This window comes from Arvicola amphibius, chromosome 4 (assembly GCF_903992535.2).
Source record: "Arvicola amphibius chromosome 4, mArvAmp1.2, whole genome shotgun sequence".
Taxonomy (NCBI): Eukaryota; Metazoa; Chordata; class Mammalia; order Rodentia; family Cricetidae; genus Arvicola; species Arvicola amphibius.
Window position 1 is genome coordinate 127,164,633 of NC_052050.1, and position 144,179 is coordinate 127,308,811.

The 144,179-nt window shown below is 43.8% G+C and overlaps 2 protein-coding genes across 4 annotated transcripts; one reads left to right on the forward strand and one right to left on the reverse strand.

The window, feature by feature from the left end:
* Nucleotides 1-55,392: 55,392 nt before the first annotated feature.
* On the reverse strand, nucleotides 55,393-67,603 carry Rwdd4 (RWD domain containing 4). 2 transcript variants are annotated; one of them, XM_038326324.1, is made up of 8 exons: nucleotides 67,302-67,603; nucleotides 65,080-65,160; nucleotides 61,098-61,203; nucleotides 60,867-61,017; nucleotides 59,581-59,698; nucleotides 57,241-57,290; nucleotides 57,104-57,106; nucleotides 55,393-56,500 (listed from the first exon to the last, which is right to left on the reverse strand). In XM_038326324.1, the coding sequence occupies exons 3-8, from the start codon at nucleotides 61,121-61,123 to the stop codon at nucleotides 56,468-56,470; spliced, it is 381 nt and encodes a 126-aa protein (XP_038182252.1). In that variant the 5' UTR covers nucleotides 61,124-61,203; nucleotides 65,080-65,160; nucleotides 67,302-67,603; the 3' UTR covers nucleotides 55,393-56,467. The 2 variants fall into 2 exon arrangements, with proteins under 2 accessions (XP_038182252.1, XP_038182251.1); XM_038326323.1 differs by having other exon boundaries at nucleotides 61,098-61,207.
* Nucleotides 67,604-67,792: 189 nt separating this feature from the next.
* On the forward strand, nucleotides 67,793-111,001 carry Trappc11 (trafficking protein particle complex subunit 11). 2 transcript variants are annotated; one of them, XM_038326242.2, is made up of 30 exons: nucleotides 67,793-67,936; nucleotides 70,541-70,766; nucleotides 71,792-71,961; nucleotides 73,412-73,482; nucleotides 74,590-74,704; nucleotides 76,813-76,912; nucleotides 77,256-77,329; nucleotides 78,940-79,036; nucleotides 81,462-81,595; nucleotides 82,792-82,939; nucleotides 84,400-84,493; nucleotides 85,167-85,246; nucleotides 85,349-85,427; nucleotides 85,532-85,586; nucleotides 85,896-86,041; nucleotides 86,636-86,697; nucleotides 86,818-86,950; nucleotides 88,403-88,533; nucleotides 92,300-92,455; nucleotides 93,981-94,168; nucleotides 94,275-94,423; nucleotides 96,331-96,452; nucleotides 97,085-97,204; nucleotides 98,936-99,001; nucleotides 99,108-99,264; nucleotides 102,580-102,691; nucleotides 105,042-105,133; nucleotides 106,703-106,836; nucleotides 108,818-108,985; nucleotides 110,079-111,001. In XM_038326242.2, exons 2-30 carry the CDS (start codon nucleotides 70,563-70,565, stop codon nucleotides 110,121-110,123), a joined length of 3,402 nt encoding a protein of 1,133 aa, XP_038182170.1. In that variant the 5' UTR covers nucleotides 67,793-67,936; nucleotides 70,541-70,562; the 3' UTR covers nucleotides 110,124-111,001. The 2 variants fall into 2 exon arrangements, with proteins under 2 accessions (XP_038182170.1, XP_038182171.1); XM_038326243.2 differs by having other exon boundaries at nucleotides 110,085-111,001.
* The last annotated feature ends 33,178 nt before the right edge of the window (nucleotides 111,002-144,179 follow it).

The window sequence follows — 144,179 nt, forward strand, 5'->3', positions numbered from 1 at the left end:
CCCCTGAAGTGAAGACGTCTGGAATACAGTTGGACTCATAGTTATCTTGAAAACCATGGCAGGGGCTGGAGAGATGGCCCAGAGGTTAAGAGCATTGCCTGCTCTTCCAAAGGTCCTGAGTTCAATTCCCAGCAACCACATAGTGGCTCACAACCATCTGTAGTGGGGTCTGGTGCCCTCTTCTGGCCTGCAGGCATACACACAGACAGAATATCGTATACATAATAAACAAACAAACAAATAAATAAATAAAATTAAAAAAAAGAAAACCATGGCAGCTACTGCAATTTTCCAGAAGAGGTTTGTAAGAAAAAAACAACACAAAGAGTCATGCGGACATTCGTGCAGAGCTGGGGCTCAGGATCAGTGCAGAGCACTTAGCTAAGCATGAATAAGGTCCCCGGTTCAGCTCCCAGCTTTGCCAGGAAGACAAAAGAGGAAACGGCTGTCTTCAGCTTGATTTGACACTGTGCTGGTCCTGGGACCATGGCTCAGTCAGCAAAGTGCTCGCAGCTGCGCAAGCATGAGAGTCTAAGCCTGTATCCCTAGAATCGTGTAAAAAAGTGAGGTATAGTAGCGCCAGCCTGTAACCCCAGAGCTAGGTAAGAGGGGCTGGGACAGGGGACCCCTGAAACTCTTGGGCCAGCTAGCCTTTTAGGTGCAGTGGGAGATCCTGTCTCAAAAAATGAGGAGAGATCCATAGAGATAAACCATGCCAACTTCTGGTCTATCCACCTACATGATCACATACACCCCATGGAATAATGGTCTCAGTTTGCTGTCCTCTAAGGCTCCTCTCAAAAGATTTGGATGCCAGGTTGCATGTTCACAAGCCAAGCCATGTAGTTTCATGTACTTGCTTTAAATGGTTAGGCAAAGTTAAGTTGAAGTAAAAAGTTGCACAGATTTATTATGGATTCAATAATAATGTTTTAAGAATTTTTAAAAAACTAATTTATTTAACTTTATTTCATGTACGTTGGTGTGAAGGTGTCAGATCCCCTGGGACTGGAGTTACAGACAGTTGTGAGCTGCAATGTGGGTGCTGGAATCGAACCCTGATTCTCTGAAAGAGGAGCCAGTGCTCTTAACATCTGAGCCATTTCTCCAGCCCGTTTTAAAAATTTAACAAATTATCCTTCAAATCTCTCCCACTGTTCTGACTAAATGTGCCCTGGAGAACCTTTTCCCACACACGGGCAAACTGGTTCTAGACCACATTGAACTGCTTGCGAAAGGGCTCTGTGTCCTCACAGAAGGGCTCACAGAAGGGCTCTGTGTCGTCACAGAAGGACTCTGTGTCATCACAGAAGGGCTCTGTGTCGTCACAGAAGGGCTCTGTGTCGTCACAGAAGGGCGTTGTATCGTCACAGAAGGACTCTGTGTCATCACAGAAGGGCTCACAGAAGGGCTCTGTGTCGTCACAGAAGGGCTCTGTGTCGTCACAGAAGGGCTCTGTGTCATCACAGAAGGACTCTATGTCGTCACAGAAGGGCTCTGTGTCGTCACAGAAGGGCTCTGTGTCGTCACAGAAGGGCTCTGTGTCGTCACAGAAGGGTGTTGTGTCGTCACAGAAGGGCTCTGTGTCGTCACAGAAGGGCTCTGTGTCGTCACAGAAGGGCTCTGTGTCGTCACAGAAGGGCTCTGCGTCGTCACAGAAGGGCGTTGTGTCGTCACAGAAGGGCTCTGTGTCGTCACAGGAGGACTCTGTGTCGTCACAGAACGACTCTGTGTCGTCACAGAATGTCTCTATGTCGTCACAGAAGGACTCTATGCCTTCACCGAAGGGCTCTATGACTTCACCGAAGGGCTCTATGACGTCACAGACGATGCCACTGACATTTAACACACTTCAGTTAATTTTCCCCAAAGACTGCGCCTGACACTGCTCACGGTGTTGAGTGAGAGCACAGGGCTCAGTTTGGTGGGTTTTTCAGTTTACAGACAGGTTAACCTTTGCTCCTGAGTCTCAGCTCTCCATCAATCAGCCTTTAACTCAGCGGTTCTCAGCCTTCCTAAGGCTGGGAACCTTTAATACAGTTAGTTCCTCATGCTGTGGTGCCCACAACATTATGTCGTTGCTACTTCGTAACTGTAAGTTTGCTAATAGGAATGATCGCAATGTAAACATCTGATATGCCACCCCTGTAAAGGGTCGGCGGGCCCGCGAAGGGGTCGCAACCCGCTGGTTGAAAAGCGCTGCTTTCACTGGGTTTGTGAGCTTGGACGTCCGGGAGCACACCGCGATGGTGGGGCTCACTTTCTCCACGTCGTACCAGCTTTAGATTCTCACTGCAGATTTGACGCGATGTCAAAGAAGCAGAGCTCTCATGTTACACAGCCGGAGGGGCGCGACAGCCAGGCTATTTATAACACTGCCCTTTTAAAACTGTAGCGTTCGGTGCCTACCACAAGGCTTTAACCTGGACTTAATGACCCAAGTGACCCAGTTGCTCAACCATGATTCTAATTGTTAGCGTTACGTTCTAATTAGGAATGAGCCATTAACACATTGAAATCTCAGAGCGAAAGCGTGGAGCTTTCTGGAGATATGAGGTGCATATCACACCGTCCACCCTTTCAAAGTGCACAATTCTAGTTTCTCTCACACATTTGCTGGATGGTGCAACAGGCCTCCCGTCTTCAGGATGTCTTGTGGAAAGCCACCGTGGTCTGCTCTGACTTCACGCTGCAAGATTTTAAGACCCATTCATGGTACACCACATGTCAAAAATTTCATTTCTTTTTATTGACAGATAACATTCCAATGTTTGAATCTGCTACTACAAATTATCTATTTATCAGGTGGCAGATGCCCTGTATATAAATTTTCTTTTTGTTCTTCTTCTTTTGGTTTTTCGAGACAGGGTTTCTCTGTGGAACGGCCCCAGCTGTTCTAGAACTCACTCTGTAGATCAGGCTGGCCTCAAACTCATACAGATCCGTCTGCCTTTGCCTCCATAGTGCTGGGGTTAAAGGTGTGGGCCACCACCGCCCGGCCAGTATAAAAATTTTCTCTAAAAAATGAAAAGCCAGATGTGGTGGCCCATGCCAGAACACCCAGTACTTGGGAAGCTCAGGTATCCTGAGTTTGAAAACAGCTTAGACTGTGACAAAGACCCTGATGTAAACAAAAATAAACACACAAAGCCATTTATAATCCCAGAATTTACACGGGCTTTTGTTTCTTATGTTATTCAATTGTTTTTCATTTTTACTTCACTTGTATTTTTACGTGTGTGCGACTGCAGTGCTCATGGGTGCCAGCAGAGGGAGTCAGATCCCCTGGAGCCAGAGTTAGAGGCTGCTGGGAGCAGAACCTGGGTCTTAACGGAGGAGCAGTTAAGTGTTCCCAGCCACTGAGCCGTCATCTCTCCAGCTCCTCTTCAGTAATCTAAGAAGTATAATTTCTCAGAAGTCTGGATGTGACCTATGTATGACACAGAACATGGATTATAGAGCATGTAGTATTTGATTCTAGCATCTCTGGATTAGTGGAGACTTTCCTCCGACATCGGTACATGTCACACCCAACAATCTCTTGGTGCTGCCTCTGCATTTGGATAGACGTGCTTAAAGAGCCCATGCACGAGGCACCAGCTAAGTCAACACAATGTTTACCTGGTGGCGTTTCCGTGGTAGACAAGGACCTAGATAGCTAGAAACTTCCAGACTACCCCAAACTGCGTCCACTCTTTATATCCATAGCTTCTTCTATAGTGAGGACATATCTGCATGGATTCTCAGAATGCAGAGGGATGGAGGCCTAAATGGGACCCTCTAAAAAGGGATGGCTCAATCTGTATAAAGGACAAGCTGGGCCTCACTTTGAAAACATAACAGAACCAGTTTTTGCAGAGCTGTGTAGTTTACCTGTCAATAATCATTTCCACTAATGATGGTTTGTTGTTGCTTGAAGATTAGGACCTCAACACGTTCTGAAGCGGCTAAATAGCCACGGCCGTACAGCAGCATCGGTTGCTGTATGAAAGAAACGGCACCTTCAAAAGCAGTTCCAGGCAGGTTGGAGCGATTTGAAAGAGTTCAGAATAAAGCGTTGCAGAGCAGGGTGGAGGGGCAAACACGGGTGGAGACGGAAGCAAGGCAGGCGCACTTAAACTCAGGCAGGCAACAAATGTCCTGGAAACACAAGTGCTTTGTTCCGGTGCCGGCTCAGCTAATGGACACCGAGCTGTGACATATGTTTGCTGAACCGTAAATGCAGATGGTGTAGCAACTGTTAGAGCAGCGAGTTAAAACAGTGTCTACACAGAGCCTAGAGCGTATCAGGCTTGCTGTAACGATAAGCCAACTCTGGAAGGATTCCAGTTTGGCCTATGTCAAGCGCCAGTGTAGAAATCTTTGTTTTATGAAACAATTCCTGGGGCTGAGGAGACGACGGTGAGTTCAGTGCTTGCCACACAAACGTGAAGACCTGGTTTTGGATGCCCGGGAGCCATGCAAAAAGCCAGACTTGGTGCACATCTAGAAACTCAGCACTGCAGGGTCCCAGGGGCTTGCAGGCCACACGGCCCTGCCAATCACTGAGTCCCCGTTCAGACAGAGACTTTCTCTCAGAGAGTAATCCAAAGAGTGATAGAGGAATATAGCCAGTGTCCCACTCTCCGACATCTTCATGCGCATGAGCAGGTGAGTGCGCACACACACACAGGCACAAACACACATACGTGCACACACACACACACACACACACACATACACCATTTCTGAGTCAACCACTGCAGCAGTTTTGAAAGTTTTTGCACTATGCAATCAGTGGCGAGATTCTTGGGTCTTGCTAGGTCACTTCCACATGACATCATTGGGCAGGAACAATATAGGTCAAACCCAGTAAGCAGTAGGAGGTCAGAGGTAACCCTACTATGTTCTAGATGTAACTTCTGAGGAAAATGTTTTTTGCAAGTCTCTCGTCCTCAAAATTCGATATTTTAAAAGGTGAAAGATTTATACCATCTGAAGAGAAACCAGAGAATAAAACTCAGCATTTTAAACGTATCAAGAAATTGATGGACTTCTAGGACACACGGTGGTTTATTGATGGAGATGTAGAATAGTGGCTGGAAAAGAGAGCTTAAGGCATCTTCCCACTGACCAACCAGCAAATATAAAAGTCTTGTGTGCCCGAGTGCCTTCTGTTTCCATTCAGGTCCAGGAATCACCTCTGTCTGTTCTCCTACCTACTCCTCGCTGCATGAAGAAGAGATAGGCCAAAGCTCTCAAGAACCCTGACGTGTGGGGGAACTGGTAGACCTTCTTATACCTCTGCAGTTCTCAGGTTCTGTCCTAATTAGCTCCAGCTGTCAACTGAGACAAGTCACCTGGGAAGACAGAGGCTTGGCAAAAGGAGCGTCTTGCTCAGATGGGCCTGTGGACATGTTGCTTTCGGGCAGTGTTTTGGTTTTGTTGTTATTTTGGTTTGGTTTTTCAAGACAGGGTTTCTCTCTGTAGACCTGGCTGTCTTGGAACTTACTCTGTAGATCACACTGGTCTCAAACACACAGAAACCCACCTGCCTCTGCCTCCCGAGTGCTCGGATTAAAGAGGTGCGCCACCACCTCTAGCTTCAGTCAGTGTTCTTAATCACAGCAACAAGAATGCAAACTAGGCCAAATGACATCTATTTATTGCCGATTCCATCATTACCCACGGTGCTGTTTCAGCCTTGGCTGCCCGTGAAGGCCAGGGCTAGTCACCGAGGTCACTAACCTCTGGGTTACTGTCTCATTAATGATGACTATCTCAGACTATTTTCTGTTATACAATGTCTGAGTATAATGTAAAAAGAAAAGGTTATTTACCCACAGTTATGGTGGTCCAAAGCACAGTGCTGCTAGGCTCTGGGGAGGTCCTCATAGCGAGTGACATCACAATGGCAGGAGTGTATATGGAAGACTTTTAAAATTCAAAGGTTGAGCCCCACCCCCACCATTTTTAATAACATCCCATTCCCATAGAAACTCATTTACTACACAAGACCAGTATTAATCTGTCAGGATGATAGATGTTTCCAGTGGCCTAATTATCTTGCACTAAGCCCACCTCCTAAGCCAGTGGTTTAAGGGACCTTCCTAATGCTGCAACCCTTTAATACAGTTCCTTATCTTACAGCGACTCCCAAGCACAAAATTATTTCCATTGCTACTTCATAACTGTAGTGTGCTATTGTTATGAACCGTAATGTGAATATCTGATATGCAGGATATCTGATTGCTACCCGTGTTGGTTCGTGGCCCACAGGGTGAGAACCACTGCCTTAAAGAGTTCCACCACCTCCCATAGTGCCTTCCAGCACATCAACCTTCAGGAGACAAAGCACAAGGAAGCCATATCCCAGGTTCAAGTTGTATGGTAAAATTAAAATGCTCCAGGTCCCCAAGGGGGTCACAAGAGGGAGCAGGTCCCAGGCAGGGAGCCGTGTAGCTGGGTGAGAGACTTCAGCGGGTCAGCCAGTCCCATGAGGAGCTGTGGAGGATGGATGGATAGGCACACCATGCAGAGTGAAGTTGGATATTTATTTAGTGGGTTAAGGAAGGGAAGGGGAAAGGGGAGAGGGAGGGACAAGGGGGCTGAAGAAAGAGAGCGAGAGAGCGAGAGAGAGAGAGAGAGAGAGAGAGAGAGAGAGAGAGAAACAGAGATGGGGGAGGGGAAGAGGAGAGAAGTGGAGAAGCTACCTCTTCAGAAGAGAGATGGAAAAGGAAGAAGCTCAAGCTGGAAGCAGAAGGAAGATCTGCTTGTTCTGGTGGAAGGGGGAAGCAGATGGGGCTTGTCTGTTAAAGGGACAGGACAGACCATTACACAAGTCCCTCCCAGACTCTTCAGGAAAGCATGGACGGTGACTTCTCTTGTCAGCTTGACTTTGCTTTGAAACGTTACAGCTTAAATATATACAAACAGATCAGTAGAGCAGGTCTTCTCTGGTTCCCTGTAGCTGATCCCTGCATCACAGGAGGGATCACAGTCTCTTAAGGTTGCCCCAAGTCCCAATCTTCCGAACACCACTACCAGCAGAAAGGATGGATGTGGACTCACGAGTGGACAGAGGGCCAAGATAAAGGCAGGAAGGGTAGCATGTTTAAGGAAAGAGGAGAACATACTAATCAGAGGGGTCTGCTGAGTGAGAAGACCATTAGAATCGTGAAGCAATAGTCTCAGAAATTTATAGTTAAGATAGTTGTGGCTACCACTGGGGGGACGTCATGGAGACAACCCTGGGTGACAGGGTGTGGGGGTAACAGTGTAAACAGTGTGGGGTACCTGCTTCAATGGCCCTGAGGGTTATTGACAGGAGGAAGCAGTCAACTGAGAAATGACCTGATTTCATAAGTATGTAACTGCCTTTTAAAAATGGGATAAGTGGCTGGAGAGATGGCTCAGTGGTTAAGAGTTCTGGCTGCTCTTCCAGAGGTCCTGAGTTCAATTCCCAGCAACCACATGGTGGCTCACAATCGTCTTTAATGAGATCTGGTGCCCCTTTCTGGCATGTAGGCAGAACACTGTATACATAATAAAATCATTTTTAAAAATAAAAAATAAAAAATAAAAATGGAATCATATTGAGTAGGAGGTATTTTATGTCTGGATTCCTTCATGTAGTATAATGCCTGGTTTAATTCTGTTCTCATAATCTGGAAATTCTTAAGAATTTTGCATTTGAACTTACGTTTAGCGAATGGAGCTTGATGGAACAATAGGCATGCATGTGGACAGTGGAGATGCTGGAGTTGAGGTTCCGAGGGACAGTCAGGCAGCCAAGTGCTCTGTGGAGTTGGTAGGTGGCCAGTGCAGAAACTGGGACCCAAGCTGAAGTGACCGCAGTGGCAGTTGCCACAATTGCAGCCATGATAAAAAGGGAGGCTCCGTATGGGTCAGCCTGGACCAGAGATGGGATGCTGTTTGCTATACCATCTCCCTGCAGTCTGAGCAAGCATTAGCTCTCCAGTTAAGAGAAACAGGATCTGTGGTTGACTAGGCAGCAACCTGGCAGTCAATTATTGAAGATGAAACTCATACACATGGGCCCTGCCGTGAAGCATGTTGGGAAGTGATTAGAATCTGCAGAGTACGGAATCTCTATTTTATCACAGAGCAAATCCCCAGAGGCTTACAAACAAAACTGAAAGTCATTACATTCAGCAGAAAAGAACATTATTGCCATGAGAAGTGTCTAAGAAGTTATTATCAAGAAAGAAAACTTTAAGATTAAATTTTCTTTGTAACCAAAACACAGTGATCAAATTCCTAAATAACTATGTTATATTGTGTAAAAATTATGAAGCCAACTGCAAATGATCCATACTGTAGTAGTAGTTTCTCTTCAGCCGCTGTCCCAAAAATAATGAGACAGAGATATAACTAATTATGAAAGCTCAGTCTTGGGCTTGGTCCTCTAGCTGTTATGTCTTAAATTAACCTGCTTTCATTTATCTATGTTTTACCGTGTGGCTTTTTACCTATTACGGAGTATGTCCAACCCCCTACATATCTTGTTGGCTTCTCCTCTATGCCTTCATTATCTCCTCCTACTTCCTCTCTCTGCCTGGAAGTCCTGCCTCTATCTCCTGACTAGCTATTGGCCATTCAGTTCTTTATTAAACAAATCACAGTGATATCTTTACACAGTGTACAAATACCCCACAACAGCCTACAAACGAGAGGAAATGCCACAGAAAACCTTGAAAGGCCAACGCAGAAATTTACACTTAAGATTAAATTCAGTGTAGAACAAAATTTTTTTTGAAATTTTTTTTGTCTGTTTGTGAAATCTTTTAAAAGGAAACTTTTCTATGACAACTATCCTAATGTGCTAAACAGTGTACTTCAAAAGAGTTAGTTGGAAATGTATCTCAATGTTGTCACAGCCCATTAAACAATAGTCTCACATGTGATGTGGGATTTCCCTCTGTGTGCTGTGATTACCATTAATGAATAAAGAAACCGCCTTGGCCTGTTGATAGGGCAGAACTTAGGCAGATGGGGGGGGTACTAAATGGCATGCTGGGAGAAAGGAGGCAGAGTCAGGGAGAAGCCATGGAGCCATGGGAGACAGATGTGCTGAAACTTTGCTGGTAGGCCACGACCTCGTGGTGATACGCAGATTAATGGAGATGGGTTAAATTAAGATATAAATTAGGCTCTTCTCACTGTCCCCTTTTGCGTGTGCACACGCGCTTTTGTCTCTCCCCTTCTCTGTTTCTCTCTCTCTCTCCCTCTCTCCTTTAATAACTTTTGGTCCCCGCCCCTTTCCACGCCCACTCCCAGTGACCTCTGGTCTCTCGGAGTATCCTGAATCTTTTCTCTTCCCTCTCCCTCTTCTCACTGCCCCCTTTTGCGTGTGCACACGCGCCTCTGTCTCTCCCCCTTCTCTGTTTCTCTCTCTCTCTCTCTCTCTCTCTCTCTCTCTCTCTCTCTCTCTCTCTCTCCTTTAATAAAGCTTTATACCTAAAAAAAAGATGTAAGTTAGCCAATAAGCTAGAGCTAATGGGCCAAGCAGTGATTTAAATAATACAGTTTCTGTGTGATTATTTCTGTTCTGGGCAGCCGGGACGAACAAGTAGCTCCTTCTTACACACATAGGCCATGATACTTGTTCACATTGCTTTTTCTTGACAAGTTTAGAGATCTTGGCTAGTACAAGAAGACAAGAGAAAAAAATAAAATCTATATGGAATGAATGAAAAAAAAGAAGTGTTAATCATTTCATAGAACTATTAATTATTTATATACAAAATCCTTTCAAACCTTCATAAGGGGCTGAGAAGACAGCTTAGTAGAGTGCATTGCTGTGTTGAGTTCAGAGCCCCAACTTGCACAAAAACAAGCAAAGCATGGCTGTACATATCTGTAACCCCAGCTCTGGCAAAGGGGTGAAGACAGGATTCCTGGGGCTTGATAGCCACCAGCCTGTCCCAAACAACAACAACAGCAACAATAACAACAACAATAAACCCAGCAACAACAGAAAACCCAGCAAGCTCCAGGTTCAGAGAGAAACCCTGCCTCAAAGGACTTAAAATAGAGATCCATAGAGGACACCAGAGTCCTGGCTAGACTTTCTTTCTTTCTTTAACTTGGCACAAGCCAGAGTCATCTGGGAAGAGAATCCTCAACTCAGAAAATGCCTCCATCAGATTGGCTCTGTTCAAGTCTGTGGGGCCATTTTTTGATTAGTGATTGATGTGGGAGGCCCGGCTCACTGTGGACAGTGCATCCCTGGGCTAGGGGTCCTGGACTCTGTAAGGAAGAAAGCAGGCTGAGCAAGCCAGTAAGTAGCATTCCCTATTGTCTTTGCTTCTATTTGGGCCTCCAGGTTTCTACCCTGCTTGAGTTACAGCTCCGACTCTTCCTCAGATGTTGTCTGTAAGCCATAAGATGAAACAAGTCTGTTCCTCCCCAAACTTTTGGTCATGATCTTTCTTACTGCAGTAGAAGTCTAACCTTTGCACACATGTGTACATGTGCACGCACTTGTGTAACATAAAACCTGCATATACATTAAACACACTTAAAAAAATTGTTGGGCCAGTGTAACATGCGGGCCTGCTTGTTAGGGGTTTCTGTCCTCCCGCCAGGTCCCACAGCCATTTGGCCCCCTCCCAAAAAATCACACAGAGAGTCTATATTAATGATAAGCTGATTGGCCCATTAGCTCAGGCTTCTCACTAACTCTTGTAACTCATATTAACCCATTATTCTTATCTATGTCAGCCACATGGCTCGGTACCTTTTTTGGTGGGGCAGGTCATATCTTCCTTCTTCAGTGTGTGGACAGGACCGGGGAGGAATGGGCTTCCTCCTTCCCAGAATTCTCCTGTTCTGCTTGACCCACCTCTACTTCCTTTCTGGTTGTCCTGCTTATACTTCCTGTCTGGCTACTGGCCAATCAGCATTTATTTAAAATATAATTGACAGAATACAGAATTGTCCTGCACCAGGCCAGTGAGATGGCTCAGCAGGTAAAGCCACTTGCCACCAACCCTGCCAACCTTAGCTGATCCCCAGGATCCATGTGGTAGGGAGGAAGAACCAATGCCTCTTTGTTACATGCACACTGTGATGGAAGAGTATACATGCAAACACACACACACACACACACACACACACACACACAAGATAATATGGCAGCTATATTCTCTGTACTCCCTGGAGTTATAATGATATTGTTGTTACTGTGTTAGTGTTGGTCAGTGTCTTTCCCAAGTTAATTCTGTAATCTGTATCTTTTCTCACACGTAGCCACTGGAACTCTTACTCAATCAGTTGAACACTAGCTGTTAATTAGAGATTCCCTTAATAGCCCTCCAAGTCACCGCAGGTAGGCCACCTCTGTGTGTTGGCACCCCTTCAACACTCAGTCAGGCAGCTGAAAATTCTGACTTAGCTTACACACTCTTCTTGCCTAAAGTCACAAGATCAACCAGAAGCCAGAATTTAGAGCCTTCTTTAGTTATTCTGGGATCTATCTATCTATCTATCTATCTATCTATCTATCTATCTATCTATCTCTATCTATTTATCCTATCTATTTATATCTGTGTATAGATATAGATATAGATGATATAGATATGGATAGAGATAGAGATAGAGATAGAAATATAGTGTGTGTGTGTGTGTAGTTGGTTCTCTCCATAGATCAAACTCAGGTCACTGGGCTTGCATGGGAAGGACATCTATCCGCTGAGCCCTCCCAGTGGCCCAGCAATTGCTTTTAAATGTTCTCAGCAAACATCTCCAAGAAAAGGCTTTAGTACTGGGCATGCTCAGAATCAGAATAAAGATAGTCTTTGAGTACAGTCCCCAGGGACCAACCAAACAGGTGAAATAATGCCAGCTCTCCAGGACTGAGCTCTGAAGAACTCTGACTCAGGTGACTCCTTCCATTGCCTCCCAGCTGCTGGCTTTCTTCCTGATCAGAAAGCTGTGCAGGTTCCAAAGCTAACACAGCTGAGGGTAGTTGCTTTCTTTTCAGGCTTCAATCTTTTTTTCTTGCATAAATACTCCTTGGTTTGTTGTAAACCTTTAGCTAATTTTCAGAATTCTGGAGAGAGAAAAAAATTGGTTCTGACCTTTTTTGCCCTTTTTCTCATTGATTTTACTGAAGAATATTCAAGGATTTTTGCTGTTTTCCTTCCTGTCATTTCCTTTTTATTACAAACTCGACACTCTTTTTGTTTTGTCAGAGATACAGAATTTTGAAAATAAAAGATTATTGATAGAAGTTTTTAAAGATTCTGTCAAGTAGTCAAGAGAGATGAAAGAAAATGTATATCCAGCAATATCCAGGATATTTGCCATCTCCCTCCCTCCCTGCTACTTTTTTAAGTATTAAAATATAGGGCTGGAGAGTTGGCTCAGTAGTTAGGAGCACTCACAAAGGACCCTAATACCCACATGGTGGCTCACAACCATCGCTAACTCCAGTTCCATGGGATTTGAAGGCCTCTTCTTTCCTCTGTGGGCACCAGGCATGGATGTGGTACACATCATACTTACAGGCAAAAAATTCATACACATAAAATAATGATATATATATATACATATATATATATAAATATATAATTACATCATTTCCCTCCATTCTGTTTCTTTCTTTCAACCAGTTTCTCTCAAATTCCTGATCTCCTTGTCTTTAATTGTTACTGTTTTAAACACCACACACACACATTCACACACACACACACACACACATTCACACACACACTACAAATACAACCTTCTGAGTCTTTCAATGCTGTTTGCATGCACACGATTTCAAGGCTGACCACTTGGTACTGGATGACCAATTAGGGGGCTATCACCCTGAGGGAGACTATTTCTCCACTCTGGTCTGCGAGACATGCCCACTACACATTATCATGTCTGTTGATGTGACGCTTGTTCATGTCTGGTGTTCATTTCTCTTGACATCACCACACAGTAAGAAAACTCTGCCTACAACAGGAGACAAAAAAACAACAAGAAGCAAGAGAGGGAGAGAGAGACTGGCCAACCCACATCATCAACCCATGTGTTTACTTCATGTCAATATTTTTACCATTTTGTAGTAGGATGTCACTGTTCTTTTGAGTGTTCCCCAAAGACCTACAGACACGCATCATTGGCAATGTGTGTCTGTGAGCAGATTTTCAGTTATCCTTCTGAATTATAATTCCAGGTATTGCGAAGCATCTTGAGATAGCCTGTCCTTAGGGGCCGTACAAATAAATATGAAACCAAATGACATCTCAGTGGCTCCAATTAATTTTGTTTTATTAGTTCTGCATTTCCCGTGTCCCTGTTACATAATTATTTATAATTTATATTCATAACTGCTTCTTAATTTGTAGTAATTTTATCACTCGGAGGATAATTGTTAATTATTTTTCCCTGTGATTATCATGGAAGAGAAACAAGGCTTTTGAAAAGTGCAAAATTAAATCAGAAGGGAATTTCAAACAGTCACGATCCCCTCGGCCCTGGCATCCCAGATGGTGCCGACGGTTTGTGTTCGGAGTTATGCGCAATGACAGATGTCGGGGAGCAAATATTTTCCGCATATTAATGAGAGCAGATGCACTCTGCCCCTTCCGTATCAGCAGCTCTCGTGCTGGCGAGGAATGCTGATGAGAACTTTCTCCACTGGCAGCAGGAGAACGGTTCGCACGCACACGCGTGTTCTTCTGTTGCTTGAGTGTCTCAAGCAACAGTTCAGTACCCGGAAAATGAAACATCTTAGGCTCTGTTGTCCATTTCTGGAGAAAGTCATCGAGTGACTTCAGCGGTTCTCCCTTCGAAATAAGCTACTGGACTGAACTAACGACGCACGAGCTGTTGAGATGGCTCAGTGGTTGAGAGCATTCATCGTACTGGCGGAGGACCCCGGTTCAGGTCCCGGCACCCCTGTAGTGGCTCACAACCATCTATAAGTCCACTTCCAGGAAATTCAGTGCCTCTTCTGACCTCCTTAGGTTCCTGCATGTATACCATGCTCATATGTATGTATATATATATATATATATGTGTGTGTGTGTGTGTCATATATATGTATATACACACACAATTAAACAAATTAATATGTTTTAAGGCTAATAAGCATATAGTAACAGCACATGCACTCAGCATCATAATTAAGAATAAGGCAATAAACAATTTTTTCCAAATATTTGAAACTTATTTTGAGGTCTGAAATATATATATATATATATATATATATATATATATATATATATATATATATATATTTGAAATACACACCACACACACACACACATATATTTTTTTTTGAATCAAGGCTGGAGAGAAGGCTCAGCCATTAAAGACTCGGCTCATAACCAAAAATATGTATTTGAGGTCTCATAAAACACAGGATGATCTTTAACTCATTGTGCAGCTGAAGGTAACTTCAACTAACAATCCCATGCTTCCAACTCCTGAGTGTCGGGACTATGGGCATGCGCCCAATACCCAGTTTATGACTGATGTCATATTGGCAATTATACTCTTGGAAATCTCTCTAAAACTTATCCCATAGTTAACTTGTTGATAACAGAGAGAGTAATTTCAACTTTAGCTTCACACTTTAGGTCACTAGTGGGAAGGCTGAGTAGGCAACTGAGTGACGTGTGTCATATAGCACAGGGGCTAAAGAGCAAAGGCCCTGGAGGAAGTCCCTCAAGTCTGATTGATGATCCGTCCTGGGAATCCTGAGAACTGATTAAGCCTTAGCCCAGGTTTTTAACGAAGCCTAATGTATGTTTGGTATAATAGCAAAAAAGATATCTACCCTAGACACATCATAATGAGAAAAAGAAAGCCAGAGATACAAGGGAAGAAGTTATGGAGAGAAAAAAAAAACCTTGTTCCTTAAAAAGAAGTTTAATCCCTCTTAACTTCTCATCGGTGACAGCAGCAGACATGGTGCAATGACATCTTTTTGAGCTGAGAGGAAGTACCAGCCAGCCTAGAATTCTATATCTGGTGAGGGTATCTTTAAATAACGAGACTAATATAATAAGCTTCGAGCAACAAAAAAGTTTGTTGGGAGTTTGTTATGAGCGTATGTACCCTTGAAGATATCTGAAAAGATGTATTTTCTTTTTTAAAGGATTTATTTTTATTGTATGTACCTGACTGGCTGCCTGTGTGTACATGTGTGCAGCCCAAGAGTGCAGGACACACGGTGGCAAGGGGAGGGCGTCAGATGCCCTGGGAGCAGAGTTACAGGCAATTGTGACAGTTCTCCTGGGTGCGGGAACCGAATCCAGATCCTCGGAGCAGCAAGTGTTCGTAACTGCTGAGCCATCTCTGGAGCCCTGAAATGACGCCATTTGAAATAGGAAGAAGGTTAAGGCTGAACCTTCTGGGGAGACACTTTATGACATAATGTATAGCACCAATTCTGTGCTCTTTAGCCTCACCCTGTTGCCTCTGGAGCAGCGGTTCTCAACCTTCCTGATGCTGCAGCCCTTGAATACAGTTCCTCAGGCTGTGGTGACCCCCAACCATAAAACTATTTTCTCACTACTGCATAACTAATTTCTCTACTGTTATGAATGGTAATGTAAACATCTGCTAAGCAGAACATCTGATATGTGACCCCCCCATACACAAGGGGTTGAGACCCAAAAGTTGAGACCCAAAAGTTGAGAACCACTGCTCTAAATGATAGATAAATGACAGGTTTAGAGATCGGAGACAAGACATAGACAGGGTCTTCGTTTTAGATTAAATGCATAGGAAATTGGCTTAATCTTTCATTAGTACCTTCATCTATAATCCAAGGGCTGGGACGTCTCTGGTAGGAGCTGTATAGAAAGCCATGTAGACAGAGAAGATAGGATTGCCGAAGCAGCTCTGTGTGCCTGGGAGCCAGCAGCAGGCACCCGTGTGTAATGGACATCACACACGTATTTGTTGAAGAGTAAATGAGTAACACTGAGCTGCAAATAATATGATCAAATTGATATAATAACAAAATTAATAGCAAATAAGGAAGTACAGTGAATGATTTCATTTTCCATGTGAAGGTGGTTTCTTCCCAACTAAAGTGATAGTACCTACAAGCACAAATCAAAGCCTGTCCTCCAGTGTCCTTCCCTTCCTTCCTTTCCTCCTTTCTCCCTCCTCCCTTCCTACGCTGCTGAAAAGATGAAGCAGGGAAGCTGCCCCAGCATCCTTACCTTCTCACTGCTGATTCTCCCTCAAATCTGCGATGTAGGTGCTGATTCTGGTCCCCTACAGGACCTGAAAGTCATTAACTATCCCAAAGACCAGTCAGTCCTTCCTGTTGGCTTGCTCCCTTCTTGAAGGTGTGAAGGTATTTGACATCTGGAAGATGTTACTCCTGGAATTTTTCCAAGATGGAGAGATGGTGAGGAAAATATGTCTCTTCGACTGCCCTTTGTTTGTTTTGCCGTTTACTCTTCCCCCAAGAACAGCAGTTTCTTAAAATTCTGTGTTTTGTGCGCTGTGTCCAAACACTTCTCTTTGTATTTCTCTCTCCATCTCTTTGAAGCGTACCGCCCACTTTTAGAAGGTCAACCATTGTCACCGGAAGAAAAGCCGTGCTAGAGAAGCCAAGAGTAGGATTTTCTGAGGCATTTTACAGTGCTAACCACTGACCCCCCAACCCCCATTCTCTGGACACTGTGTACCCTACAGAACAATTCAGCCCTTTGGAGGGCTTTCTCAGGGGTGGAGTCTGGACTGAGGCAGCTCCCAGGGGAGGGGTTTGGGGTGGAGCTTCCACCTGAACATTCCAGACTCTGGATGTAAGGATGCCAGGGGCTGGGGTGATGCTCCACTCAGTGGTGTGTACAGAGTTCCTCAGCACGCCTCACATGTTAGTTTTCTTCTCTCATCGTTGAGACAGAATATCTGACAGGAGCAAAAATAGATTTTTTTTTTGGCTCACAGTTTAGAGGTACATTGTGGTAGAGAAGTCATGAGGACTCATTCTGTGGCCGCCGACACTTACAGTATGGCTTCTTCTGCCCAACTGCTCAGGAAACAGAGAGCTCAGACCAGAGTCAGAAGAGATGAACTATCATTTTCTGGTCATTTGGCTAAGCTCACTTGCAGAGGTGGACAACTTCTAGGCCAGGCCTATCAAATCACTTCTGCTGGCGCAAGGCCACCATCTCAGAAGTGACAGGACTTTCCTAAACAGTGCCCCAAACCGGAAAAGAAAAGTTCAAGCATACAAACCTGTGGGGGACATTTCACATTCAAACTACATCTTTCTGGAACATTTACTGAAATTACCTGGCGCAAGTGTGAAGGAAATATGGAACACGCAACAAACCTGCTTAGGAGTTTATTAGAGGGGGTGTGGAGAGACCTGGAGAAGTCAGTGTACAGAGAGAGAGAGAGAGAGAAAGAGAGAGAGCTGAAGTGGCACCTCCATCTATCTAGCGCATGCGTAGGGGGAGGGGGATGGCGTGGTTACATCATATGCAGATGAGCGCTCAAGGGCTCACTCAGCTGCGTCATATGTAGATAACGCAACCATGCTGCACGTGGGGGTCACGTGGGGGGTCCTTTAAGATTCCCGGGGGCCATTAGGCACTTCTGCCTAAGGGCTTGTCCTCACTTGTGTGGCCCTGGAATCCGGAAGTGTCAGCCTTATTGTGGCTGAAATCATAAACACATCCGTGAGTCCACACACCACTGAGGCGCTCTTCAGCTCCTGTTGAGTTTTTGTAGAGTTCATCCTCAGCCTTCTGCTCCTCATACCAGGAGGGCCTCTGGGTTACACTGCTCATCTCTTTCTCATTACTCAGGATTTCTGGTGCTAGGGTGTCCTGAAGCGATCGAAGGGCCACAATTTCTCACTCACATAAACTTAGGTGTGGTTTCACTAACAGAAAAGTAGGTCTTTGAAAGCGTTATCTTCATCCTGGTTTTTGTTCATTTTGAAGTCTTTCTCTTCAAAGGGTGGTGTCATTTAGGGAGCCTAATTGACATCACAGGCTGGTTCTTGAGAGGAACCTGGCCAAACTAATGAGAAGGGAGAAAGAACCTGGACAAGCACTTAAGAGAAGCATCCGTTTCCCACACGTCCTTGGTTCTTCCTTCACAATCCTCAGAAAGGAGCCCTGGCTTCTAACCTTGGAGTGCTTATTCTTACCTTTAGTGAGCACCCTTGCCTGAGGCAGTGTGTGAGGGTGGATCAGAAACCACAGCGTGGAGCTGGATCTCTGGATTTCCACTGTAGAAATGGTTCTCTCTACTCCTCAATTTCAGACCATCGCTGATGTTAGGGTTACCTCCTCCAAGGGGGCAATGGTATGGTCACCTCGATCAAGGCTCTTTGGAGGCACATGAAGAGAAAACTATTTCTTCCTGATCTGAAGATGGCATGTGCCGGAGGTGGTGGCGCACGTCTTTAATCCCAGCACTTGGGAGGCAGAGGCAGGTGGATCTCTGTCAGTTTGAGGCCAGCCTGGTCTACAGAGTGAGGGCAGGACAGCCAGGGATAGGCAGAGAAACCCCCATCTCAGAAAGGAAAAAAAAAGTGGAGGAATAATTGGTCCTTTAATGAGATAGTGTATGGTTTGTTCTGATGGAAGTTCCTCCTCAATTTCCCACTTTCTTGTCTCTGCCCAAACCCTGTCTATCTCTGGAAGCCCACTAAACACAGCTCCTCCTCCTGAGATGTTCAAGACCACTCCCACAGGGTCTTTAAACTGTTCCCCATCCCACAAAAAAATCAGACCTGCGCTTTTTTTTTTTTTTTTTCTTTTCGGTTTCTCTTCCTCATCTCTGTTAGGAATAATTTTAAGAAGAGCCTCTCTGCCGAGGCAAATAATTCCAATCAGACCAAATTAGACCGAATCAATGCCCATGTTTACTGCAGCGCTCCTGGGTGGCGGGAAAGGATCATGGTGGGGAAAGGGGGGGGCACGCAAAACCCCCAAACCACGTGTCCTTTTTTTCTCAGCAGCAACCTAAATAGCCTGTGACCTTGGGGAGGGGTCAGCACTTGGGGGGCGTTTTCTGGAGGACTCTCTGTAGCAAGGCAACTCCCAGGGGGAGGGGTCTTGAGATGGAGCTTTCTGCTCCATTGGTGCTCTGAGGATGAATGCGGGGGGCTGGGGCGACCCTTTCAATCAATCACCCCAGACTCTTTGGAGATAAGGCTGTTAGAGGGCTGGGGTCTCATTTTTAATCAAACAGTCTCCTTTCTGGGGAGCTGGAAAATTATCCAAGAGTATTTTCTCCACTAAACCTGGGTTTTTTTCTAATTCGGCTTGATTTGGTCTGATTTGGAGGGCTGTGTTGGCGGAGAGGCTTATTAGGGTACAGAAACTTTTCCCTTTTCCCTCCCAGAAAGCCCGTTTGGGTGCAGTCGCTCTCAAAGCTGTGGCCATGCAGCATTGCTGAGGTGCCCTTGCATTTGTGAATCCCCCTCCCCGCCCTTTTCTATCTCTTTTGAATACAGGGCCAAGCCTGGGCACTGCATCTCCGTGTTCTCACTGCAGCTCCCACACACCCTTCGCCAAGTGGCTGCTTTCCTGCTCTGTGGCTACTTACAAACTGAACGACTTGCAGTCTCCATCTTCCTCCTCTGAGACAGCTGCCTAGACTTCCAGCTTACCTGCCCTGTGGTTTCTCTAATAGCACTGTATGCGAGCTTCCATCTGAGTCCGTCTTAAAATTCTTCTGTTAATGAAACTGAGAGTCTCGAGAAAGGACCTCAATTTCCTCAGTAACATGTGACAGACACCCCAAGATGAGACTTCCCTATAGTTCCAAGATTGCACTTGATAAGGTCCAAGGCTGGGACACAGGGAAGTAGAAAATTAGGCAAAGGTAATGTCTTGTTTATGAGAGCCCCAGAAAATGGGAAGGAACGAGGCCAAATTATATATATTTGGGCCGTAAGCCTTTTTTATCCTTGCTTTCCCATAAAATATCCATATTTGAAAGGAACAGTCTGTATGTCAGGAACCTTCACAGTAAATGATGTTTCTTGTACTGGAATTTTTTGCTTTTCATCTTGTGAGAGGCTTCAACTCCAGGGGGTGAGGGTAGGGGCTTCCTTCTCCGACAAGTGTCCCCACAGTCTTTCCCTTTTGTCTTTCTGTTCAGCCTCAAAATAGAACAGCAGCATTTGTGGGGTGAGCCATGTGAGCCATCGCTAACTATTCACAGGCTCGTTCACAGGACTGTAAAATTCCGACTCCACTTGTCCAGGCAGTGTGGCAGGAATCACAGCCCAGAGCGGCCTCCAAGCAACGCAAGGACTTCTTTTATCTTTAGCAAGCCTGCTCAGGTAAAGCGGGATCTTTGAGCACACTACAGAGAGGAATTCCAGGACCAGGCACAGTGAAGCCAGGTTGGAGTTTATTAAGTAGAATTTTTAACGTGCCTGGGAGGAGGGTTAATAGAAAGAAATATCTCAGGGAAGGAAGAAGGCACACGCAAGAGCATAGGTCTGGCTTCTCAAGTCTCTCACGTGTCCTAGGGGTGGGTGAATGTAGGATTTAGGAAACCTGAAAAGTGGTTGCTCATGGCGTATCCAAGGAACTCCACGTCAGTCTCTTTCCCTTTTTTGGTAAGGGAGGTTATAGGGTCAGGTCCTCTGGATGGCACAGTAGTCAGATAAGATAATATCATGGATGTTAATAGCTGCACAAGGAGGTTAAAGCATGCCTTTTAGTGGGGTTTTATATGAGATCCCTAGAAAATTTCAGGTTTACTTCTGGGGAAGGAGGAACATTCAGGCCTTTCAAGCATGGTTCATTGCTATTTTAATCTTCATATTTCAACGTATCTCCTTATAAAATTGAATGAAAAAACGAAATGAAGAGAACATGACTACTAAAATATGAAGATTTTTATTGTAGATATAAAGGAGAAAGCAGGCAGAGGGGAATGTCCAGGCAGAACACGGAGGACAGACTAAACCAGACCATGAGAGGAGAGAGGAGGAGGGAGAGAAAAAGAGGGGCCTCTGACCAAAAGATGCCAAGAGACCAAGGGACTGGAGTAACCAAATGGGCTGACTTAGAAAAAGGGATCAGGCTAAAGGAAAGGAAGTGAAAGCTCAGCCCCTAGGAGGGAGGGGTTTAGGTCAGGGGGCAGGGCAAGGAATGCTGGGAGGAGCCATAGGTACTGAGTGTTTCTTTGAGATCTAACAACAATAAATATTGCCTCTATGTTGGCAATTTCACAGCAAATGTGTTGGAATTCTTGATTCTCTGCGGGTGAGTAGCCTCATCCAGATTCTGGAGTAAAGGTCTCCTTTTCCTTGTCAACTCCCCCAAATTTTCTGTGTCCGTCTATTCTGCCTCATCCTATTGTCTACTGGCTGAATTTCAGAGGGCTCTCCCTGTTAAAAAAATCCTTCAATTCTATATAAAGCCATTAAGTAAAAAGTAAACGGAGATTGGTCATACATGACTTATCCTGGGGAAGGGGAGACTTGGTGGGTGTTGGGAGAGAGAGGAGTGTGTGTGTGTGTGTGTGTGTGTGTGTGTGTGTGTGTGTGTTTCATAAAACTTCACCTCCTGGTAAACAAATATCAGGACTCCCTCTGTTTTCAGCATAGCTAGCAGCACAGGGCACTGGAGTGGTTCTTAGTTCTGTCTTGGCCTATTTATGCTACTATAACTGCATACTACAGGCTGAGCAGCTTTTTTTTTGTTTTGTTTTGGTGTTTGAGACAGGGTCTCACTCTGCAGCCATCATCTGGAACTCTCTTATGTAAACCAGGTTGGCTTTGAATTTGTAGGTATCAGGATGCCTCTGCCTGCTGAGTGCTGAGATAATAAGGCGTGTACATACCACCATTACCCGGCTCAGACTGGGTCGCTCTTAGTGATCAGAAATGTGTTTAGCTTATGGTTCTGGAGGCCGGAAAGTCCAAGTGGACAAGAGAGGGCAAGAGGGCATAAACCTAGACTTTTTAACAAACCCACTCTAAGGCGCCTGCTCCAGTAGCGATCAATCTGATGCTGCTCTGTCTTCACTACCCAAACATCTCCCACTAGATTCTACTTCCCCATATTGTGGCTTCAAGGACCAAGTTTTCAACACATGTCCTTTGTAGTACACATTCAAAGCACTGTTTTCAGCAAGAATGAAGAAAATACATTTCTACGAGTCAGAAATTAATGAGTTACCTCTGGCTAATATACTGAAATAGGTTTTGTTCCTGGTTGCCCACAGATGCTCAATGATCTCATTATTCAATGCTGATTTAAACTGAGACGCAGCAAGGCAGAGTTCGTGGTGTTTCGTTAAAATCTGTGAATTCGAGAGTGATGTGCCCTGACTTCCGCCTCCCCCACACCCACCCCCAGTTTATTATATGCTTCTCTTTGGAACAGGGATTAAGATTAGCTGATTCATTAATGTGGCAGTGATACAAAGGTAAGAAATAAATGCAAAGCCCAGCCGATACAGGAAAATCAGGTTGCGCAAGTGAATCATCCCACACACCCACTTGCATTTCTTTTGCATCTATTTTTGGGCGCATAGTAGACTGGAGTTATGAGGACTCATAGAATCTTTCTAAGGATATGCTTGGATTTGTCCCAGCAGGATCTGCCGCTTCCTTTATGGCCCAGTTCTAGTCATACCTTGAGGTCTTTGAGGAGAAAAGAGAAAGAATTAGTGACTCATAGATTGGTGACTCGAAAGGACTTGTGGAGGGGCCCACAGTCCCCTTATAAGCTGGGGCAGCTATAGAGTGCAAAGGGGGAAGGAACAGGGGGCTGAAATCTTCCCATTTTGGGCTTATGGCCGGCAGTTATGGGGTAGCTGGGAAGGAAGTGGTGAGTGAAAGAAGGTGGGGTGACCAATAAGCATCTCATAAATAAATAAATGTCATCAGTCGTTAGAGGGGTCAACAAGAGGGGCACCTGGGTAGCTAGAAAAATAAGCTGGAACCAAGTTACTTTAGTTTTGGGAATTACATTACTTAATTAAAACGGAAGAGCTTTACAGAATGTTGTGGTCATTCCTACCTTTTGGTTTTATTAGATAGATGGAAAATGAGAATAGTTTCCAGTCTAACTACTTTTTGCTGAACAAGCATAGCACCTATGGTGACCTGGATGAGAATGTCCCCCCCTCCCCCATAGGCTGGCATATTTGGATACTTGAACAGGTCCACCAATTCGTGGAACTGTTTGGGAAGGATTAGGAGGTGTGGCCTTGTTGGAGAACGTGTGTCACTAGGAGCTGGCTTTGAGATTTCAAAAGCCAGTGTCAGGCCCAGCATCTTGCCCTCTGACTGCTGCCTACAGATTAGCGTGTGAAACCTTTAGCTAAGGCCCTAGAGCCGTGCCATCTGCTTCTCACCACAATGATCACGGAGTAACTCTCTAAAACTGTAAGCAAGTCCCTAATTAAACGCCTTATTTATAAAAGTTGCCATGGTCATGGTGTCTCTTCACAACAATTGAACATGAACTAAAACAGCATCCTCATTAGAGGAGTTTTGGGGGCAGTCTTTGGTAACAGAAATTTTGGAGTAGGAGGTTACTGTTGACATGTCTTTTGGTGGTATCCTAAGTAAAGGACTTCAGCCTCTGGAAGACAAATTAGGCTAGGTATTTAGAATGACAAGATAGAAAGCCATGCCTTTTGAGTTAGGGTCTAATAAAGTGGTCAGGTTCAAGAATGGAGGTCAATAAACAGCCACAGGGTGGATGAGCAGCTATCATGGCAAGAGGTGCAGAGGGGATGGGAAAGGACTTCAGAGAAAGTGTGACAAAGCCTAAAGTGTCAGGGAAAACATGTGTAGGATTTGGTCAGTGTTCCAAAGAAAAAGAGATAGAAGAAAAGGAAAAGGAATGCTTTCTGTGTAACTCAAAAAATGTGTGCAGGGTAGCAGAGCTACATAGTGACTCTGAGTCTCTGAGGTGATGTAGGAGGGTCTTCTATCTATCTGTTGCTTTCATTGGTTAAAATTAATAAAGAAAACTGCTTGGCCTGATAGGTCAGAACATAGGTAGGCGGGAAAGACAGAACAGAATTGTGGGAGGAAGAAAGCAGAGACAGGAAGACGCCATGAAGCTCCGGCCCGAGAAGGATGTAGGTTAGAATCTTCCTGGTAAGCCACGACCCTGTGGTGATACACAGATTACTAGATATGGGTTAAAGCAAGATGTGAGAGTGAGCCAATAAGAGGCTAGAACTAATGGTCCAGGCAGTGTTTAAATGAATAAAGGTTCCGTGTTATTATTTCCGGGGCTAAGCTAGCTGTGCGAGAGCCGGGCAGGATGAAAAGCAGGCCTGCTCGCCTCATCACTACACTGAGGGACTACAGGGAGTGAAGACTTCTGAAAAGGATGAATACATTATCTCATTAAAGGGATAATTATTCCTCCCATCTCCTTAGTATGTCTTCTGGTGAATTAGCTTTACTGAAACATGGTCTCTCGGCCAGGCGATTAAGAGGCTCGGTTAGATTAGCTCTTAAAAGAGAAGACAACAGTTGTGATGTTCTGATCTCTGGAGCAGAGCAGAATGTTGAGCTTCTACTCAGGGCCCGAGGTAGTACTCAAATTCCTTTCTTTTAACCAGAAGAAAGTAGTTTTTCCTTTATAGACCTCAGTAAAACCTTGAAATCTCTATTTTTTTCCCCATGGAGTTGCAAATCTTAAGGGAGAAATTATGATGCTTCCCCTTTTAGGGTTACCAGGGAATCAGGAGGTGCGGGGGCATAGCTGATTGTGAGGGAGGAATCCCTTCTCAATGACTTCTAAGCATGTGAATCCCTGTCTAGCTACCTCACAGACTCATATGTTGAATTACTAATCATGATTGTGATGGCATGGAAGCTGGGGACATAAGGAAAGAAATGAACTCATGAGGGCACATGAAGTGATTTGGTGGGTCCTGCCAGGATATGGCGCTAAGTGAATATGCCTCGCAACGGAGTTAGTGCAAGAAGTTTATTAAGAAAGAGGAACAGTGGAAGAATGAAAGGCCCTGCGAGGGTGGGGACAGGAGAGTGACAGGCAGGCAGGCAGACAGACAGACAGACAGACATTCAGACAGACAGGAGGGAAGAGGAGTAAGAGATGCAAGAAAGGCAAGAGAGGAACAAGAGAGCGAGTTGTGCCTGGTGGACACTTTTAAGGAGTGCACACACTGAAGAGCTGAGGGTGGAGAGACAGCTGGGCACAGGCGATGACGTAATGGCCTCGGGCAGCAGAGGGAGGTGGGAACTAACAGCAAAAGTCTCACGAATGGCACAAATGCCATTATAAAAACAGGCCCCTGAGAGCACTGTCACCCTTCTTCCTGCTACGTAAATATACACAGAATCAACGGTTTTCTGTTGGGTAGGGGGCCTGTGATGGTTCGTCTAGATTTTAGACTTAGTGGGCTTTATTTATTTATTTATTTATTTATTTATGTATTTATTATTTATACAATATTCTGTCTGTGTGTAAACCTGCTGGCCAGAAGAGGGCACCAGACCCCATTACAGATGGTTGTGAGCCACCATGTGGTTGCTGGGAACTGAACTCAGGACCTTTGGAAGAGCAGGCAATGCTCTTAACCTCTGAGCCATCTCTCCAGCCCCTTAGTAGGGTTTAGAATCATATGGCAGGCATGCTTCGATGCACGGCCGAGGGGGTATTTTGATTAGATTGATGTGGTACCCTTCCTTGGCCCTGGAGTAAATGAGTGGAGGCCAGCGGTCACTGTTCCCCGCTGACGGAGTATAGCTGCATTGTGGCCAGCTCCCTCAAGTTCCTGTTTCCAGGCCTTCCACACTTGTTGGGACTCTCCAGCTAGGACCCCATCCCAAGCCCCGCCCAGACTCTCCAAGTTTCGGCTCCTCCCTCCGGAACTACCCAAGAGCGCACCTACAGGGTGTTTTAAGACCAGACCGCTAGACCCATGTCGTGAATTCTCTCCTGCTTCCTTTTCCTGAGAATCACCGGAGAGTTGCTTTGCTCATTAAACCTGTACTTTTAATTTGGCCGGATCTGACTTACTGCATTCAGTGGAGAAACCCACTACCGGGGATTTCAAAATACTCGTCAATACTATGGTAGGCTATACAGGCTATACCCCGAATGAATGAGCCAGAATGAGCCCTTTCTCCCTTTGGTTGCTGCTGTCAAGCTCTTTCGTTACAGGAACAGGAACATAACTAAGACAGAGCCCTTACCCCAATCCAGACGTGACACCCCCTTGACACAGAGATGTTCAGGGACAACCAAGGCCACACTTCTCCAGCTTCTGGTCATCCCCACCTTACAGCCCCTGCTTTTCTGTGTCTTCTGTTCTCATCTCTTATTAGGACACTGGTCACGGGATTTAGGGCCCTCCTTAGATCAAAGGAAATTTCATGTCACAATCCTTAACAAATTTTATTTTCCAAGATTCTGTTTCTAAGTGAGGTCACACTCTGAGGTTCTGCGTAGAAATGGTCAGGGGAGCCCTCCTGAATATTTGTTTAAGAAAGAAAATGAAGATGACATTTCCAAATACTACAGGAGGGAGACTTTTCTTCCTCCATACTTACATGGATTCTATAAACAGCTCAGGCATAAGCCTAGGTCACATGATCAACTCCACACCAATCACAGTTTCAATGGAAGAGAGCATTCAGATTGGCTGGCCTGAGTCACATATTCACCTGCAGTGGGGCAAGAGAGCTCACATGATTGACAGCCTTCTTGGAGTTACCAAGAACAGAAGTCTCCCAAAGGCAAGAAGGCTGAGTTGTGTGTGTGTGTGTGTGATATAAGCCCAGTCCCTCGACACCACTTCAGTTCCTTCTGGAATCAGATCTAAAGGAAAAGTAAAAATTGTAGTCAACAGTTCCATAGACTGTTATGGTTTAAATTAAATGCTGCAGATTCCCTGAGGGGTGCAGTGGCAGGAACGCTGCAGGTCCCTGCAGTGGCAGGCAGTGGGCAGTGGGTCCCGAGACCATGGGTGGGCCACAAAGGCAGCTGTGTCCCAGGCAGGGAGACCCCGAGTGGCCCCATGCGCCATGAGGGCCAGTGGGTCCTAGGCATGGAGCTGCATGGTGGGTGAGAGACTGGACAAGTATGCAGAGATGGATATGCATGCATGTATGCATGCATGCAGAGGAAGTGGGTATTTATTTAGTGGGTTATGGAGGGGGTAAGGAAAAAGTGGAGAAGGGGAGATGGGGAAGTTGGGGGGGGGAGAAGAGCCATGGCAGCAGCTACCTCTTTGGAAGAGACACAGAAAGGAAAAAGCTCAGGCTACAAGCAGGAAGGAAGATCTGCCTGCCTCAATGGTAGATGGGGGAGGGAGTGGGCGGGGCTTGTCTCTTAAAGGGACAGGAAAGACCATTACATAGACCATAAATTGTATTGAAAGCAGGTTGTCCTTCAAACATGCTCTATAGGAAGTGGAACAAGGCTATAAAACCTTAAAGCCTGCTGGGTGGTTGGTGTACACCTGTAAACCCAGCACTCAGAAGGCAGAGACAGAGGATCCCTGAGTTCACGGCCAGCCTGGTCCACAGAGCAAGTTCCAGGACAGCCAGAGATACACAGAGAAACTCTGTCTTGAAACATCACACCCCCCAAATGATGGAGGAGAATTATCTGTCTATGTTACTTTCATTGGTTAATTAATAAAGAAAACTGCCTTGGCCCTTTAAGAGACAGAAAATTAGGTAGGCGGAATAGACAGAACAGAATTGTGGGAAAAAGGAAGCAGAATTGGGGAGATGCTTCAGACAGTTGCCATAGTGAGTCTCCATGCTTCTCCTCTCTGAGATGGACGCAGGTTAAGATCTCTCCTGGTAAGCCACACCTCGTGGTGCTACACAGATTACTAAATATGGGTTAAAGGAAGATGTGAGAATTAGCCAATAAGAGGCTGAAACTATGGGCCAGGCAGTGTTTTAAAAGAATACAGTTTCCGTATAATTATTTTGTGTAAAGCTAGCCGGGTGGCGGGACACAGCCCTGCCGCTCCATTCTACACCCAAAAAAACTCCAAAACCAAACACAATAACAACAACAACAACAACAACAACAAACCCTTAAAGCTCATGTCCAGTGTTGCACTTCCTTCATCAAGGCTCCACACCCTAAAGATTCCATAACAGTGTGATTATTATCTGGGGAGCAAGTGTTCAAATACATGAGCCTACGGTGTGTGTGGGGGGGGGGAACATTGCGTGTTTGAACCACCATGGGTTACAGGATCCCAGGTCTAAAAACCAAGCCTGCTGATGCTCGAGTTCTTTCTTCTCCAAATGGCCTGGAACATGAACAGGATCTTTTCCATATCCTCCTATGCACATCTTTAGATTATGCATAATATTGACTACAATGCAAATGCTACTTAAGCCATTGCTAACATGGAGATCTCAGGGAATAGAAAGAAGGAAAAGAAGTGCGTACATGTGCAGCACAGAGCAGCCATTGGAGGCCACACCACACTTTTGACCCGCAGTTGAATTCACAGACACAAAGCCCTCATATATACAGGGTCCACTCCCCTCTGGCCAAACTTTCTCTCAGCCGAATTCTTTATAACAGGAAATTACTTTGCTGCCGGTGCTTCAATGTCACCTTTTGATATCAGAAACATTTCTTTTTCTTCCCAGAAGTATTTGCTTCAGAAGAAACGTGAAGCTCAGAGAGTTCAGAATAAGTTTTAAAAGGAAGAATGGGAGCCTTGGTAGTTTCTCCTTCTGCAATAAAAACAAACCAACCCTAGAGCATGGCTTCTTTGGTTTAAGGGATTGGCTTTGGCAGCAGGAGTCGTATCTGTTTTCAGTCAACTTGCTGGGCCTGTTCCTGTTGTGGCCCGAGTTCGCAGTGCTGACTTTTATAACACAGCACAGTTACTTTCCATGCACTAATGGCAGAAAACAAGTAGCCTTTTGTAGATGTAATTAACGAGATCCATAATAGTCCGGAGTAAAGGATAATAAGTATTTACTTGGGGGGGGGGAAAGTCACAATAAGGGTAGAGAGCTGCGGTCCTCTGTGGGCGCTGGAAGCTGTGAACAGAACTCCGACTGCCACCCAAGAGAGCGCGAGCTTGCTTTTTGTTTGTGCTAGTAAGTCCACATCAGACCACGCCTTAATGGGCCGGTACCCGAAAGGCTATTGGCTGAATGAATTCCCACAATATAATTTCATAATTTCAGGTGACACAGGCCTCCAAGTCTCAGATGTCCTCAGTGACAGAAGAAGAGCCCGGGAGGGAGGTAATCACATCTGTTTTATGTCCAACACCATTCTAGATGTTTCTGTAAACGTGGTGTTTGTTGTTGTGTGTACATGTGTGACGTTGTATGCATATTCCAGGGGTGTTTTCTGCCTTATCTTTTGACACAGGTTTTTCACTAAACCCTGAACTCACCGATTTGACTAAACAGGTCCACCAGCAAACTCCAGGGATCCTCCTGTCTGTCTTCACAGTGCTGGTATTCCCGGCATATGCCATTGTACCTGGCTTTTGAGGTGGGTTCTGGAGGTTGAGTTCAGGTTCTCACGCTTACTCTCTTATTCAGATTGAGCGATCTCCTCAGCTCTGCTGAAGGTGTTTTAAACAACAGGAACATTTAAACAGATTAGATTTTGAATGAGGTTGATTAGCCTCCACAATCTGTGTGGACCTCCTCCAGTCAGTTTGAAGGCTTTGTGAGAGGTGAGACCAAGGTCTAGGGAAGCAGGAATTCAGGCATCAGATGCCTTTGGATTTGAATGACAGCTTCAGCCCTTCTCTGGGGCTCCAGCCTGCCAGTCCTCACTGTAGAGGTTTTACCTCCCAGATCTATAAGCATATGAGCTGTGATATAAGTTCTTTCTTAAATATTGATCTATTTCGGGCAGTGGTGGCGCATGCCTTTCATCCCAGCACTTGGGAGGCAGAGGCAAGTAGATCTCTGTGAGTTTGAGGCCAGTCTGGGCTACAAGAGCTAGTTCCAAGATAGAGAAACCCTGTCTCAAAAAACATATATATATATATATATATATATGTATGTATGTATCAGATTAGTTCTGATTTCTGTTGGCCCCCAAGTGGTATGTTGAGGGTTGGTGGCCCCTGTGTTCTGTAGCATGTGCCTATACTCTCTTCTGGCTTTTTTTTTTTTTTTTTTTGAGACAGGGTTTCTCTGTAGCTTTGGAGCCTGTCCTGGAACTAGCTCTTGTAGACCAGGCTGGTCTCGAACTCACAAAGATCCACCTGCCTCTCTTCTGGCTTTGAGATGACACTTATGTTCATTCCTATCCTGCTCACATGGCTACATCATATGTTACTGCCTCCCATGCTAGATACACGACATGGGTCCTGTTGAGACTTCTCCATTCCAGGGAAGGTAGCCCTACTGGACACACAGGTCATGCTCGTTAATACTCTCCTCTCTCTCTCTCTCTCTCTCTCTCTCTCTCTCTCTCTCTCTCTCTCTCTCTCTTTTCCTTGCTCTAATAGACTCTGCCTCTCAGCCAGCATCCTCATGAGGAAGCATCAAGCATGGCTCACTCACACGCAGCCTCTTAAGGAGCTAAGTATCAGTTCCTTCGGGCTTACCATCTCAAGAGCTTTTGAAGCGTGTTTCCAGGAAAGACTATCTTCAGCAGCATCAAGTGCTTATTTCTGAAAAAGAAAAAAAAAAGATATATATGCAAACGTGTTGCCTTCCTGAGACAGACAGACAACTGTGAATCCTCTCAGTCATCAAACGATTTCCTGTGCGCTCCTGCAAATTTCCAGTTCCACGCTTCATTTTAATATTTGATGTTCTAGTCCTGAGGTTAAATTCAGCATCATTTGGAAAAATTGAGCTTTGGTCTCTCTATTTGTGCCCCAGGGATGCTCACATTTAATTAAAAACTAATGGAGAAGGTGTTTCTTTAATAATTGATTAGTCTTACCACTTAAGCATGTCGTGACTGTTGCCTTGGGGAATGAGTGACTTTTACCTTTGCTCTTCCGTGTAAAATCCACACATGCCTGTTAGCAACCCTTGGTATTTGTGCTGCCTCTCCTTTTGAGAGAGATAATCCATTCTTCTATATTATTTGAAAGCTTGCTTTTGAACATGACCCTAGAAATCAGTAGAAAAAAGGGTAGGTCTCTTGTTTGAGGACACGCTAGTTGGTGTTTGTCTTGAAAATCTTTATGTAGTTGTTTATGTGAGTATTTTAAATTGTGGATATGTGGGGCTGTTGTGGGTTCTACACAGGAGGCCCTAGGAGGACAATGGATAACCTGGCTGGAATTACTGTGTATTGAGCTGCCCTCTGTGATGCTGGGAATTGAACTTGTGCCCTCTGCAAGAGCAGCATGTACCCTCAATTCCTGAGCCATCTCTCCAACTCTCAGTGTTTGTGTTTATCGTCCTTCCTGTATTCTCTAAATCTGGTGACAATGACACAGAATATAGGCTTTAATAATCCATACCAGCTTGGAAGAAAACACAACAAAGCATGGTACAGCTAGTGAATGAGAAGTTTATGGAGCAGGTTCTGGAATCCTGGAAGCCTCCAAATTTGTTTGAAAATGAAGGCAAAAGTTATAGAACTCAACACGGGATGGAGAGAAGTTTGTTCATGGAGTCAAGTCATCTCCCCCAAACATTTCCAGAGAAACCCCAAACTCAGCAAGAACAGCAAAAATACCACCTTTACCTGGAGATGGAGAGACAGGAAAGCTGATGCAGTTTGCCCGGCCTCACCAGCAGATTGGGTGTCAAAGTCTACTCCTCAATAGCAGAAGGGCAGTCAAGGGGAGAAATGTATGAAGGCCACTGACAGGCAAAAGAAATGCAGACGAATGTGTGCTCAAAGTTTCCAGTAAGGAAGTGCAACTGACTAACTATATACCATCGTTTACTCTTGAAAAGCTTGTCTGTCTGTCGAGGTAATGGTGTGGGTGAACTCTCTCTATTGGTAGGAAATTGAAGGAACAATCTTTGGGAACCACAGTGCCAACATGAAACAAAGTATCAGGTGCATAGCCTGATTCAGCAGTTCCCGGAATGTTCTATAGAAATACTGACACAAAGAGGGGACCGCAACAAAGTTTCCAACGGCTAACAAGTAGAGCCGCCATGTCTGCGTTCCATGAACGTGTCCACAGAGGCCAGAAGAGGGCACTGTTTCTTCCTGGAACTGGAGTTACAGACCATCGTAAACCTCCACATGGGTGCTGGGAATCGAGCCTGGATTCTCTGGCGACTAACCGGAGTTTGTAACCATTGCGTCATTTTCACAGGCCCTGTTGTTGATTTTCAAATATTTATACACATGAATAAGTTGTAAATATAGTAGAAAAAAATCTTCTTTTCCTCTTAAGAAAGTTTGTGTATGTGCATGCATGTGGAGTAGGTGTGTTTGTCTATATGCGTGTGTAAGTACGGGTCCATGTGAACGTGTGTGTGTGTGTGTAGGATGTATTCCTCAGTAGGTTTGTGTGTATTCCTCAGTACACGTGTGTGTGTAGGACATATTCCTCAATATTTGTGTTTGTGTGAGTGTGTGTGTGTATGTAGGATGTATTCCTCAGTACACGTGTGTATAGTATGTATTCTTCAGTACGTGTATATGTGTATATGTAAGGTATATTCCTCAGTACATGTATGTGTGTGTATGTAGGATGTAATCCTCAGTACATGTGTGTGTATGTGTATGTATAGGATGTATTCCTCAGTACATGTGTGTGTTTGTATGTAGAATGTATTCCTCAGTGCATGTGTGTGCTTGTATGTAGGATGTATTCCTCAGTACATGTGTGTACTTGTATGTAGGGTATATTCCTCAGTGTGTGTGTGTGTGTGTGTGTTTGTGTGTGTCAGTGTGTAGGATGTATTCCTTAGTTCCTCCCACCCTATATTTTGAGACCCGGCCTCTTACTGAACCAAGAGTCTATCGATTTGACTAGATTGGCTGCCAGTAAGCTCCAGAGATCCACCTGTCCCTGACGGTGCCGGTTCTGGGGTTAAACTATCCAGTCTGGTTTTTATGTGGATGCTGAGCTTCAGAACACAGGACCTGGACCTTAGTAACAGGTACCACACCATCACTTCTTTATAAAAAGCTTTTTAAATTAGTACATACTAATTATAAATAATGAGTTTCGGGTGGGTGGCCCTGGAACTCACTTTGTAGACCATGCTGGCCTTAAACTCAAAGATCCTCCTGCCTCTGCCTCCTGAGTGCTCGGATTAAAGGCCACCCACCGGAAACCCTGTCTCAAAACAAAAACGAAACAAAAACAAAAACAACACCAAGAAACCAAAACCAAAAATAAAAACAAAGGAAAAAAGAGTTTCACTGTTGCAGTATACATCCATGTCTCATGTTTTGACCATATCGCCCCACACCCTCTCTTGACCCTCCTGCTTCTGCTAATGCCCTCCTCTTTCTAGACAGTTGTCGCTTCACGTCCCTTTGTATGTGTGAACCAGTGAGTTTGGTTAGGGTTACTTACAGGAGCATGGGCGACTGACCAGTGGCTACAGCACTGAAGGAAATGTCTCTCCCTTCCCCAATATCCATTTACTACCAATGGCTCCCCAGAAAATGTTGTGGCCTCATGATCCCCTCCCCACAGCAAGAAATGCTCTTTTCCCACTTAAGAGTACACTTCTGACCGAATACCTTATCACCGCCCAGTTCTTGACCAATAATTTCTGTAAACAAGAACGTTCTCATGCACGAGCAGAGCTCACTGTCATCGGAATCAGAAGGTGCAGGGTTCCCTAACCACCACCACCACCTAGTCCTTGGTCCTCATTCAGGCCTCTCCACTGCTCTAACGTCCCTTTTAGTAACCAAAGGGCCAGGGCAGGCTCTCTGCTGCCTCCCTGCTCAGCTGTCTCAGCTCTCCTTCATTAAAGTCTGTGCAGCAGCACACGCTTTGATGTGTCCATCCCCCGAGGAGATGAACTACAATTACTCAATAAGGTGGCACTTGTCGAGCCTTTCCACTTCCAGGGATTCCTTTGAAATCAGAAATGAAACATGAAATGATTAAAATATGACTTTTTTATTGTTTTGAGACAGGCTATCACTACGTAGCTCGGGCTGGCCTGAAACTTGTCACATAGACCAGGCTGGCCTCTAACTCACAGAGATCCATCTGCCTCTGTTTCCTGAGTCTTAGTACCAAAGGAGTGCACGTGGCACAAATAATCCATTTTTTCAAATCAAACTTTGACCCACTGATCTTATAACAGAGCTGTCTTCTCTAGCCTTCATTTCTTTTTTCTGTCTCTCTCTTACTGTCTCTCTCCTCTCTCTCTCTCTCCTCTCTCTCTCTCTCTCTCTCTCTCTCTCTCTCTCTCTCTCTCTCTGTGGCAGAGCCTTACTACAGAGCCTCTAGCCTCCAATTTTTATCTCGCTCCAAGCTTTCAAGGGCTTGGTGGCAGCCATGCACCACCACACCCAGCTGGCAGACACTTCCTGAAGTAATTATCATTACATTCATTACCCAAGATGATCTCGTAGTAACTTCCTAGTTTCCGCATTTCCACATTGCCATTTGTGTTTGTGTCCTGTTTTGTATCAGGATTTCATTATGGTTGCAGCAAACTTTCGTAAACGTACTTCTTGGAAATAATATACAGTTACTATTTTATACCTCTGTAGGGTCAAATTCAATCTGTTTCACTAGGCTAGCAGCAGGCATTGTAGGCTATGCTCCTATGAAGGCTCAGAAGGAGCCATTCTCTGGCCTTCCCAGCATCCAGAAGGCCATCTACATCCCACCTCCACCTCTGAGTGAGCAGCATAGTGTCTTCGCTCCTCTCTACTCTCTGCTTCCGTCTTTCCGTCTTCCGATCTCTAATTCTCATGCTTGCTTTTTGAAGGACTCAATGACGACACTGGGCCCACATGAATAACCTAGAATAAATCCCCCCAAGCCCTTTAACCTAATTACCTAAGCCAAGTCCCTTTTACAATGCAAAGTAATGTATTCTTAGGTCATGGGAATTAGCACACCTACATCTGTGGTGCCGCTATTCTGCTTATATAGCCCATTGAAGAAAACCTCTATGCTCTGTCTGTCTGTCTGTCTATCTGTCTGTGTATTTGTGAATTTAATCTATATCTCCTCTATCTATGTGTTTACCTGTCATCTTTCTATCTGCCTTCATCATCATCTTTGTCATCTCCTCTCTGATTGATACAGATACTGATTTCCATTTGGTCCCATGGACTGTGACTGACTGCTGGCCTTAAGGAGGCTCTTGAGGCAGGTTAAGTTCTTTAATCACATTTCCATCATTTTTGGAGACCATCCTTAGTTTTTGGCACACCAACATTTTGCACACTCATCCTGCACCTTCTGAACCCCTGTCTTAGTGTCAGACATTTCCCCCCAGAAACCTAGACTTCTTTCAATGGAGACCGGTAAAGCAATAATCATCATTAGACCTAGGTGATACAACCCATTCATCTCAGTGACTTGAAAGGCTGAAAGTTCAAGGCTACCTTCAGCTTCAGGAGTTCAAGGACAGCCTCAGGAATTTAGCAAGGCGCTGTCTCAAAATAAAAGATTTTAAAGAGACATCTAAAGATACAAATCAGTGGTAGAGTGCTTGCCTAGTTGGAGTGAAGTCCTAGGTTCCATCCTCAGCGCCACAGGAAAGCAAACAGCAGGGAAACAGTAACAAAAACACCCCCACTGGCAGTAGCCATCTCAGCATTACTAGGATGCTGTTATGAACCTCCAGGAATCTATACACACAGATATAAACACACGGGCATATGCACGTACATAGAGTGCATACTCAAACTCATATACAGCTGGGCAATGTGCTATATATTATATGCCTAGCCGTATCTATCCACATAAAAGCATGGGCTCCCAGCAGCACTTCTAATCCCAGTCTAACCCCATAAGCTGCAGATTCATCTCCTCATCCTTTGCGTTTCTACCTCTTTTCCAATCACGGACAAGATGGCTCTCATTAGTTGTATCATATTGGATTTCGTCAGTAAGACCCAGATTCCCATCTCTGCCACAGACACCTAATGCAGAGACCCTCTCCTCACCCTTGGCCTCCTATGACTTGTGCCAGGCCATATGGTTACATCATCCTGCGTGACTTCAGGTGACCTGCTCCAGGCCTTTCCTGCATGTGAATACCCTCTTCCTCTGCTAGGCTCTAAGAGCATAGGATGAGCCGTGTAGGTGTCCCCACCACACCAGGGTCTCACATCTTACGTGGAGAGGCTGCTTCCATCCTTCCCTCCTCTCCTCAATCTTCCTACTTATGCCTCTTGGCTCCAGCAGCCCATGGTGGGCTCTGTCTACTTTACTCCTGTGCAGACACTGGCTCAACCCCCTCGTCTCTGATGCTAGGGTTGGTCATTGCTGTTGCTACACAGAATCCCACAGATTCTCCTTCCTCACCTCACTGAGGCTCAAAATACCCCACACTGGCCGATCCACCCAAAGGAATGCCGGAGCTTGCTCACACTAGCTTTACGTTGTCAGCTGGGATGTCAGTTCCCAACTCTGCATTTAGGTTATGTTGGTACCTTGGAATTGGCCCTACTAGATGGTTTTATACCACAACAATTGGCAAAGATTAGAAGTCAAGTCTTCTATGGCCCCAATCTGCTTTCAAACATCTCCCTACCAGCCTCTGGTCAAACCTGACTCAGATGTGTGTTTTGCTCAGCACTGCCCAATGGCACTGGATTTATAAATGGTGTGTGTATGTGTTTTATTCTTTAGATGGAACCCAGGGCCTGTCATATGCTTGGCAAGCACTCTGCTCGTGGGTTATTACCCCAGTGCCTAGGTTTGTTGGTTTCTTCATTAGAGATTCTACTGTTGTGAAGAGACACCATGACCACAGCAACTCCTATAGAGGAAACAATTTAACTGGGGCTAGCTTACAGTTTCAGAGGTTGAGTCCCCATTATTATTATAATGGGGAGCATGGTGGCATGCAGGGAGACCTGGTGCCGGAGAAGGGGCTGAGAGTTCTACATCTTGAACTCCAAGAAGCAGGAAGTGAACTGTGGACCACACTGGGCACAGCTTGAGCGTATATGAGATCCCAAAGTCCACCTCCACGGTAACACACTTCCTCTAACAAGGCCATACTTCCTAATAGTGTCATTCCCTATGGGTCAAGCACTCAAATCCATGAGTCTATGGGGGGGGGGCATTCCTATTCAAACTGCCACAGTTAGGGTACAAGGGACAGTAGTTATTTTTGTATTTGGGAAAAAAATACAGCAACTTCTGAAAAGTTCCAATATTTCCTTTGAATAATGTATCTAAGCAAACTAAGCAAAAAATTCATTCACATTTGCCAGCATCCCAGATTGGATAAAAGTAGTTACTGTTGGGTAGAAAAGAATATAATGTGAGTTAGGTTCAGCTCCATTCTCTCACTGTATAGCACAGAGACACTGAGCATGTTTAGCAACGGGGTTCAATAGTGACAAAGTCAGATTCTACATACAGACAAATTGATAGTAAGGAGATTTTAACATTGAAGCAAAAGGCCACATGTAATTAAGAAAGTTCCTTGACTTGTGTTCTTCAACAACCAAATGGAGTGAGACTGAGACATTAAAAATGTCTTACTCCCCAGGCAGTGGTGGCCCTGGCATGCCTTTAATCCCAGCACTCAGGAGGCACAGAGGAAGGCAGAGCTCTGTGAGTTTGAGGCTAGTCTGGTCTACAGAGCGCGTTCCAGGACAGCCAGGACTGTCACACAGAGAAACCCTTGTCTTGATAAACAAAAATAAACAAACAAAAAATTTCTTACTCAAGTAAATTTCTGTGAATTCTTAACTTCTGAATATGGCTGTGTTTGTTAAAGTTCTCTAGAGAAATAGAACCAATAAGAGATATTCATGTGTATGTGATCTGGCATGTATACACACATGCAAACGCATGCACACATATGACAAAGGCACATAGAGAGATTTATTATTTAAAACTGCCCATGGGCTTGTGGATCTTGAAGGTCTGAAATTCCCAAGGAAGCCCTGTGTGGAGGAAATGCAGGTAGGTGTGGGTGGTGCAATCTTGGGTCTAAAACGTGCAGGCCAGGCAGGCTGGACACTTAGGTTAGATTCCCTTGTTTCTGTCTTGAAGTGGATCTTTTTTCTTTGGGGTTCCATCAGCTGGAGGGGGCTCATCCACACTATGAAGGTCAGTTTCCTTTTTCAAGTCATCTAAATTATAAACATTATTGCCACTGCAACATCCCTTTATAGCAGCCTCTAGGTCAGTGTTGCATGGACATCTAGCCCAGCCAACACATACAGAGGACCAGCAGAAAAATCTGCTTTGAAAGCACCATTGATTTTCTTTGCCAGGCAATTCCAAGCGTTTGACTTAATGTTTTCTTAGTGATGGTTAACTAGCAATTAATCAACTCGCTGATTTGAGTTTCCATACAAATCTTGTTAGTTAGGAAACTGACTGCGTGATCTTAGATCAATGGTAATTTTGGTTCTTTCTCTCTGTGATCATGTATTGTCTTTCCCCTGATGACTTCTGGTCTTCGGAGGAAAATATAGTTTGGTCTCATTACAGGTGCCATGCTGGAACTTTTGTGTGAAGGTGTTACACATATGTCCCCTGCCTCTTAGCACTCCATGGAAGGACATTGGCTTGGGCAGGTTGGACTAGCGTGACTCAGGACTCCAACAGGGGCAAGTGCCTCTCTGCACTCTGTGGTTTCTTCCTCTTTTCATAGAGCAAGCGTGAGAGCAGACTTGCCAAGGGAGACAAAATGCCAGCTTGGGTGGCCGGCAGGTTGAAGGCAGCTGACAGCTCAGCTGTCTAGAACACCTGTTGCCAGCACCTGTTGACCTTGTAAGCCACTGAATTTGAGCACAGCCCCTCCTGTTGTGGACCAGGAGGAGGTTTGGGCTCATTAGATTAACATACCACAGCCTGTCTTCCTTTCCACAAAGTATATAGAAAACTCATAAATAAAAAAAAAAAATTTAAGTAAAATTCCAATTATGGGTGTTACCAATTTCAAACAGCTTTTTGGTGACCTGAACATACAGATCTTGTGAGAAAGAACACAGAGAATTGATCTGGGAATAGGGCTCAGTGGTGAGACACTTGCCTAGTGTGCTTGATCCTCAGCACCAAAAATAAAAAGCAAGATCTCAGGAGTAAATATTCCATAAGATGAAGCTTGGAAGATATTGCCACCAACTGGAGGAAGCTTCAGTGGTGCATGGTGACATTGCAGCCTACTGTTTAAATAACGTTGTGACTGTAAGTGATTTAGGTTATTTGGGGTTAATAACACTAGTGTATCAGTTACTTTTCTCATCGGTGTGATAAAATGCCTGGAAAACATCCTTCAAGGCTTCTTTTGGCTCATGGTTTAGGGAGTACAGTCCACCATAGCCAGGAGGGCTTGTTGACAAGTGAGACAACTGGTCACATTGTATCCACAGTCTGGTGCTCAGTTTCCTTCCTTCTTACAAACAACAGCAACAACAAAAATACATTTATTGACTTGTGTCACAGTGCACACGTGGAGGTCAGAGGACAATGTGTGGGGGGTCAGGAATGACCTCAAGTCACTAAACCTGATGGCAGGTGTCTTTCCCCACTAAAACTTTCTTCTTTTATTTAGTCTGGTACCCCAGCCCAGAAACTGATGCTTTTCATGTTCAGGACGGGTTTTCCCTTCCTAGACATTTGACTGAGAGGCAACGCCCTCACCGCCATGCCTGGAGTGTGTCTCCTGGGTGATTTCAAATCCCTTCAAGCATTCCCTAAAAAACTCTTTAATTATTTAAGACTGCTTTTTATTTATTTATTTTACACACCTAATATATTTTAAACCACCTCCTGTCAATTCCATATAAAACCTTCACTCTCACTTCGAATATTCAACAAGGCAGTCACCCATTAGCCAAGTATAGTTTTCTACATTAAAATTATCCAGTGGCCTAGTTTAGTTGCTATGGCTGTGCTAAAACACTGCTCAAAAACACCTTAGGAAAGCAAAGGTTTGTTTGGCTGACAGGTCACCATCACCGTCAATCATTGAGGGAAGTCAAGGCAGAAACTCAAGCAAGGAGCCAGGAACTAAGGCAGGAAGATTATGGAGGAGCACGCCTCATTAGCTCCCCCCCCCCACAAGACTTGTTATTTTATACAACCCAGGACCCCCTACCCAGGTGGGGCACCACCCACAGTAGGCTGGGACCTCCCATACCAGCCATTAATCAAGAAAATGCCCCACTGACCTGCATTCAGGTCAATCTGATGGAGCATTTTCTGGATTGAGATTCCTCCTTCCCAGGTGACGCTAAGCTTGTGTCAAGCTGAGAGCAGAACCAGCCAACACAATTAGATTTTATATTTGCTGGGGGTGCTGGAGAAGCTTGGCAAACACTGCTACTATCAGTTAGCAGGTAAGTTTCTCGGTTACACGAGCCACATGCATGTAAACATCCATGTCCAGCAGCCACATGCAGCTAATGGCCAGCTCATTGAACGACACAGCTGTAGCATGCAACCATCACAGAGCAAGGTTATATGGGTCAGTGATGCTGATCTTGGGCAGGAAACAAACCCTTGAACTGGCCCATGTCCACTTCTCATCAGAAGCCCTTTGAAAAGAAGCTTTGTTTGCTGTGGATTGGTGGATGGCTGCGGGTTCCTCGGATTACTCTGAGTTTTAGCCTTGGGCCAAGCAAAACTCACCATCAGTAATCCTAGCTCCAAGAGTCTTGGCTCTCTACAGACCTGCTTTCATGAACCCAGATTTTAAGATTTTGCTTATGAAATAGCTGAGAAATAGCCTCTTGTATATTGATGCACCAGCAAGTGAAGAATTATTGAGGTCTGATGGGGACCTGTCTGAAGATTGGGTAGTCCCTGACAGATGACATGTAAACAGAACATCCAGTCTGGGAACTACAGGACAAATAAAATCAGTGGGTTCATAGAATACAGAGAAGTTTATTCTATAGAATTCTGTGCACTTACAAATAGTTAGCCAGCAAGTTAACTTTAAACTTCCTGCAAAACACGTGAAAAGGGAGTAAGTGGCACCCTTTAGTAAGCGAAAGAAAAAACAATATACTCTTTGGAAAAGTCGAGGCTCTTAAAGCATTTACCACCATGGGGGCTGCTTATGTGAAGTTTCGTGCTGGGAGTACAGAGAGATTTAAAGAATGGTTGTATAAGCTGATGTCTGGGTTTGGTTGCATTTCTTTTTGCTTTTGTTTTGTGAGGCTGGAGTTTGAGCACAGAGTCATAGCCCCAGCCCCTGCCAGTAATTTCATTTTGAAATAATCTCAGACCTACAGAGAGATAACAAAAACAGTATGAAGATTTCAAAGTCCCCCACTCTTCCCACATGCCCCTACTGTTAAATGTGCTGTTTTTCTGTGCATGGACTTCATGGTCATCACCCTGTCTCTGTTTCTCTCTATATACAGGTTTATATCTAAATCTCTATATAATTGGACCAAGAGATAAAGAAAATACATGCATGTATGCATACACATAAAAACTCACAAAATACATAGACATATACACAGTTCTCAACCATATTTGGAAACACTATGCTCCTTTACTTCTAAATACTTCAATGTGTATCTCTTTTTTTTCTTTTTTTTTTATTAAAAATTTCCATCTCCTCCCCTCCTCCTCCCCCTTCCCTTCCCTCCCTTCCACCCATACCCCCACTCCACCCCTCTCCAAGACAAAGAGCCATCAGGGTTCCCTTCACTATGTTAAGTCCAAGGTCCTCCCAGCTCCCCCTAAGTCCAGGAAGGTGAGCAACCAAACTGACAAGGCTCACAGTGAGCCCGTCCATGCTGTAGAGTTCAAGCTCATCGCCGTTGTCCTTGGTTTCTCAGTCCTCCTCCATCGTCAGCCACATTCAGAGTCCGGTTTGGTCCCCTGTTCCATCAGTCCCATTCCAACTGGACTTGGTGGTCTCCCGTTAGATCTGTCCCACCGTCTATGTGGGGGTTTTTGTTTGTTTTTTAAAATTATTTGTGGCTATAGAGATGACTCAGCAATTAAGAGCAAAAGGATGTTCTTCCAGAGGATAAGGGCTCAATTTCCAACATGCATGTGGTGACTCAAAACCATCTGTAATTATGTGTATGTGTGTAAGAGTGTGGGTACCCAGGGAGGCCAGAGATGCTGCTATCTGTGGAGCCGGAGTTACAGGCAGTTGTGAGCCACCTGTTGTGTGTGCTGGGAACCGAACACGGGTCCTCAGCAAGCACAGGAGGTGCTCTAACCACTCAGCAGCCTTTCTAGTCCCTCAATGTGTGTTTCTTTAGAGCAAGGCTATTCTCTTACACAACCATAGGACAATTACAAAAATCAGGAAATGGACAATAAGGCATTCTTTCCTAAGTAAGCTACAGACCTTCTCTTCTCAAACGCCTTTCATGAAGATAAAGAAAATCCTCCTCAGAACGTTCTCTAAAATATATGAAATACACAGATAACATACATACACACACAAGAAACACACACATATGAGAAATACACACACATGAGAAATATACACACACATATATGAGATGTACACATATATATGGAAACACACACACATATATACGAGAACTATACACACATATATATGAGATGCAGACATATATGAGAAACATACACACATATATGAAAAATACACATATGCATACATGAGAAATACATACACATAGAGTGAGAGATAGGACATGTGTGTATATATCATAAAAGCAAAAGACAAAAGTTGTTAAAATCAAAACAGTATAGTGTATTGTCCCATTGCAAACTCTGTTATTTCCAAATATAACCATGAGTCCTTTTACATGTATTTATTTATTTGTGTGTATGTGTGTGTGTGTGTGTGTGTGTGTGTGTGCATGCCATGAAGCACATGTGAAGATCAAAGGACAACTTCTGAGAGTTGGTTCTCTCCTTCCACCATGTGGGGCCTGGGGGTTGGGCTCAGGTCATAGAGGTTCAACGGCTGGGTGATAATCAAAATGGCAGATATTCTTAGCTGAGGAGGGGAAGAAAAAGCTAATTTTCTTCAGGGATGCAATTTCTGAGAAGCTGCCAGGCTCTGGCAGCACTAAGTGAACTCTCTGAAGTTTAGAAGACCATGTAAAGTTGGGAGGGAGTAATGGCGGGAGTATGGGGGATTATTTAGAGGGTGGGGGGATAGGGTAGACAATCAAAACACATTATATGTATGTCTGAAATTCTCAAACAATTTTAATTTTAAAATATTCAATGCAATTATCTTCACTTCCATCTTTAAAAACTAAAAAAAGGGGGGCGGGCTGGAGACATAACTCAGTGCTTAAGGACACTGTCTGCTCTTCCGAAGGACCCGGGTTTGATTCCCACATGCTAGCTCACAACCCTCTGTAACTCCAGGGCATCAACACCCTCACACAGACAAATGTGCACATTAAATTTAAGAAAAAAAATTAAAACAAGGAAAAAAAACATTAAATCAGATGGTGTTGGGGCTGAAGAGATGGCTGAGCAGATAAGGGCAAGTATTGTCTTGCAGGGGACCAGAAATTGGGTCTCATAATAACTACCTGTAATTTTAGCTCCAGGGCGATCAAATGCCTCTGATCCCTGCGGGCAGCTGTACACACATGTACAAACCCACATGTATACATTTAATTAAAAATAAATGGAAGTCCAAATGAGAATCCAGCAGGTGTATTTCCCACCAGCGGTTTCTCCTCCTTCTTCCACAGGCAGGAGACTACCTCTCCAGAACATGGGTCACTCATGCCACATGGTTCCCGCTTCCCAGAATGCACTTTTCCTGTCATGTGGCTATCACCAAAGAAGAGTGTGTTCTTCCCTCTGGTCTATCTCATGAAATCCTCTTTTGTCCCTCATGAAAGGCATCATATGTTTATATCCTTTTTCTTGATTTTTGCCACAAAAGCTTGTACAGATGCAAACCAAGCTATCCTTGGACTCAGAGAAATTAGCATCACGAACAGGGGCCATCTGCACTTAGGTCAACAACTCGTGACTTTCCCCATTCTGTACCCGACAGCCTTGGGCAGCCCCCAGTACCTTCACCTTCACAGGATGTGACTTTTGGTTAGAGTAACATCTGGCACACATGGGCACTATTGTAGAAATTAGAGAGAGTGTGTAGCATGATTAATAAAAACCCAGAGACAGATACTGGGGTTCAACCTGAAGGTCAGAAAAGCAAAACAGCTGTCACTGGCTCTTACCTCTACCTCTGTCTCAAATGGAGATCCCACCTTCAGGAATCTCAGAATGAGACTGTGCTTGAGAGCTGTCTCCTTCTGTCTTATATTCCTCTCTAGTGTTGGGATTAAAGGCAGGCACCACTGCCTGATCTGACCAGCAGGGCTGTTCTACTCTCTGATCTTCAGGCAAGTTTTCTTTATTTAAAATACAAATGAAATATCACTCCAAGAGGGGACCATCTTATTTGCTCTCTACCCGAGAGAACCTTTTCTTTTATGCGAAGTCATCTCAGGCCCGGGCACAGAGCTGAAGGCTGGGTGTGCTGTGGGTTTCCAGCCCCAGAGACAAAGACCACAACCTCACAACTCAAGATCTGAAGCTGTATTTTGTTCAGCATATTCTAAAAGTATTTTAAGGACCCAACATACTTAAATTTAAATTTGGGTGAGCCTGCATAAAAAGACAGATTTTGGTGGGGGATTCTATTTAAAAGATCTATGACAGCCCCTTCCTTCTTCGTGGTAACTCTGGGATGCCATCAAACAGGAGGTGCTACTTTTGAGTTCTATTATTCTCCAGGCTTTCCTTCCCTTTCCATTGGCACTGACCCCAAAGCTGAGTGGAGCGCTGTCTCATTCCTTAGCACTTCATGGTGCTGTTAATTCTTTCTTTCTTTCTTTTTTTTTTTAAATACTGTTTGTTGAGACAGGTTTTCTCTGTGTAGTTGTGGCTGTCCAGGAATTCACTCTGTAGACCAGAGATCCAATCGCCTCTGCCTCCTGAGTCCTGGGAGCTTTTCCTAATTCTAACCTATGTCCCTTGGGTGACTGCCTGGTTGGCCCCTGCAGGCTTTAAGGTATGAATTCCTGCTGGTGTGATTCTCTTTGGGTCACAGAGTGACAGCAGCAAGTTCAAATCTTAGAGATTCTAGGCTTTAGTAAGAAACATCTCTTTAGAGTCTGGCAGACTGTTGGCTGGCAAGGGACAAACAAAACATCACAGCACAGGAGGGTGGCCTCAATGCACTTCCACTGGCTTGAAATGTCACATTCTCTTGTCTTTAGGGTGGCTTGAAGGAACAAGATGCTGTATTTACCATGTCCATGTTTAAATTTGGGGAGAATAAGGCTTCTCAAAGCCCTATTTTGAAGAAGGCAAAGGGACATAGGAGATGGTGACCATATCAGGCTGAGGGTAGGACAGGGAAGGAGAGTGGTTGCTCCGGTGTTCCTGAGGACTTCTCTGGCTATGTTTTTCCTGCATTTTTCCATCTTGCTCTATAGCCTGATGGTATTTGAGCTTCTATAAGCTGACAGCAGAAACACTTGCTAAAATCAAAGCCATCTGTTCTGACTGCTGATGCCAAGTCGTAGGGATACACTGGAGGAATACAAAACAAATCGGAACTTACTCTATGGGGGCCAGACCTGACTTTGGTGTGCTGTGGAATAATCCTCTTGTACACTGTAAAGTTTTGTTATTTAAATTGGTTTAATAAAATAGTGATTGGCTAGCGGCTAGGCAGGAAGTATAGGGGGGGCGACCAAACTAAGGATGATGGGAAGGAGGAGGGCAGAGTTAGTCATCAGTAGACGTGTAGAGAAGCAAGATAAGAATGTTGTCATTAAAAAATGTACCAAGCCACAAGGCTAAACATAGATAAGAATTATGGGTTAATTTAAGTGTAAGAGTTAGCTAGTAATGAGCCTGAGTTATCGGCTGAGCATTAATAAGTAATATGAAGTCTCAGTGTGTTTATTTGGGAGTTGCTGGTGGAACAGAAACTTCTACCTACATTGGTATTTGGAGGTGTCGGTGGCAGGGGCTAAGATAACTCTTGCCCTTTGGTGGCTATCCAAAAGCTAGGAAGACAGTGTCCTAGTATTCTATACAGCATAGTTTTCTATCGGGTCAGGTCACAACTAGGTAAGCTAGTGTGTCTCTCTGGGAGAAGGGGGGGGGGAACCTGGCAAAGGAAAGTGCTTGCTAGTGACATGTGACGTGTTCAAATATCCCTGATGTCCTCAGTCTGTTGTGCTCAAAGGACACATCAGCCAAGGCCAATCAGAGGTAATGGGTATGAAGGGACCCACTGTAAAGCGGGGAGCAAACGGAGTTCCACTCAATGACACACAGTACGGCCAACAAGGAAAGGGAACTTTGCTGGCTGGGTAAGTAGAGAGTCGAGGCCAAACCAGAGTGGGGTGGGGGAACAGGACGGGGTTAACTTCCTTCCGTTGTCTGAAAGAGAACCCTAGGGCATGCTACTGTTGCCAGGGCTGATCCAGTGGGCAGGAACTGCTGGTGAAACAGAAAGAGTCATCAAGAATGTTAGAGAGTGGGGGACACAGAACGCAAGTAGAGGGGTGGGCATCTCATAGCCTCCTCTGAGGGCAGCCCTGGTCACGGCAGGCAGGAAGTGAACCACGAAGAGGTGAGCATGGAAACTCCAGGGAGCCCCTGGCTGTAAGGGTCATTTAGATTACTAGCCACCTGTGTTCCTGGTTGTAGGAGCTTGATATGGCCTGGCCCAACAGATAACACAGATCACCAGGTTGTTAACCACCTCTAACTCCCAGCTTTCTGCGTGGATGAATAGGTTTTACATCCATTCCTTTGAGAGGACGATCCTATGTGTTTAATATTCCTGGTTTCTCTGGAGATCTGTGGCTACAAGGCTCTTTGTGCTGTGCTCCTAACAGTGCACCAGGAATGGCTGTGCATGTGGGCACGGGATGGGACCTGCGGTGGGACCAGGAAGAATCAGTTTAAGCAAGCAATTTTCCTCCGCACCCAGAGTGGCACTCAATCCGAGGTACTGATGGACTTTTATAGACAAAGGGGTTTTGGAGTGAAGGATGTGGTCCGGAGGGGCTGAGAGAGGATGGGGGCATGGAGAAAGGAAATGGAGGGTTTCTGATAGTGTCTGGGTGCTGAGAGTGTGTGTGACAGGAGGGAGACACCCGAGGTGGAAAGTATAGTTCTCAACGCTGGCTGTTTTAAATAAGGGCGTGGCTGTACTCCAGCGGTCCGTTCACCAGCGTCCGTCCTGAGAATTCCTGTTCCTGATCTCATTGTGAATCCTAGATGAAGCCGGTCTGGTGAGCCAACCACTAACCATTCAAACCAAACCAAACCGTGGTTCCCAGCTGGGGGATGAGTTAAGAAAACAGCCAGAAAAATCTACCTTATCCCAGGATCAAAAGAAAAAGGATGACTAGTTTGCTTGCATTGTTGTGATAAAACATTTACCAAAAGCAACTTGGGTGGAAAGGGTTTATTTCAGTCTAGAGGTCACGGAAGGAAGCCAGGGCAGGAACCTGGAGTCGGGGAACTGAAGCAGAATCTTGGAAAAAGGCTGCTTCCTATGGGTCCACCCACAGGCCGATCTGATGGTGGCAATTCCTCTACTGAGGTTCCCTCTTCCCGGGGCCTTTAGTTTATGTCTACTTGACAATAACTAACCAGGACAGCTAGATCTGAACATATGTTCAAATGTTTATTTTTCAGTCAGATCTGGGCCCACTGTCTAAGTGGATGCGCCTGACAAGTCTTTCAGGACCCCGGAAACTCAGCATGTAATAAAAAGTCACCATGTCTGGAGTTGGAAAAATCACCCGTGGGGTGCCATTTAGGAAGATGATATTTGAAGCAATAATCAACGGCTCCTAAATGCTGCTCCTCTGGTGCTTCAATGAAAGAATCACACCGTGGGTGAAGTGACTGAGTTTATATTTGTCTTTAATCGCCAACTCAATACAGCAGTCCAGTGGGCGTGCTGCCGTAAAGCATGCCGTGGTCAGAATGACTCAGGCGCAGCTCGGGTGGGGCGCATTGTACAACCCATTCTGCAGCGAAGGAAAGGAACCTCTGGAGTGCTTCCGTGAGATGCGCGGTTTTGCTCTGTATTGAAAATAAATAAAATTATGCAGAATCCATTTACTGATGATAAAGCGCAATGGATTCTTTTGTCTGTTTGTTTGCTTACATCTCAGCCTGGACCCTCTTGGGACTCTCGATCTGCTTCACTTCTTGGCTTGGGGGCGGGGAGCAGGGTAAGGCTCTCAGGACGCTGCCTGTCTGACTTGTCAGGATTCACTCTTGCTGAGGCTGCCACCTTTGGTCCTCACTAAGCACTGTTAGGGCTACACACAAGGTCACAGAACCTGATTCTACTTATGCCTTCAAGCCAACTAGCAACACGTGGCTGAGAAAAATGGTTTTTGATTTGTCATAGAACTCCCAGGTTTTCTATCAGAACCTAGTACATGCAGAGCCATCCATTCGGACACAAGTTGAAAATGTCTCATAAAACATAATCTGGTCTTAGAGTATATATAACATTCAATCCCTTTCGTTCATATAAAAAACAGGCTGCTTAAAGTCTATCCAATTGCTTCTATAACAAATGGGTTTGTGAGCCAGTTTGGAAGCAAATAAAGGTTGGGAAGATGTATTCTTCTCATTTTAGGTGTCTAATTGTATGAGAGGCAAGGTTTTATAAACTAGGCAATCCCTGATATTGATATGTTAGGTTATTTTAGTTGAACAAAGATGATAAAATTATTTATATTCTCTCTCTTCAAAGGAGGATTAATCTTAGGTTGGAGAGCGTGCTCCGTAACACTGAGATAAGCCTCCTACACCTGGTGTTTTGTTTATTTGAGACAGGATTTCATGTATCCTAGGCTGGACTTGAACTTGCGGGGTTAGCAGAAACCCTTGATCTGTTGGAGACCAGCTTTGACAAAAATACCACTTACTAGGGTAGAGGTATGGGGATTAGAAAGACAGGAAAGAAAACAAAGACGCGAGTGCAAATAATAAAACAGAAACATAGGACAGTGCCGGGAGGGAGTTCCAGTGAATACTGGAATCATCCACGTTTAATTTCCACTTGCTTAAAACACCTCAACCCCAAAAGGTAGGAGAAAGATAAAAAAAAAAAAACCTGCATTAACATGATACAAGGAAATGAACAGACCAGTTGAAAGTTGCAGCCTACGTTCTTAGTTAAACATTCTGCTGCTAGAACAAAGCAAGTCACTCTCATACCCTAGACCAAAACATTCTGTAGGCAAACCACTCCCTGGGTGGAATCCATTGTTATCTCCATAAGGGATTAGGAATTTAGTTGGATCCTTAGCCTTTTGTTTGGGGTAGAAATGTATCTGTTTCTCTATTCCTGGAATACAAGGTGTGGATATTAGCCACACCTGTTGACAATAATCTTGAGAGGGCAGAACTCTCTGCTCTAAATCTAGGTGGGACCTGTGAGGTAGTAACAGGCAATAATCTTGAAGGAATAGAAGTAAATTCCAACTCTCTGACCTTTGGTCAAGGTGGAAATAGGCTCACATTTTTGGGCCTCCGCGTTGAGCTCTGCCTCCTCAGTGCTGGGATTATAGGTGCACGCCAACATTTAGGTTTATGCCAGGCTTTCATGTGTGCTGGGCAAGAGCTCTGCCAACTGAGCCACTTCCCTAGCCTACTGCTTAAAAACCAGTTTATTACTTATCCCTGCTCCATAGTTATAGCAGGCCCTTGACATATTTTTCCTTCCTAACAACCTGTGCTTTGGGGTGCTATTTATTTTCAAGGGAAGAACTCCAGCCTCACAGAGGAAAGAAGAGACGAGATGACAAGGCAAGCAAATAAAACGGATGTGCATAGTGCCACAGCTGCTGAAGGAGACACAACAAACCAGAGCAAGACAGTTGAGCAGCTCAGTGTGATAGAACCAGTCTCCCCAACTCCAAGTCCCATGGGATGGGCCAAATGACAGCTCTGTATATAATGGCTCGGGTGTGGCTGTTAAGAATACAGACAGGCACCACTACACCTGGCTTTCAATTTTTATTTTGCTCATTTATTGATTGATTGATTGATTGATTGATTGTAATTAATCTTGTTTACTTTTGTGCTGCTTGAAATCTGCTCACTAAGCCATTATTCAGTTGTTTTAGGATTGTTTTTGTAGTTAGACTGGATGCTGGTTTGCCTTAAGAAACTGGTTTCTTACTAGGTGTAATGGTACATGACTTTATTGCCAGCACTTGGGAGGCAAAAAGAGGTGGATCTCTGTGTGTTCAAGGCCAGCCTGTTGTAGAATATTGTTTACACTGCATGAAGATGTGTCACTGTGATTGGTTTAGTAAAGAGCTGAATGGCCAATAGCTATGCAGGAGAGAATAGGCGGGATTTCTGGGCAGAGAGAGGAACTGGGAATGAATCTAGGCATGGGGGAGATGCCAGCTAGACATTGAAGTCAGACATACAGTACAGAGGAGAGGTAATCAAGCCACGTGGCAGGACGTAGAATAATAAAAACAGGTTAATTTAAGTTATAAGAGCTAGTTGGGGAAAAGTCTGAGCTAAGGCCAAGCTTTCATAATTAATAGTAAGTCTCTGTCGTTATTTGTGATCTAGCAACCCAAAGAACAGCCTGACTATGTTTGGTGCCCAATATGAGGCATCAGATAATACGTTTTTCTTAATTGTTCTAGTATTAATACAAACCCAGGAGTCAGAAAATGAGATAAAAACCCGATAAGTCCAAAGACCAGCAGAGAAACGATCAATCTCAGCTGACTCTACTCTCCATGTTTCCCAGACCAAAAAACCTGTGGAACCTTTCCAAGCCCCTTCTTATCTCTCCCTGCCCCTCCCCCCACTCCCTCAGTCCTTTAACATATCTATGGCTAATTCTGGTCAGTTAATTGCCAACTCCACCCTCTGGTTCAAGGCTTAACTTTATTGGAAGTCTGGAATGTCAGTGCAGATATCCCACCACACCAGCCTGGTCTATATAGCTTTGATTCCCAGCATCCACACGGCGGCTCACGACCATCTGTAACTCCAGTTCCTGGAGATCTGACCCCCTCTTCTGGCCTCCCATGACTTCAGGCATGCACATGATATACAAACATATACATGGGGAAAACACTCATAAACAGAAAATAAAAATAAATGAGTCCTTAGAACATGTATTTCCAGCTGGTGGCTGTATATGCTTACAATCTCATCACATGGGGGGAGGAGGCAGAAGAATCCCGACACTCAGGGACCGCTGAACAGAAGGCAGTTGGCAGCACATGGCGGGGATTAGACTTTTCTTTTAGCAGATGGACGTCCCTACAACCCAGACTCCATAACTTCTCGGCTATCCTGGGGATTTTTAATGAAAATAACTTAACATTCGTCAACTTAAAAGTTAATCTTTGAGCCGACAGGGACAGGCATTTGTCAAGTGGAACGCATAACGGAGGAGGGCTGCCGATCTGCAGGGAAAGAATAACGAAACAGTTCCGGCAGTTTCCAGTTGCTTTCATTTCATACTTTAGAAGTCAGTGCCTTGGTAGACACCGAGGGAAGTAGGAGACTGAGAACCCAAGACAGCAAAGACTGCAGGGTCCACCGTGCACATCTGCTGAAGGGTCTCGCGATCAATCTCCCCGGGCAACAGGGATCTGGCCACGGGCAATCAGAATGTCTTGTGTCCTCTGCGAAACAGTCACAGGTCCTCCAGCTTCGCCTTCCAGTACACACAGGAGAATGAAGCACTGGTGTGCCCACGAGAAACACCTTCAGTCTGTACAGGGGAAGAACGTCCAGTCCCCTGTTCACACCTACTGTTAATCCCACAGAAGGCGAATAAGACCGCTTACCACAGTTCAATTTGAAAGCAAGCCTTAATTACATACACAATTGCAGCAAACTTCAATTAAATACGGATCAGGTGGATGGGCTCAGGCCCGGTCCATACCCAGGGTCCCAGGAAATGGCCCAGAGGCTTAAGAAGGAAAACCCATAATTCATTGCATTTCCCATCAGGTCCAATCAAGGGCAAGCATACATCCTGATGTACCTCTAGCCTACATCCAATCAGAGCTAAACATACATCCTGATGCACCTCTAGTCTACATCCAATCAGAGGCAAGTGTACATTCCTGATGTACCTACATCCAACCAGGGGCAAGCGTACATCCTGATATTTTCCTGCCTGTGAACCTCCCACCCACATGTGATCAAGCACGTTAGGTACCAATGGGTTACGCAAACTTGTCAGGGAAGTGAAAACCTGTGGCTTGTAGCTCCCATAAACAATAGCCTCCAGCATTTCCAGAACTCTCTGTCCTTGGGCAAGGGACTTGCAGACCAGAGGCATTTTTGTTTGTTTGTTTTGTTTTGTTTCAAGGATCTCTTAGGCATAATAATTAAAACTGAAAATATAACTATGGCTCTCACACTACCATCAACGAAAGTCTTTCCTCTTAAAAAAATATTTGTTTGCCAGTGATGTTGGTTCACGGACTTGTGCAGGCCCAAAGAGTGCATAAGATTCCCCGGAGCTGGAGTTACAGGTGGAGAAAGGAGAGCCCAGAGAGTGCTCTTTGGAAGTCAATGACAGAGCCTCAACTGGTTAAACCCTGGTGGGGAGGTGACAGATGCAGCCATTGCTGCAGGAAAGCCTGCAGGATCGCTTCCTGAATCCCAGAGACCTGGACCTCAAGGAGGAAAAGCAGGCAGGGAAATGGTGGGAAAACGAAACCCATTTTCTGATTTTTGGTCCTCATCAGTTAGAGACGAGAACAAATATTTATCTGCCTTCGCCCAGAGGTTCCCTCCGACTCCTCACATCAGAAGAACTCATCACACAAGGATTTTCCTCATTACGTTTTTAAAAAATAAGTCGTTGTGCCTTAACGGTCAGTGGCTTTCAGGTTCTTATTTATACTTCTGCTACCCTAATAACTTAGACATCTTGACTCAGCCACCCCTCCGGTCTCCCCACCCCGCCCCTGCCCTGCACAGAAATGCAAACAGGCTTTCACAAGGAAGAAAACACCCCCATGAAAGGCAGAGGGCACGGGGCACGACGGCATTTTCCTGCCCAGTCCAAGGCTTCCATTCAAAAAAAAAAAAAAAAAAAAAAAAAAAGCTAGCAGCTCCTTCATGGAGGAAAAAGTGCTGGGTGAGTGTGTGGCCTCACCAACCAGCCCCAGGCTCCAACCCCAACCGCAGACCAGGAAACACCTGACATTGAGCCCTTCTGCTCTCCAGAACTTCAGCAGGAGATGCAGCCTTGGGGTCTGTGCGGTGACTGCCCCAGACTGGATCCCAGGTGCCCATTTCCCTAAATAAATGAGAGCGCTCAGCAGGTGAGGCCACTTGCCACCAAGCCCTGAGGCCTGAGTTCGATCCCTGGGACCTATAGTTGGAAGGAGAGAACCGACTGCCACAAGTTGTCCAGACCTCCACAAGTACTGTAGCAACCTCCCTTGTCATCTTAAATAAATGTTTAAAAGGAAAAACAGAGCCAGGCAGTGGTGGCGCACGCCTTTAATCCTAGCACTTGGGAGGCAGAGGCCAGCCTGGTCTACAAGAGCTAGTTCCAGCAGGGCGGTGGTGGCGCACGCCTTTAATCCCAGCACTCGGGAGGCAGAGGCAGGCGGATCTCTGTGAGTTCGAGGCCAGCCTGGTCTACAAGAGCTAGTTCCAGGACAGGCTCTAAGAAAGCTGCAGAGAAACCCTGTCTCGAAAAACCAAAAAAAAAAAAAAAAAAAAAATTTTGATTATCCCTCAGTCCTGGGAAAACACACACCAAATCCTGGTGTACTTGTCTTTAGAAGCCAAATCAAGACTCGGGCTTATATCTAGTCATTAGCAGAGTTTGGGTGAGTGGGGGAGCGGGAGGGAAATGGGAGAAGGGGAGGAAGTGCAAATTTTGAATGGTATTATTTTTAAAGTAATAAAAAAGAAAAATAATAAAAAAATAAGCCGTCTCCCCCAAAGTTCTACCTTACAGAGCAGCGCCACCAGCTGGGGAACAAGTGTTCCAACACATGAGCCTGTGGGTCATTTCATCCTCAAGTGGGGACACCAGAGGGCAGGTGGTATTTTTGGACAGACTATGTAAATTCAAGATGGGAGCTCTTCCTCGGGGCCTTGCTGGAGAAGGGATCTCAGCTGCTAAACACACACAGACAGGTCTGGGTGTAACTTACTCTGGTCTTGGCCTCTTTTCTTCTGAGGCCAGGAAGTTGTGGAAGTGCAAGCTGTTTTTAACTTCCAGATTGTAATCCCCGTCTATGAATCTTTGGGAATTCCTTCTTTTCTTCTGAGCTCTTTCGGGATATTTCCTCTTTGAATATGACACTCTCATGGCCCCAAGCAGGAGCACACATCTCATAGCGTAAGATCATAATGCAGATTTATAAAGTTAGCAATTCTTTCTCAAGTGATTTGAAACAAAACAAACAGAAAATAATCACTGTGATTCCGACTTTATTGCTTCTCAGGCATGTCATCCGTACAGCCTTAAGGAACTAGACTCTGAGAAAATATACCGGGGCGTATCCGGTGACAGCGACATTGGAGCAAGAGTTCAAGTGTCCACACAGGCAACAGGAGGCACCGCTGCCACCAGCTGCCCCAGAGATTTGTGCAGTTCATAGAAAAAGAGTAAAAATAGTTCATTGGCATTTAACTAGCATTATTCTTTGCGATCTAAGACCCACAATAACTTTGACCAGTGTAATAGCTTTAAAACAGAACGAAATACTTTTTTTTCCATTACAAGATGTTTCTTAAAAAAAGAAAAAAAGAAAGAAATCAAGATGACAATAAAAACTACACAAACAGAACCTTGAAAATAAAAGATGTCATAGTCTGGGTGTCTTCGATGTCATTATTAACCCATGAAGCAGCACAGAGTCAGCTCTTTAAAGTGCGAGCAGACTCTTTCGGTGTGAGCACACTTACTTTACAGCTCACACAATTTATCTGAAGCCAAGGGTACTCTGGGAAATCCATGGACACCTCTTAGGCTGCTCTCATGCTGCGGTAACTTCTTTAAAAGTTAACTGTCGGCTGCACTACACGGTACAACTTGGCATTCTGACAACGTTGAAGCACACACAGTCACCTCACCACACACACAGACACACACACGCACGCACGCACGCACGCACGCACAGTCTCCAGGTAAAACTACCACAGGTTTCCTTTCCTAATGACTTTAAGAACCAAGCATGTCCAACAACAGTTCAGCATGTGAAAGACTTGTGTGTCTATTATTAAAAAGACACAGAGGCTGGGGAACACATCTGGATATTTGAAAACACAATAAAAACAAACAAATTAAAAACCCACCGAAAAGCAGACCCCCCCACAACAACCAAGCACTACGCCCAGGGTTGGAAATGTGTTTTAGGCTGAATCCACAGAAAGACCTTAGTTACCAACAAAACATCACAATAGCAGATAATAGGAATTTATTAAAACCACTGTCTCCAACAATACAAAAATTAAATATTAAGGCATCTTATACCCATCCTGGCATATGCAGCAAAGGGAAGTATTTGAAACAAGAGCTAGCACTTATCCAAATGCTTTCTGAAGTATTTGGCAAACCTGTTGCTTTTGTTTTGTTTATTGTATGGTATATATATTTATGTGTGTTGCCTGTTGAGGCTGAGATCTGCGATGTGTCTTCTTCTTCTATTGCTTTCTACCTTATTTATTTGAGATAGCATCTTTCACTGAACTGGGAGTTCAGGGATTCCGCCAGACTGGCTGGCCAGCAAGCACCAGGGATCCTCCCATCCCTGCCCGCCCAGCACTGGGTTTCAGGCGCATGCCCGGTTTTCTCCGTGGCTGCTGGGGACCTGAACTCGGGTCCTCGTGCTTGCATGGCAAGCCCTTTACTGACTGAGCTCTTTCCCAGACTCTCAGTTTTCTTCTTATATTCTTTCTATTCATCATAGAATTGGAAGATCTCATGATCAAACACCTTCACCCAAGCTAAGAGAAAAGTAAAACTAGATCTCAGTTTATTAAGGGGAAGCAATTGACTGCTGATGAATGAGGAACTATGGAAAGAATCAGAACTCTCAGCATCAGTACTGAGATTGCTCTGAAGCAGCTTTCTCGTGGTTATCCAAGCAGAAGGAGATGGCGACTTAAGGGGAGACGCCTGTTGCTATGGTCATGCCATGGGATACCAGCGATGCTATCCCGGGCACCACTGAACTGCCACCTGCAAGCGGCTTGGTGGAAGTCACCACTGACTCACCGCTCAGGGCCATCCACAGCCAACGATGCTCCCGGCTGCAGAGAGTACTCTCAACGGCTACACTTTCACCTTTTATTAAGGTGAGCTTGTGAAAATAATTTACTACAACCAGATCTCTTCGTGGACTTTCCACTTCTATTTTTAAAGACACATACAAAAGAGCTATGTCTTGTAAAAAGCCACTCGGTGCCAGAAAAAGTAAGGAGATATGTTGATCCGGGCTGCCTTGCAGAGACGCGCTCGCTTCTTCTGTAGGTGCTACTCATCGTCTTTAGAGCCAGTTTTGCTTAACTTTTAAAAAGAAAAAAAAAGATATAAGTATCAAGTGGAAGTGATGACAGTGCCTGAGTTATTATTTCTATCAGGATCAAAAAGTAAATAAATAAACAATCAGAAATCAAGTTCAAGTCATGGGAGTTTAAACTGTAACCGTTCAGACAAGGACTTTTTACCTCTAGGCCATATTACTTCCAAGAGGTTTAAAAACTTAAGAGTTCGTTAGTTTAGCTAGGTTTGCTGGGCAGTGAGTCCTGACTCCCCACATGCATGCCACTGAACCCAGCTTTTCATGAGGATGCTGGAGACCTGAACTCAGGACCTCATGCATGCACAACAGGCAATCTACGACAGAACCATTTCTCCATCCCTCCATGAGAACTACGTTTTCTGAAAGAAGACGTGGCCTGGTGCCAGCTCTCCATTCTGCAGATCTCTTTATTCTAGCTCGACAGGAGATGTCTGGATTTGCACACATCATTCTATAGTGGGGCTCACCTTGGGGGACACTGCAGCAGAGGGATGGGAGCTACGCTTTCTACTTAGCTTTAACCCACTAAGCCCAAGAACATTTAACCCCGAGGAAGCAGAGACCACAAAGGCTTCAAGAATACTTACATGCTGAGTCCAAAAATGTAAACAGATATCCACGAGATTCCCAAAGGAGGCAGGAAGGAAAACGGAAAATAGACATCTCATTATTTGATGGCAATAAATGTAACAACTTTGAAGACTTGAAAGTAAGTAAGCTGTACCTTCACGACATCAACCCAGTTCCAGCCTCGAGGGAGCTCCCCTTTGTGATCTAGAGGACAGAAATCAGTAACCTTAGTTAAGACTGACCGCTGGTGGTAAATGAACCGACATCCTAGCAAACAGTGCTCTTTATACTACTGCACAAGAAGTAGATGAAAGTGTGCAAGACGAACCTGTTACCAAGGAAAAGTGAGGGGTGCGACCGCCACGCAGCTCCCATGCAGCTGCAGAGTTCTCCCTCCTACAAGGCCAGTGCTTACGTGGGTAGGACGCGGGGCTAGCTCTGTTTCACGAATTGCACCAGGGCACGTGGCTCCAGATAAGCACGATGACACTGACAAATGTTTGGCTTCAGGACTCAAGGGGAATGAAAGTTAACTTATGGATAGCTTGGCCACGCGCTGGTAAAATGTTTTTCCAAGGGAGCTTCACTCTATTGCTGCGTTCTCAACCTGTGGATCATACCTATGCAGGGGTCACATATCAGGTAGCCTGCATTTTAGATATTTACATTATGATTCCTAACAGTAGCAAAATTACAGTTATGAAGTAGCAACAAAATAATTTATTGTTGGGAGTCACCACATGAGAAACTGAATTAAAAGGTAACAGCATTAGGAAGGTTGAGAACCACTGCTGTATTGAGAATGTTTAGGCCAAAGCTCATATGGACTCATATAAAAATGCATAGTTTACAAAATGCTTTCATCCTTTTAATATTCAAATTTAAAGAACAAGTTAACAAGTAAATGATTTACTTAAAAATTCTTCGATATTAGGACGAAAATGATGGCTCAGCAGGTGAAGGTACATGCTGCCAAACCTGACCCGAGTTCATCCATGGGCCCCACCATGGTGGGAGAGAACTGATCCCTTAAAATTGTCCTCCGATCTTCACACATGCCATGGTACGCATGTGCCCACACAGACACATATGTGCACAAAATAAATAACATTTAAAATATAACAAAAAATTCTTCTATTTCAAATGGTTTAGCTTTCTTATTCTTCACGTAGGCGGCTAAGCTCATTATATGAAGCCTTAAAAAATTGATATTTGAAACAAGTTCTATACAGATCTGAAAAACTGCTCCCAAATCAGAAACTTCTGGTCCCAAGCACGTGGATAAAGGGTATTCACCTGTACTGACTGTCCAGCAGAGCAGCTGGAAACCAATGGTTCTCACAGAAAGAGGCAATTATGGGAGCCCAGTCCCTGATGCTCACGGTTCTGTTCTCTTGCAGATCAGCAAGAATCTTATGTCACAGATTTTGAGGGTACACGGTTGGACCATCAGTGCAGATGCTCAGGCTATCCCATTAAAGTTATGCTAATATATTCCAGAAAGACAATAACTAAAATTCTAGAAAACAGACCGCAATAGCTAATATTTTTTACTTCAGTTATTTACGCTTTACTGCTGCCTGACATGAGGTGAAGGATGTGGAGACTTTTAGACCTCAGTGGGAATGCAGTTTCAAATTGTTGTTTATGAAGAACAACACAGTGTTGGTTTCTTTTTATTCTACCATCGACAGACATTAAATAAAAATAGACCCTTCACAAAAGAAAAGGCAGGGGCCAGAGCACTTGCTACCCTTCCGGGATGAGAGACAGATTCCCAGCATCCACATCAGCAGCTGCCTGCAATTCCAGGTCGAGGGGCTCCAGCACCTGTTTGGGGCCTCCACGAGCACTTCACAGACACGGTGCACATGAGCCCACGCACATCTTTATGTAAAAGTGTGTGTACACCAACAACGTTTTCCTTTTCCTTGACTGGGAAAATTCAAACTGATGTCAATTTGCAAATTTCCAAGTTGAAGAAAAAGGAGCAAATGTTACTGTTGATCGAGCTGGAGTTGATATTCCTTTTCTGAGGAGTCTGCTATCAGACACATGGGAATTCTTTTCTGAAATCTCATTGGAGAATGAAGTTAACTACAGGCAAAAAAATTAACTTCCTGTGCTCAGATGGGAATGATGCACCAGACTGCAAGTGAAAACTTTAAACGTCCACACCTGTCACACAGGTAAATAAAATCCCACACGAAGTTACTGTGTTCAAGCGGGCCAAGTGTTTTGATCATTTTTCTAATGTTCCTCAGTGGGAATGTTTATAACTTCTTTGTGACTCATTGTCTTTTTCCAAATGATGATGTCATGATGAAGCAGCAATAAATAATGGTATTTTTTACTGTGACTAACAGGTCTCTGATTCAAATGTTCCAAGGATAGACTAAGGAATCAATTCTGTAACCCTAAACATAACAAGCACCCCCACCACAGTGAAGTCCACCCATGTTCTGTGTTAAGAAAGACAAAGAACAATGCACACCTGTCTTATCTGCCAGCTTGCGTTTCTGAGCTTTGGAAAGTTGTTCTTTCTTTTCTTTTTTCTTACTTGATGGGGCTGTGCTGGGAGCTTCAACCGAGATGATATTGGCTATGGGTGTCTGCAAGAACAGAAACTGATCTTAGACTCGCGCCTTAAATCCTACTGGATCAGACTCAACATAGCTTCTTCTCGAAGGGAGCAGTGGGTTTCTAAATTTACAAAACCGATAGTGTTACTGCTGTTATTCACTTATTCAGTCAGGTGTCCTTATACATCACTGGCCTTGTTCAGGCAGAGGATCATTTTCAAGGACGCAACAGTGGGGTGGCAGTTGAACTGGGACCCCGAGAAGAAAGCTGATCACCTATGTTATGTTGAAGATCGGAGGTTCCAACAAAATTAGACAAATTACTGAACTTCCTGTCATTATTGGTACATCTTTAGAAAAATCATACGTTCCACTCAGCTCTTGTTGGTTTCCTGAAGAAAATCTTTAAAATATTTGGGCTTGCATAGTTAACACCTATGATAGCTAAAATCTAAATCTAAATATGACGAGTGTTGCTGTGACTGCATTATACCATTTAGTTGGGCCCTACCACAATTGTATAAAGTAGACACTATTACAACTCCATTAGAGAAATGAGAATCTGAGCACAGAGGTTAAGAAAGTTGGCCAAAGCCACAGGGTTAAAAAAGATGGGCAGGAGCCGGGCGGTGGCGGCACACGCCTTTAATCCCAGCACTCGGGAGGCAGAGGCAGGCGGATCTCTGTGAGTTCGAGACCAGCCTGGTCTACAAGAGCTAGTTCTAGGACAGGCTCTAAAGCTGCAGAGAAACCCTGTCTCGAAACGCCCCCCCCCCCCAAAAAAAAAGATGGGCAGGGAGTATTTGAACACATGTTGGCCTCAAATGGAACTAAGATATGACTTTTTTCTTTCTTCCTTTTTTCTTCCTTTCTCTTTTAAGACCGTATCTTACTTACAGCCCAGGTTGGCCTTGAAATCACAGACCCGGCCTCTGCCTTCTCGGGACACATCACCACACCTGGCTTCAATTTTAATGGATAGAAGTATTTTAATCTTTGCTGAAGGGTAAAATGGACAGAACATAATTCCATTTTCTCCACAAAATAGAAGAAATCTAAGATTCATTGTTCTTACTTAAATCAAATGTCATTCTCTGTTTAAATCTAACACAAAGTCTTTAGTTTAAAAAAAAACACAGCAAAAGTTAATTAACACGCCCAGACCAAAACCAGCTGGCAGAACCAACCACACACTCACTGGTGTAGAGTTCCCGGGATGGTGGTTCTCCATGAACTGCTCTTTATTGTCTTTAGCGTACTCGAACAATGTGTAAGTCATGGCAGTGCCGAGGTTCACTTCTACTGCTTCCTGCAGCTTGGCTAAGATGCTCTGCTTCACAGCCGAGGAGCTACAAGGCAGAGACAACAGGCTGTCAGGAGTGAGTCAAACAGATGGCAAGGTCCAAGCAATGAAAACTAAACTACTCACATGGTGTTGTTAAAAAACGCGTTCATAGATATAACCGGAGGCGTTTGGGGATAGGTCTCTGTCCAGGAAATCTCTATTAGGAAGGCTTTGGGATCACCATCTTCACCTATCTGAAGAAAAGGGAATCTTAGGCTTGTGGAAAGTGACCAAAAGACCTAAGTTACGACCTGCAAAATGATTCTTTCCAACATTCACATTCAGAATCAGAGGCACATACGGTGAGAAGTTCAGAGGTTCTGGGGAGGACTGGCCAAGGTGACAGGACTAGATAGAGTTTCAACTTTAGTCCCCTGGGGCTTCAGGAAGCTCAATGGCTGCTGAGGGCCCATTTCTCAGTCAGCAGCCAGCTTCTCAAGGCCAAGGATACACTTTGCACGTTTTGTTTCTGAGGCTGCAGCTAAGACAACAACAACAACAAGGAGCGGGATGACCACAGAGCTGGGGGTGGTAGCACTGGGAGCCAGAGGCAGGTGACTCTCTTGAGCTTGAGGCCAGCCCGGTCTCCAGAAGAGATACACAGAAAAAACCATGTATCAGAAACAAAACAAAACCTAAGCCGCCCAAGGACAAAAGTAATGACCTACAAACTTGTAACAGATTCTTTCAGCTTTCCAGCGGCTAAACAGCAGCAGGCACCGATACAAGCCTGTTCAAGAGACCAGAGACCAGAAAACAGTGTGTAAGGCTGAGACAAGCAAAGCAATGGACTCGGGCGAGGATGCCTTAGGCTACAGAGCAATTCCTGGTAAGAAATTCCTGATAAAAATACCTGGTCAAGTTTTTATTTAAAAGTTTTACTCTTAAGGAAAAGCTAAACTGGCATGATAAATACTACTGGTATGCATTTATTAAACATCTGGTCATTTCCCTGTCTTCTCCTCTAGCACAGAGAGCAGCACCTACTCCTTTAACATGGTTTTCCCCACTTTGGTTTTTGTTGAAGCATTTAGAAGTAATGAAACATCTTTAGTTATTAAGAGTGAAAAAAACCCTTAGGATCTTTTTTATAGCCCCCACACAATCATCTCACGCCCAACAATTCAACACTGATATAAAAAACTCATCTAATATATAATTTATATTACAAATTCCCCAACTATACCCAAAGTATCCTTTAACAAATGCACTTCCAGTCCAGAAAGCTGAAATTCAACTCAAGGTTGATTGTCATACCTCCCTAGTCTACCTTAATAGAACCTTCTCCCTGGCTTTTGAAAGTCTGTTATGACATTAAGAGCTTAGGCTGGTTTTTCTGACTAACATCCCCAAATATAGACAACTACTTCCTCTGTTCAGGTTCAGATGGGGCATTTTGTGCAGAGAGGCGGTGTGGTAGCTCATGGGCATCCTATCAGGATTCGCCACCGGGGCTAATTTCTTCCGCGGAGACGGTAATAAAGAAAATCTGTGCAGTAATAACACACAGCTACGTCACTACCCTGTTTCTTAGCAACCTTTGCCTGGAGATTTTAACGTCTGTTAATAATGCTGGCCTGAATCGAGCTTCTCACTCAAGGGGCCTGCAAGACAGCTCAGAGGGGTAAAGAAAGGCACCTGCTATCAAGCCCTGACCTGAGTTTGATCCCTGGAATCCACATAGTGGAAGAGGAAAAACCAACTCACTTGCGTTGTGGCATACACGTGCCTCTCCCTGAACACACACACACACACACACACACACATACACACACACGCTACATCCAAGCAAAACACTCATATACACAAAATAAAAACAAATCTTTTAAAAAGTGGACTTGGGTTATGGATCTAAGAACAGAGCCATCACTCTACGCGTAAGAGAAGCCCAGGAAGAAGCCTCTTTAAACAGGCTATTGCAGGGCTACTCAAATGCTTCAGAGCGTTAAAGAGCAGTTTGCCAACCTGTGGTTCTGTGTAAGAGAGAAGCTGAAAGACAGAAGTGGAAGCGGGGGGGAGGGGGGGGAGTCATTTAGGAGCCTACTAAACTGTCCTATTGGGGAACAGAAGGTCGGGTGGGAGGACCCCTGACTCTCCTCCTTTGACTGTGGACATGCGCTATCCAGTTCTGCGTTTCATTCTATTGCAGAGCGCACACACATATCCTGGACCAGTCTGCATATTGTGCTCCATAAATAGCTGACGCTGTTACTGGAGACAATTAGGAAACCACATGGGAATTCTCGGTGTCCCTGGTAAAGAAAAGGCGGCAGTGGCTGGGAAATCTCAGAAGGCAGCTAGCGGGATTTAACCAGAGGGACCAGGTCTTAATTCCATCATGAACTTTGGCCCTAAAGAGTTACCTAGTGGCTGTGATGGTTGATATTGCCAATGTGATGGGATTTGGAGTCACCACAGAAACATCCTCTGGGCGTGTCTGTGAAGGATTTTCTGGATTGGGCTAACTGAGGTGGGAAGGCTCACCCTGATGTGGATACCATTCTATGGGCTGGAGTCAGGAGAGAGAGAAGTGGGCAGAAGCAATGTTTCCTTTGTTTCCTTTGTCTCCCGACTTTGGGCCCTGTATAAGCAGCAACCTCAAACAGGACCCTTCTGTCATGACTTCCACTAGTGGGCTGCACATCCAAACTCTGAGCCAAGGGAAACTCTTCTTTCCTTAAGTTTTTAAAGTTTTAAAAAGATGTATTTATTTGTTCTTACTGTGTACATGGGATTTGTGTGGGGCACACGTGTTCCATAGTAACAGAGGACAACTTCGCAGAATTGGTTCTAGCTCAGGCTGTGGAGCCTGTGAGGTAAGTGTTCCTATCTCTCTGGCCTGGCCCTCAAGTTGCTCCGTCAGGAATTTTGTCATGGCAACCAGTAAAGTAACAACTATAGTTGTCACCCAGATGGAGGCAGTATAAAGATCGTGGGCCTGAAGAACCGGAGACTGCCATAGAGCGGTGATTCTCAACCTGTGGCTCTCTACCCCATTTTGGGTCAAATGACCTTTGCACAGGGGTCACCTAAGACCATCAGAAAACACAGATTACGATTCAATAACCGTAGCAAATGGCAGTGGTGAAGTGGTAGTGAAAATATTTTCTGGCTGGGAGTCACCACGACATGAGGAACTATATTCAAGGTTCACGGCATAGCAGGAAGGCTGAGAAGCACTGCTTAGAGTATTTGTTCCCTAGTCACACTTGGGAGTCTGAGATAAAAGAAGCAAGAATTCAAGGCTAGACGTGGGCTACGTGGTGACACTCTGCCCTAAGAAAACGAACAAAACCCCATTTCTTGTTATAGTCTACAGTACAAGCAAATTTGAGCGTTATAGGTCAACATCAGCTGTGACAGAGTCTAGGAAGCTAGAACCCAGGGAAGCCATCTTTAAGATAGAGGCACCATGTAGTACTTAAGATTTCTTTTACCTCTAATGTGGTATAATCAATTAAAAAATTCTAAGGTTCTAAATTAGGTTGGAGAGATGGCTCAGTGGTTGCCCTTCCAGAAGACCTGGGTTCATTCTGCAGCACCCACATGTCAACTCACAACTGTATATGAATCGCGTTCAGGGGGGATCCAGTGCCCTCTTCTGGGCTCTGTGAGTACCTGACGTGTATGTGGTACACAGACATACTTGCCATCAAACACCCAGACACATAATAAAATAATATCTATGTTTAAAAAGGTTCTGGATTAAGTTTTCAAATGTTACCAATAACAATGTCATAGTGATAAGTTTTCATTTAACTGTGTCAGGAGGACTGGAGAGACAGCTCAGTTGTTAAGAGCACTGGCTGTTTGTCCAGGGGAATTCAGTTTGGTTTTCACCATTGGTGGCTTACAACCCTCTGTAAATCCAGCTCCAGGAGATTGGATACCATCTTCTGGGCCCCCAGAAACATACACAAAACATTTCTAGAAAAATAGAAATTTGAGAAAACACAGGAATATAATAAAGTTAACTCACCAAGTTAGAAGATGGAGCCGGATTCTGCAGCCCCCACATCCCCTTCCCTAGCACAGAAATACATGCACTCTACATGCTGTGTCTTACCCTGTATTGAAATGAAACCGGACTTAATTCCCGGAAGCTTTCATCTCCTTCGTAAATGGAACGTAAAGCTTCTAGTTCCATCTGAAAAAAAAAAAGGATATTGTTTAGTGGCATATATGGCTTAGAAAGAGAAAGTCTTTAGCTTGCCATTCAAAGCTACTCAACTTTGTAAAACTTATAGCTTAACTTATTGGCCCTAGATGCTTATGACATATGTGTATATACCAACACGGCACAATTATACTAGCAGCAGGTAACAACACAGGACAATTGGACTAACAGCACATAATTTAAGACTATCTATTGGGCACTGCTAAGGGTTTTTACATTGTATCAGCTCACTTAATTCTCACATCCACCTGTGAAGAGCTGACTACCATACTTCCTTCTCCGTATTGCAGAGGAAAGATGTCGATTAAAGCGATTCGAGAATATTTTGTGTCCCTCTCCTGAGGTATAGAAAATGCACTCAACGTGGAAATGAGAAATAGGAGGCACAATTTCCCATTTTAAAAAGGACATCGGTTGCTGTGTGGTGGTGGAACAAGCCATGAATCCCGGCACTCAGGAGGCAGAGGCAGAGGCAGAGACAGGCAGATCTCCGAGTTCAAGGCCAGCCTGGTTTTCAGATTGAGTTCCTGGACAGCCAGGGCGACACAGGGAAACCCTATCACAAAAAACGACAACAACCAAAATCAGGTACACTTCTGCTCATGTCTGCCCTAGAACTCAATCTGAAGACCAGGCTGTCCTTGAACTCAGTGATCTGCTTACCTCCGCCTCCTGAGTGCTGGGATTAAAGGTGTGCATCACCACTGGCTGGCTAATGTCATTAATTTTCCAGACAAAAGATGGTGATGTTGATTTGTCCTCCATGTACCCATTTTAGAACAGACTATAAAGAAATGGCAAAGCGCTTGTGAGGGTTTAGAATCCTGGAACTCACTCTGAAGACCAGGCAGAACTCTCAGAGATCCGCCTGCTTCTGCGTCCCCAGTGCTGGATTAAAGGTGTGTGCCACCACCTGGCAGAATGCGGAGGCTACTTTTAAACTAGCCGGGCTACTGTGTGGCAAGACATCAGACCTTGCTCGCCTCTTTTTAAGTTTGTATCCACTTACTAGTCATCCTCTTCCCTTTCTCTCTATCCTTGCCCCTCAACTCATAAATGCTTCAAAGTCCCTGAACTGGTAGGAGTGTTTAGCGGGTTATTCAGACACCAATTAGCTTGTTGGATTTGGGGGTTCTTTACAGAGAACCTGTAACCTAGAGCTTTTGTTAACACCCACACCGTCAGTATGCTAACTTTTAAACAACACACTCAAAACAGTGAATTACTATGTTAGTCTTCCAATCTTTAATCCAGCTCGTTCACCCTGGGGCACTCTACAACGGCAGACACCAGACACGCTTCCTCACCTGAACACATTATAGAGTTAGAAAGGTCAACCACACGTGATTTACAACATGCATTCCCTTCCAACTCTATACCAAAATGACATTTTACAATAAAAAAATTCAAAACACAAACTATACAAAATTCTGAGCAAAAACTGCCCAAAACAGATTTTATATTCACTTAATAACAGATTGACAAGCGATTTCACTAAAAAACATTCTGGACAGAAAGCGAGACATAAGGGCCATTCATTTCCCTCCCCAGAAATTACTTTCTCAACCCCCTCCCTATGAGACCACAGGTTTTTCGAGACTGGATTTCTCTGTAGCTTTGGAGCCTGTCCCGGAACTAGCTCTTGTACACCAGGCTGGCCTTGAACTCACAGAGACACGACAGCCTCCGCCTCTCGAGAGCTGGGATTAAAGGCGAGCGCCAACACCGCCCAGCTAAAATTTTAAGATTTAAAGGATTTTAAGACATGATAACTCAACACATAAGCGCTTAAGCCACACGCGGGATTTAAGGACAACCAAGTGCACCAGGGTCGTGGACCAAGGACACTCATTTTAGCAAGGAAATCTGGGGATATCCCCGGGGTTGCAAAAAATGACAAACGAGGGGAGCGGGAGGCTGGGTCGCACGTGACCCATCCATGCTTGCTGGCCTCACTGCTGACCGGTGCCGTCTGGCAGTGGATCCGCCAACGTGGGACACCCGACTGGCCAGGCTGTGAGGGCTCTCAACGCAAAGGACCTGCGAGGAGTCCCGGGTGCCCCACGTTGGGACCTGCGCCGGGACGGGGTTGTCCAGTCCTGGGTTCTCACCTCCTGGTCCTCGTTGGCACCCATCGCGCAGGGCGCACAGCGTCTGCGACCGCGAAGATCAGGCGGAGAGCGGGCGGGAGGCCGGAGCACCCCGTTTCCGCGCTTCGGTCTGGGGAAACCCTCCTTGCAGCCGTGGGTACGAGCTCGCGCGCTCCCGACCCTCGGCGGCACCAAGCCGCTGGCAGTCGGCTGCGGGCCGGGAACCCAGGATCGCGTTAGGTGGGACCGGGAACTGGGACCGTGTTAAGTTGGGGTTGGGGGGTGGGGGACACCCGGACCTCTGACCAGCCGCTGAGGGGCGGTCACGGAGAGGCCCCGCCCCCTTCACGATCGCTTCTCCTATTGGCTCCTCCTTTCCCCGCCCCCACGTCTTTCTCCTCTAGGAAATGGAGCCCCTGCCGAGCAAGGTGCTCCGTTCTGCTCCAGGACTGGTTGGGAGTACTGTCACTCAGGTTCAGAAAGTGCTTCCTGTGCCAGCGGAGGCGGGGAAAAGGAAGTCTCGCCTTCTGCCGCCGGCTGCGGGGCTGTCGGAACTCGGTGGCCGCGTTCCGTGTCGCCCCTGCCTGGCTCTCCGGTCCTCTCGGGGCTGGCGGTGACTCGCCGCTGCTGCAGCGGGCCCAGGGCGTGCGGCCTGGGTGAGTTGGGTCTGGAGACCCTTGCTGGCCAGACCAACCCGGCTAGCTCTGGGGCCTGCGTTTTCACCGTGGCGTCCACGGGTGCAATCTTGGCAGTTCTCTTTCAGCTGCAAAAAAAAAAAAACGCGCTTATTTCTAGATGGAGAGCTCATTTCTGATAGAGGAAGATGGAGTCAGTTTCTAGGCCTGTGAGGTTACTCTCCTTTCCAGTTGTAGCTACCAGAGCCGAATGCTCTGACCCTGGGGACAGTGTCTTTTCTCTTCCTCTACAGTGTCGGTCATGCACCAAGCGATTGTTCTTTGTTTGAGCTTTTTGCAGTTGGACGTCTCTGAATCCCTGCTGCTAGCCGACGTCTTGCTCCCTGGATCCATCTGTTCATTGATAGCCGTCTTCGTTAGTAGCCGCTTTGATTGGGTTAGCTTGTTTCTCTCCTACGCTGCTAGCTGACACATTACTTCCGCTGCACTAACCAGGTGACCTGGTGCTGAGGTCTTACTTTGTGCTTCTGCCTGTCTCCTCCCTGTCCGTAGTTTGCTTGGTTTCTCCATTTATTTTCCCGGAAGTCAGGAAACGACCCCTTTCCTGCGTGTCATTGAAATGTATTCAGCTAGTACTTGTCCTGTCCCATCCCTTTGAGATCCACGGCGGCGTAAGCAGGGCCATTGCCAGTGCCAAAGCTTGTACGGCAGAATGTGGCAGGGGTTGCTGGTGCAGTTTCCGTGATGGTGTTGGAGCAGATTTGCTGTAATTGAGAGCTACACTGTCATTTGTGGTAGACAGTAGCCATGGGGGACTATCGAGCTCTTGAAACGGGCTAATCTGAACTAAAGTGATCTGCGAGTATAAGATACAGCACCAGAGTTTGAAGACAGTGCACAAATAGGTTTTTAAAAGTTCATCGATAACTTATAGTCATGTTTGGAGATATTCTTGGGTTACAGTTTCTCTTCTTTCTTTTTCTTTCTTTCTTTTTTTCCTTTTTTTTGAGGGGAGGAGGGGTATTGAGGTAGCCCTGTTCGACTAGTCTACTGTGGAATTTGAAGCTATCTTCCTGCTTGCCTCTGCCTCTGCCCTTTGACTGCTGGGTTTACAGGAGTTTGCTGTCTGAGCTGGCTTCTCTTTTACCTTCTGATGTGACTGCAGGGAATTTTCACATTATTTGTGTGATTCGTACTGTAATCCTCTCAGGCAGTACTAATTTAAAAACTTCGTCAGTCCTTTCTGCTTCCCCTCATGACCACGCCATATTCAAGGGCCACAGCTATTTCCCCTGAGCCACTGGAAGTATTAAGGGAACTGGTTTTTTCACCCTCTTGTCTAGATTGTCTGTTATGACCGAGCCATATTGTGTTGTGAGCTCTTCTAGGCTGTTTCACTCTTCGTCCTGAATTCTCTGGAAGCAGTGGTTTGTCCTCACAGCACAGCCCTTCCTATGAGTCTTTGAGAGAATCCTGCAAGCTTGTGTTGTAGATACAAGTGTTCCAAATCACTTTCTGATACCCCCTGTTCCTTTAGCACTTAAGCATGTGAGAGCAAGTTAATTAAGATAATTAACTTTTCAGTTAGAAACAGTCCACAATTTTGGGGGAAAAGTGGCTTTTTTGCACTTCAGTTTTTCCAGGGACTGCATTGTGTTTTGCATAATGTAATGACGCCAATCACTTTAAAGGAGCATATGAGAAATCCTTTTGGAAATAAGGAATCATTTTAAAAATACAGTGATAATTTTGTTTGGGATGAGAACATTTTTATATAATTCTTTCTTTCTTTCTTTTCTTCTTTCTTTTGGTTTTTCGAGACAGGGTTTGTCTGTCTAATAGCCTTGACTGTCTCGGATATATAATCATTTCTAGAGTCAGCGCGTATCTGCAGCTATTGTCGACTTAGCTACAGGACACAACAGAACCATGTTCTGTATGTGTTTCCACCCATTATTAGTGTTTCTCTTACAGACTTTCCTTTATCTATTGCGTCATCTTACATTATGAAAACTGAGAAACAGCTATTAAGTAATACACACATTGTTTGAATTATCTTCTAAGCACTGAGGAATTAGATATTTGCAATCCCAGAGAAATCAGAGGAAATTGGATATGTGTGTGTGTTACATATAAGTTAATAACTTTTAAATTTTATTGATTATGGTTGATATAGAGCACATAACTTGAATTAAAAGAAAAGCATTTTTTTAAGACAGTCTTACTATTTTGCTACCAACTGTCCTGAATGCTTTATCCTCCTGTTTCGACCTCCTGGGGGCTGGGATTGCAGCGTGTGCCAGTCTAGGCCTATTTTAATTTCATTACTTCTCTGCTTTCTTAGCCTGTTCATCCCAGACGTTGCTATACATTTTCAAAGATAACTGTGAAAAGAGCAAATTTGCCTAAAAATTGATTACAACCTCTTTTGTGAAATTTGAAAGAAAAAAAATGCAATGCAATTAGTAATTTTAATAAATCTAATTTAGGAATTAAAGTTTTTATTTTACTCTCTTCTGTATGCATGACTGTACATGCAGAGCCGTTTGTCTTTTTATAATGTTTATATGTTAGATATTGTTGTTGGTTTCTTTAACTATGAATATCCTGACATTTGTATTTCAGACTTTTCTGTGACGTCTTAAGCATGAGCCCCACACGGTGGGACTTCCCTGTGGAATTATGTTGTCGGCCTATGGCTTTTGTTACACTTACTGGCCTTGATGTAGTTTATAATGCAGTGCATCGAGCAGTCTGGGATGCTTTCTGTGCCAATCGGAGAGCTGATCGGGTACCAATTTCTTTCAAGGTGCTCCCAGGTGACCACGAATATCCAAAATGTAGATCTAAGGTAATGGCATTAGGATTACGTGCCCTCATTCATAGTCCCTGTCCTTTTCCTACCCCACTCTCAACCCTGTTTCGTGTGTGTGTGTATGTGTCTGTGTTTGTGTGTATGTGGTGTCTGTGTGTATTGGAATCTTGGAAACCCCCTGAGTGTATTAGGGCAAAGGTTACTGTTGTGTCTAAGGAAAAACAGTGTTTATGTACTATGGGGTATATGCATATGTTTAATAACACTTATTTTTAACCTCAAGAGGATTGACTAATTACAGTACTTCTACACTGTGTGCCTACATTTTTTTCTTTAAAAAATTTTTATTTGTGTATTGTGTTTGTGTGTGTGTGTAGGTTCACTGACAGCTCATAGTGTCAGTCTCTTCTTCCGGCGTGTGGGTCCTGAGGACTGGACTCAGGGAGTCCTCGGCTTTGCACAAAGCGCCCTTTCTATCTACCCCCCATCCCTTTTCTTTTCATAAAATAACCCCCACATCTCCACAATCTTAACAAAGTCTCCTTAAAAGCAATATCTCACATTACCCATTCATCTTTTCCAATTTCATTATAGAATCCATGACTTTTGCAGTTAGATTTAGTTTTACCAGATTTTAAACCGTTTTGATTTCATCCACCGTTCAGGTTTCCACCGTGGCAGTCTGTCTGTAAACAGATGAAGTGTAGTGGACTCCTGATTGTTGTGACATTTTACGAGAACAGAGATGGGTGGGGAAGTAGAAGTAGGCCTGGGAAAGAGCTGAGTCCATCTTTACACATAGCGAGACCCTTGGCGTTATTAGGCTCCTCGGTTTCGGCTGTTCTTCCTCCCATGGAGGGGTAGCGTTCATGCAGTTGAGATTCCATTCTAACAGCTAGACACTCACAGCTGTTATTAATTTCTGATGGGCGTACCGTCCTCATCTTAGACAGGGCGGCGTGCATAGTGAACACAGCAGATGTGTATAAAGTGCCTGGCACTCCGGAGGTGGTCCCTGCTGCTCCTCTCACCACCTAACTCAGTTTTGTCACCGTCGGCAGAGAACGTCATACGAGTGGTACATTCCTAAAGGGATCCTGAAGACCGGCTGGATGAATAAGCATCTGAACCTGGTGCCGGCTCTGGTGGTCGTGTTCTATGAACTGGACTGGGATGAGCCTCAGTGGAAAGAAAAGCAGTCTGAGTGTGCGACCAGGGTGGAAATTGTCAGGTACGACGCTGCTGGGCCTTTGTGGTACTCACAACTGTCTGTTGTTCACTGCCTTACTTGTTTGTGATATCAAGGATTGGGTCTGTGGCCTGTGTGTGCCAGGCAAGTAGTCAGCCCTGTTTGCAAACACTTGAAAGTAATTCAATACTGTTTAAACTGCAGTGGTTACCTTGGAGACTTTTAGCCTCGTTCTGTTTCTAATAAGTATTAACTATATCGTACTAGGGATGCGAGGAAATTTAGAAGGCAAGTTGGCCTGGCGTTCCAATTTTTTGTCTATACTATGATCTCTTTGGGAGATAACAATTTACTGCCAGACCCCAAAGATATATTTTATTATTTATTTATTGTGTGTGGGGGGGTGTGTGTGTCTATACATGTGCATGCATGCTAGTGCTTGCAGAGACCAGACGAAGACATCACACCCCTGGAGCTGGAGTTGCAGGCTATAGTGAGCTGCCCCACAGTGGCTGCTGGGAATTGAACTTTGGTCCTCTGGAATAGCTTCAAGAGCTCTTAATTGCTGAAGCATCTCTCTTGGACTCGCATAAGCACTTGCCATCTCTCTAGCACTTACAAATTATTAATAATTTGTTATTGTGTGTGTACACGGTTTGTATTTTTGTTCATGCATGTCATGATGCATGTGGGGGTCAGAAGACAGCCTTGGAGAGTTGGCTCCTTCCTTCAGCTTTTGAACATATATTCAGGCTTGAACTCAGGTTGCCAGGCTTGCATAGCTGACACAGAAGCTCTGCCTGTCTCACTGGTCCCCATAATGCTTTGTCACCGTGTAGTTCTAAGGCAATTATTCTGGATGACTGATATGTCACTATGAAGAAGTTACATTAACTGTAATTTTTATATAGAAGTATATGTGAAAATTTTATGTTAAAGCCGGGCGGTGGTGGCGCACGCCTTTAATCCCAGCACTCGGGAGGCAGAGGCAGGCGGATCTCTGTGAGTTCGAGACCAGCCTGGTCTACAAGAGCTAGTTTCAGGACAGGCTCCAAAGCTACAGAGAAACCCTGTCTCGAAAAACCAAAAAAAAAAAAAAAAAAAGAAAATTTTATGTTAAAATCATCTTCACATTTATTTTGTTTGGGAGGCAAGTCATGTGTGGGTCAGAGGACAACCTGGGGGAGTTGGGTCTCTCCTTTCAAAAACTATGTGGAATCAGGGAATCAACTTAGGTCATCTTGCGGGCCCATAAGTTTCACTTTTAGAGCAGATTTTAGTAAGATAGTAAGTGTATATATGATTATACTCTGAAAATAGAAGTCATTATGGCAAATATATTCCTTTGTAGGAAAAGGTTTACTCTGCTCTTGATGTGCTTTAGTTGGAATTTGTCTTCAGTTGGATGGTGTGTTCTATGTGGAGCCTGACATAGATCTGCTAAAACAAGCTAACTGCTTTAGTAACTATGTTGTTATTTTTTCCATTGCAGACAGAGTTTGCAAGGGAGAAACACAAAGGTCGCAGTCGTCCTGATTCAAAAGAAAGCACCTCTGCCTCCAGGTATCTGAAGGTCATCAATTGCTGTATGCCCCATTACTAATACCAGGAGGCAGATTTTTTATATTTAAATGTTTCGTGTGTTCATTTTGGGGGCTGATAGTATGCTAACTTCTAAAAGGCACTCATGAAAGGCAGAAAGGCAGCTCAGCAAGTAAAGGCACTTGCCGACCACCCGAATTCTGATTCCCAGAACCCGCTTGGTGGAAGGGAAGAATCGGTTCTGAAAGTTGTCCTCTGACCGCCACAGGTGTACTATGGTTCAGTGCAAACATGCATACATACATGTGCACGTACATATGTATACACACACAAAGCAAATAAATACTTAAAATGTCAGTAATACACAAACTAATGCTTTTTTTTATTTTTTATTTTATTTTATTTTTTTTTCGAGACAGGGTTTCTCTGTGGCTTTGGAGCCTGTCCTGGAACTAGCTCTTGTAGACCAGGCTGGCCTCGAACTCACAGAGATCCACCTGCCTCTGCCTCCCGAGTGCTGGGATTAAAGGCGTGCGCCACCACCGCCCGGCCAAACTAATGCTTTTTATAAATAATAAAAACAAATGAAGTTTTCAAATGCTCAGACTTGCTGTTTCATTTCTGCTTAGCTCCTCACATATGCATGGATCAGCTGACAGTTAATGCAGTTGCTAAAAATAGTGTTATTTACTTGTCTGATTCTATTTAAAATTTGCTCTTACATAAAGAAACAATAGGGTTTATAATATTGTCCAGAGAAGTGTTTCATTTAAATGACTCTTCCTTTACCTTCCCAGATTTTCCTGAGTTAGACTAATTTTTGATGCCATGTTGGAGCTCGTAGCAGTCTGAGGTTTTGGATTTGGTTTATTCCTTCATAAATAGTTGCCCCATTTTTATTTGTCTTTTCAAACAGCCATGTGATGTGGTTTGTCCTGTCTGCCCTGCTCAGGAGGAAATAGGAACCTTGTCACTTCTGGGAGTACTAAGCCCTCAGGGAGAGCAGGAATCCTACTCACATGGTGACAGGGTCTTGGAACTCTATTCCTGATTACAAACTTGGGTAAATTTTACTACAGAAGTCTAATGCCTTTGCTTCGTTCCTCTTTGTCTGGGGCTTGCTGACAGGAGAAGACGTCATTGCCTCAGAGCGGGCTGCAGCTTTGTGCAATGTGTGTGAACTCTCAGGCAAGTCTTTGTTTGTGTTGCCCCACACGGACCACCTTGTGGGCTACATCATAAGGTAAATCAAAGTTTTCTCGTTCCTCAGGAATGAAAAGTTGGTAGCTTAGACCCTTTTATTTACAGACAACAATGAAATGTTCATAATATAAACATCATGGACAGTGAAGTTTAGCTAGGCAGATCACTAACTGAAAAGAGTCACAGGAGCTAGCAGCCAGCCTGGCACGGTAGCAAGTTCCAGGCTATCTGGGGCTGCATAGACAGGCCCTGACTCAAAACCAAGCAGTGAGGCTCGTATTGCACTTCTCTAACTGTTTAACCTGGTTTCCTTAAAAGCAGGGAAGGGCTAAATTCCATGCCTTTCTCTAGGTTTTTGTTTTAGAATTACATTTGTTTATGACTCACTCAGGGGAGAGGGCCGTGCCCATGTCGCAGAGGTCAGAGGACAACTTACAGGAGCCAGTTCTGTCCTTCCGCCATCCGGGTCCCTTGGGATTGAACTCAGGTTCTTAGGCGTGGCAGCAGGCACCTTTACCTGCTGAGCTGTGTCACCAGCCCAAGCCTAAGCAGGTCAATTTATTCTCAGGCCTGTTCTACTTGGTTGTCACATGTTGTGAGTACACAGCCTGTTTGAAAACTGAAGCAAGCTTACCTTTGATGTAGTCAGAACTGATTTCTTTGAGAAGGTTATCTTTTCATCTTTAGATATAAAATATTTCTCAGGTGTTTCACAATCAGTCCCTTATTGTTCTCTCTTATAAAATTTTTTAAAATATTTATTTATTATGTATACAATGTTCTGTCTGTGTGTATGCCTAAAGGTCAGAAGAGGGCACCAGACCTCATTACAGATGGTTGTGAGCCACCAGGTGGTTGCTGGAAATTGAACTCAGGACCTTTGGAAAAACAGGCAGTCCTCTTAACCACTGAGCCATCTCTCCAGCTGTCTCTTGTAAAATTTTAAGGAAGAGTTTATATCAATAACATTATTTGTTTTAAGATTAGAATCTAACGTTATTTTCTTATTTTAACATTTTAATACTATAGTTTTGAAAATAAAAAATTCTACCCTAGAAAATGCAATTCCCCAAGCATTCAGGAGGCAGGGACAGGGAGGAAGGTTGCCAATTTGAGGCCAGTCTGGGGTACACTAGTGAGTTTAGAGTTTGCCAAGGCTACATAGTAAGAGTTTGTCTATAAAGACATAAATAAAATATTTGATTTAAAATTTTTGACTTATTTTATTTTCTTTAGATGTGGTAAAAAAAAATCTTTTGTTTTGTTTTGTTTTTGATTTTTAAAAATAGGGCTTCTTTGTGTATCCCTGACTGTCCTGGAACTTGTTCTGTAGACCAGGCTGGCCTTGAACTCACAGGGATCCACCTGTCTCTGCCTCCCGAGTGCTGGGATTAAAAGCGTGCGCCACCACAGTGGTAAAAATCTTTTGAATATAGGTTAAAGTTATGTTTTATTCTGAGTAGGAGAAGCTTGCAGGCACCTGTTATCGCCTGTGAACACACTTTCCGTTGTGCCTGCACTTACTCTAGCAGGCCCCTCCTTTCTCCAGAAGAGTGTGGAGTGCTTACTGGTCCCTGCAGCTCTCTTCTGTGCTGTTCATATAACCTCAGAGTTGTCCAGTGAAGCAGGACCTTAGTAACACCAATGTTATTGCTCTCTCACTGACCAGTTGTTTCTAATCTCCCCATAAGTTTTCTTATTTATTCTTTTAAACTCGAAATATTAGAAGATTAAAAAATAGTGAAATATAATTCAATTTGAAATCTTTTTTTCAGGTGTTTTATAAAATTATAGTAGGGACGAAAGTATTCTTAAAGATCACCTGATATTTATGAAGTCTAAGTATTTCATCTGTTGTATTCCGTGCTGTAAATGATTTCCAGAGGCCTTAGGTGGGTCTTGATTTTAGACTTTTTTCTTAGAAATACACCACTTCATTTTTCACCTTATTTATCAGGTAAAGCCCAGTGTTGATGACAAATGTCAGTTCTCAACAATGCCATTCTTAAACGGAGTTTGGCTTTGAAAAACTGTGTGTGTGTGTATGTGTGTATGTGTATTTGCATCATATATATAAATATATATGTATGTATGTATGTATGTATATACAGATATATATTTGTGTGTATGTTTGTTGTTTCTTAACAGGTTAGAAAATGCGTTTTATGAACATGCCCAGACCTATTACTACACTGAGATCAGAAGAGTGAAATCCCATAAAGAATTTTTGAATAAAACAACACACCAGGTACCTTGAAAAATGAATGAGAAGCAGATTATTCGTTTCAGGTTGCTTTGTGGATAGTTCTTATTTCTGCAGTACTGATATTTTAAGTTGTTTTAGTACTTGAAAAGTTTTGTTTAGAGCTCTTAAAATGAGTTGGTTTTCAAATTGGATTCTTTTGCCCTTAAAGTTAGTTTCAAACTCCTTTACCTGTAAGAAGAGCTCTCGGAAGCCTTTTTAGCTGTGTCCTGGTTGGAATCACTGTGAATTTAATTTTGAATATTTCCCTTTGTACCTTAATGCATCATAAAAATAGCATTTTACATTAAAAGCTTATATATAATCATTCTTTAATCTTTCTTTTCAGCTCTTGTTTGTTAGGCATCAGTTCAAAATTGCTTTCTTCAGTGAGTTGAAACAAGACACACAGAATGCTCTGAAGTAAGTCTCTGTTTTCAAACTAAATCCTCATTACCTCAGTGTTAATGAGCCATAACCAGTAACCAGCTATGAATCTCAGTCACCTTGATTTTAAGGTATTCATGTTATATTCAGATATTTAATAAGTGTTTTTTTTCCATCTTAATGCTGGAAATAAGTTGTCATAAACTTCCTGGTCTAATTTAACTAAATTTCATGATCTAAAGAAGAGAGTGTCACAATTCTCTTAATTTTTCTGTTTTTATTTTTCTATTTGTATATTCAGTAAAATTCTTGAAACTAATTTTCAAAGTATAATAAACATGACATTCATTTATTCAACTCAAATAGGCTTTATCATTAATTATTTAATTTATCACATCATTTTCTATTTAAAGACCCTGCTGGAGCCTTGAAGGTTAGTTGCAGGCGTGTTGACATGCTCAAACGTTTTACTCCTTTGTTTTTACCAACTGCAGTTTAATAAAATGCCATCTCTTTCTGCGGTAGCTCAGAGTTTTGGATATACAATGGCAGTGTGGAAAGGGATTTAAAAGGAACCAGTTATTTATCTTATAATTGGGGAGAGAATAGCAGTAGATCAAAATAATAGCTGGATTTAATGTAGTTTATTTTTATTGGTGGATGGGTGGTGTGAGTTGAGACCTTCGGGGTCAGGTCTGCTATAAGAACTGAGGCTGTGGAGGAAGCCGTTTGCTGGAGAGGGTCTATGGACAAGGTACTTACTCTCACTTCCTCCCATATTAGGGCTGCTTTCTTTCCCTGCTCTCCTCTCCTGTATCCACTAAAGATATTTTCTCTCCTCTGCAGCCTCTATTCAAGATAATGCTGTTTACTTAGCCATTTTATTTATACCTGCCCTTCAAATGCTATGTGACTTGTTCTGTCTTTAAACCGTCATTGCTAAAATTACTTTGTTTTGAGAAACTTACAGTGGTACTTAAAAAATAGAAGACCCTTATCTGGACATGGTGGCATATCCTTAGGTCTTTGGAAACCAAATCAGGAGAACCACAAATTTAAGACCAACCTGGGTTGAATAATGAATTCCAGGCCAGCCTGGGCTATCCAGAGAGACTGTCTCAGAAGTACACATATACACATGTGTGTATTTATGAACAGTGCTTTTTTTGAGACAATTCTCTGGCTGTTTTGGAACCCACTACATAGACCAGATTGGCCTTGAACTCACAGAAATTCTCCTGCCTTGAGTGCTCAGATTAAAGGAGTGTTCTACCATGCCCAGCAAACAGTGTTTATTTTTTACTGTGATTTTAGATAACCATCCAATTTGCCCTCAGTTTTCAACTTGTTTCTACTTGTTATTGACTGGCTAGTTAATTATAGAAAGAACAGTGTACATGGGATGGGTCTTTCTGTTGTGAAGTCATTGATTAGTGATCAGTAGATACTTTCTTAGACTACTAGGGATATATATATATATATATATATATATATATATATATATATATATATATATATATTATGTTGTTATTGAGCTGCTGAGTGGTAAGAAATGTTGCATAAATAGTATCTGTTATAATATTGTTCTTGAGAATCTTAAACGTTAATTTATATCATAATTAACCACCCTCCTCGTGTTTACTTAGGAATTATAGGACTGCCTATAACCTTGTACATGAATTGAGAGCCCATGAAACTAATATTCTGGAAATTAAGACGATGGCAGGATTTATAAACTACAAGGTATAGTTCTACTTCGAAATAAAGGAGATTTACCTTTCAATATTACCTTCTTTAAATGCAAAAATCAAAATCAGTTTCTTGATCCGAAAAGTTGGTATTTGATGAATTATATTCCTTTTTTTGATGTTCTTTACTCAAAAATGGCCTTGACTCTCAGCAGCCTCATAGTAATAGCTGTGTTTTGAGTTTTTAGGTACTAATTATTGAGAGTTCTTTCAGTGTTTGTTTCTGAGTAAGAGAAAGGAGTAGTTAGATTTAGAAAGCTGCCTATTGTTGAATTTTAAACGATGCAGCATATTGGAATTATGTAAGCATTTCCTGGTGTAATGACTCAGCCATAGAATAGATACATCTATTTAGTGGGTTTATTTTTGTATTTTGAGACTTGGTCTCACTCACTGTTGCCTAAGCTAGTCTTGAACTCTGGGGCTCCAGTGATCTTCTTGCCTTAGCCTGTTGAGTAGCTGGGCCTGCAGCATACACTACCACTGTTGGCTCAGTTCACTTTAGTGAAACCATAGCTATTGTTTGAGCATTTTAAGATTGTGTATTGTAGAAAACATCCTGTTTGTCCCATCCCTGTCCTGTCCCCGTTCCATCCTTGTGTTGTGACCTGTTCTTCCTCCCCAGCTTCTCAGCAGACAAGCAAGGCTGTTATTGTTTTCCCACTCATTTAACAATGAATGACTCTGGTGGGTGATGTGTGGCAGCAAACTTTCTTAGTGAACACAAATCTAAAAGTGAATATTCTCCGATGTGACAGCCTTTTTTTTTTTTTTTTTTTTTTGGAAATTTCTTTGCCAATTATGGGAGTATCTGTAACTCAAAATCTATGGATACTTACTATACTTTCTAATAGAAAAATACTGGAAATAACCTTGCAATGGGTGATTGTTTATATAAATTATCATGGGACATTAATAACTATACAATTATGAATGTGGCAGCTTCATCCGTCAAGATGAAGTGGTAGCTACGGGTCTTAGTTTGGTTTCATGACTAAAAGCAACTTGGGAAGAAAGGGTTGATTTGACTTAAATGTCTCTGGTCACAATCCATTGAGGGAAGCCGAGGTAGGAACCTGGAGGCAGGCGCTGATGCAGAGGCCATGCAGGAGCGCTGCTTATTGGCTTCCCCTTCATGGCTTGCTCAGCCTGCTTTCTTACAGCCCTGAGGATCATCAGCCCAGGGGCGGCACCACCTACAGTGGGCTGGGTCCTTCCCATATCGATCATTGATCAAAAAAATGCCCTACAGACTTGCCTACTGGTGATCTGATGGAAGAATTTCCTCAGCTAAGCCCTCTTCACAGATATGCCTAAGTTTGTGTCACGCTGACAAAAACCAACCCTCATATTTAGGATTAGATAGAAAAAGTAAGGTGTAACTCAGCATAGTAGTCCTGGCGCCACACGGTTCCTAGTTTATAAATTGAGTGTGCACACACTTGCCTGTCTGTAGCTTGTACTGGCCGCGTGACGAGTGCTGGCTGCCCCTGGAGACAGAAATGAAATGACTGAACTGAAGGGCACAGATGGGGAAGGAAGGTGCCTGCTGCGCAGTCCTGAGGGCTTCAGTTTGGACCCTACGGATATGGGGGCGACTACCTCTAACTCCAGCACTGACTGGGGTGGGGCAGGTGGGGCCCACAGGCAGATCCTGGAGCTCACTGGGTGCCTAGTGTGGCTGTAATTGTGAGCTTCAGGTTCAGTGAGAGACTGCTCTCCTAAGTAAAATAGACAGTAATAGAGCAAGATACTAGAGTCTTCTAGCTTCCACATGTGCACACAGGTACACATGCATACCACACACATACACACGTGCACACATACCCACGTAAAACACACACGCACACAAAGGTTTTTTTTATATATTTCTTCTTGTACCTAAAAAATAAAATTAAAAGTTGTTGTAAGCTTATGGAAATAAATTAGGCTTTATTTCTGTTGGATTTCTATTTACCATCAGCTCATGTGGATTGTGCCATTTGGGAACTATGTATGTCTAGTGTTCCAGGGAAAAGACATTTTGAAATTTTCTGTAGCCCTCAGTGATGTGTAGGCAACTAACCCTTGATTATGCAGGAGAAATGTTTTAATTTCCCGACAATTCTAATGCTCAAAGTCAATCTCTCCTTTATAAATTCCCATTGGAAATATTGCACTCATTGTTATGTTCTTCCTTAGTTATAATTTTTTAAAACTCCATGTTTTAGAAAGCTTTTCTAAGGCACAGGACTTGAGTGAACTGAGTTGTTTCTTCATTTCTCAGTGTTCTAATGAGGAGACACACTCCATAGGAGTGGAGCGCTGAGATTGTGTGCTCTTTTAAAGGTGCTCCTAGAGTTTGCATATTTTCAGTGTGTATGAATGTGTCTTTAGGCTTCTCCCTTATTTGGAGATTGACTTTCACATTTCCCCCCCAGATTTGTAGGCTGTGTTTTCAGCACAACACCCCGTTGGATGCAATTGCTCAGTTTCGAAAGCACATTGACTTGTGTAAGAAAAAGATTGGAAGTGCAGAGCTGGCGTTTGAGCATGCTGCGTGGATGTCTAAACAGTATGGTTTTTTTTTTTTTTTTTTTAAGATTTATTTATTTATTTATTATGTAGTCAGTGTTCTGCCTGCATGTATCACTGCAGGCCAGAAGAGGGCAGCAAATCTCATTACAAATGGTTGTGAGCACATGTGGTTGCTGGGAATTGAACTCAGGACCTTTGGAAGAACAAGCAAAGCTCCTAACCACTGAGCCATCTCTCCAGCCCCTAAACAGTATGTTTAAGTTGCATCTTCTTAATAGTTTAAAAATAGAATGTCGGATTTGAAGAGTTGACGTTAGCAAAGGCTTTGGCTGTATATAGAATTTGGTGGGGTTTTTTTCTTATTAAATAGGGTTTTAATAGTATGCCCCAGGTATGTATCCAGGAATAGTATGTATTGATTGGTATGATTTCTTAGTGGAAGTCAGATAGTTTATGGTACCATTTTTGCATTCAGCATGTATTCATTGGGTTTCCACTTGTGCTTGCATCTTGGAAATATAGGAAAGCACAAAACAAAATTCCTGCTTCATAGAGCTTAGTGTCTGTCTTAGAGTTAAGGTTTCCGTTGCTGTGATAAATCAGCATGACCAAGGGCAGCTTGGGGAGGAGAGGCTTTGTTTCATCTGACACTTCCCGGTCTCGGGAGGGAACTGAAGCAGCGACCGGAGAGGAACTCTGCTTACTGGCTTGCTCCTCCTGACGTGCTCAGCCTGTTTATTATCCATTCAGGAGCACCTGCTCAGGAATGGCTCTACCGACCGTGGATGGGGCCTCCCACATGAGTCACTAATCCAGAAAGTGCCCCACAGCCTTCCCTACAGCCTCTCAGAGAAGCATTTTCTCACCTGAAGCTCCTCTCCCAGATAACTCTAACGTGTGTCAAATTAACAACAAAAAGACCAACCAGGACTGTGTTTATTTAAAAATTACCTCAATAAAGTTGCTTCCAGAAAGTTGGGTTTAATTGAAGAGTGAGGCCGTTGCTAAGATCTGAATGGTGTAGCCATGGGCTTGAGTTATCACAGATAACTTAAAGAACTTTATTTGTAACTTATCACTACTGTATATTATTTACAAATAAATTAGCTGTTATTCAGTAGTTTTATTTTAATAATACAGTGTGCTGAGCTTAATGAATACTTATTAGCAGTAAGCTGATTTTCCTTCCCTTTACTATCCATTCTTTTCATTCCTTGGTTTGTTTTCTTTAAGATTCCAGGCCTTTGGAGATTTATTTGATGAAGCCATTAAGTTGGGGTTGACAGCTATTCAGACGCAGAACCCTGGTTTCTACTATCAGCAGGCAGCTTACTATGCGCAGGAGCGGAAACAGCACGCCAAAGCCCTCTGTAATCATGATGTAAGTCCTGGCCTGCATCACCTCGCACTCAGAACACTGCAACCTTTTCTTCAGAGAAGCTAGGGCTCATAGTATTGATTTTTTCCCCCTTTGTCTTTGAATATCTTTTTGAATTATTTTGGCTTTTCAGTTTTAACCCAGGGATTCTATTTTTAAACTTGCTTGAGCAGGTTTTGCATGTATTAAATTTTTAGAGTTTGTCTTATTGTGATTTAAATATAGTATTTTAATAGATGATTTAAACTTGGTTTTGTAAAGAATATGTGGACTGGGGCATTAACAAGTACGAGTCAATAGAATAGAAGGTAATTCTGCTAAAGAGTAAATTGAGGAGCTTTAAACCTAGGCATAATCTCTTGACACAAAATTTCATTTTCAGAAGTAGGATGATGGATCTGAAGGGTCAGTACCAACCTTTAGTTATGAAGTTCTCATGGGCTTATTGGTTGCAATGTAAAACAGGAATTCTTTTTTTAAAAGATTTATTTGCTTTTATGTGCATTGGTGTTTTGCCTTCATGTATGAGGGTGCCAGATCCCCTGGAACTAGAGTTATAGACAATTGTGAGCTGTGGGTGCTGGGATTTGAGCCCTAGTTCTCTGAAAGAGCAGTCAGTGCTCTTAAACTGCTGAGCCACCTCTCCAGCCCTGTGAAATAGGAATATTATAAAGACTTTATTAATATATGTAACAGCAGGGAAGCATGAAAAGGCAAATGTTTAGAAAATTTTAGTGCTAAAGTAATATGGACAGAATATGGAAAAAGTAGCTTGACAAATGCAAATTGGTTACAACTAAGGTTTGTGCTACAGTAGAGAATAACGCGTATTTTAGCAAGTGGCAGTAAATTAGGAATTTGGAATTTTATCTTTTTCCTTTGGTTGTTTTCTCAATAATGTAATTATATTACATTTGGTTTTAGATACACAAAAGAGAAAAGGAATTGTAAATATGTTCTTTTTAGTGGCAGAAAATACCCTTTCCACCAATACCAGAATTAATACAGAAATAATAATGAGAAAAAATGGCTCTTTTTGTCAGGACTCCATATAATGTCGATAATTTGTGACTGGAGCATCACAACCAATAATTTCAGTTTATAGGCTCTCTGTCTCTCTCTCTCTCTGTCGGTTTTGGTTTTGTTTTTTGAGACAGGGTCTCTCTGTGTAGCCTTAACTGTCCTGGAACTAGCTCTATAGACCAGGCTGGGCTTGAACTCACAGAGATCTGCCTGCCTCTGCCCGAGTGCTAGGATCAAAGGCGTGCGCCACCACACCTACTTCAGGTTTATAGGATTTCCAAATGTTAGTAAAGCATGTTAAAATATTTATAATGGTGCTTTTAGACAAGTTTTTGATGCTTATATTTACGGATATTTCTTTATTCGGTCATAGATTGGCCAAGAGTTAATTTGGGATGAATTCCATAAGCTCTTCCTTAGCTCTGTTTTTTGGATTGCAGGCCTCTGTGATGTACCCCAGTCCTGATCCCTTAGAGACACAAACAGGCGTTCTTGACTTCTATGGACAGAGACCCTGGAGGCAAGGGATCCTAAGTAAGTAATTTTTCTTCTTTCCATTTCATCCTCAGACAGACAGATAGCTCTCCTACTGTGTAATGACAATGGAGCCAGAGAAAGCTATATTGAAATTCATATCTATGCTTTTAAAACTTCTTTTAAAATGTGCTTTCCTAGTCTGGTTTTTGTTTGCTTGTTGGTTCATTTTAAGATTTGTGCTCTTAGTTTTTAGAATGGTTTCTTTCATCATATATTAGAGTAACAGAGTTAATTGATGTGACTAAAATATTTGAATATTTAAGCATTTTAACTTTGGTGATTTTATTTAACATTTTAAAATGGTATTACCATGTATTGCCTTAAAAAGAGTTTGTGTTCATCTTTTTGCATTCAGAGCACATTTGACTGGGCAGCATCTGTGGCAGTGGCACCTTAGGTGCTACTGAGTCACACACTTCAGTTATCCATAGAACATAATGGTGTGACAGGAGAACGCTCAGCAGCTGGGAAGAGAACACCAGGGTTAGGAACGTTCTCCCAGAACAGAGACTCTGAGAACTCTCCTTGATAATAAAGCTGTCTCTGAGAATCTTTAAGATTCCAGAATGTTCGCAGTCTTAAATGCGCTCTGTTCTAGTGAAGGCTCCAGGAATTGGTGTGAAGAGTTCTCTTCAGTGAGCTAAGATGGGTTGCTTCTTGTCGTACATAGGCTTTGATCTTTCTGACCCCGACAAAGAGAAAGCGGGCATTCTCGCCATTCAGCTGAAGGAAAGAAGTGTTGTCCACTCTGTGAGTTGCTCCCCGACCCCAGTATAAACCGTGTGGGCACTGTTCTAGAAAAACAGGAGACAGTTTTGACTCCAACGCCCCACACCTTTTCTGTCCCAACAGGAAATAGTCATCACTCTTCTGAGCAACGCTGTCGCACAGTTCAAGAAGTACAAGTGTCCCCGGATGAAAAGCCACCTCAGTATGTACCCGGCACACCCTGCCTGTGCTGCTTGTACCCAGCATACCCTGCTCCGTGCTGCTTGGAGGAGTACTCAGTTTCTTAAGCCTTCTTTTCCTTTGCAGTGGTTCAAATGGGAGAGGAGTATTATTATGCCAAGGACTATACCAAAGCTTTGAAGTGAGTCAGATTTGCTGTTTATTTTCACAAGTACTGATTGCCCTACAATGATATTGGAATAGACGCTTACATTGCAGGATTTGTCTTTACTGTGTCTATTTTTATTTAATTCCAGTTATGTGATATCTTCTCAAGTGTCCTCTGCTACATAATTCGTTAAGTTTTTAGGTAACCTCAGGTGCAGCCAGATGTGAACAGCAGCTGCTGAGGTGTCCCAGTAGGGCTTGTGTGTTTACGTCATGAGAGAAGCACATGGAGTTCTCCGGGGCCTTTCCACCCTCTGGAGAGCCATCTTCCTCCCTCTCCTAGGCTGCTGGATTACGTCATGTGTGACTACCGGAGTGAAGGGTGGTGGACTCTGCTCACCTCCATATTGACAACAGCTCTGAAGTGTTCCTACCTCATGGCCCAGTTAAAGGATTACATTACTTATTCTCTAGAGCTCCTCGGAAGAGGTAACGATGCAATTGTTTGCATCATTAATATTTTTTGAATTGGAATGATGGTTCATTGTCGGGTATTTAGAAGTACTTCTGTGCTGGACATGGTGGTGCACAGACATGTGGATCTCCTGAGTTCAAGGCCAGTCTGGTCCACAGAGTGAGTCTGAGGACAGCCAGGCTCACATAAAGACTGTCTCAAAACAAACAAGCCAAAAAAGTACTTTTATTATATAAAATTCACTGTGCTTAGTCATCTTAGAAGTATTGACTCAAAATATCTTAAGTTGGTAAAGTGCTTGCCCAGTTTTAACCTCCAACACCCATGTGTATGCCAGGCATGGTGGCCCGTGTGTCTGAGCCCACTGCTGGGGCTGTGGACACAGGAAGACTGGGGCTTGCTGACTAATCAGTCATAATTGGTGACCTCCAGGCCAATGAGCAGCCCTGTCTCAAAGGAGGTCTACACATCAAGAGCATTTTAGCAGGACTGGAGAGGTGACCCAGTTCTCAGCACCCTTGGGCAGTTCGTGGTGGCTTGTAACCCCACAAGTAGGGGAATGGGCTGACCTGCCTGCCTTACCGTTCTATTTTCTCTTCCTATCTCAGCTTCAACTCTGAAAGATGACCAGAAGTCTCGGATAGAAAAGAACCTTATGAACGTTTTAATGGTGGGTTGATGATTCTTTGACGGAAGTGTACGGCACGCACACTTTGTAAAAGTGTACACAGACCTGCATCTGTGTGTATTTTCCCCAGCTAATCGTGCAAATTTGGAACTGTGATTGCAGAATGAAAGCCCTGACCCTGAGCCTGACTGTGATGCCTTAGCCGTGAAGACTGCTCAGAAGCTGTGGGCTGACCGCGTCTCCCTGGCTGGAAGCAATGTTTTCACAATAGGCGTACAGGACTTCGTGCCATTTGGTGTGTAAGCAACACCCACAGTGTCCAGAGAACCCTTTGTCTGCAGTGAATAGAGGCAGGACAGTAAACGTGACAGCCATCTAGTGGATAATAATGAATTCTTTTTCTCTTCAGTGTCATAGCAATAAGCTAGCAAATATTTTGTTTTGAGTTAAACAAGTATTTATTGAATAAATATGTGAATGATGGAGGCCTTTGTCTAATTCATTATTACTTGAAAACACCACGGGGAAGAATATTTTCCAGTTTTCTTTTTTAAAAACCATGCTTTATGCGTACCAACATAGTTGACATCAGTGGTTCTCAGCCTTCCGAATGGTACAGCCCTTTAATACAATTGCTCAGGTTGAAGTGACCCCGACCATAAAATTATTGCTGTTGCTACTTCATAACTGTAATTTTGCTGCTGTTGTGAATCATTTTTTAAAAATATTTATTTATTTATTATGTATACAATATTCTGTCTGTATGCCTGCAGGCCAGAAGAGGGCACCAGACCTCATTACAGATGCTTGTGAGCCACCATGTGGTTGCTGGGAATTGAACTCAGGACCTTTGGAAGAGCAGGCAATGCTCTTACCCTCTGAGCCATCTCTCCAGCCCTGCTGTTGTGAATCATAATGTGGATATTTAATATGTGAACCCAAAGTGGTTGCAACCATAGGCTTACATATTAAATAACACTATAATAGAACGATTTGATGTATGTGTTTTTTAGGGTGACCCACTTAGAAAAAATGAATTAAAATTTTTATTGTTCTGGGAAGAGTGGTTTTACAGTTGAAATTTTCCCCTGCTCACATTCTTTATTAAAATATGCTTTGCTTATTTGTAATTCAAGTCTTTATGAAGTATTCTTGAATAGATACCTATTTTAAATAAAGTTTTGTGTTTTTTTGGGCTGGAGAGATGGCTCAGCCATTAAAGGCTAGGTTCACAGCCAAATGTATGCTTTATTGTCTGGGCAGGAGTTTTGAAATAAGCTAATTTAAAATGACTCCTTTTCCTTTTAAGTTTTGGCACCAACATTTTATGAACTAGTGTGTTTTTAAAATTAAAAATGTTTATGAAGCTGGGCAGTGGTGGTGTACACCTTTAATCCTAGCATTCGGGAAGCAGGGGCAGGTGGATCTCTGAGTTTGAGGCCTGCCTGATATACAGAGTGAGTGAGTTCCAGGACAGCCAGGCTTACACAGAGAAACCCTGTCTCAAAACAAACACACAAAAAACAGCAAAAGTTTTTTTTGTTTGTTTGTTTGTTTACATTCTTATTTATTCTTGGTTTCTTAATCCGAGAGAGTTGTGTCTGTTTGCTGAACAGCTGCCTTCTGTAGAACACTGTAAGCAAGACAGCAGTAAGACTGCAGATAGCCGTGTCTGTAGGGAACTCCCAGGGCAGTGTATGCTGAGTGCCTGGCCTGTCTGACTCTGCTCTTCTTGTTTGATTTCTAGTACAATGCAAAGCCAAGTTTCACGCCCCGAGTTTTCATGTGGATGTTCCTGTTCAGTTTGATGTTTATCTGAAGGCTGACTGTCCACACCCCATTAGGTTTTCCAAGCTCTGTGTCAGCTTCAATAATCAGGTAGTGTATCACTTGATGTGTTTCCACTGTGTGTATGTGTATGTACATATACATCTATATATCTATCTATCTATCTATCTATATATAGATAGATAGATAGATAGATAGATATAGATGTATACATATACATCTATATATCTATATCTATATCTATATAGATATAGATATATAGATGTATATGTATATGTACATGTCATTGTAGCTCTCAGTAAACTGTGTAACATGAGTTTAGTAAATTTTAGATCTTACTGATTTTATAGTTATCAGGTTACTTTTGGCCAGGCTTATTTCAAAATAAATGTACTTGTATTTCCAAATGTCTCGCAGTTCCAAAATTTTTTTCCTACTCTTAATTTTTATTTTCTTTTCAGGTTTAAGACAAGAATACTATTCTTAATTTTTATAATGTGTAACCTTAATTTCAAATAAGATATATTCAGTGTGAAGATAGTCTAATTTTCAGAATTATTTGCTATTTTAAGAGGCCACTTGTTTATTCCTATCTGCTCAACCCCAAAATAATCACACAGAAACCATGTTATCTGCAATACTATCCAGCCAATAGCTTACGCTATTATTTCTGGCTAACGCATCTTAAATTAACCCATCTCCATTAATCTGTGTATCGCCACAAGGCTGTGGCTTACCAGGTAAAGTTCCGGCATGTCTGTCTGTGGAGCGGCTACATGACTTCTTCTGACTTCGTCTTCTTTTTCCCAGCATTCACTTTAGTTTTCCCCGCCTACCTCTATTCTGCCCTGTGCAGGCCTAAGACAGTTTATTAACCAATGGTATTCACAGCCTACAGAGGGCGATCTGTGAATACCATTGGTTAATAAATCAACTTGCTTCATTTGTTTTATCATTATCAGTTTTTGTTTTTATATTTATTTATTGCTTGATTCAGAATCTCATTCTCAGGCTGGCTTCAAACTTACTATATAACTTGAAATGGCCTCCAACCAAATTCTTTTGTTGTTGTTTTTTTTTTTTTTTTTGAGACAGGGTCTTTCTACATAGCTCTGGCCCGTCCTAGAACTCACTATGTAGACCAGGCTGGCCTAGAACTCACAGAGATCTGCCTGCCTCTGTCTCCCTAGTTCTGGGATTAAAGGCATGCGCCATCATGACTAACTTGGTTTTTGTTTTCTTAGCTACTATGTATTTGGTTTTGCTGTGATCAGGTGGAGTACATGGACATGATGCACAGGGAGCATGTTCCCTGCCGTGGGTCCTCTCTGCTAGCTTCCTAAGCAGTCCAGTGTTTTCTGTGCACACATAAGCAACGCTTTTATGCTGTGTGCATATGAACATTTTTAAAGTGTAATATAATAAAGTCATGTGCTTGAGTCTATTCTCATTCATTTTTATGCTTACTTAATAGATAATCATCTCCTGGTCATCTAGAAAGTATATTAAGGCTTTAACCAGCACATTTATTGGGAGTTATAATATTCTTCTCATTGTGAACCTAAGGAGATACTGTGTATCAATCCCATTAAATGTAAGAATTTTAGGGACAGGGGCCATCACTGAATGAATGACCGATTTCTCAGTAAGCCATTCAGCTAAATGGTGTCATCTCGACTGGAAACTTAATTACAGTAGGCATGACAAAGAAATGAGAGGTCCAATTAAGTATAAAAAGATGGGACTGGGAACACATCTAAGAAAATGGTATGCAGGAACAGGAGCACATGTGTATTTATTTCTTGGTGAGTCAAGACAGCAGCCTTAGTAGACCAGGTGTGGGTGGTGAGAAGATGTGGCTGGGGGCCCACAGGAACCCTGAAAGTGAAACAGGCCAAAAAAAATTTTTTTTTGAGACAGGGTTTCTCTGTGTAGCTTTGGAGGAAAAAAAAATTATTTTTTGGATGGTGGTGGCACACACCTTTAATTCCAGCATTCGGGAGTCAGAGGCAGGCAGATCTCTGTGAGTTCAAGGCCAGCCTGGTCTACAAGACCTAGTTCTAGGACTAGAGAGAAAAGAAACCCTGTCTCAAAAACAAGCAACCAAACAAAAACAAAAACAACAGCAACAAAAAGAATGAAACAGGTGTATTAATAACGCCTCTTAAGATGTATTTATTGTTTTATATATGTATACATATTAAAAATAAAATACATTTATTTTAAATTTATGCATATTTTCATGTATTTCATTGTGATAATGAATTTTATCTGTTTTAGTAGAAATTTATTGATAAGACCAGAGAAATGCCCTGAAATTGAGATATTTAGGTAAATCTAGGTCTTCTGGAGATCATTTTGCTTACCTTCCAACCCTTACCCAGAGATTGCTTCTGATTATTTTAATGTTGTTAAAACAGAAACTTGAGAAAGTTTATTTTAAAGAAATGATATAGAAACTAATTAGACATTAATTCTATCTAATTGCATAGTAATTAATTCTATCTAATTGCACAGTGTAAGGATTGGATCAGGGTGCTAGTTGTGGGAATGGAGACTTTAGGATACAAAAGGCAGATAAATCTAGGCTGGGGTGATAACTCAGTGTGTCAAAGCATGTGAGGACCTGAGTTCAAATCCCCAGCACACACACAAAGTCATCTGTGCATGACTTCAGACGCCTGCAACCCAGTGTTGGCAGACAGAGAAAAGTGAGCCCTGGAAGCTTGGAGGGTGTCCTGAGTCCCTGAGAGACCCCGACTAAAGGAGCTAGGGGCGAGTGCTCGAGGAAGAGCCCAGGGTCATGCGCACACACTAAGTAGGCTAGCCTGGGTTGGGGAGAGAGTGGGAGGAGGGATGGCATAGGCTGGATGCGGGGCAGGAGCTCTGAACATGCTGCTGCTTTGGTCTGACTCAGTTTGCCTTCTTTGACTAGTTGATTCTTCCAGATTGTTACCTTCTTGGGCAAACCTCCCCTGACTGCAGTGTCTCCCGTAGCCCTCACTGTCTCCCGCAGCTAAGACCCTTAGGTTCCGTGACAGATTGTTGTTGTTGTTTCCTTTCCCCTTCATTGTGAAATCCTCAGCTGACATTAGATGGTCAGTCCAGGGACCGTTACGTTACTTTTCCTTGAATTGCCTCCAAGTCCATTTCTCTTCTAAATATGAGGCAAGAGCTTCTTCCATAGTTAAAAACTACTAAGAATGCCATTGTAGAATGAAATATCGACTTTAAATTCTTCTTGTATGTTGATTGTATCTTATTTGAAATTCAAGCCGCAGACCACAAAGAAACAAGGGGATGGGTGTTTAACAATCGTCAGCCAGAAATGAGAATTAGCGTAGAGAAGGATTTCCTGTGATGGTGATTTGTCTGCTGTGAGAGGAGGCGGCCTTAGGAGCTCATGGGCTTATTAGCAGATGGGAATGGTGACTTACACACACAGAGAGGTACCCATGCGCGCGCGCACACACACACATATACACACACAGAGAGGCAACCATGCACACACGCGCATGCACACACACATATACACAGAGGCACCCACATGCACGCGCACACACATACACACACAGAGGTTCACATAAATAGTAATGGAAAGTAAAAAGGTTTTTTTGTTTTTTAAGGAAAGAGTGATAGATGGTGATCTCTGGTGTAAGAAAGAATGTACCTTTTGTTTCTCCTTGAGAACCAGTGCTTCAGTGCTTCCAGAAGTCGAGTCGTGTGTGCTTTTTTCTTGGTGTGAGCACTGAGTAGGTAAACTCCTGAGTCCAGGATCATCTGGGCTGGAACTAATGTGCTTTGAATCACTTGGATGTTTGATGCCTGCAAATAACTCTGCTCACCTCTCTTCAAGGGTTACAACCAGTTCTGTATACTGGAAGAAGCGTCCAAAGCAAGCGAAGTCTTGGAGAATCTGACTCAAGGAAAGATGTGCTTAGTTCCTGGAAAAACGAGGAAATTGTCGTTCAAATTTGTTGCAAAAACTGAAGATGTGGGAAAGAAAATTGAGGTTAGTTATAAATTTGCTTAAATATAATTTCACTGACAAAAGCAGTATGTTTATGTTAAAAATTTAAATAATATGGTAGTTTAGTAGCTTTCTTTCCATATGCTCTTCATCAACATATTTGTAGTTAAAATTATTCAATTAAAGACTTGGGCCCCATGGATGTAGTTCAGTCGTAGAAGGAATCCTTCCTAGCGTGCACAAGGTTCTGTATTCAACCCCAGCCTGATGGGCAGCAAGAACGTACTGTAGATATTCCTATATACTATATACACAATACTCTAGTCCTAGCTTTTTTCATTCAGTAGTGTAATTAGACATTGTTTGCTCTTACTACATAAGACCAATCTCATTTTTTAAAAATATTTATTTATTTGTTATGTATACAATATTCTGTCTGTGTGTATGCCTGCAGGCCAGAAGAGGTCACCAGACCCCATTACAGATGGTTGTGAGCCACCATGTGGTTGCTGGGAATTGAACTCAGGACCTATGGAAGAGCAGGCAATGCTTTTAACCGCTGAGCCATCTCTCCAGCCCTCCAATTTTTAATTTTTAATGAGTAAATTATCAGTTGAGAAGTTTTCAAAAATTTGTATTATATAAACAGCAAATTTATATTAATAGGACCTAATTTAGAGTTTATCATTTGTTTGTTTTTGAGACAGGGTTTCTCTGTGTAGAGCTTATCTTTTTAATGTTCAAACATTGCTGCTTGCATCTATTTAGAGACAATGAAGATAACTATTTTAGCAGGTTGACATAGTATCGGCAGCTATGTGATGAAAATGATACCTTGTGTTGTGTATACTCTGGAGCCAGCTGCATCTGCTCCAGTTAGGAGACTCATTCCTATCCACTATACCCAGGAGGGGCACAAAAGCATAATCTAAGAATAATACTGTGGTTTTGAAGAAACTGAGGTCACAAGACTCTTGTCTAGTTTTCTTTGAGTTTTCTCACAAACACTCAGAATTCCCCTAGCACAACTCCATTCTTGGACTATGTTCTGGCACCTATAACTGTATTTTATTTTTTACTTGGTATCTGAGGAAACCTATCATTATAATTAATAATCTTATGTTGAGTTCTTTTGGTAATGCATTTATTTGAAGTGATATCCAGCTAATAAAACATTTCATTACTAATTCTATAAGCACTTTCAGCAGAAGCATTTGTGGGATTAGACACTAGGTCGTGAATGTATCAGCATTACTTCCTTATTTCTGTCCGTGTCCACCAACGATCTGTGTGTCAAGTGCTGGCAGCATATCTACACATCCACACATCACACCTATCCATCTACGCATCATAGCTATAACACCTATATATCACGTCTATACATATCTCTACATTACGTGGACGTCCAGGTGTAATGAGCACCTGCCCAGAGTGAGAGTGTTCTGTTCTTTCCCCTCCTGCACGTGGCGAGGTGAACTTAGGTGTGATGGTCTTCACTGTGATGTCGTTGACAGGGACGATGATGAGCAGGCATGTGATTGGATTTCTGGTTCACCTTCCTGTACAGATTACCTCTGTGGATCTGGTTCTGGGCAGTGAGTCAGGCCGGTGTGTGGTTTTGAGCTGGCAGGGAGGAGGAGGAGATGCTGCGTCCTCCCAGGAAGCCCTGCAGGCTGCAAGGTCTTTCAAAAGACGACCAAAACTTCCTGACAATGAGGTTCACTGGGACAGCATCATAATCCAGGCAAGCACAATGTAAGTGTGCTTTGAAAACGCATTGGAGAGTGTCTTATTTCCTTTAAATACTGCCCTGAATTACTTCACTTCTTTAAGTTGATTACTGAGCCGTTTCTTTTCAAAGGATCATTTCGAGAGTCCCAAACATTTCTGTACATCTGCGACATGAGCCTCCTGCCCTAATGAATGAGATGTATTGTTTGGTTGTAACTGTTCAATCCCATGAAAAGTCCCAAATCAGGGATGTGAAGCTCACTGCTGGCTTAAAGCCAGGTAAGCATTTATTTTTTAATTTGATCAGCATCAGTATATTATGTTGGTGCAAAAGTCACTGGGTTTTTTTTTTTTTGCATTGTTGAAACTTGCCATTTGATATTCAAATTATTGATTATTAATAATGTGGCTATATTATACATGGTTTTAATATGGATTTCTCCCTTTATGTCTTTTTGATAATTACTACTTGCTATTTATATTTCTGTCATACCATGGAAATTGTGTTGCACAAAGAGCAAATTTGAATAATTTTCTTTAAAAGAAATTTTTGGTTGCATAAAGTTTTACTTATTTGGGGGTAGGTTATATGTCCCATAGCATACATGTGGAGGTCAAAGGACAACTTGTGGGCATTGATTCTCTCCTTCAGTCGTGTGTGTTTGGGGGATTAAGCTCAGGTTATCGGGGCTGGCAACAAGTGCTTTTACTTGCTGACCCATTGAGCAGTTTTCTTACACAAGTTAAAAATGGATAATAAAGCATTGGCAACAGCTTGCAACATCAGCAAGACATTTGACTATAAATGGAGACAGCCCTATCGTTTCCTAGCCACCCAGACCTGAATAATCACACAGAAACTATATTAATTACAACACTGGCCAATGGCTCAGGTGTATTTCTACCTAGCTCTTACACTTTAAATCAACCCATTTCTATTAGTCTGTGTATTGCCACGTGGCCATAGCATTACCTCATTTTCTACATGTCTTATTTCCTTGATGGCTGACTGGCGTCTCACTTGACTCCACCTTCTTTTTCTCTATCTCTGCTCGGATTTCCTGCCTGACTTTACTTTGCTAAGCCATTGGCCGAAATAACTTTATTCATTAATCAATAAAAGCAACACATATACAGAAGGACCTCCCACATCATTTAACCTTTGAACAAACACAGTGTGGTGGTTGTTCAAGATGGTTTGAAAAGTCTTGAAGATGCGGAGCTCAGAGACCATTTGAGAGCAGTCCTCAGAGCCGATGCTTTCAGATCTATACAAGAAGTTGCTGAGGAACTCACCTGGTCTGTTCTGTGGTAGTCAGCCTCTGCGGCAAGAGGAAGAGGTGGGAAGTGCGATAGGTAGATACCTCCATGAGCTGACTGAAAAGGAAGAAGGGATCATTTGAACTGTTGCTTTCTTATTTTGCAAACTGTTTTTCTGACCCAATGGCGAGGTGACAACTGGCAATGACCAGCTCAGTGACGGGTTAAGAGGCCATTCCAAAGCACTTTGCAAAGACAGACTTGCACCGAAAGCTCTCCAAACAGCACCAATAAGGTCGCCGTCTGCTGTCCTGCTGCTAGTTTGACTCATGGCAGCTTTCTGTGCCTCAGAGAGGCTGTCAATAGGAGAAGCATGCGTAGCAGATCAGTGAGGTGCGCTGAGAAGCGGGGCGCCTGTAGCCGGCACTGCACACTGGAAAGCTCCCCGTTCCCTGCAACATGGACCGCATCCTACAGCTGGTGCTTCTGACACGGAATGAACTGGAATGTGAAATGCTGCCCCATCCACATGCTTACCTGGCCTCTTGTCAGCTGACTACCCTTCTTTAAGTATCGCTACAACTTTTTGCCGGGAAACACTTCCACAGCCAGCAGAGTGCAAATGATTGCCAGGATTTTGTTCAATCCCAAAGCATAGATTTTTTTACACTATAAGAATAACAATTATTTCTCATTGGCAAAAATACATTGATTACAATAGTTCCAACTTTGATGCATAAAGATGAATTACAGTGAGCTAAAATGCAGTCTGAGACATAGTTCCTTTCGCACCAGCATAGTAACAAGGTAAACACCATCGCGTCAATGACAGGATATTTGTTTAAAAGATGGTACAATAGAGTGCTCTTCCTATAGTATCATTGTTACAATAATGTCCTAAAACACCACTGTATCAACCATCATAGGGCAGGATGCCAACCTAACTCAGAAAACTCATGTGACTCTTCACGGAGCAGAGCTGTGTGATGAGTCCTACCCCGCCTTACTCACAGACATTCCTGTGGGAGACTTACATCCCGGGGAGCAGGTGAGCATGCTCAGCAGGGCACAGAGAGGACTCCGGTGGGTCTGTAGTTCTAAAGTAGCAGGGGAGCAGGGGAGCATGCTCAGCAGGGCCCGGAGAGTACGCCAGTGGGTCTGTAGTTCTAAAGTAGCAGGGGAGCTTGCTCAGGAGGGCCCAGAGAGGATGCTAGTGGGTCTGCAGTTCTAAAGTAGCAGGGGAGCATGTTCTGCAGGGCCAGGAGAGGACGATAGTGAGTCTGTAGTTCTAAAGGAGCATTGCAGAGCCCTGGGACAGTGGCCGCCATCCCACATCTCTCACGCATTTTCATATTTAAGTATGTAAAATGTCATAGTCAGTTTCTATGCAGGGTTTTAGAACAAGCAACCCTCCTGTGGATTGTTGCTGGTGAAATCACTGGTGTCTGTAGCTGCAAGAACTTCTCAGTCAATTTCTGTTTTCTGGGAAGTCGGCCGAGAGAATAAAAGAGGTGGAGGATTGGGTGCTGAGAGCTGGCTCAGGGTTCTTGGCTGGTGGCAGTTTTCATCAGTCACATCAGCTGCACTGTGACACCCTGTGTAGAGGATGTAACTAGGAGTCTCTAAATGGGAGCCTTGTCTTCTCTGTGACATTAAATCACAGTGCTTACTGTGTTGCAGCTAGAAAAAACCGTGTATGTTCGCTGTGGAACAGTGGGCTCCAGAATGTTCCTTGTGTATGTTTCTTACCTCATCAATACAACTGTTGAAGGAAAAGAAATTGTTTGCAAGTGTCACAAGGTATTTTTTATGATCACTTTTCATGTATGAAGTACTTCAGTTTTATGCTATTTTAATATCTTTTTGATCTTGGCAGTAACATGTCACCTTATAGATCGACCTTTCAGCCCAGCAGAAGCAAAAGCCTGGGAATTGGAGGTTATTATAGTATGGGTTTTGTAGAGGTTGTGGGCCATGAGCTGTTTATAAGTTATTGGAAGAAAAATGGTTGTTGAAAGGGTGAGCAATGCTTCCTAGTTGAGAACAAGGCCAGTAATACTGTCAGGAACTTCACATAGCCTGATGTGGGCAGAGCCTCTTAGACAGGACTCAGGAGATGGGCTGCCAATCTCCACACTATTTTTTTTTTTAATTTGGAGATAGGTTTTCCCTGTGTAGCCGTGGCTTTCCTAGAACTTACTATGTAGATCAGACTGGCTTAAACTTAGAGAGATCTACCTGCCTCTGCTTGCCAAGTGCTGGTAGTAAAGGCGTGTACCACCATGGCAAGTGCTGGTAGTAAAGGCGTGTACCACCATGGCAAGTGCTGGTAGTAAAGGTGTGTACCACCATGGCAAGCTTGCACTATCTCATTTATTTTTCATCACCTCTGAATATTATGAAACTAAGCCCTAGGGTCTAGGTTTATATGTGTGACTTTCCTAAAGTCACATGACAAACATCTGTCTGATATTACAGTCTGAACTTCTAACCAAAACAACCTTCTTCCATTTACATTTGTGTATTTTACATGTGTGTGTATGCTCATGTACATATGTGCATGCCAAAGTGCGTAATGAAAGTTGGGGAACCATTGTGGGAGTTGGTTCTCTCATACTGTGTGGGTTTCGGGACTTGAACTCAGCTTTTCAGACTTGGAAACAAGTATCTTCATCCTTTGAGCCACCCCACTGGCCCAGCATAATCTTCTAAAAAGATTTCTCACCAGTGTGTTGGGCTGTTTGTTTTCAAAGGTAGAAAAACGCCGTGGCTTCTCAAACAGTCTTTTTTTTTTTTTTTTTTGGTTTTTCGAGACAGGGTTTCTCTGTGGCTTTGGAGCCTGTCCTGGAACTAGCTCTTGTAGACCAGGCTGGCCTCGAACTCACAGAGATCCACCTGCCTCTGCCTCCCGAGTGCTGGGATTAAAGGCGTGCGCCACCACCACCCGGCTCAAACAGTCTTTAGAGGGTAGATCCAGCTATTAGGTTAGAGTCGAGCTCCGTGATCCAATGTTCACCTTGGTTACTCCCATGGTAGCCATGTGACTTCCATCTTAAAACTTAGACATAGTAGATAGTTATGAGCTTACATTATATGTGCATGACAATTATATCCGTGTCTGTAACATTACTTTGAGATTATTTCAGTCATCTTGAGCCAAAGTAAGGTAAAGAATTTGCATGAGAAGAGGGTGCAGATCCTGGGCTTGGCCACATTTGTGACATTGAGAAAGTCACTTTATCTTCTTAACATGTGGCTCGTCCTGTGTAGAGCGGTAGTGATGCCTGCCCTGCCGTCTTCACTCGTCCTGAGATGGAGTAATGCAGAAGGAAGTGCTTAGCCCAGTGACTGTGAGGCAGAGCAGGTTGTTGTGTCGATTTCTACAAATGTTGTCTAGGAAAAGGCCCTTGCTTCTTAATGTGTAACTTGGGGTTGTTTATCAGTCAATTCTAGATTGTGCTTTGTATGCATTCTAACATATTTAAGAGGTATTCAAGAGCCATCGAATAAGTGGCTGCTGCTGTCTTGCAGGATGACACCGTAACCATAGAAACCGTCTTTCCATTTGATGTTGCAGTCAGATTCGTCTCCACAAAGGTATGCTCACGTGGGGCATCCTGGGACTCACGTCAGTTAGAAAGTTGGAAGGGAAACGTGAAGTGGGTTAGAGCAATCGCTGACCTTTCGTCTTGCTTGGTGGCAGTTTGAGCACCTGGAAAGAGTCTATGCGGACATCCCCTTCCTGCTGATGACGGATGTTTTAAGTGCCTCACCTTGGGCCCTCACAATTGTGTCCAGTGAGCTGCAGCTTGCTCCATCTATGACTGCAATGGATCATCTGGAGTCCCAAGTGGACAGAGGTGAAACTGTGCATCATTCTCACATAAGGGGCAGGGGTGCCTGCGTGTGTGTGCGTGCGTGCGTGCGTGTGTGTGTCTGTAAGTTTGCAGTATAATAGTTAACTTTTGTACAATAAGGGAACGTAAGATATACTTTGCAAACTAAGTGCATCCAGGATTCAAGTAGGATTAGTATCATTTACAATTTGCATGAGTATACTTTATTTTAAAAGATGATATTTGTTTTTTGTTTGGTTATATTTTGAGACAGAGTCTCCTGTAGCCAAAGCTTGATCTTGATAGTTCAGGATGTCCTTGAACCCCTGATCCTCCTGGAGGGCTGTAATTATGCATGCCACCACGACCATCATAAAAGATCTAGGGAGGTAACATTTCAGGAGATGTACTTGGAAGTAAAATAGGAGGCTCTTTATGTTTGAAATTTTAAGGTTTTTTATTAATTTGAAGTTAATGTTTACTATTATTTATAGTTGGAAATTGAACAAGATCTGTATTAAATAGACAACAGATATGCTAACTCACCCAACTACAGCAGTGCAGAGAGCAGGTTCAAACCCAGGGTGACAGCTTTCACATTCATTGTGCTTTCAGAAACTATTACATGAAATGAAGTTAATTTAATGTTAATTCAAACAAAATTTTACACAGGTAGATGACCAGGTTAAGGGCTGTGAACAGAAGCAAACAAGCATCCTGTTGCTGCAGCCGCAGGCACTGATATTGCTTGCTGGGTGAGCCACAGTCAATCTGCCTGTGTGACGCTGGCCATTCCCAGATCCTGGCATGGACTCCCCTCTTTCTCTCTCTCCTAAGTCTTCAGCTGCTGCTGAGCCTTAGGCTGCCCATGTTCCTAGTCCTGCTGGAGGAGTCAGTATGCAAAGGGAGACACTGCAGAGCGCAGCCAAGCTCCCTCACTCACACCCAGCCCGGTACTAAGGCTGCCTTTCTGTACTTCTCCAGAGTCCAACTTCTTGTCCCCTTCCTCCTGCCATCCTGACCCTTTCTCCCAGGTTGTAGAAGTGACCTCCTAACTGGAGAGTTATTACCCTCGTGTGTGCTGTGGGAATCTGATTTCTCATAAGCCATCTGATCTTATCCTTCCTGCTTCCAAAGCTGTCTTAGCATTCCAGGTTTTCCCCAGCCAGGCTCTGACTAGGTTTCCTAGCAGCCCTCACCGTCTCTGCTGGCCTTTGCTGTCCTCCACTCCAGTGAAGCCCGCTTGCAGTTTTATCCAACACTGCTGCCCAGGCTTTTGAAGAGGTTGTCAGTTTTGTCCAAAGCCTGCTCATCTCTTTTCCTACCTGTTACTCCTCTGCTTGCTCCTTGTGACTCATGAGCTTAGACTTTCTGATCCTCCTGTGCAGTGCTTCCTACTCCATCTTCACACCCACGGCATTGGCCACGCTGCTGTTGTAACAGCCCATGACACTGCCATTATCCAGGTCTAAGTATGGCTCCTTTAGAGTCAGAGCCATGGCCTTTTCTTTATATTGTCCATGTCTTTATATTACTGACATCATTTAATGAGTGTAGATTAAATTGAGGGATGGTTTCTAGTTGGAACTTCTGGTGTGCCAGTGTCTTATTGCTGGTGTAAAAGTGACCATGAAGTTAGTCTCATCTTAAAGTTCTGGAGGTTGGAAACCCTAGAAACAATGTGTCGGTGTTGGGAGTTACCGCTAAGATGGAAGACTCAGGCTAGTGGCCTCTCCCAACTCCTAGGGGCCACTCCCATTTTGCCTCCTAGCTCCTTCCTTATTCATAACAGCAGTGCAGCACTGCTGTGCCATAAATTTACCACATTGATATTTGCTAACAGACATCCTGATCATTTTGGTTAACTTAGAATTCAGGGAGAACCTCTGTAGCCTGTGTTATGAATATCCCAGGTTTTTGTAAAAGCCACCTCCAAAGGCTTGGACCGATGCATTTCTAAAATTGTATCAGGCTACATTATTGTTACTCTAGGTTTACTTAAAACAACTTAAGAAATGCCCAACCCTTTTTCTTTCTCACTGGGAGCTACTTTTCTACAATCAGATAGCCATTCATCTAATACAGCCCTCTTCACTGGACAGCCATAAACTACCAAGGGGGCGAGGAGGGCTGTTGTTGTTTTGTAGTTGGTCACAGATTTGTTAAAATCATATGAACCAGACACTGTCAACCACTTGCATTTAAAGACTGACGTTGTGGCTCTGAAGGTAGAGACTGGGGTTGGTTAAATGTTTAACAGTCAAGACATTTGCTGTGATTTTGGTAAGAGGACACCTTCCCATACAGAGGTGAGCATACCCAGGGAACAGTGGAGGACGGTGACCGCTGATGTTTGAGCAAGAGTTTAGTAGTGAGGAAAGAAGAGTAACCGTCTGACTAGTACCACAGTAACAAAGCTTTTTTCCTTACCTCAAAATGTTTTTCTTTCTTACTTTTTTTTTTTTTGCAGAGGAAGTGGGTATTTATTTAATGGGTTATGGAAGGGTAAGGGAAAGGGGGAGAAAGGGAAATGGGGAGAGAGGAGAGAGAAAGAGAAAGGGGGAGAGGTAGAGAGGGGGAGGGAGAGGGAGAGAGAGGGGAAGTGGGGGGAGGAGCCACGGCAGCAGGTACCTCTTCGAGAGAGAAACAGAAAGGAAGGAAGGGGCTTGGGCTATAGGTAGGAAGGAAGATCTGCCTGCCTCAGTCCTTACTTTTTTTTTAAAGCCATAATTTGGAAAAAGGAAACTAATTACCATAGGGTATCATTCTTTCTTCAAGTTATCTGTATTCATTACTTTTCAGTAGGACTTTGTTGCTGATATATGGATGCCCCATTAGTGGTAGTGGGGTGGGTGTGTGTGTGTGTGTGTGTGTGTGTGTGTGTGTGTGTACTCATCCACGTGCACATGCAAAAACCAGAAGAGGATGTCAGGTGATAGTTACACCTTATTCCCTTGAGATAAGGTGTCTCATTGTACCTGTAACTAGACTGGCAGCCACCAAGTACCAGTGATAACTCCTTCTTCCCCCTCCCTCAATACTGGGATTACAGGTGCATGTTCACCGATACCCAGCGTTTTGGAGGTGCAGAAGAGATGAACTCTTACACAGCTATGTCCCCATCTGCCTCCCACTGGCTTTCACTATAAAGAATATAGATCGATTAGTCCAAATACTGGACTTTTATGGCCTAGAAAAAGTCACATGGCATTTCTGAGCTCTGGTGTCTGTGTTTCTAAAACAGTTAGTTTGTAAGATAAAGATACTGCTCTGTTGTCTGTCTGAGGTGAAATCTCATAGATGGATCATGGCATAGGCTGTAAGGATTCTGTCTTGCAGTTGTCTTACAGACAGGAGAGAGCGCCAGTGAGTGCTTTTGTCTTCGCTGCCCGTCTGCTGGGAATGTGGAAGGTGGCGTGGCAACCGGACATTACATTGTCTCTTGGAAGAGGTAAAACCACATCGGCCCCCTCTCTCCCCTCCAGTGTCTGTGCTCCGATGTCTTTACTGTGTCGTCACGTTGACGTGCAGGGTAGAAGCTGCGGCCATGCGTGTGATTACTGTGTTACATTACAATGATGAGGAAGATAAATCCAGCTTTTTTGTCATGATTCCTGACTGAAATGCCAATAAAATTTTAGTCACACTAAATCTGAGCCATGGAAAGCACTAGGTGAAACGCCCTCATTTGCAGTCGGTGAGATTGTTTACATAAAAACCCAAGAGAGCTTGCCAGCAAGATGGTTCAGCAGCTACAATTGCTTGCTGCCAAGCCTGACAGCCTGAGTTTGATCCCCAGAACCCACGTGGTGGAAAGAGAGAACTAGCTCCCACAAGTTGTCCTCTGACCTCTACGCTCATGCTGTGGCACACACGTGTCCATATACATGTATGTCCATGTATACACTTAAAAATATACAAAGTAGTTTTTTTACAGAGAAAGTTCAAAGGATCAAGGATTAAGCAAGGTTACTGTATATAATGTTAGTATACAATGCTCACTGGTATTTCTGTTGGTCAGAAAAAGGCTCTTAGCAGTGCACTGGAGGAAGGGTCATTTGGGGCTGGAAAGATGGCTCAGTGGGTAAGAGCACTTTTCCCTCGGACCTGGGTTCAAGTCCTAGCACCCATAACTAACTGCCTAGAACTCTAGTTCCAGGGGGACATAATGTTCTCTTCTGGTCTCCTGGGGCATCAGGCATGAACATAGTACATATTACATACATGTAGACCAAAAACTCATGTACATAAAATAAAAATAACCTTTGAAAAGTTTTATCATTTCCACAGCAATCAGAATTCTAAGAAACCTAGGCATTTGCCTAGTAGGAGATTAGAATTCTCTTTACATAGGAAAGAATAGAACTATAAAGTATTAAAAGCACAGCTGAGCTGGGCTGGAGTAACCTATGCCTTTAATCTGTAAAACAAAAATTGAAGAAAATGCTAAAGTTGCCTTTAAGCTTTGAAAGCAATGTTTAGTAGACACAATTTTATGATATCATTATTCTTATGTTTATATAAAATGCAAAACAGAGCAAGAAAGTGCCCAGAGAGTGTTCCTGTTCTTGTTTGTAGTGCTGGGGATGGACTCGCGGCCTAGCACGTGCTAAGCAGGCGCTGCCCCCCAGCTCCCATTCCCAGCCCTTCCCGCAGCTCCAGGGTCTGACGACAGGACTGTAGGCCATTGTTAGCGGCTCGGAAGCCTGGCCATCTCAGGACGCCTTTACACTTTGCAAAGAGTTATATGCATCAATATATTCCGTATTAGAACTTCAAGGTAGAATACCTGAGAATGGAAAAAATAGGTCATTTTACTAAGATTAAAAATCTTTAAAAAACACCTAACTTGTCATTTCCTTCCACTCCTTGTGAATCTGCCATGTTGGCTCTCAGTTTATGTTGTAGGAGTTAAGCACCAACTGAAAGGCAGTTTTTCTTCCATGCTGCTGTCTGTCTGTAGGGTAATTTCTTACAGGGGTCACCTGGTTCCTGCCCCTTGCTGGCTTTGCTCTGTAGTAGGTCCCATGTGTCAACTGCTCTACGTCTCCGTACAGGGGGATCTTAGAGGAGATTTCCCGGGGAGTTCTGCAGCCCGCTCTGTAGTTCCCACCCAAGTCTTAAGACAAAGGAAACATTGAACAGTCTTATTTTATTAGTTTATCTCAGTAAATCTTAGCGTACTTACTGTACTTTTTACTGATAGTAGAATGTTCGAATTCTTTGTTACTACTGTGTTCTTTTTTTTTGTTTTTTGTTTTTTGTTTTTTTGTTTTTTGTTTTTTGAGACAGGGTTTCCCTGTAGTTTCTAGAGCCTGTCCTGGAACTAGCTCTTGTAGACCAGGCTGGACTCGAACTCAGAGATCCGCCTGCCTCTGCCTCCCGAGTGCTGGGATTAAAGGCGTGCACCACCACCACCCGGCTTACTACTGCATTCTTATGACGAGTTAACCATGCCCTTTGAAAGTGGTATGGGGCCACCTCAGCATCCCTCAAGAGAAGAGGGGGTTCTGTATCACAGTGTAAATCTGCAGTACTTTTGCCCTGAAAATACTCGTGCTCCAGACACAGCATGCTTCCCTGACAGCCAGGCAGAGCTCCTGTCTTGGCTCCCAGTGGGAACACATGGTTATACTATCTGCTTACCAAACATTCACAACAGAAGTTGCATTTAGAAAGCTCCTATGCACAAAACTCAGTTGATGGAGCTTGGAAAATAGCTTGTTGTATTAAAGCTAGTTGGTGAAAACAGATACCTGTATTTCGGAAGTGTGAGTTCAATGCTGCACTTTGTGCCGTAGGGCCTCAGGCGTGGACAGCATCCCAGTCATCAGCACTGTCATCACGCTGCCGCACGTGATTGTCGAAAACATCCCTCTCCACGTGAACGCAGGTAGCGGGTTTCAGATGTTACTTTGATAAGGGGCTTTTCAGAGCTTAGTGTTTTCACAGTGTGTTGTGTAAAATGACTAACATCTATAAGCTGTACATGAGTGCCCCACCACAGTCCTACCCAATTATTGTCAGACAAATCCCACATGCCATTTCATCCATAAGTGCCTTAGTATGGCTGCAAACATAGCTTTTTGTGGACCTAATTGTTTCATTATTACGACTTAAAATGATCAATGGATTCTTTGTGTAGGAGGGAGGTTGAGGCAGGATCTCACTATATAGCCCTGGATGGCCTTGTACTCACTTTGTAGACCAGGCTGGCCTCAAACTCACAAAGATCCTTGCCCCTGCCTGGTAGGTGCTGGGATGAAAGGCGTGTGCTACTATGCCCAGCCTATGTTCTTGAACTCACTAGATTCTGATGTTTAGACTTTTTTGGCTGAATGTTCCTCAGCTTATTTTAAGGTCTTTACATTGCAGTTTATGGAGAATCTGAGTCTCTATCTAAATCTCTCGGTAGGCTCTGTCCTATCTCTCATATCTTTCCCTCTCTCTTCACCCCCACCCCACCGCCTCTCCTACTTCCAGCTTTCCCTCCCTCTCTTCCTGTTTATTTATTGAAGAACCCAGGTCATTGGTAGACTCTCTAACAGATTGTATGATATCATTTTTTAACCATTTCCCTGTCCCTGTAAATTGACAGTCATCTGACCTGGTCAGATTCAGGGTTAGATTTCTGTTATAATGCTTCACAGTTAATGTTCCCTTTAATGGGCACATAGCCAACCCCTCCCCTTTAACATCCGATCTTATAGTTTTTGTCAGGCATATAGTTTCTGTCAGATTTCCAACCCGCCTCCCTCTGTTGCTCTTCCTTCGTCTTTTTAAGATAAGATGACATGTCGTTCAGGCCAGTCTCAGACTCCCTGTATAGCCAAGGCTGTTCTGCCTCTCCCTTCCAAGTGCTTGGCTTACAGGTGTGCACCACTCTGCCTGGCTTGTTTCTCCTCTCTTCGTTGAATACTTCTGTCAAGAGAAACCTTTCTTTACCAGCCGTTATCATGTCTATAATGGTTTTAAAAATAGCTCACAGTGCTTGCCTCCCACAGTGCTTGCCTGAGCAGAGCTGCATGTGACTGGAACAGCGCAGACGGCGTTAGCATGGCCTCCGCAAGGATGGTCGCAAGTTCATAAAACATTCCGGTTTTGCATGTGGGTAAAAACTAGTCTGCAGGACTCCAGGAAACAGAGCATCTGCATGAGTGAATCAATGTTTTGCTTCTCTCCGTATAATACAGTGCTGGCTTTTTAGTGTAGGAACTTGATTGATATTTTGAGAGAAGTTTTGCAGATTTGTAATGTTATTTGTAAATTCCACATCAATAGACAGGCTCTCTTTCTGTGTCAGTCATTTTTAGACTTACTTCCTTCTCGGCCTGTCCTATCAGCATCCAAACAAAAGGTCTCGTAGTAGCAAAGCCATAACTTGATAACTCTGTGTCCACCCAGTATGAGCCCACGAGTGATGAGCTCTGTCTAACCGAGAGAACTGTGCCTCTCTCTCTAGACTTGCCCTCGTTTGGACGCGTCAGAGAGTCGCTACCTGTCAGGTATCACTTACAGAATAAGACTGACTTGGTTCAAGATGTGGAAATTTCTGTGGAGCCCAGTGATGCCTTCATGTTCTCAGGTCTCAAACAGGTAGGGTCACCTTTGCGGGTGCTGCTTGTGTGACCACAGAAGTGTGACCAAGGATCCGGAAGCTGGGGTTTGTGTTTTGATAGTAGTAAAGTTTAGGCATTTTTAAAGATTAAGTTTAACTTCCTGAAGAGGAGGTGGGTTTCCTTTTCACATCTTCAAGATCAGACAGATGGGCTCTTTCTCCTTATAAAGCACAGTTCTCTGATCACTGGGCTTTATTAAAGCAACACATTCGAATTCCCAGGAACTGTGAACCTCCTCTTTATTTGCCTCATGGCTTGGTTGAGGCCTGGAACACAGCCATCCTGAGGTTAAGCCTGCCTTTCTGAAGAGCTGTACGGGTTTTGATCTTGTATGGAATTTACTTTGCTATGTTCAGAAACAATTTTTGCCTGTTCAACCTTTCTTCATTGTTCAGTCAAATCAGTTGGAAAAGTTTATCAGCTTTTGCAGTGAATCAGTACAACACTCAGTCAAAAACATGTTCCAGAGAAGAATGAGAATGTTAGCAGACACCTCACGTTTGTCAGTAAACACCTTTTATTAGTAAGGGATAGTAACAATTATAGGAACAAATGTGTCTTAATGCACAAGTGTCTACCCTGAACAAATCAACCAGTTAGCTCTGCATATTCAGAATTCTGAGTTTGTTGTTACATACACATTAGAGGGCTAGAGAGATGGCTCAGAGGTTAAGAGCACTGGCTGCTGGTTGCTCTTCCAGAGGTCCTGAGTTTAATTCCCAGCAACCACATGGTGGCTCACACCATCTGTAATGAGATCTGGTGCCCTCTTCTGCCTTTCAGAACTTACTGTGTGCAGGCATACATGCAGGCAGAACACTGTGTATACATAGTAAAAGTAAATCTTTAAAAAAATACACAGAATTATGTATGGACTAAGCAGTACAGCTGTGCACCATTATAAATTTATGGCATAAAATATTACATATCTTAGCTTTTGTGCATCAGAAGCCCGTGCTGTGGCCTCTAGCACATTGTGTGCACATGCACACTTGCTTCTCATTTGCACATGAGTAAGCTGTTTCCATGTATTGACTTACAAATAAAAAATAAAAAGTACCAAAACTTCATAAGTTTATATATTTCTAAAGTAAAAAACATTTTTTGTTATACTTATGTATTTATTGTGTGTCTAGGCACCACGTGTACTTGTGCACCAGGGTGTGCCTGTGGAGGCCAGAGGAGTCGGTTCTCTCCTTCACCGTGTGGGACCTGGAGATTGGGCTCAGGTCATCAGGCTTGGCAGCAAGTGCCTTTACCTGCTGAGCCATCTTGCTGCCCTCTCAAGTATTAGCAAAATTCCAACACCCCCCAAGCTGTTCACCTTAACATTCAGTGTAAAATCCCCAAAATAATACAGTATAAAATCCTAAAAAGAAAATAACCAAAACCAAATAATTTGTATTTTGTTGAAAAAAATACTTTTTTATAATATTTTTTGAGGATTAAGACATTTTTGGTCTAAGACACAAAATGATAGCATGCAGAAGTTGCCATTCAGGCTGTGGTAGACACTGAGCAGTGCCGCCTGTGCCGCACTCTTGTCGTACACTGTGTCATACACCGTGTCGTACACCGTGTCGTACTCTGTGTCTTACACCGTGTCGTACACCGTGTCCTACTCTGTGTCGTACACTGTGTCGTACACTGTGTCCTACTCTGTGTCGTACACCGTGTTATACACTGTGTTGTACTCTGTGTCTTACACTGTATGTACACTGTGTCGTAGTACACCGTATGTACACTGTTTTGTACACCGTGTCGTACACTGGCACCACAGGACATCTCCTGTCTGCCTGTCGTCCTGTCCACTTGGTCAGCTGTACGTCTTAGGAGATGGGCTGGAAGAGAGCGTGCACGCGTCACCAGAAGGATTTGTCCGTCATAAATAATTGAATACATGCCTATTCATAGAGCAAACTGTGTGTGACTGTTTCTCTCTGGCTTTCTGCGACTAGATTCGATTACGTATTCTGCCTGGCACCAAACAGGAAATGCTGTATAATTTCTACCCTCTGATGGCCGGGTATCAGCAGCTACCATCGCTCAACATCAACTTGCTTAGATTTCCCAGCTTCACCAACCAGCTGCTCCGGCGTTTTATACCGACCAGCATCTTTGTGAAGGTGAGGCTTGGCTGGTTCCTGCCTTTTAACGTCAGCCTCTTAGACATTCACTGAGTCATAGTTGGGGGCTTTTAATATGTGAATTTGGCAATTCTGTTTATTTCTATGGTACTATTTTATAGAGTCTAATTTCAAAGATTGCCACTCCCTTAGATGATTAGTGTCTTATCTTTACTGTGTCCTTGAACATGCTTTCTCTTTGTAGTAAAGTATGTTTTCTTTTCTTCTTTCTTTCTTTCTTTCTTTCTTTCTTTCTTTCTTTCTTTCTTTCTTTCCTTCCTTCCTTCCTTCCTTCCCTCCTTCCCTCCTCCCCCCCCCTTTTATTTTTTCTAAAACAGGGTTTCTCTGTGTAGCCCTGGGTATTGTGGAACTCACTGTGTAGACCAGACTGCCTTGGAACTTAGGGATCCACTTGCCTCTGCCTCCAGAGTGCTGGGATTAAAGGCATTTGCGACCACACCCAGCCCAATTTTTAAACGTTCTTACCTGGTCATATTTGAAAGGCACCCATCTTGCTGTTCTGTGTCTGATGTCACCTGCAGGGGAACAGTGTCTCATGACTTGGTGTGAAAGAGTGGGAGGGGGAGGGGTCTCTAGATGTTGATGGAGGAGGATGGGGAGGGTCTTTAGCTGTTGATGGAGGGGGAGAGGGGTCTCTAGATGTTGATGGGGGGTTGGGGAAGGTCTCTAGCTGTTGATGGAGTGGGAGGGGAGGGGTTCCTAGCTGTTGGGGATGGGGGGGTCTCTAGCTGTTTGACTGTTGGAAATCTGCTATAGCTAAACACAGCAGAACTAGTTTCGTTGTGTGCATGAACACAGACTTGGTCATATTCCAGCCACCTAGGGCTAACTTGTTTCAGACTCTAGCAGTTATTATACATAGAAAGAGATAAGTAGCTCCCATTTCACAGGCAGCTGTGAGGATCTGGGTGCAAGAGCACAGGGTTAGGAGAGAAGGACTGGAGCAGACCTGCAGGGGGAAGCACATGGCAGCTGGTGTTCAGCTTTGTAAGACAGAAATCTCAAGATGTTTTCGGTAGTAGAACTCCTCTGTTAGTATTTCATAATTCCACTTTGTTGTCCTGTTGTAAAGCCACAGGGGCGACTCCTGGATGACACCTCCATTGCTGCTGCATGATGCCCAGGCCCAGCCCTCGGTGTTCTGACAGAGGACCCAGCTGCCTAGGAGACCCAGTGTGACTGGTAGCTTTGATCATGGTGGAAGTTAATCTTGCCTATTTTTTAATGGCTATAATACCAGCTATTCAGAGAAAGCCATGCTTAAGGTATTAAGAAAATCATCATCTCGTATAGTTTAACTAATAAACATTTGCAATCTGTCAGTGTGATGTGAGAGGACGTCAGGTCATTGCTACCGTTAGAAGTCATGTCATGGTCAACACGATGTTTCCACGGGAGGTGACTTGGATGCCCAGCATCAGTGGAAACAGATACCCAGCTGTGATTGGAGAGAGGAGCGGCATCACACCTGGCTCTGCTGGAGACAACCCATCCCATAAATTCCCTGTATGCTTAGCACAGCAAGCATCACAGTCTGAATGGTGTACAGACTTCCTGGGCTTTCTGTTGCTGTTCTGTTCTGTTCCAGACAGGGTTTCTCTATGAGTCCTGGCTGTCCTGGAACTCGCTGGCTCTGTGGCTGTTGAAAGGTGCCAGTTTTTTACTTACCATCAGAAAGTTTTGAGCTATTCTCTCATGTTCATCATTTTTAAAACAGGTTTATATTTCTTGAAAGGACCTGATTATAAACATCATTCCTAAACGCATAAGTTTTTGAGAATGACTCAAGGTCACATTAAGAGTTCTCAGTCACTTTACATAATTTCATAAGTGCTATTTAAAATATCTTTAAATTCATGTAAATGAGAAAATTATATGGTGAATATTTGCTTTGTAAAATATTTTAATTTAAAACTAATTTCTTGGAAAACTTTATTATGTAGACTGGGCATATTGTAAAGGAAATAGTGATGTAAATAAATATGTTCTCTTTCACATCTGCCTGTAGATAGCATTGATTTCTTTAGCTGGCTTGGTTTCGGCTGTGGGAAACAGCCTTTACCAAGAACGCGCCGCGAGGGCGCTGGGAAGCACGGTCAGGAGCCTTCCCTGTGCTCTAGGCCTTGCTCTGCTAACCCTGCTCCGGCAGGGAAGGCGGTGTGGGAGCCATGAGTTCCTCGTGTCACGGATTTTCAGATGGAGGCCATCAGCGTGGCTCTAGAGTAGACTGTGACCAGATCTCTCCTGTGTCACTTGCTGGTCAGGTGACTGCGTCTGTGTACCGAGTTTTCTGGAAGAGAGGCTGATGAGGCCTGTCCCACAGGCTTCCTGTGAGGATGTAGCCGGACACTGCCAGAGCCAAGGGTCACGCCTGGCTGGTGTCACCCTCGCACGTCATGTCTGTGGACTTGTCATGCGTTGTACATAGTGCGATAGGTAAATGAGATACACGTATATACACATACTTGCTAAATATAAACACGTTTGCTAAAATACACTCTATCAGTCCCTGTTTTGTATCCTGGTGTTTTCTTTTGATTCCTCACTGTAACCTGCCATGTTGATCCCATGACCTCTGGTGAGTTAAGCGGAAATTCCCAGACTTCCAGATGGAGGTGTTTAAGGTCCCCATGGACTCTACAGTGCTCGAATGCAATGTGCAAACAATAAAGTCCCCTCACGCGTTGACACTGATGTTTTCAGGTGTAAGCTGCATGCTTGTAAGACAAGTCACTCATGAGCTTAGTTTTGGTGTTAGTGTGATTTACTTAATTGTGTTTGCTTTACTAAATAAACAAATCTTATTTTTAAATTTTTCATACAGTTGATAATACAAAATTCTAGCCAAGAATTTCCCCATATCATGAATTATTTTTTAAAGTTAAAATTTTTAAAGATTTATTTAGTTATGTATACAACATTCTGCTTCCATGTATGCCTGCACACCAGAGGAGGGCACCAGATCTCAGTACAGATGGTTGTGAGCCACCATGTGGTTGCTGGGAAACTCAGGACCTCAGCCAGTGCTCTTAACCACTGAGCCATCTCTCCAGCTCCCCTCCCCCCCAATATCGTGAATTTTGTATCTATATTCTATTGGCCTGTTTTGAAACTGGTTTTTTGTTTGTTTGTTTGTTTTGTTTTGTTTTGTTTTTAGTTTTTTGGTTTTCAAGACACGGGTTCTCTCTCTCTCTGTAGCCCTGGCTGTTGTGGAACTCCCTTTGTCCCTTTGTAAGCCCAGATGGCCTTGAACTCAGAAATCCACCTCCCTGTCTCCCAAGTGCTGGGATTAAAGTGCCTCAACTGCCCCGATTTTCAGCTTTTTGGTTTGTTTTGAAACTGAATTTTTTTTTTTTTATTGAGAAACATAAAATTGTGAGTATCTTGGGTTCAAAAGTCAAATTGCCGTAATGGTGTGAGAGCTGTCGTTTCCTCCCTTTCTTTAGCGTGTCACCTGGGACACCTGCCCCTTGTGAGCATGTCTGCCTCCTGTCTCGTCCTCTGTTACTTTCAGTTCCGGAACTGCTGTTTGCCCGCGCACACCATTGTGATGGTTTCTAACCACGACAGCATCAGTCCGGAGGTTTGTAATAGAAGCTCGGCTCCCAGACGCTGCTGTTAGCTCCAGGGCCCCAGCCAGAGGTTACCTACCACCTGTGATCCTAAACGAGCAACTTGTAGCTTTGATCCCTCAGCTCCTGTTGCCTGTACCATCTCGGCCCCCTTTTCCTCGAATTCTGAGAATGAAAGCATTTCAAAGAGCATGGCTGCCCTGGTGAGGTCTGAAATGCCCCTGTGTCATCGGAAGGGAGGAGTTCTGTTTTGATGTGTAGTCACTTTTTCATGTTCCCACCACCAAGAACAGCATTCCTTCCTGCCAGCACTCTTCAGAACAATGACTTTGGCTTCTGAGCTGTAATTTCCACATTAGCCTCATAGTGGAAGAGCTGCTGCTGCTTCCAAAGCTAAAGCAAAGGCCAAAAGGAGCTGGAAGTTTTAAACTCCACCCTCAAAAGGCGCCGGTCCATCGGTCCATGCTGTCTGTCTTACAGTTGCTGTGATCAAACACCATGACCAATAGTGACTTGGGGAGGAAAGGGTTTTTTGACTTACGTAGCCTAAAGCCCAGTTCACTGAGGGAAGCCATGGCAGGAACTCAAATTGGGTGGTTACCTGGGGGCAGGAACTGATGCAGAGGCCATGGAGGGGTGCTGCTTACTGGCTTGCTTGCTTGTTCTGGCTTGCTCAGCCTGCTTTCTTAGAGAACCCAGGACCACTAGCCCAAGGTGGCCCCACTCATAATGGGCTGGGCCCTCCCCCATCAATTGTTAATTAAGAAAATGCCCTCCGGGCTTGGCTGTAGCCATCTTTATGAATCATTTTCTCACTTGAGGTTCCCTTCTCCCAACCTGATGTAGCTGGCCAGTATGCGGTCCCAGCAAATACCTTTCTACAGCTCTATCTCTTGACCTCAGAACCCAGAAAAAGCTCCCCGTGGTCTAATTCTTAATTTATAAACGAGTTATATTATTTAACGAATAAATTGGAATGACTTTAATTTACAAGAAACAGCTATCTGTACCATTAATGACTGGAGACTGCCAAACAAATACCCTTTGAAGTGAGTTCCAAGACAGCCAGTGTCACAGGGGAGACCCTGTCTTTAAAACAAAGCCGTACACCACACTGAGTAAGGTACACGCCTGCAATGACAGCTACTGGGGGGGGGGGGGCTGAGAGAAACACACCCCACCTGGCACGCCTTTAATCCCAGCACTGGGGAGGCAGAGGCAGGCGGATCTCTGTGAGTTCGAGGCCAGCCTGGTCTACAAGAGCTAGTTCCAGGACAGGCTCTAAAAAGCTACAGAGAAACCCTGTCTCAAACAAACAAACAAACAAACAAATGCAGGCTTTATCTTATCAGCTTATCCCTGACGTGTGGCTCCTGCCTGTGGGGCCTCATCCTCTCCATCCCTGTGTAAGGCTGCTGACTGAAAACCGCAACCCTGAGCAGGAGGAGCATGAGAGCAAGTTTTATTGTTACAGTACTCTGAAGTAGCCTTTTACTTAAAGATTAAGGTTATATAAGAGTGAGTCTTATATATTCTTGGGTGCTTCGTAGCCGTCCCACTCTCAGCAAACCTCTGCCCTCAGACATTTAAAGAGCTCCATAAATACAAAGTCCCGTTTTTTTTTTTGAATGACAAAGAAATCTTAGTTATATTCCATTTCCTCTCAAAGATCACATTTATGAATGGTTTCCCTTTCCATTCAGTTTACTTGAGCCAAGTACAAAAGCCAGGTAGCACAAGGCTTTATTGTCCCCGCTTTCTGAAGCACAATTTTACCTGAGGGAAAGATGAAGTCCCAACTGCCAAGTAGGCCTGCACCTCAGGTCTTTGTGCCATGTAAACCAGACCTAGAGCAATGCTTAAGTTTTCTTGTCTGAGCATTTGGCAGAATGCAAAAGTCAAAGCAGCCGTGAGGCAGATGTCTTGTGTTCAGAGGATTCCCTTACCCACAGAGTTTAAGATGCACGGCAAGAGCAGACAGCCACCCTTGGTAGGCTCCTTGAAACTTCCTAAAGTCGGGCAGGAGGGATAGTACAGTGGTTAAGGGCACCGGCTGCTCTTCCAAAGGATCCTTCCTGCGGTCCCAGCACCCATAGGGAGCTCACAACCATCTGTAATCCCCTTGTCAGGGGATCTGATGCCCATTTGTGGTGTTTTATCAAAACTGCAGGAAGAACACCTATACACAAAACATTAAAATCTAAAATATTGCTAAAGTTGTGTATCTTGCCAAGTGGAAATTGCTAAGACTGAGTGCTACAGTGTGCCAGGTGGGGTGTGTTTCTCTCAGCCCCCCCCCCCAAGTAGCTGTCATTGCAGGCGTGTACCTTACTCAATGTGGTGTACGGCTTTGTTTTAAAGACAGGGTCTCACCTGTGACACTGGCTGTCTTGGAACTCACTTCAAAGCCTAGGCTGAACCTTCCTGGGTTTCATGCTTCATACTCCTGCCCAGTCCTAAATTGTTTTGAGTTAAATATGTCTCTGATGATCAATGCTCCATGCTTCCTATGAGTTGAAAACCAGCCTTAAGACTGTGGTAGTAGCCAGGCGGTGGTGACAAACATCTTTGATCTCAGTACTTGGGAGGCACAGGCAGGTGAATTTCTGTGAGTTCAAGGCTAGCCTGGTCTACAGAGTGAATTCTACAACAGCCAAGACTATACAGAGAAACCCTGTCTTGAACCAGAGAAACAAAGAATACCAGGGTAACAAATTTGCATCCCTACATCAATTCTAAATGTTCATTGTGGGTTCCTTATAAGCCACTTCCTGGGCTGATTTCTAGGCCATAGGAGACTTGAGGACCAGTGGCCAGTCAGAGAAACTTCCAGGTAACAGAATTCCTATACAGCGTGGGAACAAGACTGACAAGCTTATGGGATAGTTGGTGTGGCTTTAAGTACTTGCAAAAATTAGATAGGGCACTTCTGTTGTCCACAACTTGAGAGGCAGAGGCAGGAGGATCACCATAAGTTTGAGGTTAGCCTGTTCTACATAGGGCACCCCAGACAGCTGGGGCTACACGGTGAGGCCATGTTGGAAAAACAGACTAAAAACCCTAGATGGGAGGAGATAAAAATCTGGAAGATGCTGTGGAGTGTTAAAGATAAGGAGGGCACGTGGACATGCTGTTAACTGTTGTTAATCTCTTCTGATTCCTTTTGGAGCATGCTTGAAGATTTCCATAATAAAAACAAAAGGGAGGAAGGAAGCCCAGGGGGAGCCCGAGGGCCAGGTGGGAGGCAGGGCTTCTTCAAGGAGTGACAGGGGAGTTGTTTTAGCCCTCGTGTTCACAAGGAATTATGCCATGTTTTTGTTATACGAGAATGCATCTCCATCTTACACAGACAGATGATAACGGGCGAGCCGAGGTTCGGAGCACATAGAAAGATTTGTAGAATAAACAGAGCAAGGAGAACGTCCCAGGTGATGAAAAGGAATGCTGGCATTCATTCACTCCGGGCAGCACCAAGAGTAAAGCCAGTTTTTCCTCCTCCGCAGATTCCCGTTCCCTGATAAGGCAGTTGGGCAGGAAGATGAAATTCACTTAAAACCCAGAGCTCTGGCAGCAGCGGGCCCCCACCTCCCAGCACGGGAGCTGCAAGGCAAGGCTGCCTTCTGGATTTGCGTCGTGAAGGTCTGGTTAGCAGTAATAAATGAGCTTGTATTTGGAAACCGATCTGATCTCTGGCGATAACGGCTGTGAAAGGACTAAATCTGCTTGCCCTCCCTAACGGGAAGTGAAGCCAGGACGTCCACTGTTGAGGGGAAACACGAATGATTGAAAGGTGTTACCGTAGCTGGTGTTTTTCTTTTCTGATTATGTTTTTAATCAGATAGCTGATGGTGTGTCGTGTGTTTGAGATCTAAACTCCGTAGTTTAGACTAGCTCCAAGATCCGCCTCCACCTGGCTAGTGTTGGGTTACAGGCGTGAGCCACAGCCCACAGTGCTGGGTTATAGGCGTGAGCCACAGCTGACGATGTTTCAAGTGAGAGAGGGGAGAGAAGGCAGAGACAGAAGCTGCCTCTCTGAGAGGGAGACGGGAGGAAAGACTAAGGCTGCAAGCAGAAAGACCTGCCTACCTCAGCGGAAGGGGGAGGGAATGGGCGTGGCTTGTCTCTTAAAGAGACAGAACAACCATTATAATTATATTATTAAATTTATTGATTTTAATACATTTATTAATTTTAGCAAACTTATTAAATCACTTTACCTGTAAATACTTAAATATAACCATGTATTATGTTTTATTAAATTGATTACTTCTAATAAATTTATCAGTAATTCCTTGAAATTGTCTAATATACAATACATAATGCAGTTTTTCCAGATTGACTAAGTACTGGTTTTATAGCTGGCTTTTGTGAATCAAGATAACATTTAATTCAGTCATACTTAGCTATGTCTGACACTCCACTTAAATTAGTCTTTTGTATTTCTTATTGTCGGCTTGATCATCCCCTGGTCCAGGACTCCCTTGACGCTAATAGCATCAATCCAGTTGACGAAATAGAGTCACTTATAGAACGCCCAACATTGTAGATTTGGCCGCTTCTCCAGATATATTTTATGTAGTTGGTTTCTTTACCTCCAGTATTCCCAGTTGACTGGGAAAGAGAGCAAAAAGTTGATCTAAAATGGTTAGTAAATTCCTGTAATCCTGGCACTTGCCAAATGCAGGCAAGATTCAAGGTCATCCTTGGCTAGGTAGCCAATGCAAGGCCAGCCTGGACTACATGAAACCCTAACTCCCCCCCCCCCCACCAGCAAAAACAAGATTCTTACACTCAACTAGAATTCTACATAAAAATGTCTCTCCCCCCCCCACACACACACACTAGCTAAGTATATTCACTTGCCTTGAAATGCATTTCCTATGAGGGACAATTTTTCTTTGTCATTGCAGGAGAGAGAGGAAGTTGGTGCCCCTGTAGACTCCAAAGCTATTAAGAGCTAGGCATGGTGGTACATGCCTTTAATTCCACGGCTTGGGAGGGACCTCTGAGTTTGAGGCCAGCCTGATCTACGCCGTGAGCTCCAGGCCTGCCAAGCTGACATAGTGAGACACTATCTCAAAAAAGGAGGAGGGCAACACTTCAGCGTTTGTTTTGCATGCTCCTTTCTCTAAGAAATACTTCATTCTATGAACTAATAACATAAATGACTGACTGGCTGGCTCACCAGGATCCTGGACTGGTTGTGGTGGCTTTTGGATGTGAGTTAACTCTCTTTAGATCTCTCTGTTAGGAATATTTCTTAAACGCGAGCTCTCTGCTGACGCAAAAATTCCCAATCAAGCCAGATCAAAACAAGCAAAATTAAGAAATATCCAGGTTTAATGGGAGATCTGTACTCTCGGATGGCCCTGAGGGGGAACTGGGAAGCTGTAGGAACTCGATCCCAGGGAGGAAGAAAGGGAGACCACGTGTTGTTCTTGTGGGAGATCACTTAAATACCCTGGGGAGTGGTCCTGACCCCTCCCTGGGTCCTGACCCCACCCCCAGGGAGGGGTCAGGACCTGGCCTGCTGGGATTTGGAGTCCAGACCAGGCCTGGGGGCTGGGATAGATGCGAGGGGCTGGGGCCTAAGCTCTCAACTTGACACTCTCCCCTCTGAAAAGTAACATTTACAAGGAATCTTCAGCCCTGGGAGTAAAATCAAGGCAGCTACATACACAAACCTTTATTAATTGTACACCTAAGGTCAGTATTAACCTGTGCTGTTCCAAGGACAGCCTTGAGAGTTCAGCGCAGGATCTGGCACTGGTAGAAGCTTATATTTAAAAGACACTTGACATCAATCACTCAGGAATGGAACTTGTGCCACACACCAGCCTAACCACACACAGACTGCTACCTGCAGCTTTCTCCTTGGATTCATTGCTGCTCTGGTGTGCACTGTAGTTACGGTCCCCTTTGCCCAAGTGTGGGGTAGGGAGGACCATTTTAAGAGATGCTTCCCTTTTTGATTCGTTGTAAATTAAACTAGAGTGGCCTTTTCACAGAAATTTACCATGTCACGCTCCCGTGCACAAATCATAAACAGCGCACCTCCCCTCCCCGGGATGGTGTGGAGTGACCAGTTCCAAGTTCAATGGTGCATAATGAAATTTCCAAAGTGGTCCGACAAGCTGGGTGAGTTTAGGACAATGAGCTTTTATGTTTAAAACCGGGACCCCAGCTGTGACAGGCCTATAAGGCTTTCTTGTATGCTTGTCTGTTGGGGGGTGGGGAGGTGCTGGCTGAGTGAATGGATTACCTGCTGTGTATCATTAAGAGCTCACTCCTCACCGGCTACAAGTCAAGTCTGCAAAGGGCCCAAGCCTGAACCCTGTGATAGTGAGGACATCAGGGAGTGTGTATGGTGAGACGGTCTGTCCTGGGCCCCAGGGGAAAACCAGCCATTCATTAGGAAGCTGCAGGTATGGCCTCCACTTTCAGGTCGGTGTGGTCCTTGAACGTGTGTGCCCTCACACACCTTGCTTCAAGCACAAGAAATGTTTGCTTATCTGAAGCACTGTGCAAAAATATCTTCCAAGGCTTTTGCAAAGCTGCCCTGAGAGGTGACTTATTTAGAAACTTCCTTGAAATGCTTGAACCCTAAGGGATCAGGCCTTGATTGGGTGTGCCATCGAAGGGGCTACTGGGACATCCCTTTTGTGTCTCTCTCCTGGCTACTATGAGATGCTAATGAACCAACCGCACCCCCTCCACCCTGAGCTCAACACTTGATTTTCTGTGCTGCAGCTACTGGAATGTAGGGGCCCCTTCATGGTCGTCAGATGATAAAAGGAGAAAATCAGGGTCCCCTCTTGGAACTCTTCGTCTTACTAAGAAAAGAATTTAAGAATGGACTCAAATGGAAGTGCAAAGACAATTTTTATTACATCTAAAAGGAAAACCAAACAAACCAGGGGAGAACGGAAGAGACAAAGAAAGAGCCATGCCGTTTTGAGTTGACGTGGATGGAGGTCAGACCCATAGCAGACAAACAAACCCATGCAGCAAGAGAATAAGGAGGGTGAAAATGTTGGGGAAACTTGGTGTCAAGAAAAGCATCCTTAAAAAAAAAAAAAACCACAAAGGGTATGCTTTGTATTTGATTTTTAAGACAGGGTCTGTGTAGTTCTGGTTAGCCTGGAACTCTCTCCATGTAGACCAGAATGGCCTCGAACCCACAGAGCTCCACCTGCCTCTGAGGGGCGAGCCTCCACTCCTGACTGCACTGGGCACTGTTGTGTGAGTCCTTGGGCTTGCAAGGCAAGCGCATTCCTGACAACAGCCATCCAGTATCACGGAGGCTTTTGAGAGCAGGAAGCCAAGCACAACGGATTCAAATGTGCTCCTTTATTCTATTGCCAACCATGTGTAAATTCAAGCCTGTGACCTACATAACACGCCTGAAAGATGCTAGCGACGTCTGTCAACACAGAACGAACCATCTTCTTGGGTGGATAGACGGGTTCCTGTGTAATTCAGACCCCACAGACAGATTAATTCTACTTCCTTTGCAGCAAGACCTCCTGTCAACAAGCTGTTTCTGGAGACAGCGAACTGGGCAGAGCAAGCTGCTTCTGTGTTCTGCCCACCAGAGTGGACTGCAGTGCCTTCTTGAGGAGAAGGGAGTGACCTGGGAGGGTCCTTAAAAAGGACAAACATAGTGTAGGCCATGTCCTCCTTTTTAGCCACGTCTTCTGAATTTTCATCAACCGCATTAGGAGCTGAATCACACGCTCAAGGCCTGAAGCCCAGAGGCAGCTGGGGCTCTCAGTCCTGACCAATGAAACTCACTCTTTCTCCTTTGCTCGCTGTGGTGGTTTGAATAGGAACGGCCCCATAGACTCATGTGTTTGAATGTTTGACCACAGGGAGGGGCAGTAATAGGAGATGTGGCCTTGTTGGAGGAAGTGCGCCACTGTGGGGGTGGGCTTTGAGGTCTCATATGCTCAAGCTATGCCCAGTGTAGTTCACGGTCTCCTGCTACCTGTGGATCAAGATGTAGAACTCTTGGCTCCTTCTCTAGCACTGTGTCTGTCTGCAAGCCACCAGCCTTGATGAGAATGGTCTGAACTTTTGAACTATATAAGCCAGCCTCAATTCAATGTTTTCCTTCACAGAAATTGCTGTGGTCATGGTGTCTCTTCACAGCAATAAAAACCCTAACTAAGACTCTCTCTCCTTTGGCTGGTATTCCTGGAACTACTCCACTGTGTGTATTTCATGCCTTTGGAGCCAGCTACAGACACACACACACACACCACACGCACGCACACGCATGCACACACGCATGCACACACACATGCATGCACACGCAGGCACACACACACACACCACATCACATCAATCTTTGGACTGATGATGGTCCTAGTTAAGCAAAAGTTGGTTCCAGTACATCTGAGCCACACCCGTGTACCTCATCAAGTCTAGGTTATAATTTCTACATCTCAGCGAAAGCTACCTACAAGATTTTATGCTTTCATTTCTCTTCCACAAACAATAGAGTGAAATTAAATTTTCCCCGTGAAAACAAGGCCCAAGGCTGGCATCAGAGGTACCTAGAGCCCTAGGATTTGCACCCATGCCGCAGTGAAGAACTGTGTTAAGAGCACACGCTAAGTGCACACCGTGCACACCCACCAGAGAGCCGCCCTGCCCCGACTCCTAACCAGCCCACGTGTCCGAGGAGATGGCTCGATTTCAGCTGGAAGGCAATGTGTTGGGCTCAGTGATGCCAGCCCTGTCTCCCTGCTCACACTGCACTGGGTTGTCATGGTGTTCTTGGCATGGCTGATGTTCCTGGGCGCCTCGTACAGCCCTGGTCTCTTGACTGACACATTTATGTCACAGCAGTCAGAGGACTCCTGAAAACCTCCTGGGGTCCGCTCCTGAAGCCAAGCTTAGAAGTGGGCCAGGAGACTCCCAGTACTATCTTGGAACCAGGCTTCCTGGTGGCTAGCTGAAGAACCCCGTAGTGAAAGCAAATGAAGAATCCAGGACTGGTTGGGATGTAGCTCAGCAGTTAAGAGCACTTGTTGCTCTTGTAAAGGACTCAGGTTCGATTCTCAGCACTGACGTGATGGCTAAGGACCACCTGTAACTCCAGCCCCAGGGAATCTGATGCCCTCTTCTGACCTTTAAGGGCACCAGCATTCTTGTGGTGCACATACACACTTGCATAATTCCCCCCCCCATAAAATAATACAATCAATCAATCAATAAATAGAAGGACTCAGGAGTCTACCTTTTATTAGCAGCTGGTGGCACAGGGTAAATTCTCTCTTCCTTCTTCACTTGAACTCTTGCGAAAGGGGAGGGGGCTCTAACTAGTGAAGGAGAGGGAGACATCCCGAAAAAGTGGGCAGAAGGATAAAATAATAGTAAGGACACCTGAAAAAGTCATCAGGAATGGTACTATTAACTCCCTACCTAAAAATACCTGTAATATATGTAAGTTAGTATATAAGTATTGTATAGAGTTAAAAGGAAGTTTCCCATCTTAACTAATGAAAACACTTCCTCCTAGAGTCAAAGACCATCCACCAAAACCCCCAACTCCAGGCAGAGGATCCCTCGTTTGAGTTGTTTGTCAGGGATGTCCAAGAGACTCCCGAAGCATACAGACGAGGTTTTCTTATTGTTTTTGGCTGCTTTCTAGAGACAGGAGGTAAGTCCCTGTTGAAGACGCCATGTACTTTAGACTTAGGCTCGGAGACTGCTGAGGCAGAGCTCATCGGAGAGCGTCCTCCCCGAGGACTGAGTTTCATGGTACCGCAAGGCACCGTGAAAGCTTCCAAAGGAAGGAGATAGCAGCCCGTGTATGATGCTTAGGAACCACCGCAACAACCGGCACGGTCAGAAAACCGTAAGGGTGCAGTCGAGACATGCCGACCTTGACTTTAACCAATAGCTCTCCAACTGAACTAAAAACTGCTCAACGAGGTGGAAGCCATGCCTGTTACCAGAAACGAGGCTAATGAAACCACGGATCCTGGAGGAAAACCCACAGCTGCCACTTTACTGACCCAGCCTAGTCCCTAACTACGGTCTACACATGAATTTTTTTACCCACGGGTAGCGTCGTCGTCACCTCTCAAGGAAACCACGGCTATCGAAATGCAGAGTTGCGGAGCCCGGTCCCAGTTTACGCATGTGCAGCTCAATTTCTGCACCTGAGGCTCAGGAACCATTGAAGAAGAGAGGGTAGAAAGCTCGAAAGAGCTTTTAAAATGTGTATTAGTATTTTTTTGCATGTATGTCTACCTCCATATCAGGTACATTATTGGCCCCATGGAAGCCAGATATTTGGTTATGGGTCACCACATGGTTGCTTGGAATCGAACTTGAGTCCTCTGGAAGAGTGGCTGGTGTTCTTAACCACTGAGCCATTTCCCCAGCCTGTCCCCACTCCCGCCAATATTCTTATTTATTATCGTATGACTGTTTTGCCTGCATGTCCCCCACATGTGTGTCAGGTTCCCATGGAGGTCAGAAGAGGGCATCAGATTATAGAAGGCCGTGAGCTGCCACAGAGGTGCTGGGGATTGAACCTGGATCCTCTGTAAGAGCAGCCAGTCCTAACCACTGAACCACCTCTCCAGCACCCTTGTAAAAGGTTTTAATTTTGACCACTCGTTTTCTTATTTTTGTTTTATGTTATTTCTAAAAGCCATGCATAGCTATAGTAGAAAATTTGGGGAAAATGCAGAAAAAAACACAAGGATAATGAAAATAATTATTAAATGATAAAAAGTTTAGGCATGCTAAAAAGTTTTTATTTGGCTTTTATCCTTTACCAAAGCTGCCTGCATTTCTGTTTGCTGACTGCTTGTTGCCTTTGTTTTGTTTTGGTTCACGAGGTTGAGGGGCAAACTGATACTAAGCCAACCCTCTACTGCTCAACTGCACCTCCAGCCCATGTGTGTTTATTTCCTGCTGTCTTTCCACAAAACAGCTGGATGGATTATTTCTAAACACTATCTGAGGTCCACGGTAGACCATCTGTGGATTTGCATGTGGACAACTTACATGGGGATGCATATAATGTGAATAATATAAAAATAACACAAACATATAGGGTAAGAGTCCCGAGTGTATTCTAGAAAATGCTAGAATTTCCCAGCAGCCCCCCACCATGCTTTCAAAATGCCTCCGTCTTTGGTAGATTTTTTCTGAGCACACATGACTACCGCTCCTCCTCTTCACATTCAGTGGCACTAATAATAATCTCCCGGGTGATGCTCTGAGAACAATAGGCAGGGGAGGAGGGCTGATGAGGCACCACTATAAATACTCCCTGAAATAAGAACTGAAATAAATGAGGTCCTCAGTGCTGAGCGGTGCTGGGTGCTGGAGTGAGTACTGCTCACACAGGGAATGCTCCTGTTGTTGGCTGTGGAGGCGGCCTCAGCACTTGGGAGACTGGTCTAGTTACGAGTCCCACAGACTTGGGATGAGCCAACCTTGACTTTTCTATCTGTCTGCTGTGACCTTTGGATGTTATTTAAACACTGTGGGTTCCTGTTTTCTCACCTGGAACATGAGGATGCCAGCAGAAACCTTGACGGATCTCTGTACCATAAAGAATCTCTTTTTCTCTTCCCCTTCCCTCCCCTGCCCACTTCCTTCCTTCTTTGTCCTCCGCCCTCCTCCCCTTCCTCTCCCATTCTCTCCCCTCTTCCCCCAGGTTCCTCACCCAGCTGTTAGCCCATGAAGGTTCTGGACAGGTTTTGGACAATAGTGATTCTACTCAGAATTTCCTGGGATCCCTGAGGAAACTCTACCTCTTACTTGAATGAAAAGCATTGAGAATTATGTAAATATTGTAATCTTAATTTCTGGGGATATTTGCAACGCTTTATGATAGCCTTGCCAGGATTGAAAGTTCCCAGAAATATTAGCGTTTTCCTAGTTAACAGTTTTCCTTGTTTTTGAGAATTTCACAATAAAATTTATCATATCTGCCCTCAGTTCTCCCTCAACGTTCCCCACTTTCACCTAGTCCCTTTAACATATTCTCCCTTCAATGTCATTTCTTGATAACCCAGCAAGTCCAGTTAGGGCTACTCGGATGTGGATGGGTGTCGGTCACATCTACAGGAGCCTGGATCTCCTAGTGGCCACATCCTTAAGAGAGAATGATTCTCCCTCCCCCAGCTGCTATCCATTGGCCAATGGCTCCTCAGAAAGGGGTGGGCCTGGAGATCATCTTTCCCTCTGTGCTGGGATTTGGGGTGGCTTGATTTTGTTTGGCTCTTTTGCAGGCAACCACAGTGGCTATAATAGCAATTTGTATCTTATGTAGCTTTCACTTGACCCTCTTATAAAGTAGAATAGGAAACAGAGGGCAACAAGAATCAAGCGCTTTCTCAAATGATCTATATTAAAATATAAATTTATTTGCAAGAAAATGCTTCCTTTGAACTGATAAGTTGTCAAAATTGAAGGCAATATTTATATTCTTTATTTTTTAAAATTCTTTGTTTGTTTGTTTGTCAAGACAGGGTTTCTCTATGCAGCCCTGACTGTCTTGGAACTTGCTCTGTAGACCTGGCTGATCTCAAACTCACAGGAATCTGCCTGCTTCTGCCTCCTGAGTGCTAGGATTAAAGCCATCACTGCTCAGCATTGAAGGCAACATTTAGGTTCTCAGCATTTTACGAACTAAATGTACAGTACAGATACTTGACTTAATTGCTTAGCTATCCTTGCACTGAAATGACCTGTTTCTCTCATGGCCCCCTTTCCGCTAATCACATCTTACTTTTCTGAACACTCAGCCAGGCAGCAGGGCAAAGAGCGTTCTTCTAGGCTGTAATGCCAGAAAGTCATTTTTCCCTTCCCTCCACCCACCGCACAAATGCCTCCCAGTTCACTGATGTTTGAAATTCCGTAATTTATTGTGTTGGCTTAAAGCCAGAAGAAGAAGGAATGAAAAGTCAATTTCTACCTGGCTTCTGCCCGGCACAATCTTGTTTATATTCTTGCCAGTTTTAAACCTTGTTATAAATGAGGGAACTGAGGGTCAGAAAATTTTAGAAAATTTTTTCAGGGCCATAAGATCAGAGAAGGGTTTCTAAGTAAACCCATGTTGGATGACTCCAGATCTGTGATTTATCTGTACTCAAGGCTAATATTTATCTGAGCCTAGCATTGTATCAAGTGTGTATCCTAATTCTTACTTATTCTCAGTGCGAATGAGCGTGGCCAATGGATGCACCCACCCGTGTCCCGCCTGCTCTTTGTCATGTATCCCATAGGAATTCAGACGGCATGAGGTCTTTGAATCCAAAGCCTGCTTTCCCCAAGAAATTTAGTACCACAGACTACAAATGGGGAAGTTCCTGACTCCAGCTCCAGGAGTGCTCAGCCAGTGACTGGCGGGAATGTCATCTGGTCAAAGCTCCCAGTATCTACATCAAGTGACTCACAACTATTTGTAACTCCACTGCTCCCTTCTGGCCTCCGTGGGCACATGCATAGACATGTGCACAAGCATACACACACACAAATAAAATAAATCTTTTCAATATAAATAACCTTTTTCCTTTTCTTTCTTTCTTTCTTTTTTTTTTTTTTTTTTTTTTTTTGAGGGGGGAAGAATCTTTATAATATTGCTCTGGCTGTCCTAGAACTCACTATGTAGATTGGGCTAGCTCATAGAGATCCATCTGCTTCTGTCTCCACAGTGCTACAATTAAAGGTATGCAAAACCACACCTGTCTATAAATAATTAATAAGCAAATGGTAAAGTTTTTTATATATTGATATATAAGAAATACATGAGAATTGTGTTAAAATGGATTTCTATGATCTATTGTCAGTAAATATTTGATTTATGTATGTATATACCTGGGTCTCTGTAAACATTCTTCCAGTTAAAAGGGGCATGGCAATGTTAAGAAACTCAATTTCAGTCCTTCCATGAGAGCTTAAAAATGGATACTGTGGAAATGATACCAGTCAGAAAATTTAAAATAGATAAGATAACTTAAGTGTAGGAAGAAAGGTAAAACTGAGGATAAATGTAAAGAAATCAGATTGAAACACATACAGAAAAAAAAAGATCAAAAAAGATGAACAGATCTTGGTTGGCCATGGTAGTTCATTTTTATAATCCTGGCACTTGGGAAGTAGAGGAAGGAAGACCAAGAGTTTAAGGTTATCACCAGTCAGTTAGTGAGTTCAAGGCCAGCCTGGGCTCCCTGCTGCCCTGTTTCAAACAACAATAACAACAACCAAATATCTCAGTGACGGTGACAATGTCCGACAGGTTGATGTGCGGTTAGAATCTCAGAACGAGAGGAGAGAGAACATGTGAAGATGCAAATTTGAAGAGGAGCATGCCCTCCAACTTTCTAAATTTGAAATAAAAATCCCCAAACCTATTTCAGTTGAATCACTTAAAGAAGCTTAGAAAATCTCAACCAGGATAAAGTCAAAGAAAAATACTAATAGGTAAAGTGCTGGCAAACTGCCAAAACCAAAGATTAAAAAAACCCAGACATAAGGTGCTGTAGATATGGGTGAGCAATGATCAAAAACAACAAAGAAAATAATGGGAAAATGAATCTTTAAAGTGCATAAAAAAGGGAAAAAAATCTGTCAATCCAGAATTATATAATAATAAAAGTGTTTTTAATTATCCAAAGAGAAGCTCAGAGACCTAAATAAGGCAGTGGAAATATGGTGTGGTGGATGAAAATAGTCCCCAAAGGCTCATATGTTTGAATATGGGTCCTAGTTGATGCAACTGTTTGGGAAGGATTAGGAGGTGTGGCCTTGTTTGGAGGAGGTGTGGCCTTGTTTGGAAGAGGTGTGTCCCTGAGGCTGGACTTTGATGTTTCACAAGGATTCCATGGATTCTCAATGATCTCCATTTCCATCTTGTGATTGTGGATCAAGATGTGAGCCTCCCCCCAGCAGGTGCTCCATTGCCACGCCTGCTTTGAAGCTGCCATATTCTCCGCCATGATGGTCATGGCGTCTAACCCTCTTGGAACTGTGACTCTTGAACTGAACGCTTCCTTTTGTAAGCTGACTTTGTCACGCTGCTTTATCACAACAGGAGAACATGTAACTAAGACATGGGCCTGGATGACTTAAGTTTCTCAGCGTGTAGTAGAGCATCTCAGAGTCAGTCTCTGAGATCAGCTCATGGCGATGCTCTCGGTTGCCTGGACTTCTTTATTATCTCCCTGCCTCACTGTCTCACTTGTGAAATGAGGAGGATGATAACGTCTACTTGACATGGGTATTACAGAGAGATTAGTGCGATGTTAAATTTCTAGCCATCTGTGGATTTCCCAGCTCTCTTCCTGTTGAAGGCTGAGCCTCTATAATCAAAATACCTGAAATCCCAAATGTCTCCAGTTCTTGAATTTTTTGAACACTGACACAAATGAAAAATTCTACACCACTGAACTGTTTAACACATAACATTATTAATATATTATATAACTTTGGTTTCAGGCTGTGTTTATATATGAATGTAACATGAACTATTTCATGTATAGACTTGGGCCCTATACCAAAAAGGTTTCATTATGTAAAAGCAAACACTTCAAATAGAAAAAAAAATTCAATTTGAAATACTTTCAATCCCATACATATAGAATATACAGCCTGTATTTCTTTTTTTAGCTTAATTCTGTCATGGCCCAGGAACATACTTTGTGTGTTCCTTTGAACTGTAAAGGTTCATGCAATGACGCATGATTAGTCTGTCTTGATGAACGCTTCCTCTTTTTTCTACTTGAAAGGATTACATATTTGCCATTGGGTACAGTGTTGTAGAGATATCATCTAGACCCTGTTGATTGACAACACTCTTCCAATTCTACTAAATCCTTCTGGGAATCTGTGACTAAAGTTGGAGTGTGAAATTCCCAAGTATAGCTATGGATTCCTCAGATCTCTCAGACGGTCTCTCAAGTTGTTGCTTCCTGTGTCATGAAACTCATCTGAATTTAAATGCACGTGACTTTAACCACATTATTAAATGTGAGATGTGACATGTAATCTACATTAAAAAAGTATTTATTTATTTTGAAGATTTATTTTACCTTTTATTTATGTGTGTATTTGCAACTGTGTGTGTGTGGGGGGGGGGGGGCTCTGTGCATATGAATGTTGATGGCTATGGATGTCCAGAGTGTTGGATCCCCTGAAGCTGGAGTTACGGTGGCACATTTTATACTGTTCAGCGTTGGTGGGAACCGAACTCAGGCCCTCTCCGGGAACAGTATGTTCTTAACCACTGAGCTATCTTTCGGCACCCTCAAATGCAACTTTTACAATGCCTGAACCAGGAAGAGTGTTGCAGGAAACAGCTATTTCAAAGTGCCAGTGATCGAGAGTCTTGTGTGACCAGCAAATAAAAGACAAGCATTACAATGTACAGAATCGCCAAGGAGTCACACAATTTATTATGCTTTTATTGTGCCGACCTCTGACCTGAATAATCCGCAAGGCAGATAAGCAAATCATCGAGGTCATCGGCTCTATGGCAACCACTTGAGAAGATTTCTTCTTTAGGCTCCAGGGTGTCCTTTAGGAAAGAGTGGGACTCTGGGACCAGTTTGCCCGGGCCAGTTTCTTCTTCCAACACTCGCTTGCAGAGCGGACCTGAACATTTTTCTTTTTCTACCTCGTTTTGCCCTCCACCTGTTACAAAAGACCTTCAAAACATACGGATATTTTCTCATCCAATAACGACACCCACCATAAAGGGTTATTGTAAGGATTAAGTGAATTGACCCACGAAGAAGGGTGTTTAACAAACGGTAATCTTTCAGCAAACAAAGCTGAAAGCAACTGCCTGCATTAAACAGGCAGAACAGGCCCTTGTATTGGTTTCCATGCCAAAGCTCAGTACCACAAAAGGGCTAGCTGTAAACAAAGATGAGTTAGCCACACAGTTCTGCAATCTAGAAGTCTGAAGTCAAGTGTTTGTGCCAGGCCACACTCCCTCTCTCTCTGAGGAAGGGTCCTCCTTCCTCACCAACTTCACCAACTCACCAGCAGTCCTTTGACCTGGTCTTCATAAATGTCCTCCTATTTTTCTGTCCCGGTCTCTCAGGGTATTTTACCAACACCCGAATTTCAGTCCCATTAACAGATCCTTTTTTTCCGTTTTCCCGATCCCTTATCCACACTTGCTGCGCAGGCGAACTGTGGTTGAGCGGGGTGTGACTTACTTCGTCTCTAATGTGTGGAAGCTCCAGTGATAATGGAAGGGACGGTTCTTGTGTTACCGAGGCTCTGATTCCCAAGTGCATTCACCTCTCTCTGGCCCTTTCCTGCCAGGATCCAACAGAGGGGAAGTCACGAGTTTAAACTCCCAGTGAGGAGGAGAGCCAAATGTGTAAATGCAGATTTTCCTAGACGTTAAAGTGAAGACGTGTGCTGACCTCATTGTGTCTGCAGCCATTCCTTCCGTGGAGAAGCGTGGGCAATGCCATTTTCATGAAGTGTGTGTTTAGCCACTCTGCTATTAAATTCAACTTTGTACCTCTAGGCCCAGCGCTGGTAAAACTGTAATTCTGTCTTTGTACCTTACATTTGATTCCTCGTCCTACGGGATATTTCCTTTCTGCTCCAGGTCTTTGTTGAAGCTCTCTCTTTCTCCAGTTGAACCTGAAGCTTTAGAATGTTTGATTTCTAAAGACATCTGCTCTGTCCTTTGTTCTGTTTCCTCAAAGTGTAGCAAGATACATAACTGGAAAAGAAACCCAAATTATAACTCTGTCTAGGATCCAGACTATGGGTCTACACTGCCTCAATTTGCACATCTCTACAACTGTGATCTCTTTCTTTAGGCACGCACACACACTCACGCACATATACATATACGTACACGCTCTTACACACAAACTGCAGGAAGATGATTCAGTCCATGACGACACAAGGGGTAGCAGACCCCCGAGACTACAGTAGAGCTGGAAGTTCCCATTGTTTACTGACATTATAGCTACTTTAATGTCACTGAATAGCTTGTTACACACCTGTGGGGATGCTGGCTTAAACTAATCTACTGCCAGGTGGATAAAAATCCCACACATACAATTATAGGTGCATGGTGCTATATCAATTCCATGCAGACAATGTAACAGCTCTGTGCATGCTAATGTATAGATTCCATGAACAACACTGTAACTAGTCTGTGAGTGATACTGTATCAAGTCCATTCAAGACACTGTAACAGTTTCATGCATGATACTAAATCCAGTCCATTCATGATACTATAATAATTCCATACTTGATGGTGGATTTATTATGTATATGACATTGTATCAGTATCATGTATGACACTTCATTTATTCTATAAATAAATTCCAAGTGACTGGAAAAGAAGATGGGAAAGAGAGGGAAAGGAATACATGTATACTTACATACATGTGTGGGTGCGAGTATACGCATGCATACCTAGACATCTGTTGTGTGGCAATTTCTTCCTGGATCATCCTTCAAATTGGAAGCAAGCTTGCTCAGAAGCTGTATGTTAAAAGGCAGGTAAAGCCATAGGGTTTCTAAGAGGAGAGGAGGCATCCCATCCTGCAGGAACAATAGTGACCTACACCCAAGCCTCCTCCCTTCCCAAGCATATATAAATGGTAAGGATATTGAGGGTCATTCTCAGACAAGCTGAACCGCTTAGATGAGAGACCTGCTAAGTAGTCTGGAAGAAGCTGAGACCAGCTAAGCTGCCTGGAAGAGCTCAGGCCAACTGAGTCACCTGGATAGGACATCCTCCAATCTGCTGAGCTGCCTGCAGGCTGTGCAGTGTGCTCCATATTTCCAGCTCGCAGGAGCTGTCACTCACGCTGGGGTGGGCTATGATGATGCAGCTGTCTTTGAGTCATTTCTGCACCTATAAGTAACCCTCCATCTTTATTTCTCTAAGGTACCCCAACAAAGCTCTTGGGTTCACTGAGTTGGGTGTTGCTGGTGTCTGTCCCTTGTCATCAGCTCCTCATCTGGCATGAGTTGGTGTATGTTCCTGTCTCCCTAGGAGCCGTATTGTACAACAGCACACACATGCTCAGATATACATGTGATATCCAGCAGAGGTACTTGTGAGGAGTCCCCCAGTTGCTCTCTGTCAAATCTCCCCTGCATCCTGGGACCAGCTCATTCAATGATCCATAGATGAAAGCATCTGATCTCTTTGGTTCAATGAGTTGAACGCAAGACTGCAGTATACCAGAAGGACTTCCTGAGCCCTTATCTTCCTCAGGAATGTTTGCTGTGAGATTTTACGGTTTCCTTACAAGGCTGAAGGTCTCTTTGGAGTCTTATAACTTCTGTCTTCTATGGTTTTTTATTTCGAGACATTTTATTGTATCCGCTGCATTTTCAAGAAACGAGTTCGGTACAATGAATCCAGGCGATTGATAGCTTCCTAGTGACTTACTTACTATGGGTGTGGCCAGCACACAGTGGTGAATAACTATTGGTTGTGGCTCACAAGAGGCCTCTGGAGGGAATTGAAATTAAGCAATAATTGCAAGTATGGATTAGCCCGCAAATGCTGGAAGATTACTGAAAGGCATTCCCACTTCTACCCACTCACCCCACTCCCACCCTGACCCACGAACATGAATACAATAGAACACAAATGTTTTCATATTTTGTGTCTTCTAAGATTCTCATCTTTTAAGTTATATATTTATTTGTGTGTGTGCGTGTGTGTGTGTGTGTGTGTGTGTGTGTGTGTGTGTGTGTGTGTGTGAGTAGGGGAGGTTGTGCACATGCCGAAAGCACAGGTAGAGATCAGAGGAAAACTTGTGTGGGAGTGGGTTCTCTCTTCTTCTACCATGTGGGCTCTGGGGATCAAATTCAGACTGTTGAGCTTGGCAGCCAGCATCTTTCCCTACTAAACCACCTCACTAGCCTTGTATTTCTCATCTTTAAGGTGTTTCTTTTTAGTTTTACATACAAGAAGCAGTCAATCTCTTCTGTTCTGCAATTGTTAACACCATAAAATCTAATTTGTCTGGTGCTAAAGTTTCATCTTTAAATTGGTCAGGAGTCCGAGCAGAAGGCTGAGGAGAACGATCTGGAGGGTAAGGCCTTTTTTTTTCTTATTCTTAGAAAAAAAATATTTTGGACAAGTTCTCTCAGTGTAGCCCAGCCTGACTTACAATTTGTGATCCCCCTGCTTCGAGCTTCCAAGTGCTGGAATTACAAGTGTGGACCACCATGCCTGGGCCAGCAGCTTTTTTCTGAGGGCCGTTGCTGTCCTGGGCACCTCAGATGAAGACTATGGCTTATTGTTCCCTCAGTACCAAAGGAGTCCCATCCTCAGTTCTGTGTGTCATTCTCTCTTTAGACTTCAGACAGGCAAGAACGCTGCCTCAGGGCAGCCATGTTGCAAAGTAGACAGCCTGCTGTCAGGAACTCTAAATATTTGGAATGTGAAGCTGTTTGAACACCAAAAATAAAGCACATCAAGAAACTCAACCTTTGGAACAAGTTGGCTCATCTTCGCTCCTCTGAAGTGTGTTTTATGTGTGTTGACCTCTCTTCTGGACTTGATGGAGAACGATGGTCGTTAGGACTTTGTTTCTTCTTCTAATGTGATAAAAATTCCCTCCGCCAGCTGAGCGTGTTCTGTGGGCTAGAGCAGGTTTCTCTGTGGGAGGGAGATGTGGGAAGGCAAGGCCTTCTGGGACAATTCTTGGTGCTGGCCACAGCTGTGACTAAAGTTAAGATGAAAGCTACATCAAGTTCAAAATGCATATTTAACAAGTAGAGGGCGAGGGATTGTGTCCTGGATTCTGTCAGGCATGCACGCAGCATCCTGTCACGCAAGGCAGAGGGGGCAGTGAGCTAAGGGCTCCAAGCCCTCCTGCAGGGAAGCAAAGTTGTCTGACTCAACCAAGAGGGTACAACTCTAGAATTCCGAGGAAGTTAAAGAAGGCAGTTATACCAGGGAAGGAATGAAGGGGAGAATTGGCTGAACCGGTCAAGGTTTCTCCTCCACAGCCTAACAGAAAACGCATGCGAAGTGACGGAAGAGTTTTGTTGCAATGAGGTCACATCATCAGGGCTGCGGACTGGGATGGCCCTGGTGTGGAGAGGAGCTCCCATCAGGAGAAGAGGAATGAGGGATGGCAGTTGAGAGAGCTTGAATCCATGGGTAGTCTAGGCGGGCACCTGCAGATGCTGGGATCAGAGGCAGCAGCTAGAGCAAAGTCAAGTGCACATTCTGGTGAAATCACATGGCTCTCTTCCTACTCTTCCCTAGTGCTTCAAGAGGGAAGAATTGGGTGACAGTAACCAACATTGAGTGAAATTACCAAATATATATATATATATATGTATATATGTATATGTACATATATATTATATATATTCTTCAGCAGCTTGAAGTAGAAATCATGAAGCAGCACTGCTGGCTAGCTGGCTCTCCCGCTCATGTTCAGTTAGCTTTCTTATATTGCCCAGGCTCACCTGTCTGGGGATGGTACCACCCCCAGCGGGCTAGTTTATGAGCCAGCCATCAAGTCAATCCCTCATGGACCACTCCATTCTTCAGTGGAGCTTCCCTACTTGTCAAGCTGACCATAAAAGCTTAGCAACCAAGAGAGAGGGTAGAGGGCATTAGATGACTTCAGGCCTTAGATTAGGTTTGCCAGATATTTATTCGTCACTTCCCCAGTGCCTCAGGTGGCCTCAACAACTGCCCCGGATTGTTCTGAGTCCAACTCTCTAAATCTGGAATAGCAAGCCGCGAGAGTCACAAGAGAGAAAAGAGAAGTAAAAGAGCAGGTTGGGTCTGGGTCTGTTAGGAAAACCCCGATCCTTGACCAAACAAAATGGACTTGGTCTCTATCAGTTCACCAGATTCCAAGGAAAGTATAGAACTCACCAATATATGGTAAAGTCCGGAAGCTGGCTAAATGGACGAAGCCAGTCACAGAACGCCACATACCGCCTATGACCTTGTCCATGGAATGTCCCGAATGGAAAAGAATAAAAAGAAAGTAAATTAATTATAATCCAAAAGAACAGACCGAAGGAGCTGTGTCGTCAGGTGACTGGCGATAGCAAGATGGCTTCCTTTTGGGGTGATAAGAAGGATCAATATTTAGACTGTGACTTGAGGTGTGCAGGTCTTTGAATACACAGTCGTGTTGCTTAGTAAGTGGGACACATTGAGAAAGGTGCCATTCATGATTCCATCACTGAACAAACATCATGAAATCTGCCTTCACAAAGACAGCTACGATAGCCCCACCTGATTCAGTCTTATGTTGTATTATATTGATATTATATTAATATTCAACAATCAGTGACTTACACATGCTTCTTTATTGAACAAAACTCCATTCTGTGGGGGCACAGCTGCACTAAAATTGTGATCACACATAAGTATTTCATGATTCATGGGAACATGTGAAAAGTTGTTTAAAATCATGACAAAAGTTAAAATTCAACTTTAGATAAATCACAAACAGAAATCTAGTAACTACATCTCTTACCAAAATATTGAAACATATTAGAAATAAAAATATATGAATTATTAAATTGAAATAGAAATTTTAACAAATACCCCAACTTTAAGGTCACAATATATCTATATACTATTTTAAAATAAAATAAAGAACTTAAAAACTAATTTTTCCACCCAAGAAATTAATATACATTTATGAATATGTTTGTGTATTAGTATCCAAGGACTAATCCCGCTTAAAGAGCATTCAGGCAGCCAATAGTATTATCTGAGTCACAAGGGCTTTTTAACTGACATTTTGAAGAGCTGGAACGTTTCTGGAGACAGGAGCAGAGGAACCCTAGAGCCAGCACATCTATGTCCTTCCTCCTCTAGCGCTGGCTCCCGGGGTCTGCTGTTGTGTCCACACAATTAGCATGCACACAGAGGAGTCCGGGAGTTTCCTAGTACACAAAGGTAGGGAAATTTGGGCCGTGAGCGACAAAGCCACAAGCTCACAGGAGCATGGCTGGCGTGGAGTTTCTGGGGAGAGCAATGTGCTCATTTCAGCCCCGGGGATGAAATCTGAAGAAGGGAAAAGAACTGCAAGGGGACCGGGACTTTGTGCTCGGGTGGCTAAGTGAGTCTGCTAGAATCTTTCATGAATATTCACCACACGGTGCAGACCTTATGAGGAAAGGATATTTGAGAGTTGCCAATGGCACATGAGGCAGGATCATGTGCTCACAACGAGAATAATACCAGCTTCACAGAGGCTAAATGTCTTGGAGACAGGTGAGAAAAGAACAACTTGCTGCTGCTGAAGGTGATGCACGCTCGCCTGCACCTTGGAAAGCCGTGCTGTGCTGACTTACTGCCTTTGACCCTCAGAGCGAGACGAGTGCCTCAGTAGCTTTCCTTGGGTGAACAGCATTAACTCTGAGAGAGCTTTCTCCAAATGCTTTTTGTCAAGTCTTTGAAAGGCAGTCAGAGCCCCCGAAAAGAGCTTTGCTCTGGTGTCCTGCTAATCACATACTCCAGACAAGTCAGGGCATGGGAGCCTCGGAGGAAGAAAGAGGGGTCACCCTCTGAAGGAGGGCAGGTGGGGCTCACGTTTATATTTTCTGTGAAGAAAGTCATTCCATAGGATTATTAAGCAAATTCCAGCAGCTCATTCAGCCACTGGAAGGTAGGAGGGAGTCAGGCCTCAGATGTGAGGCCTATGTGTTTGCAGGGCCCAGACTGAAAAAGCCTTTGTTGACTTTTATTTAGATTTATTTAATGTCCAACCCACGGAAGGTAGGACGCGACCTTGAGGAAGGCAGTGCCTCCCGCTCCACCCCACAGCTTTCTGGCCCTAGTCTTCCTTCCCACCCCCTTTTAAAACCCGCATCACTGTTGGAGCAATAGTGTTTCCTCACGTCTGAGGGGAAGGGAGTGGCCGCTTCCGAAAGGGCAGCATTTATATTTTTAGACTGAAATATGCATTTACAATGGTTTTCTCAGAAAACACTCTTTAAAAAAGTATTTTGAACAGAAAGATACCTCTTAAACCATAGCTGATTTCACTTGTACAACGAGGAAGGGGCGAGCAATTATGTTTATTTCAATGGTGAAACAGTTTAAAAAAAAGCTTCTTGATTTTAGAGTATGCTCTCTCTCTCTCTCTCTCTCTCTCTCTCTCTCTCTCTCTTTCTCTCCTCTCTCACTCTATTCTTTCTCCCCTGAACAGACCCAATCTCCATGCCATATTCAGTCTCCTTCCTCTCTCTTCTCTGGAATCTTCCAAATCCTCTGTCTGTTCTCTCTCTCTCTCTCTCTCTCTCTCTCTCTCTCTCTCTCTCTCTCTCTCTCTCTCTCTCTCTCTCTCTCTCTCTCTGTGTGTGTGTGTGTGTGTGTGTAGCTTGCCGATGTGTGTATGTGTGCAGGTCAGAGCACAACTTAGAGAATCTTCTTCTGTCTTGCTCCACAGCCTTTTTTTTTTTTTTTTTTTTTTTTTTTTGAGACAGGGCCTCCCTGAATCTGCAGCTTGCCTTTTGGCCAGACTGGCTGGTGTGGGGTGGGGATTGCACAGAGCCCCAGAGACTGCTAAGCAGGAAGGCAAGACCACAGGACCACAGATTCAAGAATGGCTGGAGGATCGAAATTTTGTTTACTAACTTTACGACAAATATCTTTAAAGACTCAAAAAAAATTTAAGAAGTACAAGTCTGTCATATACGTGTATTAAAATATCACAATGAATGCTATAAAATCTGTGTGAATTAAGAAAAGCTGGGCGTGGTGGCTCATGCCTGTAATCCCAGGATGAGAGAGAGAGAGAGAGAGAGAGAGAGAGAGAGAGAGAGAGAGAGAGAGGAGAAGGAGGAGGAGGAGGAGGAGGAGGAGGAGGAGGAGGAGGAGGAGAATTGCTGCAAGTTTAGAGACAGGTAGAGCTGCATAGTGAGACTGTAGCAAAAGAAACCACACACATACCCTTACACACACAATACATACACACACGCATGCACACACGTACTCTTTCTCTCTCACACACAGAGTGTCGATTACCCAGACACCTGTCATTTACATTTAAAAAGTTAACCATGTGCACACATTTGGACCATATATCCATAGGTGCATCAATGTGTGCTTGCACGTATGTGTGCGCACACGCATGTGCGTAGTCACGATCCGGTGTTTATCAAGTGACAAGATTCGCTGAAATTAGCTTATAAAGTACTGCAAGTCACAAGGTCAAAGAAGACAGCCTAGACCCCAGGTTTGCAGGATCTCAGACTGTTGCGTCCATGCGCAGTAAGTCTCGTCATCCCTTGTGTAGGTGCACTGCTGGCATCTTGCTCACACCGCCGAGTGAGTGCTCAGGTTGCTCCGACATGACGCATGTTATTTCTGTCATCCCATCAACAGATTAGGAGCAGGGACCATGGCAGAGAAAGGGAGACCTCGCAGGGAATGGCGCCACCAGAAGGCATTAGGTTTCCAAGGAGTTGAGGTTCCAAGCATAGCCGTTCTTTTTCTCAGGTAAGGGAAGAGCCAGAGCATCCTGGAAGGACAGGAAGCTCCTAGCCACAGGCTCCACTGTTCTCTCAGTGCAGGGGGGCCGTCTGGAGGAACACCCCTGGCTTTTAGTCCGAGTCCTGACCAGTTCCCTCTGCTGTAGGAATCGGTGCTACTGTTCTTTCTGGAAGGTTCTTTTCCTCTTTTTCCAACAGGTACCCAAACCTGCTCCCAGCCTGTATTCTCCCCCCTGTTTAGAGTTGCCTCCTGCCATTGCACTTTCTGCTCTGGGCTTTAATTTCCTGCTTGCTCATTGTTTTCTCCTTGGACCACAGACCTCTCCATGACCAAAATCCTGTCCTGAGAGCTTTTATACATGCTCAGCACCAGCCTTCATCCCTGTCACTAGTCGACATGCAATAAATTATATTTGTTGAATGATCAGAAAACATGAACTCAAAGGATTTGAGTTTTTTGCTTTTGACTTAAGTTCAAATCTACGTGGAATCAAATGCACCAGGATTTGGTTTTATTTTATAAAACCAAATTTTATATATTTTATATAAATTTTATTCATTTTGGCCGGGCGGTGGTGGCGCACGCCTTTAATCCCAGCACTCGGGAGGCAGAGGCAGGCGGATCTCTGTGAGTTCGAGACCAGCCTGGTCTACAAGAGCTAGTTCCAGGACAGGCTCCAAAGCCACAGAGAAACCCTGTCTCGAAAAACCAAAAAAAAAAAAAAAATTTATTCATTTTATAAAACCAAATATATATATGTATATATATATGTGTGTGTGTGTTTTCTAAGATGAGAGGCAAGCAAGAATGTTTGGCAAGTATTGAGGGCTAAAGGAAACGAACTTCAGTGTAGTTAAGACAGACTTAAGCAGGCTGGAAGACAGCCCAAGGGAATATTTGCAGAGCTAATGGCCCAGGGTTGGGATAGAGTAGATGGAATTTTCCAAACAAAGGGTTTATTGAGTTCTGTGCCACAGTCATCATGGGAAGGTGGTGCAATAGAACAGGTGGAGGGAAATGCCAGGGGCAGGAACAGAAAATGTGCCCGTGGTAGTTTGAATGTAATTGGCTCCCATAATCTAATAGGGAGTGCACTATTAGGAGGTGTGGCTTTAATGGAGTAGGTATGGACTTGGAGGAAGCATGTCACTGTGGAGGCGGGCTTCGAGGTGGTGTAGGAGGGTCTTCTGTCTATGTGTTACTTTTATTGGTTAAGTAAAGAAAACTGCCTTGGCCTAGTTGATAGGGCAAACTCAGATAGGCAGGGAAGACAGAACAGAATTCTGGGAGGAAGAAGGCAGGCAGAGAGCTGGCCACCATGGAGCCAGCTGCCAGATCAGACATGCTGAATCTTTCCTGGTAAGCCACAACCCCATGGTGACATACAAATTATTAGAAATGGGTTGAATCAAGATGTGAGAGTTAGCCAATAAGAGGCTAGAAATAATGGGTCAGGCAGTAATTTAATTAATACAATTTGGTGTGGTTATTTTGGGTATAAACAAGCTGGGTGGTGGGGACACAGCCTGCTGCTCCTCATTACAACATTGAGGCTTCCTATGTTCAGTATCTCAGTCGACTTCCTGTTGCCTGCCAGATATAGGACTCTCAGCTACCTCTCCAGCATGCCTGCCTGTGTGCCACCATGTTCCCCACCATGATGATAATGGACTGAACCTCTGAAACTGTAAGCAAGCCACCCCAAATAAATGTTTTCATTTGTAAGAGTTGCCATGGTCACGGTGTCTCTTCACAGCAATAAAAACCCTGACGAAGACAGTGCCTCTCCCCTCTGCTGCCTAGGGAGCCACAGGAAGAGAACTTCATAGTTAGCCAGAGCAGGCCTCTTTCAAGATCAACTATGTAGATCAAACCTAGAGCCTAAGACATTCGAGGAAAACACTCTCATACTGAGCCATACTCCTAATTCCATGTTTCTAAGAGTTCAAACTGATGTCTTCTTAGGGTTGAACAATGTTTACAGATCAAATTAGGTATATTCAATTCTTTTTGTCCAAGGGACAAGTACAGGCTTATTGGCGTGGCATATGCCAGCCACCCATGGCCCATGCTCAGTGTGCACACACATGAAACTTGAAGAAAGAGTAGACTGATGATCTCACAGCAGCAAATCCCAAAGCAGGGGAAAACACACAAATTAACATCACCAACAATGAAAACTAAATTAACAGGGGATAGCAGTCACGGGTCATTAATATCCTTTAATATAAATGGACTCAACTCACCTATAAAAAGACACAGGCTGCACTTGTTTCTGGCTCTCACTTCCAGCTGCTAGACTCTGTTCCTCATTCGTGCAGAGGATTGTGATCTAGAACAGTGATCTAATAAGTCTCCCCTAAATAAATAACCCTTTATTATACACAATTCTGAAAAAAAGACACAGGCTAACAGATTGGATATGAAAGCAGAATCCGTCCTTCTTCTGCATAAAAGAAACACACCAAAACCTCAAAGACAGACATCACCTCAGAGTAAAGGGTTGGGAAAATTTTTCCAATCAAATGGACCTAAGAAACAAGCTGCAGTAGCTATCCTAATATCTAACAAAATAGACTTTAAAATCAAATCAATCAAAAAAGACGAAGAAGGACATTTCATATTAGTTACAGGAAAAATCCATCAAGAGGAAATCTCAATACTGAACATCTATGCCCCAAATACAAGGGCACCCTCATGTGTAAAAGAATCACTTCTAAAGCTTAAATCATACATTAAACCCCACACGCTAATAGTGGGAGGCTTCAGCACTCCCCTCTCATCACTGGACAGGTCAGTCAGACAAAAAATGAACAGAGAAATAAGGGAACTAACAGATGTTATGACTCAAATGTACTTAACAGTCTGGTATTGGCATAAAAACAGACAGGAGGACCAATGGAACTGACTCAAAGAACCAGATATTAATCCACACACTTTCAAACACCTGATTTTTGACAAAGAAGCAAAAAAATATCAAATGGAAAAAAGAAAGCATATTTAATAAATATCTGATACTCATTATAATTGGATATCAACATGTAGAAGAATGAAAATAGATCCATATCTATCGTCATGCACAAAACTCAAGTCCAAATAGATCAAAGACCTCAATATAAAGCCAGCCACACTGAACCTCATAGAAGAGGAAGTGGGAAGTACTCTTGAATGTATTGGCACAGAAGACCACTTCCTAAATATAGCCCCAGTTAGCACAGATACAGAGAGAAACAATTAATAAATGGGACCTCCTGAAACTGAAAAGCTTCTGTAAAGCAAAGGATACAGTCAATAAGACAAAATGACAGCCTACAGAACGGGAAAAGATCTTCACTAATCCCACATCAGACAGAGGTCTGATCTCCAAAATATACAAAGAACTCAAGAAACTGGTCATCAAAAGATGAAATAATCCAATAAAAAATAGAGTACAGACCAAAACAGAGAACTCTCAACAGAGGAATCTAAAATGGGTGAAAGACACTTAAGGAAATATTTAACATCCTTAGTCATCAGAGAAATGCAAATCAAAACAACTCTGAGATTCCATCTTACACCTGTAAATATGGCCAAGATCAAAAACACTGATGACAGCTTATGCTGGAGAGGATGTGGGGTAAAGGGAACACTTCTGCATTGCTGGTGGGAGTTTAAACTGTTAAAGCCCCTTTGGATATCAGTGTGACAATTTTTCAGAAAATTAGGAAACAACCTTCCTCAAGACCCAGCAAGACCACTTTTGGGTACATATCCAAAGGATGCTCAACCATGCCACAAGGACATATGCTCAGCTATATTCATAGCAGCATTGTTTGTCATAGCCAGAACCTGGAAACAACCTATATGCATCTTGAGCAAAGAATGGATAAGGAAAATGTGGTACATTTACACAATGGAGTACTACACAGCAGAAAAAAATAACAACATCTTGAAATTTGCAGGCAAATGGATGGAGCTAGAAAACACCATTTTGAGTGAGGTAACCCAGACCCAGAAAGACAATTATCATATGTGCTCACTCATAAGTGATTCTTAAACATAAAGCCAAAAACCAGCCTACAAATCACAATCCCAGAGGACCTAGACAACAATGAGGACTCTAATGGAGACATACATGGATCTAATCTACATGAGAAGTAGAAAAAGACAAGATCTCCTGAGTAAATTTGGAGTGTGGGGACCATGGGAGAGGGTTGAAGGGGAGGGGAGCAGAGAAAAATGTAGAGCTCAATAAAAATCAATATATATATATATATATATATATACACACACACATATATATACACACACATATATATATATAAAGATTGTTTAATATTCTGATATAAAGTCTTAATCATTAAGTTATGTAGGTATTAAGTATTATAGGTCAATAGTCATTCATGTTTGTCATACTTTTAGTCAGATTAATTAGGTTCTTTAATACATAGAGATTTTATTCTGCATAGATAGGTAATCTTCAACCACTTCAAAGATATGTAGGACATGGTATTTAAATAATTTAGAATTCTGTTGACGTGAGACACGATTGCTCCTGGCATCAACAACCTATTCCCGAGAGAGTGTTGAACACCAAAGACACTCCACCTACAGTTTGTTTTCTTCTTGACACGACTGGCTTTTGGGCAAGAAACTGCCCATGCCTAGGCCACTGACAAAGTGCATGATGTCCAGACTGGACAAGCAGGATATTAGAAAAAAGACTGCAAATCTTGCCAAGACAGGGTAAGACAGTTCTGAGAAATTTCCTGCCTCTGAAAATGGTCAGTTATGCTAGGCCTTAGCCAAAGTTGGTTGCTTCAGCACTACAAATGAGACTTTTGGTGATTGCTCAGACAGCCATCTGTCTCTGTCATCTACTGTACAATTTGGAAGCTGCTTGATTGAACTTCCTGCCTACTCAAGTAATATTATCTTCCTTCTTAGGCCTTTGATGAAGTTGAAGATTAGATAGTCGTAGTTACCGTCCTCTTATGATCTAGCCAAGCCTTTTCCAATATAAGACTTAGAGTCTTTAGGCTAGAATGTGTATTAAAACATTAGGATATGTTTCTTGCTTAATATTGTTTATGCTGTTTGTAATTCTAACTTTATACTTGATATCTGTTCCTAGTGTACATAGTTTTGTATTGGGTTTAAAACTTTCTTATTTAAACAAAGAGGAGAGGTGCTGTGGGAGCTCCTTCAGCTCCTTCAGCCAATAACCTTTAAGATACCAGCCCTCTTGTGCATGGTCTCTTATACTATAAATGCAGCAGTAAAGCTTGTGTTCACTTTCTTGCTGCCAGCTCTTGCTTCCTGCTGCTAGACTCTGTTCCTGTTCCCTGTTCGTGCAGAGGACTATGATCCAGGACAGTGATCTGTGAGTCTCCCCTAAATAAATAACCCTTTACTATATGTAATTCTGAACTAGTGTGGGATTATTTTGTATCTCCCGCCATCAGAAAAGGTTTATTTGGCTTATACTTCCACATTGCTGTTCATTACTGAAGGACGTCAGGACAGGAACCCAAACAAGGCAGGACCCTGGAGGCAGGAGCTGGTGTAGAGGCTGTGGAGGGGTGCTGCTTACTGGCTTGCTCCCCATGGCTTGCTTAGCCTGCTTTTTTTTAAATTTTTTTTTTAATTTTTATTTTATTTTATTTTTTTTATTTTTTTATTTTTTTTTTGGTTTTTCGAGACAGGGTTTCTCTGTGGCTTTGGAGCCTGTCCTGGAACTAGCTCTTGTAGACCAGGCTGGTCTCGAACTCACAGAGATCCGCCTGCCTCTGCCTCCCGAGTGCTGGGATTAAAGGCGTGCGCCACCACCACCGGGCGCCTGCTTTTTTTAAAAAAATAGAACTGAGGACCACTACCCAGGGATGGCACCATCCACAATGGGCTGGGCCCTCACTCATGGATCATTAGTTGAGAAAATGCCTTACAGCTGGGTCTCATGGAGATAGTTTCTCAAGTGAGGTTTGTTCGTCTCCAGTGACTGTACCTTGTGTCAAATTGGCACACAAAACCAGCCAGTACAGTAATTAAGACTGGAATAAAAGAAATTATGCTCGCCTTGGCCAGAAGTAGCAAGGAAAGTGAGGCTATTTGGCAAACTGCTGCCAACAAAGCTGGTACACCTGTGAATTTATTGCTTTTTAATATA

Coding starts and splice junctions, on each gene's coding strand:
- Rwdd4 (XM_038326323.1), bottom strand. CDS start 67,325: ATGGGTGCCAACGAGGACCAGGAG. Junction 59,699..60,866: donor ATCCCGGGAACTCTACACCA/GTGAGTGTGTGG, acceptor CTGTTCTTGCAG/ACACCCATAGCCAATATCAT. Junction 57,291..59,580: donor CAAGCTGGCAGATAAGACAG/GTGTGCATTGTT, acceptor TCTGTCCTCTAG/ATCACAAAGGGGAGCTCCCT.
- Trappc11 (XM_038326242.2), top strand. CDS start 70,563: ATGAGCCCCACACGGTGGGACTTCCCTGTGGAATTATGTTGTCGGCCT. Junction 76,913..77,255: donor TGAATAAAACAACACACCAG/GTACCTTGAAAA, acceptor CTTTCTTTTCAG/CTCTTGTTTGTTAGGCATCA. Junction 82,940..84,399: donor AAGCCCTCTGTAATCATGAT/GTAAGTCCTGGC, acceptor TTTGGATTGCAG/GCCTCTGTGATGTACCCCAG.